This window comes from Phragmites australis, chromosome 2 (assembly GCF_958298935.1).
Source record: "Phragmites australis chromosome 2, lpPhrAust1.1, whole genome shotgun sequence".
NCBI classification, from domain to species: domain Eukaryota; kingdom Viridiplantae; phylum Streptophyta; class Magnoliopsida; order Poales; family Poaceae; genus Phragmites; species Phragmites australis.
Window position 1 is genome coordinate 31182268 of NC_084922.1, and position 144179 is coordinate 31326446.

Below are 144179 nucleotides of genomic sequence, written 5' to 3' on the forward strand. Positions count from 1 at the left end.
GAACCACTCCATGAAGTCGTTGGATAACTATTTGCGCAACAAACATTTTCGTCGAACCATATCTATTCTGCCGGAAATGAAATTAATTCACAAACATGTTGCTCGATGAACAGACGATATAATGGTGTCACTCGTCCAGTTGGTGACATAAAGTTCTCACTTGCTGAACAAGCGAGATATTCTCTGAGCGTCAGGACCCACAAGGTCTCATTCATTCATCAGATGACATCTTATTCTCGCTCGATGAATGAACCACGGTACCTATTCTCACCAATTTTTTAAACGGATGTGTAGTTTTAAAAAAATTAAGTGTTGTTGAAGCAAGAGTTCGTCTTGCTCCAGCAAGTACATTGAGAGTATCTTCTAAGGAGTAGACTCAAACTTGGAGATGAAGTTTGAGAGGAAGGAACACCACGGATATATTGATGATAGAAAAATGTATCACTCTGGGAGGAGTATCACAACGTTCGCTATCTTGCTTGTTCTTTTCCGCTGTGTCCGTCGTTTTCCCAGAGGACCATGGCCTCCTATTTATAGGGCCATGCGTAGCTTGACGTACAAGTTATCATAATGTACAAATATCCGGGATCCGACTAAATTACTGGGTCTTATCCCGGATAACTACCTTCTATCCTATCAAGAGATAAATATTCACTGTGGTAATTATCGTGGTGCCTACCCCTGAAGGGGACGAGCCGGTCGCCGATTGCGGCCTTGCACTGCACTGTTAGGGGTATCAGGATAGCATTCATCACACCGGGATGTCAGAGTGGCGTCCACTAGCCTAGGCCTTTAATGGCGGTCACTTCCTTACAGGCAAAGTATGACTGGTGCTCCTCTTCTGGCAGATCTTTCCTAAGGCCTGTTGACTCACCCCGCTGCTTTTGGGAAGGCGACCCGATCAGCCTGAGGCGGGGGCCTCAGGAGGCATAGAACTAGGAGGTGAATGCTTTGGGAAGCGTGACCCCGGAGGACCAGGGCTTCGGGAGGCCGAAGCTTCGGAGGACCGATGCTTCGGGAGGTCGTATTTTGGGAGGCTTGGGGAGGTCGAGCCGGCAGAGCCAATGAAAGGCTTCGTAGGTACGAATGGGTACCGTGAAAGGATCTGATGACATCGGAGATCGAGTTTTTAACAAAGAGTTTAGAGATCAAGGTTTCGAAGGGACTTAGATGGTGATCTTCAACCATTATTCTCAAGCTGGTTTATTTTTCCCTCAACAAGTGTCTGTTTAGCAGAACTCTCAAAGCAGCTTCTCGGCTGGAATAAGAGAGAGCTCTGTCAAACTGCGGCTTTCAAATTTTAGTTCCCTGAGCGGAATTTATGAGAGTGATTCTCTGAAATGAACTAGAAACTAGGGAGCTAAAAAAACAGTTTTTCTCTGATTCACTTCCCGCACAAAATCACTTACTCCGTATAATTTATTCTAAGAATCAATTTCAACCTAAAATAACTTTATCAGTGAATCACTTTTTAAGAAAATTTGAATAAAAAGAACTTAGCAAACAGGCACTAGATAGGAGAAATCAAATCTCTGCGATTACAGGAGTCCACACTCCGAGATTGCCCCGCCCCCCCCCCCCCCCCCCCGACAAGATCAGCAAACAGAAATTGAAAGAAGGAGCAGCCCGCCCCCCGCCCCCAGGGGCCACGGCGCCTCGGTCCGCTTGCCGCAGAATCCTTCCCGAGGCCTACGTGTCCCCGTCCGCGCCCGTGCTCGTGTCCAACCTTTCCAGCGTCACCTCGTCTCGGCTTAACCCCCACCCACCACCCGCTCTGCTCAGTCCTCACCTCTACGCATACGCATACACACCGCCCGCCAAGCGCGAAGCGTCACTCCGAGTCTCCGACCGCGTCACTGCGCTCGCCACTCCCACCGACCCATGGCCATGGGCGGCGCGTTCCCGTTCCAGTGGCCCACGGAGCCCGCGGACGCCGGGCTCGACGTCAGCCTGTCGCCTCTGCCCACCGTGGTCCCCGACGCCGGGTTGGCGTACTACGCGGCGGCAGAGGACATGCGCGCGATGGCGCTCCCTGATTTCGCTTTCCCGAGCACCGCGGCCGACGCCGCGTTGGCGGCGATTCGGCGGGAGGAGGAGGAGGCCGCCGGCATCCGGCTGGTCCACCTCCTCATGAGCTGCGCCGGCGCCGTCCAGACGGGCGACCACGCGCTCGCGTCCGCGCACCTGGCGGACGCGCACGCCGCGCTCGCGGCCGTCTCGGCCGCCTCCGGCATCGGCTGCGTCGCCGTCCACTTCACCGCCGCGCTCTCCCGTCGGCTGTTCCCTCCTGCGTCATCGCCTCCGCCCGCCGCCGACGCGGACCACGCCTTCCTCTACCACCACTTCTACGAGGCGGGGCCCTACCTCAAGTTCGCGCACTTCACGGCCAACCAGGCCATCCTCGAGGCCGTCCAAGGTTGCCCCCACGTCCACATCATCGACTTCAGCCTCGTGCAGGGCCTCCAGTGGCCCGCCCTGATCCAGGCCCTCGCCCTCCGCCCCGGCGGGCCGCCGTTCATGCGCCTCACCGGCATTGGCCCGCCCTCCCCTCCCGGCCGCGACGACCTCCGCGACGTCGGGGTCCGCCTCGCCGACCTCGCGCGCTCCGTTCGCGTCCACTTCTCCTTCCGCGGGGTCGCCGCCAACCGCCTCGACGAAATCCGACCCTGGATGCTGCAGGTATCGCAAGGCGAGGCCGTCGTCGTCAACTCCGTGCTCCAGCTACACCGCCTCCTCGCCAACCCGCCCGCCGCCGACTGGGCGCCCATCGACGCCGTCCTCGACTGCGTGGCATCCGTGCGTCCCAGGGTCTTCACTGTCGTCGAGCAGGAGGCCGACCACAACAAGCCGGGCTTTCTGGACCGGTTCACGGAGGCGCTGTTCTACTACTCGGCGGTGTTCGACTCCCTGGACGCGGCGAGCGGCGGCGCGGGCGACGCGGTGGCCGAGGCGTACCTGGAGCGGGAGATCCGCGACATCGTGTGCAGCGAGGGCGCGGACCGCAGGGAGCGGCACGAGCCGCTGCGGCGGTGGCGAGACAGGCTGGTCCGCGCGGGGCTGAGCGCCGTGCCGCTCGGGGCCAGCGCGCTGCGGCAGGCGAGGATGCTGGTGGGGCTGTTCTCCGGCGAGGGCCATTGCGTGGAGGAGGCCGAAGGGTGCCTGATGCTCGGGTGGCATGGGCGGCCGCTCTTCTCGGCGTCCGCGTGGCGAGTGGAAGAGAACCACCAGAGTGCTGATAGCAACGTGGACGGCAGCAGCGGCGGTGAGGAGAGCAACATCAGCTGTAGCAGCTAGGATGGAAGTTACTGTAAATTGGTAAGTGTAGCGGGGCCGCGGGTGACAAAGAGTACTAGTGGAAGAGAATCACGGTGTGGTCCAGATGTTTGATTAAAGGCGTGGATCTGTCGTAAATGGCAGCATCAAAAATCTGAAACGATATGAAACTAGTGAGCTTAACTAGCATCTAGCTCTTTACAAACTCTGTTTGCAATGGCATAATTGGATAAATTTCTCAAGAACGGCACTGCAATCTTTACACCATCTCCAACCATATTCCTTTCATTTCGTTTACTTCTCGATTTTCTTTCCTGTTCTCATTTTTTTTATTTTCTTCTATTTTTAATAGCTTCTTTTCGAGAGGAATCATAAAGGAAAAGAAGAAAGAATCCTATTCTAAAAGGAATGCTCTTAAAAATTCTAAAGAAAACGATCTTAAAAATCTTTTCGTGATAAAAACTATGAAGGAAAAATGTTAGAGCGTCAAAAAAAATTTGTTGAAGGTAGTCTTAGAAACTCTGAAAAAATATCACTCCACCTGATAAACCGATGCCCGTCATCAGCATTGTCGTCTCTTTGTCGCCTGCGTGGCCTGGCAAGACAGTCGAGCACAGCAAGACACCAGTGTTAGATGGGTGGCCTGATGAGCTTGCCCAAACTGACTGCTACGACTTACGACGATGAAGGTGGGGCTATTTTAGTCCGTAATAATCAACAACTGAGGGGAGTCAGTGTGTTTCCAAGCCTGACGACGATTGCAGTGGCATTTCTCAAGAGGTGACTGGTAAAGCAACTGGAAATCATACGCAAACCTCCTCAGTCAAAAAGGAAAGGAAACCGTAGTACATTGCAACCCTGTTTCTTGAACTCAAACAACACACATTCCCTTTTTCTCGCGAGAACCATGCCTATTTTCCAGATGATCAACAACAAATGGTTCCATGCCAACGATTCCAAGTTTTAATCAGATCAGAAGAACTACTGACATTTCACGCTTGCGACCTATACCACTGTTAACTGATTATAAATCATTAGTCATATGAACAGTGTAATCTGTCTGTGCCATTCTGCCTTACTTCGCTCGATTTATACAGATATGCTTGCGCTACAAGCCAAAATCGGTCGCTAATGACCGTTGCTGTGTTACCAACCTACTCCATTAAACAACAGGTCAGCTGGTTTCTCGATGCGGAGCACCGGTTTCACAAAAGGAAAGCTCTCATATGTACGGTAGCACATAGTGAGTTTAAACAACGATTCAATACAAGTTGTCATGACTCATGCGTGGAGTCCGACACCAGTGTCTCCCGTTTGTCTCTGCAGACTGCTACGATTGGACAGCCAGGTAATATTATTGCAATTTTCCTAATCGCAGATTCTTCTAGGTGTGGATGTTGCACGTCACGGGAGTACTCTTCTAGTTCGAAACGGCAGCATTGTGCAACGCGGCCAGATGCATGGAGTGTGTTCATTGCGTTAGAGGGATACTCTGCAGTACTGTATGATAACTGACACGTGAAACTAGATCTACATGATAGTGACTGCTATTGTATCGTGCTAGTGACGGTTATTGATCCATGTCCCTTATTGTGCGCGTGAGTAAATGCGGTGATGAAGCTTGAGCCAAAATTCAGAGGAAACCCATGAAGCTAAATTGGTTCCAATTAGATTATATGAGGACCGAATTAATAAAGTATGAGAGATTGAACTCAAAATACACTATAAAATATAGAAAATACACCATAAAATATAGAAAAATTGTTAGGCCAAATGAGGCACGCATGGCCCACCCTAGCGACAACAATGCTCTGTCTCAGGTAAATGGAAGGTCAGTCTATATGATATGCATGCACTGCAGCGAAGCCAGTAATGGGAAAATCAATACGTATTTGAAACACACGTGCGTACGGGTAGTAGTGCTGATTTTTTTCACTCATTGGTGGTACCTGAAGTCCCCAATCATGCGTATCAATGACAAAGTGATCGTAATACCTAGGTTGTCTAGATCATGGGTGTCAAAATTTGATTTGGTTTCGGATGTTTGATTTGGCAAAGAAAATTTGGACACGTAAAATATAACTCGAAATCTAACATGGATTCAGGGTGTTTGATTTAGTAAAAAAAATTTAGATACGAGTGTCTAGGTAACACCGATAACATGTGACGCCACTGCTCGATAACTAGATTTGAGTTGTTAAATGATGGATCCTACTGAGCCAATAATGTCAGGTCTGAAGAATGCACTATTAACATTTTAGTTAATTGAAGGTGGCGCAAGCTAGGTGAAGTCAGCGGGTGTCTAAAGAAGTAGAGCCGACTTTACTTTGAATCGGCATGAAGCAATTTATAGCGTCAAAGGAAGATCCTACAACAAGAGGACTTTATTACCACACTGTTACTTGTTATAGTTTGTCGATTTTAATTGTTACCGTTTCAATATGTTGAACTGTAATATGTTGGTAAAACTGTAAGACTGGGGATAGCTAGGGAATGGAATCAGAAAATCTTCCCAATCACTTGTAGGTAGTTTCTAGTAGCTTCCATAGGAAAACTCGCATAGGAATCCCTAGTTTCCGCATTTGTTCTTGCACTGATCGATGGTGAATTAATCTCTGAATCTTCATTAAGACTTCTGCACCGAGAGGTCCTGATAAGGGTATTAGAGCTTCGGCTCATTCCTCAGCAAGAAATCAAGATCGGGCTTATAGCGGTGAAGGTTGGATGCAGTCGCTTGTGGCATGCTCCATAAAATCCCCGAACCAAGCGTAAGTAGCCGATCTAGTGGCAATCTAGTCCAAGCTGAATTAGTGAGGGTTGGTGACTAGTTGATTTATAAAATCCTTGAGTTGGTTCAGTTTGGTGGCGACGGTAGATCAAGATCTGAGGCTTAAAACGAGGAGTAATCCAAGCTAACCTCGAGATCTGTTTGTGGTCAAGACCATAGCTCAACAATCACTAGTGAATATGAGATGTGGAGGCAAGAGATCATTCAGATCAAGGGAGATTTGGAAGATTTGAAGAATATGAAAAGGGAGGTTGCAGAGATTAAGAGCCTATTGTTGACAATTTCAGGTGGAATCAGTGCAGGGAGAGACAATCACACTAGTGCTCATGAGGGAGAAGAGATAGCTAGAAATCATCCTCAAACCAGTCCTGACAGACAGGTAACAACAAATATTCACACTAATCCACTGCTTCCTATGATAAATCCTAACATAGAGGGTGTTAATGGAGAAACTGCTAGTGTTGTACCCACTCAAATGCATAGGAACCTGCCTAGGATTACTAGTGAAGTGCATGTATATTCAACAGCCATTAGAACCACATATATGCCTGATCCACAAAAACTAATAGGTTCATGTTCAACAATGTATGCCAAAATGGATGTAATCCTTATGGTATAAGAAGTAATCAGATGTTGGGACCAGATGGGTTACTTGTCCAAAATTAAATGCCTAACATTCAGTTAAGGGACATCAACTGGAGTCAGGATAGAATACATGGTCAATATATGGATGCTTGTATCAAAGGACCTAGGCTGGAATTACCATTGTTCAATAGAGATGCTCCTTTAAATTGGATCATGTTGTGTGAAAGATTTTTGAGCTGACAGGAACACCTACAAACCAATGGGTGAATTTAGCAATAGCTCATTTCACTGGCAGAGCAGATGATTGGTTTAATGGATTGGGGTATTCATGGAATCAAATTAGTTGGCAATAGTTAGGGATGATGATAATGGACATATTTTCAGAGATGGGAGTTCATGAGGTAATAACCAAATTCCAGTCATTGCAACAAGTCTCATCAGTGGCTACTTACATAGACAAATTTGAAGAGTGTGTTGCCTTGCTAAAAAGGGATCACCCATATATGCAAGAATCTTTCTTCTTGAGTTGTTTGATAGGAGGTTTGAAGAACCACATTAAACATCATGTGACATGTCACCAGTCTAGAAGTCTAATTGAAGACTATTGGTATGCCAAACACATTAAACAGGCCACATCCTTCAAGCAACCTTTCGTACCTGTTAGGAACAATATGACTCAAGGGAATTCGGTGAATGAGACTATTAAAGTAGGAGGAAGAGAAGTCAATAGAGATAAGGACATGAACAAATGCTGGTTTTGACAAAAACCTTAGTCACCCCAACATAATTGTAGAGTGATGAAGAAGATCTTAGCTCTAGCAATGAAAGATGGAAATGATGAAAGAAAGAATTATGTCACTAGCAAAAGAAAAAGAAGAGACTAGAACCTTTAGAACACGAAGGTATAGTAGAACAAGGATATTAGATAGCTCATGGAAGTCCAACAATCCACAACCAATGGAGGACACATGACAATTGCTGTAGATATCTACTTATGCTGCTCAAGGTACCACTGGACCATTAACATTTTCCTTACTGTTGAGCATTAGTAGTCTACAAGTAGTGACATTAATGGATAGTGGGAGCACAAATACCTTCATGGATTATGAATTTGCTATCAAATGCAATTTTAAATTGGAATATAACAAAGTAAAGAGAGTAGCAGTAGCAGAAGGTGGAGAATTAACTACTGATTCTTTGATAGAACATGTTACCTATAAAATTCAAAATATACAGTTTAGAAACACTTTTCAACTATTGAAGCTCAAAAGCTATGATGCAATTCTGTGGGATGGCTGGATATTTGAACACAATCCAATTAGGTAGGATTTACAACAAAGAACACTAACTATCCACAAGAGGGGACAATCTTATATATTTCATGACCATTTAGCCTTGGACAGAAATATATGTTGAAAGTTCATAAACTCCAGAAGATTGTAAAGAAGGGTTTGGTGGGTTGTATGATACAAGTGAAGCTGATGCAAGAAAAGGGAGAAGAACCTAACAAGATACCTATAGAGGTTGAGGATATTCTATTGGAATTCCATGATGTGTTTAAAGAGCCAATAGGTTTACCTCCAAGAAGATAATGTGATCATAAGATTCCATTGAAGCAGGAGTGGAACCACCCAATATCAGACCTTATAGGGTACCTCACCATCAGAAGAATACTATAGAGGAAATCATCAAGAAAATGCTTAAATCAGGTGAGATCAGACCTAGCACTAGTCCCTATTCTTCTCCACTTGTGATGGTTAGAAAAAAGGATGGGTCATGGAGGTTGTGTACTGATTATAGAGAATTGAATGCACAGACAGTTAAAAACAAATTTCCTATGCCTATTATTAAAGACGTCCTAGATGAATTGTATGGAGCTAATGTGTTTTTTTTAAGATAGATCTGAGATCAGGCTACAATCAAATTTGTATGAGTGAAGAAGATATTGAGAAAACTGCCTTTAGAACTCATAAGTGGCATTATGAGTATACTATTGTGCCCTTTGGGCTAACTAATGTCCAACAACTTTTCAAAATCTAATGAATTCTATCTTTGCTTGACTCCTGAGAAAGTTTGTACTAGTTTTTTTTTATGATATATTGATCTGTAACAAAGATATGGAGAAACATAGAAAACATTTGGTGGTAGTACTGGAGATTCTGAGGAAACACCATCTGTATGCTAAAATGAGCAAGTGCTCCTTTGCTACTACTGAGGTGGAATACTTAGGGCATGTTATCAGTAGAGAAGGTGTATCAATTGATCCATCTAGCATATATACATACTAAGTTGACCAAGACCTAATATAGTGACAAAATTGAGGGGATTCTTGGGTCTAACTGGATATTATAGAAGATTCGTGAAAGGGTATGGAAATATATGCATACCTTTATTTGGTTTGTTGAAGAAAGAATCCTTCAATTGGACAGATCAGCATACAGCTAGTTTTGAGCAATTGAAAAGAATTCTAACCGCTTGTCTAGTGTTAGCTCTTCCAACCTTTAGCCAGCCATTCATAATTGAAGTAGATGCAAGTGGGACAGGCTTAGGAGGAGTACTAATACAATTAGGGAAACCTATTGCCTATTTCAGCAAAATTTTGGGACCTCAAGCCGCCTCAAAGTCAATTTATGAAAAGGGCGCCATGTTTATATTGGAATGCCTTAAGAAATGGAGGTATTGCATATTGGGCAATTATGTGATCATCAAGACAGACCAAGAGAGTCTGAAATATATCACCACCCAAAGACTCACTGAAGGAATTCGTCATAAGTTGCTATTAAAATTAATGGAGTATGACTAGAAGATTGAATACAGGAAAGGCAAGAAGAATGTAGCAGCTAATGCTCTTTCAAGAAAAGGAGTGGAAGAGGAAGGAGTACATAAGTGTTATGCAATTACAACCATCATATCAGAATGGATAAAGGATATCAAGGTAAGCTATGTCGGAGATGCTTCAAGTCAAGAGATCATGGAGACAGCAAGATCCATTGCTGGACAAATACATTGAGGTGGCAGGAATGATAAGGTATAAAGGAAGGATATATGTGGGAGCAGATAATCCTACTAGAAAAACTCTCTCGAAGGCTTTCCATTCATCTGCCTTTGGTGGTCATTCTGGGAGGAGGACAACCTATCACAGAATTAAAAATCTATTCTACCGGCCAAAGCTCAAGAGTGATGTGAAGATAATGGTGTCTGAATGTCCAATATGTCAGATAACCAGATCAGAGAACATTCATATTTCTAGACTCTACCCATTGGAAATACCTGAGATGGCATGGACACATATCTCAATGAATTTCATAGAGGGGCTACCGAAATCAAGAGGGAAGGATGTCACCTTGGTGGCGGTCGATAGATTTACCAAGTATGTCCACTTTCTAGCTCTCTCTCATCCTTATTATGTATAGCAAGTAGTGCAACTCTTCATGAACAATATATTTAGACTGCACGGGAGGCCTCCTGCTATAGTGACGGATAGAGATAGAATATTTACTAGTAAGCTTTTTCACGAAATATTCAAGGCTTTAAAGGTGTCATTGAGGTTTAGTTCAGCTTATCATCCTCAAAGTGATGGCCAAATGGAAAGGGTCAATCAATGTTTAGAGGCATACTTGAGGAGCATGGTTTTCGAAGAACCTAAAGAATAGATCACTTGGTTAACTATAACAGAATGGTGGTATAATACAAGTTACCATACTTACTAGAAAACAACCCCATTCCATGCTTTATATGGTTATCATCCCCCACAAATCAGTGAATAGTTAATTCCCTGCAATATCTCAGAAGAAGCCAAGGTGACAGTAGAGGAAAAGGAGAGAATGTTACAACAAGTCAAGGATAATTTGACCAAAGCACAGGAAAGGATGAAATACTTTGCAGATAAGAAGAGGACTGAAAGGACATTGGAAATAGGTGATATGGTGTACTTGAAAATGCAACCCTATAGACAAAGTGCATTTGGATTCAGGGGGACTTTGAAGCTGAGAGCAAAATATTATGACCCTTATAAGGTGATTGAAAAGATTGGACAGGTTGTATACAAACTTCAACTGTCAGATCAGTCAGGCAGTCATCTTCATATAATGTTCCATGTGAACCAACTCGAGAAATATCTTGGGCAGAATGTTGCTTTGCCAGTATTACCAATGGTCACAGCTGAAGGTATAATTAAAACTAAACCTCATCTTGCTCTGGAAAAGAGGAGCATACCTAGGGGAGGTGAGGTGGTGATGGCTCAATGGCTTATACAGTGGACTAGGATGAGTGAAGCAGAGGCAAGCTGTGAGGATGTTATGTTCATTCGAGCTTCATTTACAGGTTTCAAAGTGGGGAATTGTCAGGTCTGAAGAATGCAATCTGAACATTTCAGTTAACTGAAGGTGGTGCAAGCTAGGTGAAGTCGGCGGGTGGCTAATGAAGTAGAGCTGGCTTTACTTTGAATCGGTATGAACCAATCTTGAGCGTTGAAGGAAGATCCTACGGCTAATAAGAGGACTATATTACCGCACTGTTACTTATTATGTTTTGTCGGTTTTAACTATTACAGTTTCATTATGCGGAACTGTAATCTGTCGGCAAAACTGTAAGCCCAGGGTTTATAACCGGAGACAGCTAGGGAATGAAATCAGAAAATCTTCCCAATCACTTCTAGATAGTTTCTAGTAGCTTCCACAGGAAAACTCAGGTAGGAACCCTAGTTTCCACCTCTGTTCTTGCGCTGATGGGTGGCAAATTCATCTCTGAATCTTCAGTCAGACCTCTGCACCGAGCGGTCCTGACAAATAACCAGGGGGAGCAGGGAGCGGACCACCGTGTTCACGTGCCGATCGGCGCGAGCCGCGCTCCCCTTCCCCGGCGCATGGCGGACGGGTGGCTGGCATGCGACAGGCGAGGCGGGCCTTCCCCCTCTCTGACGTGCGCGGCGCGGACCACGGTACGGTACAGGGGTATAGCCTTTCCCGGCTTGCGCGCTGTGTTGCCCGGAGCGCGGCTGCACCCGGCATGTGCGCGCAAATGAGACCGCGGTACGAGTACTGCTCTTGCCTCTTCCGAGCAAAAATACGTTGCTGGCCGGTGGTTAACTGTGCGGCGTACGCGAAGCGGATCGCCAAGACGAGCCGATGGAGGACGCCTGGTGGTAGTGGGGTCTGTTACTAGAGCTGGGCCTCCTTTGTGAAGAACCAAATTAGAAACAATCGAGGATTTGTTCGATTGGGCCGCGTGCTAACCTCTGATAGAATACGAGACCAGGACGAGATGCCCGGAGTCCACTAATACAATATCAATAATGTTTTGATTCTTACAGCAAAACTGCCTATTAGCTCAGTTTATTAGAGCGTGCTAATAACGCGAAGGTCGCATGTTCGAGACCTGCTTGCGCCATTATTTCTTTTTTATTTCACATTATGTTGATGAGCATCAGGCACCTGCCAGGACTCAAATGCTTTCGGTGGACAATCTCTATGCCTTTCCCAAGCTAACAATGCTTTTGGAAGAACCGGCAGGAGGTGGCAGCTATGAACATGTTCAGGCACAACCGTTATTTCTTGCTGTCAGGTTATTAGCAGCCGAAACTTTGAAACACAAACACTTCTTATTTTCTTTTTCTGATCAAATGTACGATGGGAAAATAAGTTTGCCGATTAAAGGCCTGTTTGCGTTATGCAACCTCTCACTGCACAAGCTCATTTGCTAGAACTCTCAAAATGAAAAAGAAAAAGAAAAACTCATTTGCTATAAGCTTTAGGGAAAGCCTTGCTTAGTGGCACTGCTAGCTGACAAGTAACAACATTCAATTTTTTTCCTGGGATCATTCATGCAGCTTAAGTGGCAAAACTGGTCATCACATCGGGATGATTTGGCCTGTACAGTGACCGGTTCACCCCAAGCTTGGCAAGACGCCGCCGAAAGGGCCCAGTGACAGTCAAGCTGCAGACCCGCCCTGTGCTTTCGGCAACTTGCATCATCTGTTGCTAAATAGACTGCACGGGCACGGGACTGGGTCTCTGAGACTCTGACATGTGCTTTCGACTAAACTGAACAGTGCTGCATCATACCTGGTGTGATTCTACTAACAGCGTAGTCGCGTAGAAGCCTTGAACTCATCATACCTTCCTTACTGCACGCCTAGAGACACAGCTTACATCTGAGGACTAACTATGCAAGGGACGTGAATGTAGAATGCAGCAATCTGCTTTCATTTGTGACCATATGATACCATGTCGTCATCTAAAAAAAAAGAAAATAGACTTCAATAATCTGATCATTAATTTCCAGAGGTACTGCAAATGCTAAATTTGTCTTCTGACATGTAAAGAGGTTTGAATATTCCCAAGCCTCTGCGGGAAATTGAAATGGACCTTATAAATTTCCATACTACTATGTTTTTTTTCACATATATTTTTAAACATTAGAGATGTTTGGAGATATTGGACACTAATTGATCCGTACCTCTCCGGTGTAGCTTTTGCCTCTGATCTCAGCATTCTGAAAGCTAAAGAACTCTCTTTTCCTGCAAGATGAAAACTGAAATTCAAACCCAAAATGGAAACTCACTTGATTTTCTGAGACGCTATCAACAATTTGGAAACTGATGACAAAAATATAAGCATCCTACTTCGATGTGGACAGCTTGGGGAATGGAAGAATGAGGACTGTGAAGTACAGAGACCAGCATATTGTAGTATTGCCTCTAATTGCATCATCATAGTTTATTTGAATTTGTTGTGGTCAGCTTGGAGGCTGGAGAATGCCAACTGCATGAAGCATTGCAGGAGTTAAGAAAAGACAAACTGATATTCATTCGGAACAAGTGAAATGAACTTCAAATCAAAAGTACCAAGGATTAAGGAATGAAATATGATTCTTCAATAATTCCTGAAACATGGAGGATCACAGCAGAGCTTAGGGAGTACTATCACACACGCAGACACACAACCTCACAGCCCTGATCAGGGCACACTTCTAAACATGAACAAGTTTAGATGAGCTTGCATAAGCTCAACGTGAGTATTGAGCTATTAACAAAAGTATTGTACATAATACTTTAGACAGTGCTGACCACAAAAATAAATAAGAGCAGAAAATGTCCAAAGGGCAACAGAGTTTGATATGCCATGCCTGATGTCTTGTAGAACAGAAAATGTACCGGTTGGCATTGCTCCTGTTAGCCTTGTATATTACAGGCAGATAACATATTCACATTAAACTACATGATGAGGGTTTAAACTTGGATGGAACTGTGACCAGGTGACTTCTCTATACCCCTGCTTCCCATCAGCCGTCTTACTTGCTGTACATCATCCCACTGACCAACTTCAGCATGTAAGTTTGAAATCAGCACATGTGCTCTCACATCATTAGGAGCTAAGTTAATCACATGCTGTCCAATTCTCCTCCCTAAATCCATGTTGTGATGAAATCGACAAGCAGAAAGAAGTGATCCCCAACTTACAGGATTGGGCTCTACTGGCATCTTCTTGATGAAGTCAAATGCTTCATCTAGAACGCCAGATCTACCTAGGAGGTCTACTATGCAACAATAGCGCTCAACATCAGGGGAAATACCAAAGCTCGACACTGAGTAGAAGTATTGGAGCCCAACATTAACCATTCCTACATGTGCACAGGCAGTGACGGATCCAGACAAACAAAGAAGGTAGGGCGAACTTTAAGAAAAAATTTAAAAAAATACCTTAATTAAGGTAATTAGTAGGCGAGACGAAAAGATCCCCAACATAAATCGATAAAACCATATGAACCTGCAAAATGAAAAAGAACCGAAGATAAACATATATGCAATTATGCAATTATACCAAATGTAACCAAATACAATAGAAGTAATTAAGTATAGAAACTTACGGAAACACAACCACTAATTATGTCTAGAACTAGAAGGTTTAGGCAAATTCATCTTCCTTGTTTTCATGTCTTGAAACCGGTTCTTAATGGCATTAGAATCTAGTCTTCTGAATAAATCCCGCTCAATATAACACAACATCAAGTCATTGAGCCAATCATCGCATATCCTGTTGCGCAAATCAGTCTTGATGATGTTCATAGCCGAAAAGACTCTTTCAACAGATGCTGTTGCAACTGGTAGTACCAGTGCTAACTCAATAAGGTGGTACACCAATGGAAACACAATATGTCTTTGAGTTTCTACCATTTTCATTGCTAGACTTGCAAGATCATGACAACTAATAAAATCTTCAACTCTTCGAACATGAAGAATGAATGTTTCAAGTTGATCTTTTATAACTGCACGATCGCTGATGGAGAAATCTATGTCATATATCTCCGTAAGTCTAGCAATCTTGTGCACATCAAACTTTGAGAAACTATCTCTTGGATCAAGACAAGAAAAACATATAAGCAACTCTGAAGATAGCTCACTGAAACGATGAGTCATCTCTGTGTTTATAGCATCAAGAGCTACATAAAAGGTGTCAACACGATAATAATGGTCTTGAGTGACACTGATCTTACTTCGCCTTGATTGGCCCCATCTTGGTACTATTTCATCCATATTTGGAATTGGTATCTCATTTTGTTTACAAAATATTTTGACTTCCGCAAATAATGGCTCCCAACCATGATTCCTCAAGTTAAGCAAACGTGCTTTCACATCAATCAGTAATGACATGGCCTCAACAATATTTTGATCCTTTCTTTGCAAGAGTAGAGATAACTCACTTGTAATATGAAAAATTTTCAACATCATCTTCATAATGAACACAAAGTTGAAGCTCTCCATTATTCTCATCAAACCACCCGCTGATGTTGGATTTCGGGCATCTTCCTGCACAAGCCCTAGCACCTCTATCACTGCAACCCACATGGATTCAATACGGATTAAAGTTTTGTAATGAGAACCCCATCTAGTATCCCCGGGTCTGGCCAAGTTAGTTTCTTGATGTTTCCCTCTTCCAGAAAAAATATCACCGCTATCTAACTTGGCCAATAAGTTCTCACGGTGCTTGCTAGATAATAAATCCTTCCTCTTGCAAGATGCACTAGTTGTGGTCACAATCATATTAACATATTCAAAGAACTCATGAATAGATGTGCAACTACCTACGACAGAAACGACTACCAATTGCAATTGATGTGCAAAACAATGGACATAGAAAGCATATGGGTTCTCATCTCTGATGAGTTTCTGAAGACCATTGAATTCACCTCTCATATTCGAAGCTCCATCATACCCCTGCCCTCGAACTCTTGCAATGTCCAAACCGTGTGTAGAAAGTAACTCAAATAAAGCTCCTTTCAATGCATCTGATGTTGTCTCTGTGACATGCGTAAGACCCAAAAATCTTTCCATAACCTTTCCTTCCTTATTCACGAACCTGTGCAACATCACAAACAATTATTACAACATCAGTATATCACACGCACAACAATATCACAATTTAACAAGTAAATAAGATCACTAACCTCACAATCACGGCCATCTGCTCCTTGATTGATATATCACGAGATTCATCAATAAGAATAGAGAAATAACCATCACCGATCTCTTTCTTTATTTCCTTAGTTATCTCCTGTGCACAACTCTTTGCAAGATCCTTTTGAACTGATGGTGCAAGCATACGAACATTTTTAGGACATAACTCCTCAAATGCAATCCTCACTTCCTCATTTCTTTTTTTGTACCAATCAATCATCTCTAGAAAATTGCCCTTGTTCGATGAAGAAGAAGATTCATCGTGTCCACGAAATGCATGACCTTGCATTAGGAGATAGCTTGCACAATCTATAGATGCAGTCAAACGGATTTCATATTTGACTTCTGATTCCTTACTATGAGTCATCACCTTATATGACACACTAGTCTTTTAATTTTTGAAATCTTCGCATGCTGTTCTAGCTTTATTGTGGGCACTATTAGGTCCACCAACATGTTCAGGTAATGATTTATATGCATTCTTCCAATTTCTAAATCCTACTTTTGAAAATACATCATACCCAAAATGAGACTCTGAGGGATCATATCTAAAAAGATAGCAATAGAAACAATAAGCTGCATCCTTCTCCATACTATATTCTAGCCAATCATATTTAGTAAACCATGCTGCACAAAAAGTCCTTAAATCTTTACCAAACCTTTTTTTGGGGAAAGTATGTCCAATTGGTTGAGTCAGACCCTTCAACACATAAGCTCTTCTAACTTCATCTCTAATATCATGATCAAATTCATCTATTGGAATACGAAGTCCCGGATCGGCAATAATAAACTCTTGCCTAAATTCTTTAATACCTTTGTATTCTATCCGAGAAGTTGCAGGAGCAGGAGTGACAACTACTGTATCATTTTCTGCATCACAATCTTCACTAACTCTACTCTCCCTTGTACTTTGGGTATTCAAAGATGTTGGTTTGAAAAATCTCTTCATTATTTATATCTTGATATTCTGTGAAAGAAATGCTAATGTTATAAGAGAAAAATACAAAATAGAATTCACCTTTATAGCTTAATTAATCTAAACGGCTCAATATAAAAATCTCAATAACTCAATTCATCAATTTACCTCACAGGCTCACACAGTCACACTGATTCAGTGATTCTGCCTGTCTGCCATGTGCCATCCGCGGACCGCCCCTGCAGCTGCAGCACAGCACAGCAGAGCACACAGGCCGAAGCACAGCACTCTGCACGCACAGCACAGCACACACTCCGCAGCAGTGCCCCTGCTCCGCAGTCCACCGTGCGCGTGCTCGCCCGGCGCCCGTCGCGCTCACGCCCGCCGCGCGCCCGCACTCACAGCCGCCTGCCCGCCGCGCTCCCGGCTGCCGACGCCGCGCCCGCCCGTGCTGCGGGCTGCGGGCTGCCGACGCCGCGCCCGCCCGCGCTCCCGGTTGCGGGCTACCGACGCCGCCACGCGCCCACGCCCGTGCTCACGGCCGTCGCGACCACCTCCCGCGCCGCCCGTGTCGACGCCGCCACGCCCGTGCTCCCGGCCGTCGCGCCGCGCTCCCGCCTGCTCGCCCGCCGCGCTGGCCGCTACGCGACCACCTGCCGCGCAGCCCGCGCTCCCGACCGCCGCGCCGCGCTCCGGCCGCGCTCCTGGCCGCGCTCCCGGCTGCAGGCTGCCGACGCCGCCACGCCCGCGCTCCCGGCCGTCGCGCCGCGCTCCCGGCTGCCACGCCCGGCCGCCCGCCCGCTCGCCCGCCGCGCTAGCCGCTGCGCGACCACCTGCCGCGCCGCCCGCGCTCCCGGCCGCCACGCCCGCCCGCTCGCCCGCCGCGCTCCCGGCCGCCGCAACACGCACACGCGGGCACGCCACAGCAGTGAGAATGTGAGATTAGGGTTCCATTCATTTGCATTTGTGGGCTACGAATTGTGTTGATCTGGGCCACTCAACCAATGGGCCTCAGTGTCTCATGGGCCAGGAGCTCGGGCGGCCGCCCAGGCTCGCCCTGGCGGTGGATCCGCCCCTGTGCACAGGCACCAAGGATTGCCTTAAAAGTAATGCCATCAGGTTTTGGATCTCTTCAACATTTAGTTGAAGAATTCCATTGCTTCTTTCCCATGACCATTGCTTGCAAGACCTCCGATCATAGAATTCCATGTGAGGGTTTGCTTATGCTGCATTTTACTAAATATTTCAGCAGCCATGTCGATGCAGCCACATTTTGCATACATATCGACCAGGGCACTTTCTAGGCACACATCTTTTCTTATATTCTTCTCTTCTATATAAGAATGTATCTCTCTTCCTTTGTCAAGTGCTCCAAGCTGTGAACAAGCAGAAAGTAGACTAACCAGTGTCATTTCATTTGCCGCAACTTGTGCAATCTTCATCTCTTCGAAAAAGTCAAAGGCCGCTGTAAATTGACGCCCCTGTACATAACCACATACCATAGTTGTCCACGAAACAACATCCCTTTGTTTCATAGTCCGAAAAACAACTTCAGCTGCTGCCATATCGCCACATTTGGCATACATGTTAATCAAAGAATTCGTAAGGATGGTGTCACAATGGCTCCCGCGACTTTTTATGTAATTGTGGAGATCCCTCCCGTGCTGGAGATCACCAAGCTGAGCACATGCAGATAAGACACAAGTGTCACTATATCTGTAAGAACGAGATTGATGATTAAAACGGTGAATAGATGTCTCAACAAACAAAATCGATAACCTTCTTCTATCTGGATCACCTAACGCATCTTAAAACTCAAGCGGAAGCAAAAATAGAGAGAAGTTTTAACTTGTGCTTAATCACCTTGGATAATCACTTTAAGAACTTTGGTGGCTTGGATGTTTTCTCAGGTGTACATGAACTTCTCTGGACTCTAGTAACACACCACTACTTCAAATGACTGAGTGAAGTGGTATTTATAGTCTCAAACTCGCGCACTAGCTGTTAACCTAACGGCTCTGAAAAGCTGTTAACACCGGATGATCCGGTGAGAACAGTAGTATTAACACCGGATTATCCGGTGAATACACTCTCAAAAACTAGCCGTTAGAACTTCACTCAAGCCTCTGTGAACACCGGACATACCGGTGTATACTTCATCTTCATCACCGGACTATCCGGTGAGTTATCCTGAGCCATCCGAGCCTTTCCTTCTTCTCTATGTAAATTGTTCTGATGTATCTATCCGACGCACATCACTTCATCACCGGACTATCCGGTGAGTTGATTTCAGTCAACTGAGCCAATGCAACCTCTCTGAAAATAATGCTCCGGTGTTATACAGGCTTCATCACGAGACCATCTGATGCCTTAAACTTCGTTCTGCTTCTTTGCATTGTTCAATGCCTGGTGTATTGTCCGGTATTCATTCCATTCACACTGGACCATCTGATGGGTTGAACCTTCGTTCTTCAGCGACTGCATCCTTCTCTGGTAATAATGCTCCAATGCATTCATCCTTCTCAACACCGGACCATCCGGTGCGTTGAGCCTTCTCTTCTTTTCTCTGGAAATGCTCCGGTGCAACTCCCACTGATCACCCGACTATCCGGTGAGGCTTAACCTTCTCTGAAAGAATTGCTCCGGTGAGCACTCTGCTCAAACACTGGACTTTTCAGTGAGGTCTTCAAGCCTCTCTTCCATTTAACAAATATACTCCGGTGAGTTCAAACACCCAGAGAATCAAACCATCCGGTGAGTCAAATCTTCCTAGGTATTCTCCAATTCAGTCCAACTTTGTCCTAGCTATGGCGGCTTATTCATGTATTGCATCCATGAGACCTACTAACATATATTCTTGACAAACATGTTAGTCTCATTGACTATATTGTTATTAATCATCAAAATCACAATCATGGTCTAATAAGGCTATTTTCGCTATAAAAGCTCCCATCTAATACATAGGCTAAATATTTCTCTTTCTCTTCTCTAAAATCCTATCACAAGGCTCTTATATGGATAGCACAAGGGGTTTAAAATGACTGGTTCATCTCTTTCCATAGCCATACCCCTCTATTTATAAGCCTAGAAAATTTGACCCCTAGATTTCTTAGTTTTTTTAAAAAATACTCCTATCTTGTAGTACACTCCTACCTACCATTGAGGGAACTTTGGTCTATTTTCTTCTCGATTCATCGAACGGTCGTGATACCTTTATGACTTAGCTTCGTCTCGACGCAAGCTTCACGATGGTGCCACGTACTCCTCTAGTCCTCTCATAATTTTGAGACCAAACCGCGAAACCCTAGCACGTTTCTCAAAGCGTGACCCCCACTTGCTTACACCTTAAACAAGCGCTCCAATTTTGACGTGTGTACTCTATCTGTGATCCTGACCGCCGGTAAGTCTCTCCCGCTCCCGATCCCTTGGGCCACCTTGTCACTTGCACTGGCATCTCATTCGCTTAACTTTGTTAACATGCCATCTACATCCGCCTTCCATGCTTTGCTTGACCTCCACGTGTTCAGCTAGGATCACCCTTAACTTCGCCCAGCCTCCTTGATTGTCCGGCACCGAGCACTCCACTTGGCCCTGATCATCCAGCTGTCAACCACCAAGTTGCATTCATCACATGGACACCATGAGACAAGCAAAAAACATATCTCTAATTCCAATTCCAGTTAGTCCATAATCAATACGCTCAAATAAAATCCCAAATCAATTCAAATCACATCAAAGCTCGTACAAATCGAAGATCATCGAACCAAATAAATACTAATATCAATCACTCATCACAAGTAAACCAAGGCACATTTCAACTTGGTTTCTCAATCCCCCCTTGATGAGTGCATTGACAACCCTTAAAGGACAAATATTTTGGTTTGAAGTAATTAAAACAAGATAAGCTCATCCAAGTGACTAAAAATTTGAGAAACAGCAAAATATATCACTTGGCATAATAAAGGTTGCAAAAACACAAAGAGAGACAAAGATGAGCCAAAAACCTCAAAAGAGCAAGAAACACTCAAAAACCTAAAAACACGTGCTCCTCCTTGATGATTGCATATTTTCTATTTTTCCCCTTTCATTTCTAGATAAATGCAATTTTCTCCCCCTTTGTTAAATATTTGTGCATAATATCTTTAGGCATATTTTCTCCCCCTTTGACAATGCAAACGTAAAGGATACAAGACAATACCAAAGATGTGCAAATGAAATACATGTTGGCCAACGGGTAGGCTACGCTAGGCTAAAACAAAAAAAATTCTACCGTATTCACCCAGGAAACCATGCTAGTACGAGATCATAGATGGTTACCGCTCGACGCGCAATGCAGTGGAGGAATAGTTGGAGTAGTCCGATCCAACGTCGTGCGTGTCAAACTCCTCGAGCTACTTCTCGATCAGATCCGCAACCAGCCTCGCACAAGTGGTCACGCTCACCGACCAACTATGACTAGATGGTCGTGCTCCTCGACCGACTCCCAATCAGGTCTATTGCATCCTCGACTAGTTTTGAGTGGTCGTGTCATGCTGTTCGATCAGATTCGAGTGGTCGCATTGTGCTTTGTGATCAGACGAGCAGGTACATCGACCAGTTTGTCACAACCGACGACCAGTCCCAAACACGTTGCGATCAACTCGCCAAGAAAATCAGCGCCGCAATAGCACCAGCGCCTCTATAGTATCCACACGTACTGGGAAAAACACCGAGCACCGATGTGCTAGCACCGCATGTGCGGCTAGGGTTTTGAGAGATCGTGTACAAGGCTAGCCTAGGGTTTCAGAGTGGCTTAACCTCCGCACGCCCTACCCACACCTCTCCTTATATAAAGCTCACCAATGGGCTCTAACGTTGGAAGCCCTTTAGGACTCTAACTTCTCATGAATCACAATCCAATCAAAAACTATATACGAATCCAATTCACATGTTTTGTTCCAACCCATTAAGTGTGTGACCCGTTAGGTTCATGTACAAACGGCTACGACTCGGAAACCCTTTCCAAACCGAAATCAATAGCAGTCTCTAGTAGGACATGTTGACTCCCGAGTATATACAAAAGATCATATCGGTTGAACCTTGATATACATATGCACTGATCCCTTCTCACGATACCAGTCAAGATCAAGGCGAGATACGTACCACACTTGTAATAGCTCGACCATTCACTCGATCAAGTAGTGGATTCATCATGACTACCTCGAGGGGCCCAGAGATATTTCTCCTGTTATCAAGGAGGGGCAAATTCCATCTTGATCACTCACACCCCACGACATGTTTCATGACAAGCCTGAAAACTACCTTTATGACTACCCAGTTACGGAATAGCGTTTGACAGCCTCAAAGTATGCCACTACACATTCTAGGAATCAATGATGATCTTAGGTTTAATGATCCTGCAGGTACACCATTTGAGATAACAACTGATGGCACATCATAAATAATAATCCCAGCATATCTCAAGGTGGATCTATCCAACATCATATTCTTTGATATAAATATCCACATTATTGACTTGATATCTCTATATCTATGATCTATGACACATGATCATCAATCAATACATGTGCTGGTCTTATGTATCATCGCAATGATATGCGATCAGGGATCGACTAAGAATAACATCATGATATAAATAAAGAGTTTCATGAACAAGTCACATACTTGCCAATCAAAATAAACGATGGTCATTCTTTGAATAACATATTATTCAAAAGTACATTAATATAGACATGAGATACAATCATCTTTATGATTGCCTCTAGGGCATATCACCTTCAATCTCCCACTTGCAGTAGAGTCAATCATGTAAGTATCTAATACCCATAGCTCTCATATGCGCCTCATGCGTTGGCCGCGGGAGTGGCATTGTCAACGGATCAGAAATATTTAAATCCGTGTGCACCTTGCATATCTTCATGTCACCTTGATCTAAAATCTCTCGAATAAGGTGATAGCGCCGCAGTATATGCTTAGACTTCTGATGCGACCTAGGTTCTTTGGCTTGTGAAATGGCTGCACTACTATCACAATAGAGATCCATTGGACTAGAAGGACTAGGCACCACACCTAACTCAGAAACAAACTTTATGATTCAAACAGCCTCCTTTGCAGCTTTAGAAGCTGCAATATTCTCGGCCTCTGTCATGGAATCGGCCACCGTTTCTTACTTGGAACTCTTCCAACTCATTGCTCCTCCATTGAGGCAAAATATAAAATCAGATTGCGATCTCGAATCGTCCCTGTCGGCTTGGAAGCTAGCATTGATGTAACCATTTATATCGAGCTCCTCCTCACCTCCATAGACTAGAAACATATCCATAGTTCTTCTCAAGTACTTGAGGATATTCTTTACTGTTACCCAGTGAGCTTCATCCGGGTTTGATTAGTATCTACTCGTAATACTTAGATTATATGAGACATCTAGGCGTGTACAAAGCATGGCATACATGATGGACACGATAGCGGAAGCATACAGATCACACTCATCTTCTCAAGCTCATCAGTGGTCGAAGGACAGTGACTCTTGCTGAGAGTGATGCCATGTGACATTAGCAAGAAACCTATAGATCTTTATGCCCAATATGTATGCTTCCTCTCGAGCTATCCCTATAGATCTTTATGCCCAATATGTATGCTGCCCCTTCTAGATCTTTCATTGAAAACTTTTTTGCAATGAAGATTTGACAACATCAAGCATCAGAATATCATTCCTGATCAATAATATGTTATCTACATATAAGACCAGAAACACAAGTGCACAACCACTAGCCTTTTTGTAAATACAAGGCTCTTCTTCATTCATAATGAAACCAAACCCTTTGACCACTTTATCAAAACAAATATTCCAACTCCGAGAAGCTTGCTTCAGCCTATAGATAGACTTTTGCAGCTTGCATATCTTCCTAGCATTTTTTGGATCGATAAAACCTTCAGGTCGTGTCATGCACACATCCTCACTTAGGTTTCCATTAAGGAAAGCCGTTTTGACATCCATCTGGCATATCTCATAGTCATAATATGCGGCGATTGCTAGGATGATCTGGATAGATTTTAGCATTGCAACGAGCGAAAATATTCCATCATAATCAACACCTTGAATCTGTCTGAAATCTTTTGCCACCAATTGTGCCTTATAGATGTGAATATTTCCATCAACGTCTATATTTTTCTTAAAAACTCATTTGCGCTCAACTGCTTTGACACCATCAGGTGGATCAACCAAGTTCCAAACTTGATTATCGTGAATGGATTCTATCTCGGATCTCATGTCTCCAAGCCATCTCTGAGTACGGTCCCACCACCGCTTTTGAGTAGGTCTTAGGTTCATTATTGTCCAACAATAATTTATCGCATTGCTCCGTGGTTAGGAACATAAACCTCTCAGGTGCATGACTAATCCTTTCCGGTCATCGTGGGGCTGGCGTCTCCACGACATATTCTATAACATTCAATTGTGGTCCAGTAGGAGCTGAAGCACTTTCTAATGGTTTCCTAATCTCTTCGAGTAGCACCGTGCTCCCATTGATATTCCTTGAGAGGAACTCTTTCTCCAGAAAAATACCATTCCGGGCAACAAACATTTTACCTTCTTTCTGGTTATAAAAGTAATATCATTTGGTTTCCCTAGGATACCCCACAAATAAGTATTTATCTGATTTGTGAGTGAGCTTATCTAACGTCAAACATTTTACATAGGTCTCACAACCCAAAATCTTAAGGAAAGACAACCCGGGACGCTTCCAGGTCCATATCTCATATGGTGTCTTCTCTACAGCTTTAGATGAAACACTATTTAAAGCGAACACGGTAGTTTCTAGAGCATATCCCCCGAAGAATAATGGAAGATCAGATTGGCTCATCATGCACCAGACCATGTCCAACAAAGTCTGGTTCCTCCGTTTGGACACTCCATTCCATTGAGGCGTCCCGGTGGAGTCAACTGTGGAACAATTCCACATTTCTTTAGATGATCAGTTGTGCTTCATTCTAAAACTCATTGAACTTTTCAAAGGACTCAGACTTGTGCCTCATTAGGTAGATGTAACCATATCTACTAAAGTCATCGATAAAAGTAATGAAGTAGTGAAAACTAACTCTAGCGATAGAGCTCATTGATCCACATACATCAATATGTACAAGGGCTAACAACTCACTTGACCTCTCTCCTTGATGGGTAAAAGACGCCTTAGTCATCTTGCCAAGTAAACAAAATTCGCATGTATTAAATGATTCAAAATCAAATGAATCAAGAAGACCATCTTTATGGAGCCTCTGCATGTGTTTCTCATTTATATGACCTAAGCGACAATGCCAAATAAAAGTGGGATTCAAATCATTAAGCCGGGGCTTCTTCGTATTAATGTTATAGACAGGGACATCCTCAAGATCTAGAGTAGATAATCCATTCACCAATGGACAATTACCATAGAGTATACTATTCAAATAAATCGAACAACACTTGTTCTTTATTATGAAATCATATCCATCTTCTTCCAAACATGAAGAAGAGATAATGTTTTTGCCCAAGGTAGAAATGTAATAATAATTATTTAATTCTAAAACTAATCCTAAGGGTAGCGATAAGGAATAAACATCGACGGCCAACGCAGCAACTTTTTCACCATTGCCGACACAAGCATCCATCTCGCCTCTTGCACACTTTCTAGTCTTTTTCAGTCCCTGCAATAATTTGCAAGTATGAATCATCGATCCAGTATCAAATACCCATGAATCATTAGGACGAGTAGCAAGATTAATTTGAATAACATTTATACCTGAAGTGCAAGTCTTACTTCCCTTCATCTTCTTAAGTTCTTCCAAGTATAGCTTGCAGTTCCTCCTCCAATAGCTAGGCTTATGACAGTTGTGGCAAGCATCAGAAGTAGTCTTAAGCATCCCATGCAATTCAGCCATGCTCTTCTCCATACTATTCATATGAAAACAAAATAAATGGCTCGAAGCTCGCAGGGAGCGACTGGAGAATTACATCCGTAGTCAACTCAGGACTAAGAGGAAAACCAAGTTTTTCCAGGTTCTTAATGTAACCAATCATCTTGATCATATGGGGACTAACTGGACCGTCTTCTGTCAACCTGCACGCAAACAAGGACTTGGAGGTGTTGAACCTCTCAACCCTAGCTTGGTTCTCAAACATGCCTCGGAGTCCCACAATCATGTCATGAGCATCTGTGTTCTTATATTGCTTTTGAAGGTTAGAGGACATAGTGGTAAGCATGAGACAACTAACATCAAGTGAATCATTGGTATGCTTCTTGTATGCCCTCCGATCAGTAGCAGATGCATTATCAGCTTGTTCATCAGGATAGGGAACCTCTAGAATATACTCATTTTTCTCTTGTTTGAGAACAATTCTCAGATTTCTATACCAATCAATAAAGTTTGTTCTAGATAGCTTTTCTTTTTCAAGGATCGAAAACAAATTAAAACTGGAATTGGCGTTAACAGTAGGTGTCATGATCTACAATAGAAATAAATATGCAAAGTTCAGCACTATATTTATGTAAACCTTTCATTAAAGAATTTAACAAAAGATACTCCCACTGTATATTTTGAAACTGTTTCTCTCTAACGACATATAGTGGAACAAGATCCATATTCATCTAGATTCTAGTGAGCTTTGACATCACTGCTAGAAACTTAAGTGACATAGGTAAGCAATATCTTGCTAATCACATGCCTATGTGACTCTTGTTTGTTGGGTGACATCGAATGCCCCGGTGCCTAATATTATGCCCCAAAGCTTAAAACCGTTTTGATAGCTTTGTTAAGTAAATCAATACTATACATGTGGATGTCCAACATCCACTCTAACTGGTTAAGATAAAAGATGATACCCTGCTTTAGCAGAACTACCAAATAATGATCAAAACCTTAAGTATGTGTAACTATTGAAAGGGCATTAATTACTCTATAACAATAAAACATAATATAACAAGCTGTTAGGATTCCTCTAAAATAATACTATGCATGTGGATGTCCAACATCCACCTAACTGGTTAAGATAAAAAATGATATCCTGCTTTAGCAGAACTACCAAATAATGATCAAAACCTTAAGTATGTGTAACTATTGAAAGGGTATTAATTACTCTATAACAATAAAACATAATATAACAAGCTGTTAGGATTCCTCTAAAATACTAGATCTGATACATAACTATGTCAAACACTATATATGATGTTAACTTGACTTATCAGTAAAAGATTACTAAGATAAAAATATTTACCTTTATCAAAAGTGGATTTCAACAAGGTTTCACCACTTTCTTCGCGTCTTCTCTCTATTTGCGTTGGCAGGAAATAAAATGAGCATTGTGCTCAGTAGGAGGGCTGGCGCGCCACTTAAATAGTAATACGGTGACAGGTCGATGGCATCCAACGTTAACGCCACCGTGGACTAGTCGACCGTTGGAAGGATGCTGACAGCTACTATCACCCATTGAAAGGGTGACAGGTTACATTTTTCTCTTTCAATGGGTGACATGAGTCTATACTTATAGTTTTTTAAAATAGATATATATATTTGTAAATTTTTAATTTCAAAATATAGAAATAAAAAAAAACGCGTAATGGGTGTATATGCCGGAATGGAATTGGCAAATGGCGGCGATGGCGGAGTGCGAACGTTTATTTACAGATCTCGTCCTTTTTGTCCCTCTCTAAGTCCTGGGCCACAACTTTTACAACAGCTGGTTGGGCTGGAGGCAACCGCGCCCTACCCATCTGTGCAGTCTGCGGCCCAATCTCCTCGCCAGCTGGCTGCTGCCAGCGTGCGTGCGCCGGCCGGACACCGTCTCCCTCAACACGCATCCGGCCAGCCCCGCGCCCCGTTCCCCTACGGCGCTGCAGCTATCGCGCGCAGGCGCACATGTGGGCGCTGCCGCGCCGTGCACGTCGCGGCTCAAAAGGCCGCCAGCTCTATACGTGTTCGTGTGCGCTCTACTCGATTGGTTACCATCGCATGACCGCGTGTGCCAGCTTTGCTTGCCGTCCATCGTGAGCCGGGTCAACCCAACGAGGCCCGTCCGTCTCACGGCGTGACTCCGCTGGGCGTCAAGCTGACTCACCACCGACCACGACCGTACCCGCCCGTGGCTCCACCGTGCCCGTGCCCATGCCCACGCCCATGTGCGCCGTCTGGCTCGATCAGCAGGCCCGGCGGGACGGGAAGCTGCCGAGCTAGCGGCGCCCTGAAAATGCTTGCGCGATCGCGGCGGTTGCGCCCCGCTCCAAGACATGCACCGTGATCGGACGCTGCCTCCGTCGTGGAATCGACGTGGATACGCAGAGTAACTCGCGATTCGCGACCTTGGCATGTTCCTTTTGGCCGCTCGCATCCCGGGCGATCGTGCCGTGTGTTGCCAGTGTGATTCTGTTCCCTATGGTAGAACAGGTAGCAAGGCTCCAAGAGTTCATCTTGCGGGGGTTCTGATCCTCTGGAAACACGGTGCAGAGAGGTCACCTACCCGGCTGCCCGTGAGGTGAGGGTGAGACAAATGGCAGCAACTGTTTTTCCTGGTAAGTACCATGTCAGAACTCTTTAGTACCTGCAGCAGTATGGGTCGCGGACGTACCCTGCTCAAAATTAATCCGGCATGGCCTGCCATAGCCTATTAACTGCCTTGCGTGATAGTATTTCCTAGGTTAAGGATAATCCCAATAGTTATAGATAATGATATCTTTTATTATTATCGGTGTGAAGAAGGAAAAAATAAATGGAGTGGAAATAAGAGCTAGATGTTAATCCTTATTTTGCTGTTGTTGAGAAGAATCTTAGAAAGCTAGCGTTTGATGTAGAGAAATCAAGAGATAGCTCTAAGCATTATAAGGTATAGGGAATTAAAAACGGTAGGATCGTATAAATTTTGAAAAGTGTGCTGAGAGAAATAAGAGAGCCATTAGCTATAACTGTTGAAGATGGCCTAAGTGGTGACCGGTGACAAAGCCATCTATCAGCATGTGCAGGATGGGTGACCGCACAGACCCCACAAATTAGGAGCCCTGAATCTAGTTTTAGTACTACCTATATATACTTAATTAGCACCAAATTAGAAGACCAAAAAAGAGAAAAATATGAAAAAGACCCAGAATGGCACCCGTAGGCCTGCTAAGTGAGACATGTACCATCGTGAGCTCATGACCATCACATGAACGCCCAACGACCCAACCCGATCGCAGCAACTCCCACATCCCTGGTCGGTTGATCGCTTTGTCTTCTCCTGTTCTCCATAGGCCATCGACTCGCAGTCTCGCAAGTTCGCCAGGCGCGCCAAGTCATAGGCTTGCAGTCGGCCAGCCGCTAGCCTCAACTCCCAATTTTCAAAGTCCTGATCGCACATCACAGCACTCCTGACTCTTGAACTCCTTACTCCAGATCATAGCAGCTAGCAAGCCAGCAACTTAAGGTAGAAGGTACAGCCCCTATCCATCATGCCACATCCTAGTTAGGTTTTTTCTTTTCTTCTCTAATCTCTATAAGTCTAAAATTCATATTATAAATAGGAAGGCATTTGTTTGATTATTTCATGAATCCTCATCATGTTTTCTAGTTCTAGAAATAGGAGGTATGATTCTGGTTATGAAAAGCATAAGAAGAAACTAAGATTAGAAGCAACAGCTCAAACTCAAAAGGGTGCTCTTGATAGATTTGTTGTGAAAGATTCTCAATTTACTTCTGAAAATCAAACTCCCGATGGTAATGTTGACGAGAGTCATGGTGATGATGCTAACAACACAGTAGAAGTTTTGAGGCGCGCATTGCCTACAAATTGATCATGGTGATGATGCTAATATTACCGATGAAGTTAGTGGCCATGTTGATGGAGTTCATGCTAGTTTGGATGGATCACCAAATACTGTACATAACAATGACATCAATAATTCTTTTCAGCATAATATATTTGATCTAAGATATTGGGGTGCACTTGATCCTAAAATGGTTGATATTTTGATACAAAAGGGTCCTAAAAGAGACTTATCTATTCAAAAATGTCCTAAAGATAGATTCTCTAGAAGGTTTTCTGTAATACTTCACACTACAGTTCTCTCAAATGGAGAAACTTTTGACCGAGAATGGCTTGTATATTGCAAAGATCTTCATAGAGTATTTTATTTTTGTTGCAAATTATTGAGAAAGGGGCATGGAAAAAGTCAGTTAGCAAATGAGGGCTTCAATGACTGGAATCATCTTGGCACTAGACTTAAAGAGCATGAAACTAGTGCAAAACATTTTTTGAATATGGCTACTTGGTATGATGCCTCAGGTTGCAAAAGAATCAAACAATTGATAAAGTTGCTCAACGAGAACTTCAAAAAGAAAGTGAGCATTGGAGAAAAGTTTGCTTAGAATTATCTTGATTGTAAAATTTCTTGCAGAACATAATCTAGCATTTCGTGGCACTAACAGCAGTTTGTACCAAGACAACATTGGCAATTTCTTAGGAATGGCTCAAATGTTGGCTGAATTTGACCCAGTTATCCAACAACATCTTCAACGCATAATGAATGATGAATTTCATATTCATTATCTCAGTCATGGCATCCGGAATGAGTTAATAAATTTACTTGCTGCTGCAATCAGGTATGAAATCATTAGAAAGGAACATATGCATTTGATCATAAGGTATGTTAATGCGTCTTTAGATTCTATTTGCATTGAAGAATCCTTTTTAAGTTTTGTGGATGTAAATGATACAACTGGGCAAGAATTGTTTGATGTTCTACAAAATGAATTGAAGAATCTTGACCTTGATGTAGACAATGTGAGACGACAGGGATATGATAATGGGTCAAATATTAAAGGAAAACATCAAAGGGTATCAAAGAAACTTTTGGGTATAAATCCTATAGCTTTTTATTCAGCTTGCGGTTGCCATAATCTGAATTTAATACTATATGATATGGCAAAGTCTTGTGGTAAAGCAAAATATTTTTTTGGAGTTATACAACGTATCTATACAACATTTGCTAATTCTGCTAGAAAATGGCACATTCTGAAAGAGAACGTAACAGGATTGACTCTGAAGTCATTGTCATCTACTTGTTGGAAAAGTCATGTTGATAGTGTTAAGGCTATAAGATTTCATATTCAGAAAATAAGGGAGGCTTTACTATAGGTGGCTGAAAGTGATAATGATCCAAATATAAGTAGGAAGCTAAATCCTTAGTGGACAATGAACTTGGTGGATTCGAATTTTTAATGGCAATAGTCATCTGGTATGAAATATTGTCTGCTATTAATTTGGTCAGCAAGCATCTATAAGCAAAGGATATGCTTATTGATATAGCAATAGAGAAAGTACAGGGGCTGATTTCCTGTTTCAGTAAGTATAGAAAAACTGGATTTTCAAATGCAATAGAAGCTACAAAAGAAATTGCATTTGAGATGGATATAGATCCAGAATTCCGCAACAAGTGTAAAATTAAAAGAAAAAGACAATTTGACGAGAGCACTGGTGATGCATCTATTGCTACATAATCTGCAGAGGAGTCATTCATGATCAATTATTTTATACTTGTTGTTGATCAAGCTATAGCTTCACTTACTAGCAGATTTGAACAATATCAGGGGTACCAAAATACTTTTGGTTTCTTATTTACTTCAGATAAGATGCGCTCCTTGGATGATAAGAGTTCGTTTTCTTCTTCTATTCATCTTGAGGCTGCACTAGAGAGTGGAGAACATTCAGACATTGATGGAAAAGAATTATATGTGGAGTTAAAGTTCATCCAGGAATTTATCCTTAAAGAATCTATGGGCCCTCTTGATATTGTGAAGTATTTGAAACAGCTAGGTTGTTTCCTTAATGTCGTTATTTCATACAGAATTTTGTTAATCATTCCCATGATTTTTGCATTTGCAGAAAGGAGCTTTTCTAAACTCAAGTTGTTGAAGTCTTGCTTGCGTTCAACTATGATACAAGAAAAATTCAATGGATTTGCGATAATAGCACTTGAAAATGATGTCTTGGAGAAGATTAATTATGAAGATATAATAGAAGATTTCATTTCAAGAAATACCAAAAGAATGATGCTTTTCAGTAGAACATGAGATCAGTTTATTACTTGAGTACTACCTTTACTCTTTTAACATTAATATTTAATATATTCCTAAGTATCGGAAGAAATAGCATGTATTGAAGTTATATAATTAAGTGAAAGTATGCTTTGGTTATCTGTATTTTCCAATTTTAAGGCCTCATTTTGCATTTCGCATAGGGGCCTCAAATTTCTAGATACGGCCCTGACTGGTGAGCACAGGCTGCACGGCAGTCAGCCTTGTTAGGAGTTAAACTTTTGCCTGGTTCGAGGTAGAGACTTGTAAATAGGCTTAGATGACATCAGCGTTTCATACGATTGGGCTAGGCCCAACACGGTATCTTGTACGCAGAGCTTTAACCTCCATTCAGCCAATGGTCACTGTCGACAGAGGTTGCTAATACGAGGAAAACACTTTATCTTTGATAATTAGCTGTTTACAGAAGAAAAGATTAGAAGAGATGGCGATAGCTGATTTTGCCCATGAAGGAAGGGACTTTAATGGTGAAGCGCATATGTGCTCCAAGTCTGTTAGTTCATTGGCAGCAGGACGCTATGTTTGGCTTATGGGTGGCAATGGGTCAGGTGCGGGTTGAGCCAAAACCTGCCCGTCATGAAATTCGAAAATCAAAACCCAACCCGCACCCGAACTGCTAAACGGGTTAAATTTTGCCCCCGAACCCAGTGGGGCCCTAAATCTCTATGCAGACCCATCGGGTTTGACTACAGAGTGCAAGTGTAACACAAATAAGAGCTATGCATAGCAATTTCAACCAATAAAAACAATGAAATGCTCAATTTTAAATAAAAAGACAAGTTAAAATCTCTGTGATGCATGTGTTTAGAGACAAAAGTCAAGCAATAAAAATAAAAACATGGATAGCTCCATCAACATTCAATAGAATGAAACCCTCTGTCCAGGTACCACCGCACATGCCATATCAGCTTACTGCTTACATGCCATATCAACTTACTGCTTACATGCCATATCAGCTTACTGCTTACATGTCATATCAGCTTACATGCCATATCAGAGATTCAGAATGAAACCCTCTGGTGTTGCACTTGCACTTACTTGGCACTTTGTAGTCAGACCACTCCATGAGCAGACCAGCTTACATAGTTACATGCCATATCAGAACTACAAAAGTGGGCAATGCATTGCCTTACTCCGCAATTGCAATATAGTTCATAGTATCATACAAGTTCATTCAAATTCAGTACAAATTCATACTGAACCGGTGCATGAACACAAGACAAATAGGGAGCAAAAATTAAAGGGAGCAGATCAACAGATGCAAAGCATGCAAGTCATTGCCTTAGATCGTCAACTATTCAACCATGGTCGACTCAACATCATCCTAGCAAAAAAAGAGCAAAGACAAGTCATTATTCAAATATTCAACTATTATTTAGCAATGCAACAACTTGTATTAGACAGAGCAATTGATACCATTTCTTCTTCCTCTTTATCCTCAAGACAAGTCATTATTGCATTAAGTATAGGGGAGTCGAACCCTAAAAGCATAAACCATTCAAAAGTTAGTGCTATCATATCATATATGAAAGAAAAGAAAAGAAAAATAATGAATTGAATGTAAGCTATTTACCTCAGCACGAGGACCAAGCTTGCATACACATTAATTCTTCTACCATTATTAGAGCAAGTTTAGTCCGATATGGGATAATGATCCTCCCACTAGTACTAAAGACTGCCTCGGATGCTACTGTTGTCACAGGAATTGCCATGATATCTCGAGCAATCTTTTGCAAAGTAGGATACTTGATCCCTGCATACTGCCACCAGTGAATGATGTCCAACTCTTGTGTTCTAGGTAACGTTGGCTCATCCAAGTACAAATCTAACTCTGTGCGCACATAATAAGATGACTCAACTAGCTACGAAGACATGTATCAATCAAATATATCAAATGCCATATCATCTCCTTCGTTTTGGATAGGATACTTACTAAAAGCGCCAACACCATCTATCGTTGCAATACCCTCCATGGAACCTTGGTACTCCAACACCAAATCATACATCAAATATCTTACTTTCTAAACTTCACTAGTTGTACCTTCTATTCCATAAAGGAAAAGAGCCTTTAATAATTGTAGCTTAAACCTAGGATCCAAAACTGTAGCAACTGCCATGAGACCATGAACATTTGTCCAATATTTATCAAATTATTCTTATATTGTTTTTGACATTTGTTCTATCTCTGTGACATCACTAGCTCATCATTTCCTAATAGCCAAATAAATACCATAGATTTTGGAAAAGAAAATGTTTGCTATAACGTAACTAGTGCCTAACGGTAGCTTAGTTGTATCATAAAACATCTTCAATCTACCGCAAAGCTCCTTAGAAAGCTTCCAATCATCTTTTGATCGATGAAAAGTAGCACTTTTTTTTTCACACTGTACAAGGCGATCAAAGACTGGTTGCTACTCTAATGCAGTGCTAAGCATAAGATAAGTGGAGTTCCATCTAGTTTTACAATCAAGAATTATTCTTTTCTAATATTTAATATTCATCTGAGATAACATTCTTTCGAACCTTTCATGTCTTTTCAGTGTGGCTGACCACTAACTAACACTTTTACGAACCCTCTCAATGCCCTTCTCCATGACAGACATTCCATCTTTCACAACTAAATTCAATATATGTGCAGCATAACACATATGCAACTGTCTACCACCTAACATAAGAGAGTCAAGAAGCAACTTATCTTGAATTTTTTCCATAAGAGAGGATTGGTGCTGCAATTATCAAGAGTTACAGTTGACACCTTCTTCTCAATATGCCAATCCATGAGTACATTATAAAGGACATCACTTATAACTTCACACATATATGGGGCTGATAAATAAATGAACCTACAAAATTAGAATAGCATGAATAATTAGATAAGGAGATATAAATGTAGAATGATTACATAAGCTTCATTAGTTCATTATTACCTCAAAAGGAAGCTTTTTAGCTTCCCATCATCATCATCATCAATATAATGTGTTATCACAGTCATGTACCCTTTCTTTTGATAATCTGCTGTCCACATATCCATTGTGACGGCAATATGAGATTAGCACTGTTGGAAGCACTTCACCATAGATAGCTTTTGCACTTCATATATATCCAATATATCCTTCTTAATTGTGTTTCTAGACACTGGCTTAAACGACGGCTGCATTGCAGCACAAAACTTTCGAAAGCCGGCATGGTCGACCATAGAAAGTGGGTACCCATGGACACATATCATAAGTTCAAGTTTTTTTTCCTTGTAAGATCTTGATCAAACACATTTTTCTCTATAACAACTGACCCATCCTAATTTGTTGACAACTTCAAAGTGGATTGTTTTAAGCCTTTCCTAACCTATTGAGACTCACAAATTGAAAGGTTGCCATGTAAGTTATTGTATCATTTTTTGTCTCTGCTCCTAGTATTTTATGACACCAATTGCATTCAGCTTTCCATTTGTCCCCTACTTTTAGTCTTTTGAATTCTTCCCATGCAACAAATTTTAGCTTTCTCTTATTCCTACCACCTACATCATCATCATCTACCATCACCACATCAGTACCTTGTGTGTCCTGTGATGGTGTAGGTGCTGCACCTGATGACGGTGCAGCTGGGGCATCAACGGATGGAGTAGGTGTAGGTGCAACAGATTGAGTAGAAGCATCTGCACCTGCTCTTGCACCTGCAACCCGCGACCCACTTGTTCCTGGAGTAGACATTCCTAGCAATTTGGCATAATGAATAAAGGAGGCATACAAACTGATCGCAAGATGAAACAATACAAAGTGATCTTGCAATTTTTCATTCAATCAAGAGCACAATATTGATAAAAAAAAAAATATACAAAATATGTATACAAAAACTTAAAGCGACATGAATGTCTACAAAACCTATATACATATAAACATGTTGCGAAAATAAGCACAGATCAATAATCTTGCAGGGCCTATCTGGATAGGGAGCATTTGGACCAAAGAAATTCTAAAAGTTCCAACATCAAGAGCACTAAAATAATTTTTTTGGGGTAGGGGGTGCATAGATGCCATAGAATTCCAAATCCACAACAGAACAATGCAATCTCACAAAAAGTAAATATGTGTTCACTCTGATTAGGTCATTCAGTGATCCAGAGTATAGTTTAAGTCATGTGAATGTAAAGGCCTATCACATTTGAAGCAAATGTTGCTTCCAGCAAACCACAAGAAACATTGGTAACCTTTAGTGCTTCACATTTTAGGAGGTATACAAGCAGTCCCTATCATAAGTTCATAACCCAGATAACACAACCTAAACCCTCACTATCTGGTCAATTAGATAGAAAGCCATAAGAAAATCAGATAATCCGAACTACATAATATAATCATCAATAGTTGTGATACAAAAGGAGCAGTCCTCTCTTAGCTATGCACAAACATATGTAAGTTGCATATAGTCCCCAAAACTGTTACAAGTTGCAACACATAAATGCATGAACTAATGCAATGTACAAAGCTTTGTGAGATCTCCTCCAACCAAGCAAAAGAAGAATCCACTAGAAATGTGCAATACTACTAATCTCTTCTCTTCCAATATTAATAAATTAACAAACTACACTAAGATCTACATATCAATTCATCTTTAAAATGTACATACACTGCTAGCAGGAGTTGAGCAAGCTAGCTTGCCATCGAAACACAAACTCCATAGCTAGAAACCTATCTTTGAACAACATGGATCACCTGAAGCTGAAGGGGATCCACTACAAAAATAAAAAATGAAAGGAAAAACCAAAAGTGAGAAGAAGGGTAGCTGAGAACCAAACTAAGTCTCAAGCACTGCTGACCTGTCTAGCCACACAAGGGGGGCTATTTGTGTGATGGATTTGACATGCCCTTGAGTAGGAGCGTCACGACCGACAGCTTGAATACGTCGACGTACTCGGCCAGGTTCACCATCGCCTCACCCAGCAGCATCGCCTTGCTCGACCCCTGCACTGATGGCATTACTGGAGTCAAAATCGAGAGCGGAAGCATCGAAAGGGGAGTCAAGATCGAGAGCAGAAGCACCGACTGGTAGATCATCTAGAGGGGAACCCCACCGGGCACCAGCACGTCGCACGTGGAGGTGTCAGGTGTGGATGGGACTGTTGTACTAGACGGCGACATCGAAGATCAAGCAGCGATGGCGGCAATGTTCTGGCGCGTGGCGACCACGAGAGCGAATGGGCGATTGGGCGTTAGGCGGGCGAATGGCAAGAGCGGCAAAGGGCAGAGGCACAGCGGAGAGCAAGCGGGCGGGCGAGCAGCGACGGCGGCGAATGGGGATGGGCGATCGGGCAACTGGACGAGAGCATCACCGCGTCAGGGCAAATGGGGTTATGGGGATAAGGTTTAGGGTTAGTGACTGGCGAGTGGGCTGACTGTCCGATTGAGTCGTTGAGAAGTTGGGACAGTGCATAGTTTAGGTCCCCACAGGCCAAATACTAAACCCGTGTACGTACCCACTACAATTCAAGTACTCAACCCGCCAGACCTATGGACAGAATTTGGAACCCGAACCCGCGGGGAGCGAACACACGAGTCTGACTGACATTCCTAGGTTGGCTCCTTGGTCCGCCTGATATTTGTCATGTACCCATTTTGATTAGCAAGTAATAAAGTCCTGGACTTTCCTAAAAATTGCTTGTGCCCTTCAATTCAAATACTGGTAATCCACAAGAAGCATTCCCGCATACAAAACAAAAGAAAAGAAGCCCACAAGACGCACAAAAGCTTTGAAAGAGAGAGGGGACGAACAAACCACGACCTATTCTTGCTCAGCACTGGGCCCTTGCTTGAAGAACTGTGGGCAGGCAATACGGCCCCAGCCTGACCCATCCACCATCCGTCTATCTGCATGGTCCTATGATAGGATTAGAATGCTGGACTATGATCCGGCGAATATGCTGAAATCCTGGCTAGCCCCTCTCTCTCTCCCTAACGGACATAAAGACATCAAGAACAGCATAAGTTGTTGGACTTTTTGGGGGGAGGGGGGGTCAACTTTTGTACTGATTCTCGTTTCTCTCATCATTTGCAACGAGTTGCTGTTGCGCTAGAGCAGAGAAGATTCCTTTTGTTTCGTTGCCATGAAATGCTAGGGGAATACTAGGGGCCAAGAGTGGATTCAAAACCATATTACCAGTGAGCAGGAATATCTGGTTTTTGTGGGTTTGAATGATTGAATACATCTGATTGCTGTTGAAACTAAACTGCCGTATTATCGTTCAAAAAAAGAAAAGAAATTAGACTGCCGCATTGGCTGCATCTACAAAAAAATTCAAATTAGCATGCCAGCTTAATTAAATGCTTCTATGCTTCTGGCGCGGACCGGCCGGCTGGGTTTGAAATACTTGCATTACCTGCTATACTGAATGGTTAATTTGTTGGATCATTAGCAATGTCGATAAAAGGGCTAGTGGTGATAGCATTTGACATTTGATGCTACTTTATGTTCCAATAACTCATATCAGTTGATATTTTACAGTCCTCACAAGTAAAACAATTTGCAAGAGGTCTCTCAAGAAATCCTTTTGTTTTTGCTTGGTCAAACCTTGATAGCAGCATACTTTGTCTAGGTTCAACGTATATGGTCACATGAGAAAACCCCTGATTTGCAGGCCAATTAAGTATTCATCTCCCCACTTTTCCAGCAATCATGTCACCATGGGCTTGGAACTAAAAACCCCCGCTCTTTCCTGGGAAAAATCTCCCGATGGTGCATGCTGAGCTGCGAACGACGGATGCATCCAAAAACTCTGCATAAAGCTTGCACGCTGCTGTGCAAGTAGATTATCCCCAACAGCATAGAAGGCCATGCATGTGGAAGGTAGCCTCCCCTACCACACGACTCGGTTATGTTCATGCTCTTTGAGCCTTGGACTGCACACGACAACAGAATCTGAAGGATGTTTGGATACCAGATGGAGTTGTTTAAATCGAAGCAACTGATGTGGACTTACCTATGGCGTGATTCGTTGCACTTCGCCTGTGCAGCGGGCATCTGGAGATTCAATTCATGCATGTACGCGACACGGCGCCGTAGGAACATCTGCACATGTAATTAAGCTGGTGTTTAGACGGGATGCATGTGAGACGACCTAGGATAAGCTTGGGATCGATGAGCTCTAGAACGGCCCTAGACATTTCACAATGCAGCAGATGTTATTACTATAAAATAATTATCAGTGCTGACTAAAAAAATGTTATCAGTAAAAAAATTTGAACCGATACTAATTACTCAACAATGATAGTCCGTGACTTCAATACCGGTTTATAAACCGGCACTAATAATGAGTATCAGTGTTAATCCATGGTTACCAGTCGGCACTAAAAAGATTACCGGAAGCTAAAAAATAAACGAGCCGGCTCGACTGCCGTCGTCGCCACCATTGTCCCGAACCGACGAGTCACCGACCGAATTGCAGAACGGAACAAGAACACACAAATGCAAGCATGTGATAAGGGAGAGAGATCAATCGAACCGAATCTCAACACACAAGTCAAAACCAGAGTAAATCCAAATTTTGGGTTCGATCCAATATTTAGTGCCGGTTCATGATTAACAATCGACACTAAAATATTAGTGTCGGTTTGTGCCAAAAGCCAGCAGTGATACTGACTATATCAGTGTCAATTCACTCTAGCTCAATCATTGATCGAGTATGAGATATTACAAACCGGTACTGATGACGTGGCACAAATGAACAGTTCTGCTGTAATGTGTTGTGAGTCAACAAACAGTTTAACTTTATAGTGGGAAAAAATGGCGGTGTCGCAATGCTTTTCAGCGACAGATGCTTGGACGACATATGTTGTTGGCCGTCGCTGTTGATGTCCCTGGGTCGTAGCAGTAGTGATTTTCCAGCGTATGCACCACCATCGATCTTCTGAAGACCAGCTTTCGCGAACGAGAAAAATGAGTTGTTCTATCCGTCAGCAGTACGTGTTCCATCAGATTACGACCGTGCTATAATTCGTTCCTTTAATCCATGATTATGTTGTGAACGGACACACCCAATTGGCCAATCGCATACATTGTTTTCCTTCAGAAACGTCGAGCTTTATTCCATGGCTCGTAGCTATTGTACCAATGACGTGTTTCTCAAAACTGGTCCACGCATGGCTCTAGCCTTCTTCTTCTTGCTATTTTTTATGTCCTAACTGGTAACTGGCTTAATACTGCTTGCAAAACGGTACATCAACATCACTCCGTATCAATTTATCGTATTTGCATCACGTACGGTGTAACCTATTGGTGCCCGTTTATGTGGATTCAAGGCCCCCAAAACTCCGCCCTAGTCATGCATCTACCGATACATGTATCTCCTTTTTTATAACGCAAATTGCGTTGCCAGATCATGATCCGGCTTGATTTTCCGGTGGAGGTGGCCTTAAACAAATAAGGGACCAATTGGATCGAACCAAAAGATCAGCCTCTTTAAACAAAATCGATTCCAATTTCACTTTCAAAAGATGATCTCATATATATACACACACATCGATGATCGATGGGCATGGGTCCCCTCACCAGCCGGTTCTAGTGGGCATGACGGGAGATGATTCGGACACAACTAATCTTTCTCTAGCTGTCACCCTATCCAATAAGTGTACGCATGACACCGATTTGCAGATTAGGATAGGGCAAACTTTGGGCGGGTTTATGCTGTCTGTCCGGCCAGAGAATGCTCATTTAGCAAACTGCAAAGCACCTAACCTGAGCTTAGATGTCAAATAATTTGGCACGACGAAAAAAGCATAACTCCTCGATCGGATACAAAAACATGAACGATTGCACGGTGCAACCCGACCCAATTTTACGGAAGACGAGCTGGAGCTACAAGCATGGCTGGAGGCTGTTGCTGGTTGTTGTGGCAGCCATGGTTTCGTGTGCTGAAGGTCTGGAGCGCCTCGCCACGTCGAACTAGCGCGGTACCTGTACGATCAATGATTTGACACGGTACGCACACCTCAGGATTTAAGTGCTACTACCAATATTTGGCCTGACTTAATATTTCCTCAATTCGATTACGATATGATCTCCAGTAATCTCCAGTACCACCAAGTTTGCTTCATGCATTTACCTCGGGGATATTCTAAGAAATGAGAAAGGAGCTTACCATTCTCGGAAAACAACTGGGAACAGCTTTTGACTGAACAATGACTGTGAGCGCAGTACCACTCTGCGTCGTCTGACAGTACGCTGTTCCTCGCACTGTCGCGGCAGCGATGGAAGCACCCGAGCAAATTAGGTGAGACATGGAGTCAAGCATGGGCGTGGCACGTTCAATTCCAGCTAAGCTGGTCCCGATTTTCTTCGCCGCAGCGCCGTTGCGCTCGATCGGCCCAGCGCGCGTAACGCCGCCACCGTTGCCGCGAGCTACGCGGATCGGCCGGCCGGTCACAAATGCGCTGCCGCGGCGAGGAGGGAGAACGAACCGACCGGAGCATCGGACGTGTACTGCCCGCTCCTGACCCATCACTGTACCGGTACGGGACATGGTGGCGCCGAAGTGCCACGGTACGCCGGATCGCTGCCTGGATTGGTGACGACCCAGCCGTACTTGGGGGGCTTGATTAAACTTCTCTAATGATGGCCATTACACGACAGTTCGATGTCTTAGTTTGAACTTGGGGAATAATCCGGATCTCACGCATGCTTTGACCGGTCATCCTGCCGATCACGCATGTGCATGCGCGCATCAAACGGTCCTTCCTCTTGTTCTTGTCTGCGGTGCGTTCCGCCGTTGAATCTGCTGGGGTTAGTACCACAAATCTGTGTCGTTGTTCCAAAAAGATTGTGGTGCTGCGCACATGAACCTCGCAAGAGCCGAGCCGCGGCTGTGCACATGGCACCGGACCCCCACTTTTGGGCGTCGGATAATCCGTTTGTTTGAGTTCTAATTTCTAGGAGAAGAAAGATAAAAAGGGTCCACGTCATGATTTGTGTGTGGGAACTGAGACTGCATCACCTGGTCTGTTAATTGTTACAGAAATGGCGTTCTTATTTTTCTTGGTTTTTTGAGCTGAATGGGGACGCTCTTTTAGGGGCAACGGAGACACGGAGTGGTAGGGTAGGGTAAAGCAAGGCGAAATTTAAGTGTGGTAGGGGACTCTATTTCTTTTTCACCGTAGGTGAGGATCCCCATGCGAGAGTGAAAACTCGCACGGTTCTGACACTGTCAGGTCACGGCACCTCCACTCTTCCGCGGCAGCTTTTGCTTTCACGCCACGCGCGCGGGGCTTGAACTCGTGAACCCACCACCCCCTCCTCGATCCTTTTGCTGCTGCGGTGCTGCGCCACTGATCGATGACAAGCCGGTCCGGTACTCGTGGTGCCCTTGGTCAGTACTCCAGTACCGAAGTCAATTCACACTGGGGTAAACGAGAGTAGTGAGGCTCCCATGTGCAACGGCTTGCAGGCGCAGAAAAGGGTCCGTTAACCGCAGGTCAAATGACTAGTGGGGGAGGGGAATCGTAGGAAGGCCCACATGACAGTGGCAACGCGTCCCGCACCCTCGGGGCCGCTGCGTGCGGTGGGGCCTGGCGCCGTCCTTTTGGCTGTTGCCGTTAGATCTTTGACGCCTCCCGAGGCGGAGCGCCTTTCGGCCGCGTTGCGCACGCGAGGGTAGCCAAGCCCTGTTCCTATGCGTGTGGGGTCAGTATCTTGTGGCCCACATGGCAGTGAGACGCGTCAGTGGAGCATGGAAAGGGGCGCCCTCCTTGGGTTCGGGTCCGACCGCGATTCGGCCCGCTGACCCACCGGCCGAGAGGTTGATTCACCGTCGTGTTGATTCGAAGTACCGGATATACCCCTCTCCTTTCTCCTTTGGAGATGCCATCGTTGCACTCCTTGTCTAACAGCTTTAGCCTACGGTCCATCGTTACCTGTAAAATCTAAAACAAATAATGTCTAGAGTGTCCATAATCACAATAGAACAGAGGAGATTTATAAAAAACTGCACCTAAAATTATAGAGCTAACGCATGGCGGAGCTTGGAGAAGAACCAAGAGGGAGCCATTATAATAGCACTGGCACAGCACTAGACAAAAAGGACTAACCTAATATATTTAAGTGGCTTTGATTGAAAAAGTCAAGCATCTCTGACTCATTTTCAAGAATAGAGACCTCCATGACCCTCCTGGTCTTAAGAAAGCTCCACCAGTGAAGCTAAGATTATCTTCAATAGATACTTAAAAATTTATTCTCTATAACACTATTATAGTATCCTCTTATATTATTACAGTATTCTTTATTTTTTTTATCTACAGCAGCTACCATATTTACTACATTTTATTACTTTTCTCCTTCATCTGGACCCACAGTCAACCTCTATAAACAGTATTGCGGTTGCTACAGTGTTTCACAAATTTGGAGTACTAATTCTCTCTCCTCAACACTGTAGCGCTGGATACCGTATCTGCTGGAGAGCAAATTCGAGTGCTATAGTGTTTTACGGGTACTGTGGCAGTAGAAACCGAACCTGCTGAAGATGGCCTAAGGATGTTGTCGAAGACTTTCCAATTTCTCTTCTTGAAAATATAAAAAGTATAGCTAATAAGAATTGATAGTGATAGTGATTAACTTTGTCAGTTAGTAATATGAGTTGACAGTGATATTCAAATTATCACCACCGACTATATGTAAAAATTGGTAATAATATTACCTCATCAAAAGACGTTCATACAATAACTGATAGTGATAATGAATATCGCTGCCGGTTGGATTTACGAACCGGCAGTGATTCTCAAAATTCAAAAGTCTTCACGTACGCAACTTAAAATGTAAGTGATCCTCTCACTCGTTCTATCACTTTGCTCACTCTCTCACGCGCTCTCTCTCACCCACTATCGGCACCTTCCACCTCCCGCGCGCGATCCACATGGACCAGCTGCTACCTCCACTGCCTTCTCTGAGGACACCTCCCACACTCGCATCCTCGTCTGGGGAGGAGGAGGCCCCGTTGGACAAGGCACCCCCACCTTCGATTTCAGCATTTCACCAGGATGCCTCTCGTCGGACGATGAGGTGTGGAATCCGTTCATCGATGAGCCGCCAGAGGCTAAGAAGGCTCGAAGAGCTCGTCAGAGGACGAGGACGAGGAGGAAGATGCTGACGACAGCGACGAGGACGAGGATGACAACAAGGTCGTGAACTCCCGCTCGTGGGTCAAGTTTCAACTCGAGAATGACTAGCTAGTTAGCTAGGTTAGTTGATCGATGCGTGCGTTAGGATTTCTGCGCTATCGTTTGCATGATGATAATTGTTGATGTAATTAGTATAAACTATATTAATAATATATTAATATGATCATTAGTAATGCTAATTGCCTTTAAATTGATGCATGAATGTTTAATTTTTTTTATCTTGAATTGAATATCATTATCGGTTCGTAGATAAAACCTGCATTGATAAGTATACAAATCGAGCGGAATGAGATCAAAACCGACAATGATAGATTGTATCACTACCAGCTCTGAAACAGGCAATGATAATCATAGATTATTACTGTTGTTTATTCAAAAACCGACAGTGATGTCAATTTTGAATTGACAGTAATGATATTTTCTATAGTAATGATAATATTACTGTAAATTTTAAAGCATTAGGTCAGAGTTCAAAAACTCCTACCATGCTTGCTTAAGTTTGCGTGAGTTACCATATCTTAAGTTTAAGGTTTGTAGCACAAGGATGAAAAACCATGAACTAAACTTCTGAAGTTACTCGCTTTCATGTCTATCTCGATTTTTTTTTTAACTAATGCTACTACGGCAATCACGGATGAAATTTCAAGTACTTATTGAAATTCTTAGCACGTACATATGGCTCAAGAAAGAAGCAAACGATGACCTAAAACACCAAGCCATCTAGATTTCATAATGTTGACATTCTTTAACAATATACAAATTAATATATATAGCCATGCAAAGTAAGATTTTTCTTCTCCAGCGAACACACCCCAACTAATCCCCATTATAAAACCAAAATATAAGCAATCGCCTAGAACAAATATTAATAACCATGCATGCAGTAGCTATCGTGGTGCAGGGTAGGGATGCAAGTTTTATATTAGTTATCAGGTCAATTTAAAACTCAAAAAATAAATTGAGATTCATTTTCACCTGATTATATTAAAAAATAAACTAAGTAGGGATCTAAAATTACTCATTAGTTGCATCTATTTATATTCGTTTACACAGGGTTATGCATGCGTCCAAATATTACTCTGATGCTAGCCAGACAGTCTACACACGAACCAGGATTAAACAAAAGCTTCGAACTCTACCTGTTTCCAACAAAAAGCGAGGGGGAAATAGAAAGGACCATACGCCAGGGGAGCCGGGCCCCACTCGTGAATCACTCCACGCTGGATGTGGGGCCCGGCCCGTTGGGGGCGCATGTGCCGGGCTGGGCTACGCTGGAGCGGGGCCCGCGCCGTATCTGCAGGGAAAGGGGCGGAGGTGGGGACTACCGGACCGGGAGGGTGGAGCCGAGCCGAGCCGTGCCGTGCCACGGGGGCGGAGCAGGGAACGACCGCGATCGCGTGCACGTCTCAGGGGGAGCCAACCGTTTGAGCCGGTGGGTGCAGGGTGTACTGTGCTGCTTCCGGGGTAGTATTTGCAGTCGGGGTTGACACGGGATGAACTCCTCTTGCCGGCGCAGCTAGATGGTTTTCTTTTGACTGGTTATAGCAAACATTTGCACCGATTTACAGAAGGGAATTTTGCTCTCAACTCTTGATCGAAATGAGAAGAGCTTTAAAAAAAAGGGAAAAATGCAAAAACCCCTCCAAAAGTCACTTGAATTTTAACTTTCCCCCAAAAATTGTTTTGTTAAAAAAAACCCTCAAAAATTTAACTTTGTTGAAAAACCCCTCAAAAATTCAAAAAAATAAAAAAAATCAAAAAATTCTAAAAAAATAGAGACAATTATAAGACCTTATGTGAAATTTGTTTTCAAAAATAATATCCTTTGCATCATATTTTATGGAGAGAAAGTTTGAAAAAAAATGTGCAGCTTATTTATTAACTCATGTTATTTTAACTTTGTCATGTCTACAATTATTTTCCTACACAAATAATTATTTAAGTAAACTAATAAAAGTAGTTTCACTAATTTTGGGGTGTTATGAATTAGTTATGAATTAATCTATCTGCAATACATTTACTCAATCCTGCACGTTACAATAATTATTTCAAGATTTTATGTATTTTTAGGAGATAGAGGATCATGTAAGAAGACAAAAAAATTATTTCATGATTTTTGGATTAGTAAATAATTAACTATGCATTTAACTCGAATTAATAAATGAGCTACACATTTTCTCTTTTTTTTTCAAACTTACTCTCCATAAAATATGATGCAAAGGATATTATTTTTGAAAAACAAATTTCACAAAAGGTCTTAGAATTGTCTCTAGTTTTTTTAGAATTTTTTGTGATTTTTTAATTTTTTTTTTGAATTTTGAGGGGTGTTTTTGCAACAAAATCAAACCTTTGGGGTTTTTTTTAAACAAAATAATTTTTGGGGAAGTCAAAATCCAAATGACTGAGGGGTTTTTGCATTTTTCCCTTAAAAAAAGAAAAGAGAAGAGTAAGTTTTACAAAACTATACTAAGACTAGTGTGCCAGATGGTTTTCTTTTGACTGGTTCTAGCAAACATTTGCACCGATTTGCAGAGGAAAATTTTGCTCTCAACTCTTGATCGAAAAGAGAAGAGCTTTCGCAAAAAAGAAAAGAGAGAGTAAATTTTATAAAACTATACTAAGACTAAAAATACTGTTGTAAAACTACAGTTTAAAAACCAGTTTCATAAAACTACATTTTTATTGACATAAGTATCAAAAACTGCACTTTTAGGAGTCAATTTAAAAAAAACTACACTTATTTTGTTAGTTCATGTCACATAACTACACTTTTTTATGGCTTAAAAGTGTAATATTGCAATATGAAATGAAACTAATTTTGAAAGGTGCTGTTTTACGATAGTGTTTCCAATTTTTATGTAGTTTTATAAAATTTACTTAAAAGAGAAAAAAAGACTAGGAGTAGAAATGAGCTAACATGAATTACTCTTCCTCAAGGTGAGACAATGGTGTATGATATAAATTTTCACTGCTGCTTTACGATGGTAGTTTAAATGAAAGTTTACTGTGAAATTACTTATATATTCCTTTTGCATATAAATAATGTAGTGATTAATCTTCCATAAACATTAGCTGACAGTTCCCTTTTTATTCTATAGTCATCTGGTTAGCACAAAATAGATTATATGTAGTTCGAAGATCTAGGATTCACCGTCCACTAAACTTGAAGGATATGACATAAGTATATGAATGTGTGTATCTCTCTATATATAGGAAAACTAGTCTATACTTTAGAGTATATATTTCTTACTATAATATACCACATAAATAAATTGAATATACTCTTTTTATCACTATAAGTATACTTATACACTCATTCTAAGATACTCTGATGTGAATTACATGAAAAATTGAAAAGAAGTCCATCAATTTTAATCGATTTTGATAATACCTTTATATTTGTACATAAAATATAATATATTAAAAAAATATGTGCAAACCACTAAAAAATAATATACATACTACTTAAATGATCTTATATATTCACATACTTTATGTACATACCCTTTATCATATGAGATACTCCTTATATTATGATACGCATATAGGAGTATATACTCCCGGAAGTACCAAACATGCTTCGTATATATATAACCTAAAAGCAATGTAAAAATGACTTGAGCTAGTTTGAACTTCCCATCTGAACTTAATATAATCCAAATTCAGTAAATTTGACTCTTAACACACGATATGTTCTCTACATTTTTTTTTGCTTCTTTTTGATCTAGGCACACATGAAAAACAAACAAAAAACAATTTATTTTTTGAACCATAAAAAATCATTTTCTTCACCATAAAGAGCAGCTAGCCTCTTGTAACTGAAGAACTCAGATGCAAAAACCTGCTGCTGGCAACAGCAGCAACAAGGAAAAGAATAAAACCAAGCACAAGAAAATCCTTGGAATACAAACAACAAAAGCAGCTGGCTCCTCGTCTCCTACCGTTAAGGTTTTCAGTTCACCACACTATTTTTTTTTAATGAAACTAGTAGGACTGGCCGTTGTGTGTTAAATAGAAGAAAGCCCGACGGGCTACCAACAAATAGTTACAAAACAGTTCACAACACTAAAAAATTAATGACCCAGCCAGCCAGTATTAGCACAGTTCATAAGCTCTGCAAGACTGCAACAAAATAAAACAAAAACACAAGCACTGTGCCATAAGTACCCTCATCTCCCCTTCGCCGCTCCTCATTTTCTCGCAGCACTCTAACTCTCCTCCTCGCTCTCCCCGCTGTTCCACCGTCCCGGGGACCGCAACCCCTCGCCGGCGCGCTGAGACCTAAACTCGCCCCACTCGAGCGTGGGGAACCCCGGCGCATGCGCGCCGCCTCGTAGCCTAGGCCGCCGGCGATCGCTGGGGTTTTGGGGAGCGCGGCTGTTCCGAGCGCCGGAGACGACGGCGGCGCGGGAGGGAGATGGCGGTGGCGGGGAAGGGGTGGGCCGAGAGGGCGAGGCGCGGTGTGAAGACCGTCTGGTTCATGGTGGCCATGGTGGCGTCGCTGCTGGTGGCGTCGGCGCCGGCGCTGGTGGCCGCGGGCGACGTGGCCGTGGCGCTCTGGCTCGAGGTGCGGCTCGGCTGCGTCGGACGCCGCTGCATCCAGGGCCGACTCCAGCGCTACGGTTTCCGGAGCTCGCTCGCAGACATACCGCTCGTCTCCGTCGTTCGATCCCTCGTCATCAGCTGTAAACCTCGCTGCCAGCTAGCTCCTCACTGATTGTTCGGTTCGTGCAAGTGTCAAGGGTCTTGGGGAGTTTCTTCTTCTGAGTTGGATTTCCATTGTCCCCCCCGCCCCCCCCCCCTTTGAGATTTTTCGCTTGCATGATGTAGAGTTTGTTTAATTTTTAGACTTTAATTTGGGGTATGGTGTCTTGGCTTGAGAATTCAAGATCTTTTTACCTTCCTGTATGGGGATTTGGTGATCTAAAAGCTACAGTCTTGCGTCTGTGCTTGTCTTCTTTCGCTTGGAAGTAAGGACGGAGCTTCCAGTGAAATCTGCGTATTTCCGACGTTATTAATTGCAGAGTATAGCTGTTGCTTGTTCGCTTTTCTTGGGATGTAGCTACACTAAGTCATCTGGTTAGCAGTTATCTGGACTAGTTGTATTAGGAAACTGGGAAGTGCAGGTGTAGTTTGAAGTACGCGCCTACTAATTTCTGCATTTGGATTTGGGAGAATAAGATTATCTGATTCGACTAACCTGATGTGCTTGTGCTTGTGCAGGTGTATACCTCATGTCTGATACTTCTGGCCTCTCTCACGGCCCTTACCTTGGAACAACAACTTTCTGTTCCTTGGCTTCTTTGCTCATCTTGATAATTAAGGCCTCTGTTTATAGTCCGGGGCAGGACATTGGGCCTGAGCTCTCTCCGTCATTGGCGGATCACAAGCTTAATCTCAAGAAGCTATGGGGAATGCCGGTGCTTTTCCTGTCTTCCTTGGTGTTTGCTCTTGGACACGTTATTGTTGCTTACAGAACAAGCTGCAGGGCTCGGAGGAAGCTTCTCATTCACCGCATTGACCCTGAATCGGTATGGTTGTCATGCACTAGCTATTCTAAATCCCACTTCAAGATGAATTGCACTTACAAAGCTTGGATACTTGTTTTTCTTGTGCGCCTTGATGTTTGTCTGGTGTTAAATTTTATCGGATTTATCGTTTATTCTGCTCTTCTTCTATTTTTTTTTTCCAGATTTTGGCATGCAAGAATGCCTTTTCTGGATGCTACAAGGTTCCGCGGTCTCCTACACCATACAGTGGAAAGATTTTTTCAAGGATTGAAAGTGAGACAAAGAGGAAAACAATTGTCCATGATGACCGCGATATGCCTATCAGTTTTCTTGCAGACAGTGATAGCATGTTCATTGCTTGCCATGGGATCACTGTACACTACAAAATTTCCTATCCTTCAACCTGCTTATCTTCAGCCTCTGACTCCTTTACAGAAAGAGATACTCATCATGATGCAATTTCATCAAGCATTTCTCCTAGAAGACAGAGACATGAGAGCCCTCCGTCTGCTTCGTCTAATACCCGCCGCCTTCTGAATAGGAGCTTTAGCCATCAATATAATCAAACCTCACTCTATGCGCCATTATTGGTAGAACCAGTGACATCTCCAACTCTGTCAGATAAAATCCCTCTTATGAGCCTTGATGATGGCAGTGCTGATGTATGTTTGAATCCTGTGGGCTTTGATCTTGAAGCTGGAGAGCAGGGTAAATTTGCTGTAGTTCTGGTGCATGGGTTTGGTGGGGGGGTATTTTCGTGGAGACATGTTTCTAATTTGCTAGCTCGACAAGTGGACTGCACTGTGCTGGCCTTTGATCGCCCAGGATGGGGATTGACATCTCGGCCTCGCAGAAAGGACTGGGAGGATAAGAAGTTACCGAATCCATACGAGCTAGAGTCTCAGGTGATCCTTCTCATCTACTCAAAATATTATGTTTTAAACTATTATTATTTTTGAGAGAGAATCCTTAATGAAAGTGTAACAAGTGCAGCCAGCATTTGCTCCAAAAGTTTGATTCCATATGAGTATATATTTTCACTCCATAGTAAAAAGATTGTGGAATACCTAATTCATTAAAAGTAGTGACTAACCACGTGGAATGTTGTCTTTCCTATATCATATTTCTCTGTTTCAATTGTGTTCCTATTATAAGTATATCGACCACACATTTATTTATAACTTCCACCCTCAGGATAATGTATATTTTGTCTTGAAAATGTTCTATGCTACTAACAGCTTGTAAGGGCTCTTCTTTATTAGAATGACTACCAACAGATTTAGTCGTGAGGGCCACAAAAATCCTGCGCTAAGCATTGCTTTTCCCCCTCTGTACTTATAACACTGAGACCATATTTACATAGAACATTTTGTATGATCATGTGCAGGTTGATCTTCTTATTTCATTTTGCTTAGAGATGGGCTTGAGCGATGTGGTTTTAGTTGGTCATGATGATGGGGGCTTGCTTGCCTTGAAAACTGCAGAGAAACTGCGCACTTATGGAGATCATAGAAAGGTAACTTTCCTTTCAGAAAAAAAAAAGTATCTTTGTTCCCGTGTCTTATGGTTTTGGATGGAAGTTAACTCTCCATGTGAGGTTATATTGAATATTACCTGTTTGCTCTGCAGGTTGAAGTGAAGGGAGTTGTTCTTATAGGTGTAAGCTTATCAAGAGAAGTCATTCCTGCATTTGCTGGTATACTCCTGCATACACCTCTGAGGAAAAAGCACATGGTCCGTCCACTTCTACGTACTGAAATCACTCAGGTGATCAATCGACGGGCATGGTATGATGCCACAAAGTTGACAACTGAAGTTCTGAATTTGTACAAGGTAAGCACATCTAGTAATTTTTAAATGTCCCTTTCAACATATGGTCAAATCATTGAAGTTCAATCTACTTTTGGAAGTTTCTGTACAGATCTGATACAGATAGTCCTCTGTTTATTAGGACACCATAATTGTCTACTGCAAGAAATAAAAGCTTTCTTGCGTCTGTACATCTTACTCCATCCGTCCTAAAATATAAGATGTATTAGTATTTGGAAAAGTCAAACTTCGTAATTTTTTATCAATAATTAGTCAAATTATACGCATGTTTTAATGTACAAAAGTTATATCAATAGATCCGTATTTCATATATCTTTTAATACCATATTGATTTTGTAGCAATTGATAATATATTGCAAAATAAATTAATGGTTAAAGTATGCTTTTAAAGACTTTTTCAAATCTTAATACGCCCTATATTTTGGGACGGAGGGAGTACTATTTAGCATCTATAGCCTTCCTGTTTCCTCCATGTGAAAGAAGTACAGTTTTTAAATGCACGTGCTTTGTTCATTCTGTGAACATCGAACTATTGATTGACCTGAAATGCTTTTGCATTTAGGCTCCACTATTTGTTGAGGGCTGGGATGAAGCACTTCATGAAGTAGGTCGGCTTTCATTTTCTACTGTCCTATCATCAAAAAGAGCAGCAGATTTACTAAGATCAGTGGAAGACCTCCCTGTTCTTGTGGTAGCGGGCTCTGAGGATGCTCTTGTTTGTGTGAAGTCAGCGCAAGCTATGGCTTCAAAACTTGTAAATTCTGTAAGTAATCCGCTCCCATTTGTTGCACCATATTACTTCCCGTTAGTTGAATGCATGAGTTTTGCTAGGGACTTGATTTTACCTGTGGTATTCTTAACAATCCGCTCTTTTCTACTTACCAGAGGATAGTAACTATCTCAGGATGTGGGCATCTGCCACATGAGGAGTGCCCCAAGGCGTTGCTCTCGGCTCTTTCTCCGTTCATCTCTAGATTGGTACCCTCAGAAGATTCATTGCAAAGACTGTAATGTATATTTGTTCACCCACCTTTTCTTTTTCTTTTTCTTTTTGATTTCCCACCCCCCACCCCCCTGTGCTTCTGAGTTCTGCCCTACGCATGAGTAGGCCTCTCTAGTTGGTGTGAGTTCGTGTGACCCAATGTAGTGCAAAAGTAGTGGAGCCTGACCCAAAATCTCAAGGGTTCCTAGAGCTCCCCTCATTTTTTGTTACATGTAATGTTGCCTCCGAGTGATTTCAATCGAGCAAGTTGAATCTGTGCAGCCCATGCTTGCTGTGTTCCGGTCCTCAACCGCTTCGGGTCGGTTGCCTTACTTGATGCTATCAGCCAGAAAGGGCTGAGATTACTGAACAATTTCATTGATTCATGGGATCATAGCTTCCGATACTACAGTAACATTTGGGGATGAGCACAAGTGATGGAAGGTGAGAGGTGTAGCTGCAAAATAAATTGAAGATCTTCCACTTCCAGGCGCCGCCTCACTGTTCTTCACCGTGCTCTTGAATATGGCACCAACCCGGCGACTGGAAGCTGGCAGTTTGTAAATGAATCTTCACAGGCGCTTCCCGTGGGGACATAGCAGATTGGTAGTTGGCAGTTTACACTCATGGGATTACCTGAATGAGATCTGTTGATCAGAAGTTGCAAGAATGGAGATAGTGAGTGTGAAACTTGACATCGGCTATTGCTGTATAACCCTAGCTTCTTGGGTGACGACTGGGCTGTGGAACTTTCCCCAACCATGCCTCGGCTGAATGCGCTCGAAGGCTGGGCCAGGGCAATTTTCCTTTTTCCACGGCGCTAATAGAGAAAATTCTTTATTTGTCATTAGAAGATAAGGTAGTTCTTTATTTGCTATTCCTTATTTGCGACTGTTTCTAATTTTTATTACTTTCTTGTCATTGACGTCATTGTGATGTATAGAAAAAAACACATTTACTTTTAGAGAGGAGAATGATGGCCTTGGGTGTGGTCACCAATAACTAATCAAAGGCTAGGGCTCTTTAAAGGCTGAATATTAGAATGTGATGTACTAGATAGTTGTAGAAATTTTTTTTACATTTTTATAGGGTTTTTCAACGTTAAATTTGGATGAATAGATTAAGAGATATGAATTTCTGAAGTTGTGTTGTTTGCTGATCATTATGGGAGCTATATGGTTACGTTTGTGACTATGAGTAGGCAACTAGAATTAATCTTTGTAGTGAATACCAAAGTTGTAGAAAATTTTGTGTAGATAATTTTAGTGTGTTTATTTGTTGCATTTTTTGTTATAAAATAGATATGAAAATAATAACTAGAGTGCAGTGAATACTTCCTCCAAAGATTAAATATGTCTTTTTTATGGGATAAACGCATGACAGTGACGAGAAACTAGAAAAAGTAGTAAATAAGAAAGTTCATTTCTTTTGAATGGCAAAAGAGATTCACTCTATCTTCCTATGCCAATTAAGGAATTGTCTCGCGGTGATATCCCCATAGATTGGGCCGAGATTACAGTTGATACTGGCCCATCTAACAAGCCTGAAGAATATAAAATTCTGAAACATACAGATTATATATTCAGGTGCTCTGAGACCGCAAGTAAATGAGCGACCTACCAAAACCTGAAATAACAATGAACATGTTGATTTTGCAAGGCAGTAGCCTCAGCTTTCTTTGCAGACAATACTGAGTTTAGCAGGTTCTTATGGCTTCGGTCATCAGAGTATCACACGAATTCAATCCTCAGGTATATTTGTCACCACTGTTGGTTCCAGAGAAAGGTTGATCTCAAAGAGAAAAAAAATCATGTAAAACACAACACAACCTCAAGCTGGATAACACTAATTACATTTTCTTGGACCCTTTTTCTTGAGAAAAAAAGACGTAATATACCTGACTACAATTTCCAAGCTGGATACATCCTGTAGCTTCAAAACTATCATGTCTATACATTCATTTACAAGGTGGGCACGCTTCATTTCGCCATTTCTCATTGTGAAAGAATTGTGTTTTTTTATCTTTTACTGCAGTTACACAATTGGCGAAGTAATGTACTTCCAATCATCTGCTTGTGACACGCCTATCTTCCCCAATTGTGTAACTGCAGTAAAAGATAAAAAAAACACAATTCTCTCACTTATTTTAAAGTCTTATTTGCGCAACATCTGGCACCCAGTCATCACTGACGAGAGAAAGATGATCACCGTCTCTGATAAGTTCCACCGCATCGACCTCAGCACCCTCAATTGTCAGGACCCTGGTAGGCATGAAGTCAAACTTCTTTGCGCCTAGTTCAAGAAGCTCCTTCATTGACTTCGGTAGGAGCACGAGCTTCCCGGTGGTGTTACCCTTTTCGGGGCATCTGATTGTCACCCTGATGAGTGAGTTGTGATGGCGATTCGGGCCACCTGTTGCTGCAAGGCCTCTTGAGAGCAGACTACCAGTGTCCCGGTGTGCGTGAGATGAAATGACACCGAAAAGAGACTTCTGAAAACTGACCCTCCTGAGGAGCTTCTGTGGAAGAACTTTGTTAGGTGCCTTAGTATCTTCATGGTCTATATTTTTCATTGAAGGCTCACTGTTGAACCTCCCAATCAACATAGGTGCCACCCTTCCACGCGAGGCGTTCCGCTTTGGTGCTTTCCGTGATTTAAAAAGGAGTAGTATGTCCTCGTGGCCTTGTTGGTCAGCTAGAGCTCTTGGTGTCCAGCCATTGTTGTCCAGCTTGTCAATGTCAGCCCCGTGTTCGAGCAAGAACTCAACCATCTGAACGTTTCCATCGCAGACAGCACGATGCAGCGGAGTGGTTCCATCTTTCAGTGATCTGTTTACGTCACCACCATAACGGATTATGTCCCCAAGCAGCTCAGTGTTATTTTCTTCAACGGCAATGCAAGCATACAAGGCCGTGTCTCCCGATGATAGATCCGCACCACTCTCTACTAACAACTGCACAACTGCATCATGCTTCTCACACAGAGCCTCCCATAGCGGAACCTTACCTTCGGAGTCTATAATAGAAAAAAATAAGATGTGTCAGCGAGAGGTATTGTCAAATCTACATGAACTTCACAACTCATGGGGAAAATATCCTGAATGAAGCAATAATTCATATTCTAGCAAATTTCGTTTTTTAGGTGGTAGGCTGGCAATGAATTTTAGAGTTTTGCAAGTGATATATTTGTGACATATGGTTTACTTGTAGAAGACGTATCACAGTTGTAGTTTTATGCATACCCCTGGCATTTGGATCCGCTCCATAGTCTAACAGAAGCCTGATACATTGCTCATTTCCTTTGGAGGCAGCTATATGCTGTAAATCATGAAACGAACACTGTTAACTTTCTTACTAACAAAAACCTGTAGAGTACCTAAACAGCCCATATATCCATTGATTAATGTTCCCACCAGTGCCGTATGCCCATTGTTATCTGATTCGTTTGGATCCAAACCACGCTTAAGAAGTTGATGCAATAGAAAGTCATCTCCTCTAGTTACTGCAAAACAGAGGGTAATTGGCAAATCTAGACGACCCCTTGACAGCATGTTTTCGATCTCCTTCAGAACGCCAACCATTACACTGTTTTCTTTCTGCTCTTTTAGTAACTGCACCTAAAAAAGTAGAGAGAAAGAATCTCGGTAGAGTTAAAACAACCCCTCATGGTACCAGTCCTTTTGATAAAAACAAATTAGCAGTTTAATTGGTTAGTCTCAAGAGTCACGACCATGCAAGAATAATCATTTTACAATATCAACAAGAATCAACAACCTAAAATCTAAGATTGATTACTCAGTATCTGTGAATTCGATTTTCGGTTGCACATATTGTTAAGCAAGATGATACAGGTTTAAAGAAAAACTTGACCATAGGGAGAAGACATCCCCTGGCTTTGTCTTAAAGGAGGGGAGTACCAAACCCTGGCTGACCAGGAAACTCGCTGAAACCAGTTCTCAAGGAGGTACTCACTTTTTGCGAGCACCGGGGTTCGAGCCCGGGTGTGCACTTGGTCAGAACAAGTTGGATTTAGGGATTTTTTGTAGCTCAAAACTGTAAAATTATGAATCTAACATAGTCTGTAAATAAAATATGCAACACCAAAGATAACTATGAAGAATAATGTGGTTACTATACCTGAATTAGGTTGTTCATTATTATAGTCCCATCTCCAACATTGGATTGAACAATGCTGAGAAAGGCAGTGCGATTCATGCGCAGAAGCTGGCATAAGGATTTTGTTCGAACTGTGAATAGTTGAGGCCTATAGCAAAGAACCCCGATTTCTCCAACAACATCTCCTGACTTAGCCACTCCAGCCACCTGCAAGTACCAGAATACTATTTTAAGGACTATTTGACACATAAGTTCACTTCCACTTTAGCATCAAAACAATATAGGACTTGCCTGTTCTGCGCCATTTTGCAGCTCTATTAATTCCTGCAAAAGTGACACGCATATCAGAATGACCATGTACATATCTTGTGTTTAGTGCAAGTGATATCAGTATAACTAGCTCACTCACTTTTTCCAAATGTACTCGGTAGTCAGTACTTTCATGCATAACTATATCAACTAGGAAATAAGAAAAGACTTCTGAAAACAATATTCTTACCGCGCTACCAGAAACAAAAATGTAGAAGTCAGTGGGGGCTTCATTCTGCAGAATCACATCTTCCCTAGGTGGAAAATATTCAGCTTTCATCTCAGAAACCTTTCCATGGAATCACACAAAACAAGATAAGCACATGTTCAGTCGGTAGTCAACCCTTATTTTTAAAAAGGAGATATTTGATAGCCTCACCAGTTGAGAAATCAGATCATTCGACACCCCTTCAAACATGTAAACCTTTTGGACCAGAGTAAGAAACAGATGGTGGGAAATGCTGGATCTAATAGCCTTAGGCAGCGCATCAAGGGTCTCTTGTTGTTGAAGACCTTCGGAATCTGTTCTGAACTTTAAGCTAAGATGTGAGATCATCTGATCTTGCAGGCGATGTGGGAGTTGATTCCTTAGTGCAAAGCTGCTTGCTGCTTGAATTGTATCTCTCTTTAGTCCAAAACATAACACAATAAAGGATATCAGGTTGAACTCTAAATAACTGTTAGGAGTCAATATCAACCAAAGTTCTAACAAAAGAGAACTCACATATTTTCGTGTACGGCTGGTGCCATGGACAACCAGATTCGTCATGTTTCCGATTAAATAAGCAGTCAATCCAAGGTTAAATAGCATGTAGAAAATGTTGAAGATCATTTCCCTTGTGTTCTCCGCATGAAAATCACCATAACCCACAGTGGTAAGAGTAGTGATTGACCAATACATTGATGTTACGTAGCGAATCCACAAGCTCCGCTGGTGAAAATCTGGCATTGAAGTGCCAATCCATGTATCTGTTGGGTCTGGATACCTATCAGCCAGAAGATAGTAGAAGCACGCTGAACAGTGAACAGCAAAAAGTGTGACCTACAAGATCAAAGGTAAGCAAATAGGATGTCATTCCTCAAGAACATTAAGTTTTACAGGAGAATTCCCAAATGTGCAGATTACTTACACAGATGAGCTTTGCGCATCGAACCCAGAAGTAATTGAAGTGTCTATCTTTCTCCAATCTAGCAAGTGAAAACATACAGACGAAAAAATGAGTTATTCTTACTAACAAGACAAAAGCATGGTACAATGACATTATCCAGATTAATAATTACTATAGTATTCAATCAGGTTTATATTGAAATAAAACAAAATAAATAGAGAATAAAGTGTCATATACACCATCATTAACATACCGAGCAAAGAGAGAGCTGACTCTACGGAGACGCCATAGACGAAGCATGTTGAAAAATCCATATGACCTAAGGTTTGGAGGTAGTATCATCCAAGCGATTTCTGATGGGATGGTGGAGGCCACGTCAAGAACAAACCAACTAGTAGTATACCGCCAAGCTATCCTCTTTGGATCATCTTCAAGCAAATATGTCATTCTATCCAAGTAAGCTACAAAGAAGGTCAGGATGATGTCAATTGCAAAGAACGCATTCACGACATTGTCCACTGCAGCTAGACCGCCCGTCGGTTTCCGAATGAAGCCAAATTCAAATGGGGAGATCCACGCAGAGTAGATCACAAGAACTATGAGAAAAGTCTCCCAGCATCTGCACAGAATTAACAACCATATATCAGACTTGCTTCTTCCTCTGTTGTAACTGAACTGTCTTTTTTCCTCTAAATACCAGCAGAATTGTCCTGCTAACAAGGGTAAAGCAATATAATCTCTACGTCAATTTGTTTTGTTTGATATTACTACACACTTGCTGTAAGTCCTACTGTTGCTGGCAAGTACAAGTGTACCATGACTGCAATAACTACTGACCATACACATGAATATCTTCTAGAGAAGGCAATCCCAAGAACTGGTCAGCTATGTAACGGGGGTGCTCAAGGTTATCTACTCTTGTATATATTGGATCCGTACATGGTCTATTTTGCAACGACAGGGGCGTCGAGAGATGGTGGCTACAGTAAGCACACACTTGGAGCGGGTGGCGCTCTTTACCCGTTTTGGATGGCAGTTTAGACTACGGATCGAAAATACACCAACCTAGACCCGCTCGGAATTGTATTCCAGATTATTCAGATTTGCTCTCATTCGGTTTTTGTTTTTATTTGGCTGCGTGTATCCTGGCTATACGGAGACCGGAAGTATACTCTTCTTGGTTGTATTATCTTGATGTGATATTGAGAGTCAATAAAACTTCTCTTATTAAAAAAATGTAACGGGAGTGCTCATAATATTAGCAGTTAAATTAAGCAAAATAAGAGCAGATGACCCCACTATCTTAGAATAATATAAACTACAGCAAAATTAGAATTTTAAAAGACGGTAAGTGACACTGATGCAAAGCAAAAGGTAACCTGGAAAAACTAACAAATGACACCCACCGTAACTTAACAACTTATTAATTCCCAAACAATAAAAAAAATTGTTTTCCACGCGAATTCCGTGAGTGCGCTCTTTCAACAGCGAAACGTTGCATAAAGAACCGCAGACCGTGAGTACAAGAAATGCAAAGCTGCCACAATCAAATTATGCTTTTCTTGTCTCTCTTGAAGTAAAGGGATCATTAAAGCAGTCACCAACGATCTAAGCAGCCCAAAGTCAACCAAATTAAAGAGGGATGCATCCCAAAGTCAACACAATTAAAGCAGAGATGCGAGTACTATAAAAAGCAATACACAAACAAATAAATTATTGGCTTTCAAAAAAAAAAAACAAGTCAATTATTGACGCCAAGTCAAACCAAGAAACACAAAGTGGACAAAATTAAAGCAGAGATGTGAGTACTATAAAAAACAAGATAAACAAATCAATTATTGGCCTTCAAAAAAACAAAGTCAATTATTCAGGCCAAGTGAAACCAAGAAACACTTAAAACTCGAAATGTTCTTTCTCTGTTGCGCGTAGTAAACACCCGGAGAATTGGCAGTAGAACAAACGAACGGAGTGCAAAGATAGAAATTACTAAAAGGAGCAAAGAACAAACAATTGAACAAAATTCACAACCCACCGTTGTAGTTATATGCCTACACGTCATGAAAAACATGAGAAGACCTTGAAATTAACAACTAATGAAGCCACAAGAAGAGAAAACCTGACTGCTTTCTCCAACCAGAATTACAGAACAAACAGCGCTGCGCCGACCATCACCAATATTTAAACAGTCAAAGCAGACCATCGACGTGCCAGCCTAGAAGCAAACAACAAAATTTGCTTCAAACCAGCGCGGAGATGAGAAAGATACAGAGAGGCGGGACACGAGACGGCAGAGGAGATGACAATCGGACCCTAACTGTGGAAGTGTGGAAGAAAAAAAAACATAAAAGAGGGACGGCGGCGCGGCGAACCTGTATCGGCGGTCGTAGGGCGAGACGATGAACGGGCGGAGCTTGACGCGGCGGTTGCTCCGCGCGCCGAGCGACGGCAGGATGCCGCTGGAGATGCTGTAGTGGCTGCCGTCCCGCGACAGCTCCCTCTCCAGCGCCACGCCCCCGCCGCCGCAGCCCCACGGCCCGCACGCCGCCACCCTGGACGACCCCCACCCCGCCATTGGCTGGCCCCCGCCGCCGCAGCCGGCGGCGGAGATAAACCCTCCGGGGTTTACGGGGAGAGCCCCGAATCCGGCAGCGCACGCGCGATGAATCACGGATCGGGCTCCCCACTCAACCTTTTCCTCGTGCCTCTATTCTTGGCTATCGGGCAGCGGGGGGGGGGGGGGGGGGGGGGGTGTCCGAGTCGGATTGGCTTGGGGTGGGAGCAAACGCGCGCGCTCGGCGCGTTTTTATGGAGCGGTTTGGGTGGGAGGTGGTCGGCGCGGGATGACGGGAGGGTGGACAAGGATTTGCCCCTTCGCGGTGCGCGCCCCTTCGCCCGCCCGCCGGGGAAACGCCATCGTTTCCCGTGGGTGCGGCTCGCTGGATTGTTTCGGGTACGATGCCTAGCTCGGTTCAGGGTGGCAGACTGGCAGCAGCGCAGGGGAAGGGAGGAGGAGGTATCAATGGATTCGGTTTGTGCGCCGCGCCGGCCGTTAATCTGGCCCAGTTAAACCTCGAGTCCAACGTGTCTAGACCAGTGTAAAACATGGGTGTTTCTGTGGTTCTCGCTGAAGTTGAGCTTTCTTGTGTGTCTTCTGCGAATTCTCGTGAAATTCTTACGTTTCAAGTAAGTCCTACTGTGATGAGGTAGAGTATTGGGGAAAATTTCAGTGCAAACCAATTCTTCGATGCAAACCGTGAAAACTCTCTAAAAAATATGTTTAGATGCACTAAAAAAATCTAAAAAAATCACACATGTACATAAGGGGGTGGCACACATGCATATAAAAATTCAAGGCTAAACTCTTTTTAGTTCATGAGATATAAAAATGACAAATCGGATTTACATGAAGGGGTGATACTGATTTTTGTCATTTTTGTCTTTTTCTTCCCTATTTGTCATTTTTATATCTCATGAACTAAAAAGAGTTTAGCCTTGAATTTTTATATGCATGTGTGCCACCCCCTTATGTACATGTGTGATTTTGTTCCGATTTTTTCAGTGTATCTAAACATGTTTTTTTAGAGAGTTTTCACGGTTTGCACCGAAGAATTAGTTTGCACTGAAATTTTCCCCGTAGAGTAGGGGAAAATTTCAGTGCAAACCAATTCTTCGATGCAAACCGTGAAAACTCTCTAAAAAAATATGTTTATATAGCTAATTCGATCTTATTTATCTTGAAGAAGATTTAACTTGCTTATATACACCTTTTCAGACGAAGAGAATAAATCAATGTTTGGGATAAGGAACTTTATAACCTATTCAAGCACATCTTTTTATCTAGCTTTATTTTCTCCGATGTATTCTAATAAAAGATTTCCTAACAATATAGTAATAAACAATTAGTCAAAATTGTCGTTCTTCATGATGTTGTACTATATATTCTCAATGCATATATAAAGCTTATCGATTTAATTCAACAAATCAAAAATATTGCCGACACTCCATGTGTATTAACAGATATCACAAGTTTCTCCTCCCTCTCTCATCAAGGGCCCAAATGGAGTGATCCATAAGAGAAATCATGCCTCATTGCTATCTTTGCATGGGTCCAGCTAGAGTGATTCACAAGGGCAAAAGCGTATTTCTTTTTTCTGCCATGTGTTGGTAAAATTATGCCCCACATTTGCATGCTATACCTGAGTCCCTTATGGATGCAATGAGTGTCCCTTATGGATGCAATGAGGGGCAAAGCCATGTCCGGTCTCTCGCCTTTATGCATATGCCATGACAAGTCGTAAACATGCACTCTACTAGTAGCATCAGTTAAAATATTCGATAATATTTTAGACATTATCTCTAAGGAAAGCCATTTTTTATTATAAAAGTGCTAAGCCTTAGACTCGTATTTGTATTATGCCGTGTGTTTAGGTGTAGTTTTTTTCTTAAAGAAACCTTTTGCTCTAGCATTATATTTTCCTGTAAACTTGTAGGCACGACCCTCAGATGAACTATTCATGCAAAACTCGTTGGCAAACACCATCCCCTCGGCCCTTCCCCTCTAACAAACAAAGTCGTTGTGTGCTAGCTGCCAAGTGGGAGTTACGCTACATGCATTTTGCCTGCCCCAGTGGAAGCTTCATGAGCATCAGCCGGATCAGCGTCCCACCTCGTACCCACATGCGCAGCCAGCTATTTCAAAGGGACATGGCATTAATCCATCTGCTCCATGCATGCAATTATTCTTTCTCGCGCCGCTTAATAAGATCTTCATGCAATACCTTTAATGATTTGTCAGCAAATTAACAGAAAATTAACTAAAACAGAGAAAACACCCTCCTATAAGCACTGAAGAGTTGCATGCCTGATTAAATCATAATGCCAGGAGCAACTGCTCATCAGTTAGCATAACAACCAATAGTAATGCGGCACACGTGCATGCACATTAGTTGAGATGCAATTGCACACACACCGAGACGAGATTGAGGAACATTAATAGTGCTCATGTGCAAATCTTTGGGCAGTTGCATCGCCACATGATCCATTTTCTAGAGCATACACTTTCCACATGAAGATCGAGTGAGCTGGTGGCATTGTTCGTCATCACTATCTTGTCTCTCGTTGGCTAATCGCAGTTCCCGACTAGCTTTTGACGAGCAGCCAGGAGAAGGTCGACACATGTGTGATATTAGATGTGCACCGTGATCCATGCGGTAATTGAAGTGGTTGCTGCTTTCTCCTGAGGATTCGAAGACTCGTATTTTGCGTGTTCTAGAATGCCATAATTGCCTTGTGTGCTGAACTATGGTCTGTATAGCTGTAAAGGGTTGTTGTTTTGCTTTGTAGGTGGATATCCTCTTTTCTCTTCGCCCTTAGATTTGGGTTGCATCGTGCTCCTGGGATATGGGGTGACAAGCCTTTGCTTTCATATGTTGAAACCTGGTTTTGAACCTTGATGTAATTGGTCCATTAACTATCTTCTTAGTAGTGGAATCCGGGAGAACCCGTATGGTACCTTGGCACCTTGCTAAACTGCCAGCACTCCCCACGTACCACCATTCGAGCCCCACCTAACACAACTCCACCACTGTAGTGTTGTAGCAACCATCGCCTCCCGTGAATGGTGGTAACTGGCGCCTTAACAAACTGCCAGCACTCCCTACCCGCCACCGTTCCAGCCCCACTTAACATATCTCAACCACATTAGTGTTGCAGCAACCACCATCTCTCGTGAACAATGGTACCTTGGTGCCTTGCTAAACTGCCAGCACCCCCCACCTGCCACCATTCAAGCCCTACCTAAGATAACTCTACCACAGTATGTCGCAGTAGCCATCACCTCCTCTAAATCAGCAGCCCGTGGCACCACGGCCACGTCAGTCCTCCTCCCCTCAGTCCTTTGCCCCGATGCATTTCTAAACCAAGCTCAAACACAAACAAACAGCCCAAGAATACAGGCTTGGATGCACTCGGCTTTAACGGTGCAACTCAAGGTCGTGACGTTAGAAAGACGAGAGGGAAATGGGTTATTCGCAGATCACGCAGATGATGAAGTGTGACATTCCAACCCAAACAAAAGTTATTCAATTGGAACAATAAAGAAAAACAAGAATAAGTGCATATAGAGCGGAATCTACGTGAAATAGAGCAAAGAGATGATGATAGTGCCCGAATGGAAGAAAATATTATTATGATTGGCCCATGCTCGAAATATTTCTATCAATGAGTAAGCATAGTTGTGATAGAAAGAAGATATAGTAAGGTAAAGCCCAAAATTGTAAAACTAGGATGATACAACAATATATGGGAAGTTAGATTATTGTTACTAGCTGCGCAACTGGGCAGACCACCATGCTAGTTTCTTACGAAATTTCCATAAACCCCCTAGTTCCAAACATTCCCTAGCTAACATTGCATGACCCATCTCCTTTTTCTAACAGTATGTATAGTCCCTATCTTCTTCTTTGTGTCTTATCTTGACTTCTAGCCTCGCAAGTAGAGATAGCCATTTAACTTGATTACCCGTTTATCAGTGGGTAAATATCCTAATAGGGCTGGGTATGAGTAGCATTTGATACCTACAGGTACATTCGTGAGTGAAAAATACTATCTGATGGATATACGGGTGTGAGTGTGGATAAGATATACCCATACCTATGATACTTGTCTACCCGTATAAATCTATAATAGGTGGGTCTTTTGCTCTAAATCATAATCTCTCACATACATATACACATCCAATGCCCATTTCTGACCAAACCTCTCCGTCCTGCCCTTGCTCGCCCTGCGCCCCCGCTGCCAGGACGTCGCCGCCTCGCCCCAGCTCACCCCACAGTCCCATGCCCCCGTGCTGCTGCCCCATGCCACCACCCATGGGTAAACGAGTATACCGGCAGGGGACGGGTTTGGTGTTGATCATTCGCCAGTGGGCGTTCGCGGGTATACCCACAGACGGGTAAAAAATTATTAAGTACGAGTATGAATGAGCACTACCCGTACCCATCATACCCGATTGCCATCCCTACTCACAAGGTGTGTGCGATCGCCCTCTCTTGCATGCAAGGGAGCAGTCACACACGCATCATAATTAGGCTCACATAAGGCCCTTTTTCAGTTCTCCTTTCCTTCTCAATCTTTACTGATCAACTACACTATTCCATCTGTTCAGAAATAGTATGTATATTTCTTTTAGAAAAGTCAAACTTTGTATATTTTAACTAGCATTTAATCAAATTATAAGAATATTTAGTGTATAAAATTATATAATTAGGTTCATAATTTAAAATGATTTCATAATATAAAGGTTTTGTATCTATAAATAATATATTTTATAAGAAAATCTTAGTCAAAATTCAACTTCAAAAACCGAACAAAAAAACTATGCTTACTATTTCATTGTGTGTTCCATGTACTGAACCTTTACGACAGCGTCTGAATCCATATGTGCGCAACTCGCATGATATTTGCGTCTCTTCTGCAATCACATAGTCGTTTTACTATACTAACATATTTATACAAAATGGTTCTATATTCTACATAAAATAATTGTGTTTTCGACACACCATGTGCCATAGTATACAAATTCATGTTCTTGGAAAACATCAATGTCCCCTCATGAGAAGACTCAGTCATTATCCATATACATAATATATACAACTCATGGATGATGGGAGTTTTGAGTTACAGGTGTTACTTACATCGTAACAAGAATTTAAACCTCAATGATGTTTTACTCAGCATAAAGAAAGAAAATATTTTGCTGCTCAACATACAACTATTTATATTTGCTCTCTGCTGCCATCTCGTGCTCTCCCCGCTCCTCCTCAATGGAAGCCAACAATCCTTAGAAGGTACCACTGACTTTTTTTAATATATATTTCTTATGTTTAGAATTTGTAAATATGTGTATCCATTTTGAAAATTTGCATATCTATACGTCTATTAGAGACCACATGGCATAAGGTGAGCCTAGTCAGACAGCTTTTAAAGACAGACAAACGGATTATAGATATGCAAATTTTCAAAATGGACACACATATTTGTGAAATCTAGAAATAAAAAATATATAAAATAAAAAATTGAGTCATTACGATGGATTGTGTGGGCCCTACACAACTGCTTCTGTTTTGTGCTTCGGATAAGGATGGCAGAAGAGGAGGTGAGTTGAGCTCACCTAGGTTTCAAACTGTGTGGGGTCATTCCAAATAAATCCCGAACCATGTGTCTATATCCCACACCAGCGGCTTCAACTACGTGAATGAGGCCTTATCACACATGTAAGCCACAAATAATGTATACTGTACAAGTTACTACTGTGAATGATAAGGAGTCCCAATGTTGGAACATGAAAGGGATTTATACTACTGGATCCATCTATAGGTGGTTGAGCTCTTGTGGGGTCATTCATGCTAGGATGATAGAATGTGTGGAAGGCAAAATTTCACTGAAGATAAAATTATGGCAAACCATGCAAGGGATGATTCAGTCAGATGCAGTTAAAAGAAAAGGAGAAACTATCTAGGAAGTGCCTTTTTCCATCCGTTCGAAAAAAAAACTATCTAGAAAGTGAGAAGTGTAAGATTTGAACTGTGGAACTTAATTCTATTAAGATGTCATTTAGCAGTTTTCTTGTGGGTAGTTGTTAAGGAGATCTGCTGGTAGAATTCTAGTTGGTAAACAAATGCCAAAGTTATAAGTGAAAATATGGGGCAATAGGTGAGTGCCCGTACGTGCAACGGAAACACAATTCAAGCACGAGGTAACTACATACATCATAATTGTTCCTCATCATTCATTCATCTAGGTACCTCAAGCTTGTAAGGCATGCATCATGATTATTATGAGTGAAATCACAAAAGTAGTATTTCAGTTAATAAAAATTCTACCTAGAAATACTTCATACATTTATCATACTTCTACTACAGTCCATTTTGAAGCCCATCAATCAATACTTCTTTATCATTGATTATACCAACTCTTCTTTTTCTTCTGTGTGAGACGACTCAACTGCCATTTTGGCAATAAGAGCAATATCCAGATCTCTATTCAGTACACATTTTTCGTCCATATAGATCTTGAGTAGGGATGTCAACGGGGAAATTCCCCGCGGGGAATGGGTAACCATCCCCGCCCCGATTGGGGGAAATTTTCCCCGTCCCCGTCCCCGTCCCCGCTCGCGGGGGAGAAAATTCTCCCATCCCTGTCCCCGCGCGGGGAAATATACCCGACGGGTTCCCCGTCCCCGCTACGCTAGCACGATGAAGGGCCTGCTGGCTGACGGGTTTTGGTGGATTGGGCTTTAGTTGGGCCGTTTCTTGCATATATGGGCCATAGAGAGTTTAAATATTTCGGGGAATTATCCCCGCGGGGAAACGGGGACGGAGGACAGGGAACCGTTCCCGCCCCGCCCCCGCCATACCCGACGGGGGAGAATTTTCCCCCATTAAACCCCCCGCTGGGAGAAAATTGGCCCCATCCCCATCCCCTAATAGGGGAATTCCCCGTCGGGGAATGGGGATCGGGGCCCCGTTGACATCCCTAATCTTGAGTTTAGTTTCCATATTAATTTTCAGCTTCTCCAAATGCTTGACTGCTTGCCTTTGCTGATGAAAAACTGATCTCAAATTGGCTCAGCTCGCTTTTCCTCTCAGAAAGGGCACAATTTGCCTCATTGAGAGCACATAGTAACTTTAGCTTTTCTTAAGCAAGTCTCCAGCTTCCATTTTGGCATCAAGAGCAGCATCCAGATTCTCCTCGGTGCACAGTTGCCATCCATATAGCCCTTGAGTTCGGTACCTTCTTGAGCACCTCCTCAAGGTGCCTGAACTACTCGGTCTTCCACTTAAGCTTGCCCTCGACAGTGGCCTTCTCCTCCTTCAGCTTCACCAGTGGCATGTCATCCCTCATGATCACCTCCCTCGTCGCTAGCGCCCTCTTCTCCGCGTCGCTGCACTTCCTCTCCTTCCCTGATAGAAGCCCCCTGAGCCGCGCGGCCTCATTGTCATTGCACACGCAGGGAGGCCTCATGCTCCTATCACCTGGCCTCAGAGTCTTCAAGCATGGTGAGGATCTCCCTTTTCTCAATCTCGAACCCCTCATCCTCTCCCGGAGAACGACCTTGAGTGCCTCGTGGGCCACACAGAGGTGGTGAAGCACCTGCTCCCTCTCGGCCACCTTGGGCATGAGCTGCCTGCACTACTCGTTCGCGGTGACGACCTCCTCCCCCTTCGTTGTGGCCTCTCGCGCGTGCCACTCGGCATCGGCATGGGCCTCCTGCAGCTTCTGTGGCCTGGTTGGTGCCCACATGTTTGAGCCTGTCGGCAAGGTCCGCCTTGGCACAGAGCTCGGCGATGAGCGCCTCCACATCGGCCCACCGACCGTCCAGCTCCTTGCACATATCCTCCATTTTTGCTGCGCAAAATTTTAAAAAACATGTCAATCCCAAACCCAAACAAACCAAATCTCGCCGCTGACACGAGGTGCTCCTGCAGGTGAGTGGCGACCGCCCTTTTTGGGAGGTGCAAGTCGGGAAGAAGGAGTGGGACACTGGAGGACATGCTAGGGACGCAGCATGGACAGGTAGCGAGCATGGCGCCGATCAATTGGTCTCTGAAGCGGTGCAGTGGGGGTGACGAAACCCTAGTGGAGTGGAGGAGAGGGGGAGAGGTTTTCAAATTTTAGGGATTTACCTAGGATTGAGAGTGCGCGTTGGGGTACTGCAGCATGGCCGCCGTAGCAGAGGCAGATCAGATTTGGACGGTGGGCGGGCTGAGGCTCCATTTTCATCGACTCCCGTTGTTCCCATCACGGAGACACCACCGGATGGAGGGAGAGGGGAAGTAGAGAGCTGCTCCGTAGAGGCACGTGCAGGAGAAGAGGAGCCGGCGACGGCAGAGATGACGATCTTGCGTGGGGAAGGAGGGATGATGTGGGAGGGGAGTGGATGACATGCGTGACCTTGCGGGATGAGATGCCACGTGCACACGACGAGATGCAACCATCGGATGTCAGGTGAGGCGGACCACAAAATCAACAAGTGTCATCCGATAGAACGTTCATAGGATTCAAATCCTATAAGAAAATTTTCTATGGAGCCTTTTGGAATAGAGGATTGAACCTTTAGAATTCCTATGGAATGGCTTGTTTCATAGGAATTTGGAAGATTTCTAGCATGAGGTCTAACCTCTTGGAAAACTTCCTTTGTGTCTTTCTCTCTCTTCTGCATGTGTTTTTCCTATGCTCCATCATCTAAATGGTCGTTCTTGCAGTTTCCTGTGTTTCTCATTTCATAGGATTCAAAATGCTAGACAATTTTAATCTTATATTTTTTCTGTTCCTATATTTTGAGAATTCTGCATTCTAAGAGGCCCTTAGGGTTGGATGTGGGATTCATAGGATTCAAGATGCATTAGAGATTTTTAAAAAGTCCAATTAAATGGTCGTGTGAGCCATGGTGAATAAATCAACCTCCATCGCCGGTACAGGACCTTCGTCGTCATGGGAGGATGGCCATGTTTCCTCCTTAGATCATGCGCAAATAAAGCTATGGCACTAGCACGTCTTCATCCTATACACAGTTAATATACGAGCAACTAGCGATGATGCATATACCTGGCTCATGGGGACTCCTAATCTCTCGCCGATATACATCACCCTTTTATGTGAACATGAAAAGCATTTGCATTGATCCTGAAGGCCATTTTAGCTTCCAAAAGTTACTCTTCCTCTTCAGATCAGTTTTCACACAGCTTATATATATATACCTTTGCTAGCTTATCGCATATCGTATTTATTTGCATATGTTTGGATAACCAAGAACTATATGCACAATCAAACGAATCACTCAACCGAGAGCGTATTCTCCAGGCGCGTCGAAATCGAATTAGGCGTCAAGGATCGAAAACGAAATAAAGCTGGTAGCGCCAATATTTGTGTTGGCGTACACTGTAAAGATGGTCGTACTTGGTCCAGATGTTTACATCGATCGACCGAGGGGGGCTGGATAAAGCGTGTGGCGCCTGCCCAGTCATCGCCAACGCCAAAAGGATGATGGAAAGGCATGTGAACTTGCTGCTCTTCATGCGCCCATGCAGTCATCCTCTTGAGCATTGTATAATTTATCCCTTCAAATCTTGTGGCCTTGCCTTTTCTGCAAATTAAAATTGTTACAAGTCAACGGTACGTTGCATGTAGGTTTATCATAAGCTTGAGTTAGTTATACATCCAGTTGATTATTCTAACCCAATAAAGGACAAGCACAAGAATATAGAAAAGAGCACCCCCACATACATGCGTCATGAGTGTACGCATGAAGAATAATATTTGCTCAAGAAAGAATGCTTAAGAGAAGGAGAAGATGAATAATAATAATAATGTGTTACTCCCGTTACGAATTGAGCGGCCACGCCTGGCATGCGGATTAGGGCTAGGTGGTGGGCAGACATGACGTGAAACTGGTAGGTTATACTCATCCAATTATAAATAAGTGTTATTTTAGATATCGATATAATCACTAAAATACAATTTTAACTACTATTTTTTATAATATGTTGATAAAATATAACAAAAATATATCATTATGAAAGTATTTTTTAGACAAATCTATTTATATTATTTTGAAATATCTAAATAATTATATAAAAAATAATTCATAACCGCAGTTTGAAATGATTGATAACACGAAATTTAAAACAACACTTATTTATAGCTATAAATTATTTTTGTTTGTAGTCATTTTCGGTGAATAGGAATCAATTATGAGTGTGCCTTGCAGTGAAGCTCAAGCCTGCCTAGTTAGATTGTTCTAAGTCCCTTCGCGGATGAGAATCTTTTCATAAAGAGATTTTTATTCTTTTTAACTAATGATTTTTTTTCTGTTACGAAGAGATTACTAATACCATTCCTTCCAGAACGAGATTCGCTTTTATTTCTCTTCATAAATCTTTTGGAGTGAAACAGATGTAGATGAGAGAAAAAGGGAATAAGAACCAAAAGAAAAATAAAATAAATAAATAAAAAGAATATGATTAGAATGGTCTGACTTTCCAGCTTACAGAACAGTCCTTGTACAGTTGTACCCACCTAAAGTGTGTGCGCGCGCTCGTCCCAAATTTCGAACTACCAAACGTGTGCACCTAAGGTACGGTCAACCGGAAGCTAGCTTACAGAGACTTCGGACAACCTATGTACCTACCGAACTACTATGTGGTAGACGGCAGATTGGTTGTTTATTCCGTCGTCATTCGTCCATACTCCACACAGCATCCCCAAGCACTCTCCCGAATCAACGAGAATTTTTTAATAATATTATTTTATTAGAAAATTATAGAAATAATAGTCTAATTTATAAAATTGTAGGAATAGTTATACGCCGGTACTCCGAATGAAGACAACCTACGTGGCATTAGGCCCGGGGCAACCTACGTGGCATTAGGTCCGGAGGCCGATCGACACGTGGAATACGGAGAAAAGGCTTATCTGTATTCAACATGTCTATAGGTCCTTGGATAGAAAAGATATATGTGTCAGTTTAGTTGCTAGCCGGCAGGCTTATCATTACATAGAATACCGATAGAGATGTCGCTAATTGGAATATTGATAATTATGTCGGTATTCCATGTGCAGATAGATTACGTCTATTTTTATTTGGTTTTTAATAATAATTTGTAAAATATCAATAAGGCACCGGCAAAATTTAGTGTACAGCCTATAGAAAAATTCACACTCTTTCAAAAATATCAACTACAACTACACGGCGGTTGAGGCAATGATGTGTCCTAATGAGGCTGAGGCTAACATAATCACATAGTGGTTTATCTTTATTCTATTTTTGGTTTGATATGATTTTGTCGACATTTCTTGATTTAGTTGATCTAAAATTGTGTGAGTAATTTTTGAATGAAGTAAAATTAGGAGGATACAAATAAAATTTTGCGAACTAAGTAGTTGGGAAGCATAATTATCATAGAGCCATACATGTAGGTTACATACGCTATAACCATAAACATATGATGCCAATAAACATTGATATGTACGGTACACTTAAAAAATACTCTAATAGTGTGCCGTTGCTAATCCTAATATGCCTTAAGGAATTAAAAATGATGGGTTATATTAGATGTACTGAGTGCACATCAGATATTTGCTTTTTCTCAGAGCATCGAGGCTCTTGAAGAGATCAATGATATTCTAAGAGGGGGTGGATTATGATACTTAGAACTATTTAGGCTCTAAAAACAATACAAAATAAGACTATATCAATTTCTATATAAATATGCTCTAGGTTTATCTAGTGTGTTTACTCTACTAATCAAAGCACTTGCAACCTATGTAAGAAGGTAAATTGCAAAAATATAAATGCGGAAACATAAATAAGGTAGAGAGAGCAAACTTGACACAAGAATTTTTTTCCGTAGTATTGATGGTATGAATACCACCCTAGTCTACGTTGGAGCTCCACAAAGGATATGCTACCAGTCACGGCTCTTGAGCCATCAAGTCACAAAGACAAGGCCACCACCTGGATGAGCCACCAAGGTAATGTCTCACCACTAGCCTCTCTTCTAGTTCCTTACCACCATGATCACTTCAGAGCTTGAGACACTAAGGCAAGGGTCTCCATGTCCTCACACAATCACCTTGCCACCGTTTCACACCAAGTCAGAGGGTCAACAAGCTTGCTGACGAGTCACCAAGACTCTAAGGTGCCGGTGTACCACTTGGTACAAGGTTGGATCACTCCTTGATCCACTCTCTAGGCAGTAAACACCTAGTAACACTTTCTCTAGGCCTATAAGTATTAATCACTCACTAATCTTGTGCTTAATCGTCTTGGATAATCACATTAAGCACTTTGATGGTTTGGATGTTTTCTCAAGTGTGTATAAGCTTCATCTAGACCCCAGTAGATACCACTACATCAAATGACTGAGTAGAGGAGTATTTATAGCATCAAACCCGCGCACTAACCGTTAACCCAATGACTCAGAAAAGTTGTTAACACCAGATGATCTGGTGAGAACAATAGTACTAACATCAGATCATCCAGTGAGTACACTCTCACAAACTAGCCGTCGGAACCCCACTCAAGCATCTGTGAATACTAAACACATCGATGTATACTTTATCTCTATCACTGGACTATCCGGTGAGTTACCCTGAGCCATCCGAGCCTTTCCTTCTTTTCGGTGTAAATTGCTCCGGTGTAAGCATCCGGTGCACATTACTTTATCACCAAACTATTCGGTGAGTTGACTTTAGCCAACTGAGCCAATGCAAACCTCTTTAGAAATAATGCTCCGATGTGCACATCCTTCATCACTGGACCATCCGATGCATGATCTTCGTTCTGTCTCTCTGCACTGTTTATTGTCTGGTGTGTGCAACACTTTGATCATTGGATCATCTAGTGAAGTCTTCAGGCCTCTCTCCCTTTGCTAAATATGCTCCGGTGAGTTCAACGCCCAGAGCACCGGACTACCCGGTGAGACAAATCTTCCTAGGACTTCTCTAATTCAGTCCAACTTTTTCCCGACTACGGTAGCTTCTTCATGTATTGCATCCATAAGAACTACTAACATATATTATTTATAAACATGTTAGTCTCATTGACTATATTGTCATTAATCACCAAAACCATAATCATGGCCTAATAGTACCATTTTCACTACAACCCTATGCCTTAGTGCGATGGGTCCTCTCCCACTTCCTTTCCCTTTCTGCTTCACGTGCTTTAGCTGTGGTGTGCTCTTTCATTGCCTTCCTCATGTACTCCTCCTCTTGACGCTTTAGCCGTAGTCCCTCCTGCTTTTGCTCGTACTTCCGATGTTTGTAAACTTCCTTCCTATGCCGTATCTCCATGTTGACTCACCGCTTCTAATGCTTATTTTGCTCCATATCCAGCTATTTCATGAAGTTATATATTGGTGAAGGAGACTAGACAAATAAAATATGATAGGAGATTAGTAAGACCGTATATGAAATCGTATGAAAAGTACCACATGAGTGATCTATATCGCTATACTAGTGGGTATTCATATGGTCCATATCAAGGCGGGTTGTGCTAGTAGTTGGCACATATGAAGAAGCGTCTGTCATAGGCATAGGAGATGTTCTGAGACTCACGAAGCCTACAAGGGTTGCCACCAAAGCACATCGGTGGTTCGACCCCCTGTGGGATATAAATCCCTCATTTCTTGGGTGGGTTTGATGGAGTTGAGAAAGACATTGTCGTCTCCTGTTCTCGTTGCTTGCTCTATGTACGGTTGCACGTGGGAGAGGAATCGGCGACCGTGGATTATATAAAGGCATACCGGCACGCAGAATGCTGACAGGCCTAACGTGGCACCTGACGGCATTCCGCGTGTCGATAGGTCATGATGTGTCACTGTTGGAGGATTAACTCCTGTCGCAGGGATCCCGAGAGACCCCTTTTTAGAGATTCGGCCGGGGGATGATCCTGAATAAGTTCGTCGGAGAAATGAATGAGAGTAAATGCAACGGCCGGTGGTGGGGGTGATGACCTAGTGCAAAAAGAAGTAAATGCACTGGAATTTAGATAGGTTCGGGCCGTACGGGGGCGTAATACCCTACTCCTGTATGGATGCAATAACTGTCCTGAGAAAGTCCCTCAAGGATGTTGCTGGTTACAAGAATATTAGCCTAACTAAGAGCTTGAGGCTCCTTGTTCTTCGGTTGGAACTGTACTCAACCTAGCTCACAGTGTCTCTTGTTCTTCTTTGTTGATGTTGTGCCTTGTGCGTTGTGTTCGTTTATGGTTCGGTTCTCGCTATCTTCGTCTATGCTTGTGGTCTATTGTTGGATTGTCTTCTCTTCTGTATTGCCGGCTCTTTTAAGTACCTGCCGGCCGAGACATGCCCCGAACGGGAAGGAGGGGGGCACGAGTTCCAAGACACCATGACTGGGAAAGGCGTCATCATTTTTTCTGGGTGAAGTGACCGGGGGTGGAAAAAACGCCGCACGCCCGGTCACCTGTCACCATAAACGCCCTGGCAACAGGCGCCGTGGAGAGGGCCCACCGGGCAGCCGCAGAGCAACCCGGCGTGCCCGCCCTGTCTTGTTCCTCTGCCACAGCAGGGCGGCAGACGGAACGCCTTGATCCTCGCGATGTTATCCCGAGACAAGCCGGATGATACGGGATGGGACCCGTGCAATTAATAGCCCCACGCCTCTCTGCCAAAACATGGCAGGAACTGACACCGCGGCGGGAGCAGTTGGAGATGTCAGGCCACGCACGCTCATTAAATGTGGTCTCGGACCTCTGACTGGCGGACACCTCACCGGCGGGCCCCTCGGGGGCCTTTCTGGGTCGTCGGGGCACCGAGTGCTCGGGGGTACTGTTCACCTCCCCGAGCACTCTCTCCCGAGAATGCCTATCCTTGTCCCCGGGGTACCGGGTGCTCGGGGGTACTGTTCACCTCCCCGAGCACTCTCTCCCGAGCACTCGTGCACGAACCTTCGGGGAACCGAGTGCTCGGGGGCCGCCACGTGCAGTCCCGAGCACTATCTCCCGAGCACTCTTGTATGGATCTTCGGGGAACCGAGCGCTCGGGAGCTGCCGTACGCATCCCCGAGCACTCTCTCCCGGAACTTAGCTCTTCTGATCGTCGGGGGACTAGGGTGCTCGGGGGTGACCGGGCACCTCCCCGAGCTCTTTCTTCCCGGTACTTAGACTCTGTGGATCATCGGGGAACTGGGGCGCTCGGGGACCACTGACTGTGGCCCCGAGCACCTTCTCCCGGGACTTGAGCTTTTCTCATCCTTTAGGAGGGATCTCGTGGAATGGCGCCATGTGGCGGATGGCTGGCTGGGCCTCGGGACTCAGGAACCCCCGGTTCCTGATACACCGACAGTCACCTATCAGCATTCGGAATAGCAACATGACACTACGCTCCACGCAAAGCCTATGTAGCACCCTAGTTTCACCGAACCCACAACCTGTCAGTATTCCGCGTGTCGACAGACACTCTGGCCAAGTGCCACGTAGCCTATCGGCATTTGAAGTAACAACAGGTCTCTTATCGATACTCCGCGTGCTGCCATGTACCTATTCTTGCAATTGTGAATTTAGATAATATTTTTGCAATTTCAAATAAAATAATATTATTTTAAAAATTACAAGAGTTTGCATCAAACAGAGAAGTTGACTGCGAGACCCACACCAGAGAGAGCTAGGAAGGAACCTATCGGTACTTCGTGCGCCGACATATACCTATTCTTGCAATTTTATGAATTTAGCTATTATTTTTACAATTTCCTAATAAAATAAAATTATTTAAAAATCACAAAAGTCTGCATCAAACATAGAAGTTGACCGTGAGACCCACACTAGAAAAAGCTAGGGGCAGCTCACCTGACGTGCGTGCTTTGCCCCCCATAGTTTTTTTTAACTTCTAGCGTCACATCCTCCTTTATCAACTATATGGTATCAAGAGAAGAGGAGGAGCAATACCATTCAGTGACGGCAGAATAAAATTCAGGCTCTCTAACAATATTTAAGGGACTGGATCAAACATGTTAATGGCATGAATAGAAAAGAAAAGAAGCTACTGATCTTGAAAATTGATATCCTTGATAAGAAGGCTGAAAATACTCCTTTATCAGTACATGAAATAGGATTCAAGTATTATCTCAATGAGCGGTCTCTCACCTATTGAAAGAAGAAGAAATTAAATAGTACCAAAAGGCTAAGGTAAAAGATCTACTAGAGGGAGATAATAATACCAAATATCTTCAATTAGTGGAAAATGAGAAACATAGAAAATAACGAATATATAATCTGGAATAGGAGGAAGGTACCATTATCGGAGACCAAGAACTAAAAAAAGTACATCACCAAATATTACAAAGGTCTCTTCAGGCCACCAGACAAAAATTATTTCTCAATGGACTAGACAGTGCGAGATGATATCTCTCAAGTGAGTGACCAAGAAAATGATCTCTTGATTGCTCCTTTTACAGAAGATGAGGTCCGGTGTGTGATTTTTTTAGATAAAACATAATAAAGCACCTAGTCTAGATGAGTTCCTAGCGGAATTCTATCAGGTGTTTTAGAAAATCATCACAATCAAGTTAATAGCCTTGTTCAGGGAGTTTCATCAGGGTTCTCTACCACTCTTTAGTCTCAACTTTGGAGTGATTACACTATTACCAAAAGTTGAAAACCCTTCAAGTAGGGTTAAAAACAGTCAGAAACGGTTGGAATACGCTAAAACCGTTTTCATTTCCGTTTTATTTCTAGAAAACGGAATCGGTAGCGGTAATGCCGAAAACGAATACGGTATCGGTTGTATCGGAAAATCGAAAATGATATTATCGGATCGATAATATGTCGATTTCGATCGGGGATCGATAATTCTGAACGGAAACACCAAAATATAGCTCACAAGTTATACATCACATACGACAAATTTAATGAAGTCATACATGACATGACTATAATCGACATGAGTATATGATATATCGATACATCTTTTATGATAAGACAATTGTTAATTGACAAGCAAAAGGATAAAAATCTCCATATAAGCGCAAATGTTTAGCGCAAGAATTTAAGTTTTCATACAAGCAGTCAAGCACAACACAACCTCGTCACAAGGATTAAAGTCTCCATACAAGCACAACACTATGTCTCCATACAAGTTTTGTCCATACAAATATTATTTGACCAAGCACAACAGTACAACACAAACTCATCACTTTTGAACTTCCTCTTTCTTCACTTTTTTGGCGGCCTACAGCTCAACCTCAAGCTCATCATCATCACTTTTTAAGTCTTCGTCCTGTTGTTTTGTAGGAAAATTATTCAATTAATCTCCAGCAAGTCTTTTTGCACAAATGAGAACAGAAAATAGAAGTAGTTGTACAATTTATATTTTATACCTCAAACATCAGATTATTAGCAATAGCCTCAAGAATATCAAGATCAACGACCAATGACGAAACATTCTTAGAACATGAAATGTCAAGGCATGTACATTAGTAAAAATGTGAAGACTTTACATGAGTAGAAGTTTAAATTGTCACCTTTTTTTGCTGCAGCTATCCAATCTTTAGTGCAAATTAGTGCTTGTACCATCTCAGGATCAAGACGAGAACGATATGGATCAACAACACGGCCACCAGCACTAAAAGCCGATTCAGAAGATACCGTTGACACTTGCATGGCAAGCACATCACGAGCAAGCAGCCATAGAATAGGATACTCATCCCTCTGACCCTTCCACCATGCTAAAATATCAAATGTATAATAATTGGCTTTGGTAACCTTTAATGGTGGTTCTGCCAAGTACTTATCCAAGTCGTTTGCATCATCATCCAGGTCATGTGTGTCATATAGGTAGCTATCAAGTTCCTCATCTACCATGTCTATAAACAAATCTGACTCTGTTGAAGGTGCAGGTGCTTTACTCTTTAAAGATGAAGGATTACTAGCAGCATAGCATTCATACATGCTCCTCATAACACAATTAAATTTGTTAAGTTCATCTTGATAGGAATTTTTGTACACCCTCCTCAAGTAAAATTCTACAATTTCCCTCTTGAACCTAGGATCAAGAACACTTGCAATAGCAAGAGCAACATTGGACTTCTTCCAATACTTCTCAAATTTAAAACTCATAGAAGTTGCCATGCTACTAATAGTAGGATCATCACTATGACACCAATCAGTTAGCAAGAACTTAATCTCACAGAAGCCTTTGAAAAATAAGTTTGCAGTTGGATATAGTGTACCAGAAAATAACTCAGTGAGATCAAAGAACTTTTTCAAGCATGGTAAAAGAGATTTTGCCTTTTCCCATTCTGTAGAAGAAGGAGCAATTTTCTCATACCTGCCACGTTCACAAGACATGAGCCTCTCAAAAGCAGCCCTGTAATATAAAGCATCCCTCAACATGGTATACGTTGAATTCCACCTAGTAGAAACATCAAGTGAGAGGCCCAACTTTGTGTCCAATCCACACTCAGTAGCACACTTTAGGAACTCCTCCCACTGCAATGGAGAACCCTTCACAGCCACTACAAATGCTCTAATATTCTGAATTGAAGATGCAATCGCATTCATACCATCTTTAGCAACCAAATTAAGAATGTGATTAGGACATCTGACATGAAAAAAGAGACCATCACAGATTAATGGACAATACTTCTTGAGTCCTAAGATGACATCCTTAACAGCAACTTCATTTGCAGCAGCATTGTCCAGAGTCAAAGAAAATATTTTCTTCTCGATGTTCCATTTCAACATACATGAACTTAAGGTATGAGACATATTCTCACCAGTATGTCGTCCTCGCACATGGAAGAAATTGATAATCCTCTTCTGAATACGCCAATCATCATCTACCCAATGAACAGTCACACACATATACCCCTTGTTCTGATTTGATGTCCACATATCCATAATTGCACTCAAGCGGCATTGAAGGGTTTTAAAATAAGCATACATCTTATCCTTTTATTGCAAATAGAGGTCCATTATATCCTTCCTAACAGTGATACGAGACTTGATAGGAAAGTTAGGACGCATGGATTTTATAAACTCAACAAAATATTCATGTTCAACTATGTTAAAAGGATACTCATGCTTGATTATTGCAATGTATAACTTCCTCAAACTAACTTCTTGATCATACTTGTATGGTTCAATAACTGTCATACCTTTCTCATGATCAGTTTTTGATTTGAGTAGTTGCTGGCCTTTAACAATACTGTGATAATGCTTTAGATGACTCCAAAACCCTGTGGTTCCTCGATTACTCTCAGCTCTACCTTTGCTGGTTTTGTTATTACACCCTTTGAACTTACATTGTTCCCACAACTGATCAACCTGCTTGCCATTCTCCTCCACTGTCACTGTGTACTTGGTGAAATACCGCCATACATCTGATGTGCTCTTCTTTTGCTGTTTTAAAGGAGGTTGTCCATCATCCTCATGGTCCACATCAATGATATTATCGGCACTTGCACCCACTACACTTGTACTCGCACTTGCACTTGTAGCTGACACCATATAGACAATTGAAAATCAGCAAAGCACATGAAGTATGAGTTGATGAATCTGCAATTGAGGTTGTAATTGATTATTACCTACAAGCGAGTTCTGAGAGGAAGTGGCAGTAGCATCACGAGATGGGGGCGGATCCATGACAGTGCGCTGTCGGGAAGTCACTTCTCCGGTAGGTGGTTTCATCTAATAAAAGAAATCATTCAGAATGAAGAGACTATCAAGTTAAGTAAACACACACAACAATTATAGGATCAGATCAACACTCATAGTATGTTTCCATGAACAACATGATCACTAAATTATGCATAGCGCATTTCAGACTATACAAATATTCAAGTTATAATATGGGGAAGAAACAACAACTATAGGATCAGATCAACACTCATAGTATGTTTCCATGAACACAGCTACTATTAGCCTATGATCTAAAAAAAGCAGAATAAAAGATCTATTTAAGCCTATGATCTAATCACCATTTCCGATCAAATTCAATACTTCCTCAGTTCCTCCTGCATCTTATATCTCAGCAACTAACTAACTATACTCTTTACAGCAAAATCATAGCAAAATCATCTATGAAGAATCCACTATGCGTCTGTGATGGACATTGGACACTGCCACACACCCACACCGCCAAACTGAGCAACATGACCACACCAGTGACAAGTACTCAGTAGTCAGTAGTTCAGTACCTCACCACGGGCGGAGGAGATGCACTGGCCCGGGGCAAACACCGAGCGGAGAAGAGGCAGCAACCAGATGCGCCGCGCCGGGCAGGCAGAGCCGCAAAGCAGCCGGATGGAGAAATGCGTCGGGAGACTCAGGCCGACTCGGGCAGGCAGAGCAGCCGGATGGAGAAATCAGAAATGTGTCGGGAGACTCGGGCCGACTCGGGCGGGCGGATCAGCCGGATGGAGAGGCAGAAGATGCGTCGGGCGGGCGGATCGGCCGGAGCAGCTAGATGCGCCGGGCGGCCGGAGCAGCCAGATACGCCGGGCTGGCAGATGCACCGGGCTAGTGGATGCGCTGGGAAGGCGGATGCGCCGGGCGGGCGGATGCGCCGGGCGTGCGGATGCGCCAGGAGCCGGGCTGTGCGGAGCTAGTCGGCGAAGCGGCGGCTCGCGCTGGCTTTCTGCGTGAGCGTGACGGTGGCAGCTCGGAGCTGCGGACGGAGTGCGGCGCCTGTGCGGAGACTGAGGAGTTGCGGCGCCGGTGCCATGCGGACTGAGCCCTGAGGACTGAGGAGTACCTGTGGGCTGTGCGTGCGTGTGGCGTGACCGCGTTAGGGTTCGGCCGTGAGCCCATTAGTACAGCCGGATCCAATAAACGAAGGCCCAAGTGCAGTGCAGCAGTGGGCTGATAAATTTCGGTAAATATCGAAAGCCTTTTCGATTTTTTCCGAAAATAATCGGAAAACCGACTAAACGGTCGGAAGTGTCTCAAACCAATTCCGTTGCCGTTTCCGAGACATTTTATCGATACCGATACCGATTCCGAAAATTACCGATTTCGAAAAATACGGTAGGTAGTTTTCGAAAACGACCCCCGGTAAATCGGAAATTTCCGTTACCGTTTTCAACCCTACCTTCAAGAGTATAAGAATACAGACCCATATGTTTGCTTAATGTTAGCTTTAATTTTTATTATTAAAGTTGGCACTAATAGAATTGGGGAGGAGACTGACAAAGTGGTTCGACCTACACAGATGGCATTCATGCCGGGTCAAAATATTATGGAAAGCATTATAATCCTACATGAGACCATTTATAAACTGCATAAGAAACATATGAATGATGCCATTTTAAAAATTGATTTTGAAAAGGCTTCTGACAAAGTAAAATGACATTTTGTGCAACAGACTCTAAGAATGAAAGGGCTCTCAGATAAGTGGTGCCAATGGATACATAATTTGTATCTGGAGGGAGTGTAGGTATCAAAATCAATAATGATATTGGTCCTTACTTCCAAACCAGCAAAGGCCTAAGGCAGGGTGATCTTATATCCCCCGTTCTCTTCAATGTTGTGGCTGACATGCTAGCCATAATGATTGCCAGAGCCAAAGATAATGATCAAATTACGGGAGTGGTGCCGCATTTAATGGATAAGGGATTACCAATCTTGCAATATGTGGATGACACCACTATATTCATGGACCATAACCTAGAGTAAGCTAAAAATATGAAACTCCTCCTATGTATCTTTGAGCAGCTCTCTGGGCTTAAGATCAACTTTTATAAGAGTGAAATCCTATATTATTGGGAGGCAAAGGAGATGGAAGTTCATTATAGACATGTTTTTGGGTGCAACACCGGGTCTTACTCTTTTAGATATCTGGACATCCCCATGCATCATTGCAAATTGCGTAATTGTGATTGGAGCAAGGTTGAAGAATGATTTGAACAACGTCTGAGTAATTAGAAGGGCAAACACTTGTCAGTAGGAGGCAGATTAGTTTTGATTAACTCTGTCCTTTCTAGTCTGCTAATGTTCATGATGTCTTTCTTTAAAATTCCATGTGCTGCCCTCAAAAGATTGGATTATTTAAGGTCCAGATTCTTTTGGCAATATGATACTCACAAAAGGAAGTATAGACTCGCCAAGTGAAATTTTTGTGTCAACCTAAAGACCAAGGAAGGTTAGGAATAATTGATCTAACAATCCTAAATAAATTCCTATTGAGTAAATGGTTATTCAAACTCCTCAATGAAGATGGAGTTTACAATAACTACTCAGAAACAAATGCTTAGGGAGCAAAAGCCTGACACAGGTGGATGGTAAACTGAGAGATTCTCACTTTTGGAGTGGACTAATGGAAGTCAAACATGTGTTTATATAGCTGAGTACATTCCAATTAGGGGATAGATCCCAAATAAGGTTCTAGAAAGACAAATGGTTAGGTTCCACACCACTAAAGGAACAATATCCTCCTCTGTATCAGATTGCGAGGAACAAAAATGCCACAATAGTGGAAGTAATGAGCACTATACCACTCCACATATCCTTTCCTAGACCAATTATAGGGGATAAATTGATAGCTTGGCATGATTTAGTGTCTAAGTTAGTCACTATACAGCTCACTGATGAAAGTGATGTTTTTAAATGGGACTTACATACTAATAGATAGTTTTCTATCTAATCAACGTATCGACAAATGGCTAATAACGACATTGTATTTCCCAATAGTTTTTTTGGCATCTGAAACTCCCTCTAAAGATCAAGATTTTTCTGTGGTACATACAACAAGGATTGATCATGACTAAAGATAATTTACCAAAACATAATTGGAATGGGAATTTGAATTGCAGCTTTTGTAATCAATGTGAAAGCAAACAACACTTGTTCTTTAATTGTCATTTTGCTAAATCTATCTGTCGTATTATCATGTAGCTCTTAATATTGACACACCAAGGAGATTAGTCATATGAGATGCGGATGTCATAGGGGCTTTGAGCAAAAACAGAAGAATGTTATTTTTGTCGGGGTAGCTGTCATATGTTGGACATGGCTACATCAAAGTGATATCACTTCTAATAGAAAACCTATCACAACTTTATAGGATATCTTCAGAGAAATCTATTGTTAAGGTATTGGAGTCTGTTGCAGAAGGAAGAGTACAAAAGCGTTGTACATATAGCGTGCCAAAGGTTGTAATTGTGATGTATATGTTCACCACGAATGGGTGGCTTTTTAGTAATAGACTATGTGATGGCTGATTTGATATCATGCAGTTTATTTTTTACTCTTTTTAAAGGCTATTTTAAGCAACAATAATGTAATAATAAACCGGGTCGTGTGCATTGAACAATGCCGAGACTAAAAACTTTTTCCTGTATCTAAAAAAACATCCTACTCCTCTGGCTCCACATAGATCCACTCTTCCCGATCGATCGCATTTGTAGCTTCTAGCTACAGGCGCCAGGCGTAATAAGCCTCATGATAGGGGCACACACTTGTAGGACTTCCTACCAAGACAATAAAACCGGACGGGAGCCAAGCCCCTAGGCGACTGTGCATTCATTTCTATGCGTATACTTGGAGGAGCGTTTCTGTGTCTACGTCGCACAGGAAACATTCCTTTGTCACAAGGGCTTGTCTTTGCTTGCCACTCCTGTATGATCGATGACTTCCGCGATCGGCAGTCATTTTCTCTGTTCTCGATCGTGAATGTGGAGGCCATGATGCAGGCATGGGAGACTTTGGACTCAGCTCCTCTGACTTCACAGGGTGAAGTCACGAAACCTCAAATTGTGTCGTCCGCACCCAAACGTTTCATCCGATGGATGTGAAGTCAGATGTTTTCCCACTCGTCTCCCTAGTCGCCCAATTTCCCTAACCCACACCCACCACTGCTTCCATCGCTCCATTCGAGCCTGCCCCACACCCGCCACCAAGCACGCCTCCACACCCGCCGTCGCTTCCACCATGATGTCCGAGCCTGCACCGCAACCGCTACCGAGCACGCCCCGCACCTACCACCGAGCCCGCCACCCCCACTCCTGCCGTTGAGCCTAGGTGGACTCGCTGGCCTGCTCGTCACCATTCTCCTAGATCAGTTGCTGCTGGCTCAAGGGCAACGCCATCACCACCTTACACATGTCGCCGAGCCTACCCTCGCTACGCCGGTGTCGGACACAGTGGCTACGTGGTACCGCGCGCTTGAGTGCATCGAGTTCTGTTCCCCACACAGGTGTACAACCACAAGGTAGTAGGAATCCACCATGTACAAGCGAACTGACACCTTCACAAAGTGGTAATTAATCTCTTGCCGCTGGTAGTGGAGATCCTTTGGATGCAATTTGTTGTGATTGTGAGTGGTTTAAACTGGTGATGTTGGCCAGTCGGTCTCTTTGACAAGTACCTGTCGCAAGGTCAGAGCTCCGACGGCAATGAGATTAACTGCCATGGCATCTTCCACGACGATGGTGAGGGCTCAAGAAGTCCCTTGTCTACTACCGCGGCAGCGCCGGCAGAGCCCCTTGACCGGCTGGATGATGCACCAGTTCCAGTAGCAGCAAAAAAATAGCAGAAACATTTGCTTCCTGCATGTATAGATTGCAGAAACAGTTGCATATATTGTATAAATTATATAGATTGCAAGCTGATAGATACATTTATGAAATTGTAGTGTGGTGTACTTATGAAATGTATCTACAAGCTTGCAATCAATGCATAGATACATTAATACATTTCATAAGTACACCTATTTGGACCATCTTCAAGCAAATATGTCATTCTATCCATGTAAGCTACAAAGAAGGTCAGGATGATGTCAATTGCAAAGAACGCATTCACGACATTGTCCACTGCAGCTAGACCGCCCGTCGGTTTCCGAATGAAGCCAAATTCAAATGGGGAAACCCACGCAGAGTAGATCACAAGAATTATGAGAGAAGTCTCCCAGCATCTGCACATAATTAACAACCATATATCAGACTTGCTTCTTCCTCTGTTGTAACTAAACTGTCTTATTTCCTCTAAATACCAGCAGAATTGTCCTGCTAACAAGGGTAAAGCAATATAATCTCTACGTCAATTTGTTTTGTTTGATATTACTACACACTTGCTGTAAGTCCTACTATTGCTGGCAAGTAGAAGTGGTTGCTACCATGACTGCAATAACTACTGACAATACACATGAATATCTTCTAGAAAAGGCAATCCCAAGAACCGGTCAGCTATGTAACGGGGGTGCTCAAGGTTATGTTATCTACTCTTATATGCATTGGATCTGTTCATGATCTATTTTGCAATGATAGGGGCGTCGATGGTGGCTAATGTAAACGCACACTTGGAGCGGGTGGGCACTCTTTACCCGTTTCGGTGGCAGTTTAGACTACAGATCGAAAATACACTAACCTAGACCTGCTCGGAATTGTATTCCAGATTATTCATATTTACTCTCATTCGGTTGTTGTCTTTTTGGTTGTGTGCATTTGGCTATGCAGATATTGAAAATATATTCTTATTGATTGTATCATTTTGATGCGATATTGAGAGTTAATAAAACTTCTCTTATTAAAAAAATGTAACGGGGAGTGCTCGTAATATTAGCAGTTAAATTAAGCAAAATAAGAGCAGATGATCCCACTATCTTAGAATAATATAAACAACAGAAAAATTAGAATTTTAAAAGACGGTAAGTGACACTGATGCAAAGCAAAAGCTAACCTGGAAAAACTGACAAATGACACCCACCGTAACTTAACTTATTAATTCCCAAACAATAAAAAAATGTTTTCCACTCGGATTCCGTGAGTGCGCTCTTTCAACAGCGAAACGTTGCATAAAGAACCGCAGACCGTGAGTACAATAAATGCAGAGCTGCAACAATCAAATCATTCTTTTCTAGTCTCTCTTGAAGAAAGGGACAATTAAAGCAGTCATCAAGGATCTAACCAGCCAAAAGTCAACAAAATTAAAGCAGAGATGCGAGTACTATAAAAAGCAATACACAAACAAATAAATTATTGGCTCTCAAAAAAACAAGTCAATTATTGACGCCAAGTCAAACCGAGAAACACAAAGTGGACAAAATTAAAGCAGAGATGTGAGTACTATAAAAAACAAGACAAACAAATCAATTATTGGCCTTAAAAAAACAAAGTCAATTGTTCAGGCCAAATGAAACAAAAGGAACACTTAAAACTCGAATTGTTCTTTCCCTGTTGCGCGTAGTAAACACCCCGGAGAATTGGCAGTAGAACAAACGAACGGAGTGCAAAGATAGAAGTTACTAAAAGGAGAAAAGAACAAACAATGAACAAAATTCACAACCCACCGTTGTAGTTATATGCCTACATGTCATGAAAAACATGAGAAGAACTTGAAATTAACAACTAATGAAGCCACAAGAAGAGAAAACCTGACTGCTTTCTCCAACCAGAATTACAGAACAAACAGCGCTGCGCCGACCATCACCAATATTTAAACAGTCAAAGCAGACCATCGACGTGCTAGCCGAGAAGCAAACAACAAATTTTGCTTCAAACCAGCGCGGAGATGAGAAAGATACAGAGAGGCGGGACACGAGACGGCAGAGGAGAGGACAATCGGACCCTAACTGTGGAAGTGTGGAAGAAAAAATAAACATAAAAGAGGGACGGCGGCGTGGCGAACCGTCAAGGGCCGGCGCGGGATGACGGGAGGGTGAACACGGATTTGCTCCTTTGCGGTGTGCGCCCCTTTGCCCGCCCGCCTGGGAGACACCTTCGCTTTCGTAGGTGCGGCTCGCTGGATTGTTTCGGGTACGGTGCCTAGCTCGGTCCTCGGTAGAGTATTAGAGTTGTTAATATAGCCAATGCGATCTCGTTTGTCTCGAAGAAGATTTAACTTGCTTATATGTACCCTTTTAGACGAAGAGAATAAATCGATAGCGATGTTTAGGATAAGGAACCATATAACCTACTCATGCATATATTTTTATCTAGCTTTATTTTCTCCGATGTATTCTAATGAAAAATTTTCTAACAATATAATAAACAATTAGTCTAAATTCTCGCTCTTCATGATACTGTACTCTATATTCTCAATGCATATATAAAGCTTATCGACTTAATTCAACAAATCAAGAATATTGCCGGCACTCCATGTGTATTAACAGATATCAAGAGTTTCTCCCTCTCTCTTCAAGGGCCCAAATGGTGTGATCCATAAGAGAAATCATGCCCCATTGCTATCTTTGCATGGGTCCAGCTAGAGTGATTCACAAGGGCAAAAGTGTATTTCTTTTTTTTCTGCCATGTGTTGGTAAAATTATGCCCTACATTTGCATGCTACACCTGATTCCCTTATGGATGCAATGAGGGGCAAAGCCGTGTCCGGTCTCTCTCCTTTACGCATATGCCATGATAAGTCGTAAACATGCACTCCACTAGTAGCATTAGTTAAAATATTCGATAATATTTTAGACATTATCTTTAGGGAAAGTCATTTTTTATTATAAAAGTGCCAAGCCTCAGACTCGTATTGGTATTATGGCGTGTGTTTAGGTGTAGTTTTATTTCTTAAAGAAACCTTTTGATCTAGCATTATCTTTTCCTGTAAACTTGTAGGCACGGCCCTTAGATGAACTATTCATGCAAAACTCACTGGCAAACACCATCCCCTCGGCCCTTCCCCTCTCACAAACAAAGTCGTTGTGTGCTAGCTGCCAAGTGGGGGTTACGCTGCATGCATTTTGCCTGCCCCAGTGGAAGCTTCATGAGCATTGTTGTTGAACTCGGCGAATCCTTTGCAGGTGCCTAACGTGCATTAGTCAGATCGGCGTCCCACCTCGTACCCACATGCGCAACCAGCTATTTCAAAGGGACATGTCACTAATCTATATGCTCCATGCATGCAATAATTCTCTCTAGCGCCGATTAATAAGATCTTCATGCAATACCTTCAATGAGCTGTCAGCAAATTAATAGAAAATTAACTAAAACAGAGAAAACCCCATCTTATAAGCACTGAAGAGTTGCGTGCCTGATTAAATCACAATGTCGGGAGCAACTTCTCATCAGTTAGCATAACGACCAACAGTAACGCGACACACGTGCGTGCGCATTGGCTGAGATGCAATTGCACACACCCTGATACGAGACTGAGGGACATTATTAGTGCTCATGCACAAATCTTTGGGCGGTCACATCGCCACATGATCTATTTTCTAGAGCATACACTTTCCACACGGAGATCGAGTGGGCTGGTGGTGTTGTTTGTCGTCCCTATCTTGTCTTGGGTTGGCTAATCGCGGTTCCCGATTGACTTTTGACGGGCAGCCAGGAGAAGGTCGACACATGTGTGACATTAGACATGCACCGTGATCCGTGCGGTAATTGAAATGGTTGCTGCTTTCTCCAGAGGATTCGAAGACTCGTATTTTGCATGTTCTAGAATGCCATAATTGCCTTGTGTGCTGAACTATGGTTTGTATATTTGTAAAGGGTTGTTGTTTTTCTTTGTAGGTGGTTATCCTCTTTTCTCTTCGCCCTTAGATTTGGGTTGCATCATGCTCTTGGGATATGGGGTGATGGGCCTTTTCTTTCATATGTTGAAACCTGGTTTGAACCGTGTTGTAATTGGTCCATTAATGATGAGGACATGCCACCGGTTACTCAAGTTACACATAAGCAAGTGTATGAAGGGCCAATTACGCGTAGCCGTGCAAAACTACTCCAAAAAGAGGTGAACTCACTCCTAGCTGAAATTAACTTCAATATACATGAGAATATTATACTACCTAAGTGTTCTACTTTGGTTGTACTTAGGTATACACATAAAGATGAGGGCGCTTCTCTACGTGGGGACGAACTACAGCAATCGGACCATGAGGATCGGACCAACAAGCCATCAAGACTGACCTTGACAGTTCGGACCATCAAAAGAAGCAGCCATAACTCCTTAATCCTGCAACCTTTGGAGGTGAATAAGTACTTGTTGGAAAGCTTATCAAGTCCACTTTCCAACCCAACAAACGGCTCGTCATTTGGACTTCCGAGCAGAGAGTAATGACCATTTTACTGAAGGCTGCACAGAAGCCCAGGAGATGCGCAGGAATTGAAGACCACTTCGTGAATGCTTCAACCAGTTGGCCTTCCACCTTCCAACGTGGTGACTTCAGTTCATACCCAACTAGGAGGGTTGTTCCTAGTATAAATATCACCTATATGCTACTAGAAAAGGACTTTTGATCATTTGAGAACCCGATACGGTATTGCAGCCGAGCTGTTGAGTGTCTTACACACCTTTGTTCTTGCGAGTTCTTCTTGGGCTTGTGAGAGATCTCTCTGAGGTCCCCTACTTCGTGCTCTACGGTTTCCAGTTAGGCTGCACCGTTTTGTGTGGATTAGTCCCGGTTTGTGGTTCTGCGATCGTTCAGAGATCGAGTCGAAGTCCTCAAGGTTTCGGCGTCTCTCTCCCTATCGCTTGGTCGCATCCAACCTTGGTCAGGTATAAAGCTAGTTACCCTCTGTTTCTACAGCAAGTTATCCTTTGTTCTTAATCCTACTGTCGTGAAGATCGGGCCATCCCCTTGCCGATTCATATCGGTACCTATCAATTAACTATCTTCTTAGTAATGGAATCCGGGAAAACCCGTATGGTACCTTGGCACCTTGCTAAACTACCAGCACCCGCCACCCACCGCCATTCAAGCCCCACCTAACACAACTCCACCTGTCTTCTTCTTTGTGTCTTATCTTGACTTCTAGCCTCGCAAGTAGAGATGGCCATTTAACCCGATTACCCATTTGTCAGTGGGTAAATATCCTAATAGGGCCGAGTATGAGTAGCATTTGATACCCACAGGTACATTCGTGAGTGAAAAATACTACCTGATGGATATACGTGTGCAAGTATGGGTAAGATATACCCATACCTATGATACTCGTCTACCCGTATAAATCTATGATAAGTGGGTCTTTTGCTCTGAATCCTAATCTCTCACATACATATACACATCTAATGCCCATATTTGACCAAACCTCGCCTCCCCGCCCCTGCTTGCCCTGCGCCCCCGCTGCTAGGATGTCGCCGCCCCGCCCCTGCTCCCCCTGCAGTCCCACGCCCTTGCACCGCCGCCCCGCGCCACCACCCATCAGTAAATGAGTATACCGATATGCGACGGGTTTGGTGCTGATCCTTCTCCAATGGGTGTTTGCGGGTAGACCCACTTGTGGGTAAAAAATTAGCAGGTACATGTGTGGATGAGCACTACCCATTATCCACCATACCCGATTGTCATCCCTACTCGCAAGGTGTGTGCGATCGCCCTCTCTTGCATGCAAAGGAGCAGTCACGCACGCATCATAATTAGGCTCACACAAGGCCCTTTTTAGTTCTCCTTTCCTTCTCAATCTTTACTGATCAACTACGCTGCTCCATCTATTTAGAAATAGTACATATATTTCTTTTTAGAAAAGTCAAACTTTATATATTTTGACTAGCATCTAATCAAATTATAAGAATATTTAGTGTATAAAATTATACAATTAGGTTCATAATTTAAAATGATTTCACAATATAAATGTTATGTAGCTATAAATAATGTATTTTATAAGAAAATCTTAGTCAAAATTTAACTTTGAAAACCGAACAAAAAACATACGCTTACTATTTCATTGCATGTTCCATGTACTAAACCCGAACGGTAGCGTCTGAACCCATACGTGCGCAACTTGCAAGATATTTGTGTCTCTTTTGCAATCACATAGTCATTTTACTATAGTAGTTAGTTGCCCATGTGTTACAAGGGATCCATATTTTATACAGAATGGTTCCATATTCTACATAAAATAATTATGTTTTGGACACATCATGCGCCACGGTATACGAATTTATGTTCTAGGAAAACATCAATGTCTCCTCATGAGAAGACTCAGACATTATCCATATACATAATATATATAGCTCATGGATGATGAGAGGTGTTACTTACATTGTAACAAGAATTTAAACCTCAATGATGTTTTACTTAGCATAAAGAAAGAAAATATTATGCTGCTCAACATACAACTATTTATATTTGCTCTCTGCTGCCATCTCGTGCTCTCCCCGCTCCTCACTGGAAGCCAACAATCCCTGGAAGGTACCAAAGACTTTTTTTTTATATATTTCTTATGTTTAGAATTTGTAAATATGTATGTCCGTTTTGAAAATTTGCATATCCATACGTCTATCAGAGACCACATGGCATGAGGTGAGCCTAATTAGACAACTTTTAAAGACAGACCAACGGGTTATAGATATGCAAATTTTCAAAACGAACGCACATATTTGCAAAATCTAGAAATAAAAAATATATAAAATAAAAATTGAGTCATTACGACGGATTGTGTGGGCCTTGCACAACTGCTTCTATTCCGTGCTTCGGATAAGGATGGCAGAAGAGGAGGTTAGTTGAGCTCACCTGGGTTTCAAACTGGGTGCGGATCATTCCAAATAAATCTCAGACCATATGTGTATAGCCCATGCCAGTGGCTTCAACTACGTGAATGAGGCCTAATCACAAATCTGAGCCACAAATAATGGATACTGTACAAGTTACTACTGTGAATGATAAGGAGTCCAAAGGTTAGAACAGGAAAGGGATTTATACTGCCGGATCCATCTATAGGTGGTTGAGCTCTTGTGGGGTCAGTCATGCTAGGATGACAGAATGTGTGGAAGGCCAAAATTTCATTGAAGATAAAATTATGGTAAACCATGCAAGGGATGATTCAGTCAAGTGCGGTTAAAAAAAGGAGAAACTATCTAGGAAGTGTCTTTTGCCATCCGTTCGAAAAAACTATCTAGAAAGTGAGAAGTGCAAATTATGTGATGAGATTTAAAATGCGGAACTCAATTCTATTAAGATGTCATTTAGCAGTTTTCTTGTGGGTAGTGGTTAAGGAGATCTACTGGTGGAATTCTAGTTAGTAAGCAAATGCCAAAATAACAAGTGAAAATATGGGGCAATAGGTGAGTGCCCGTGTGTGCAACGGAAACACAATTCAAGAATGAGGTAACTACATACATCATAACTGTTTCTCATCATTGATTCATCTAGGGACCTCAAGCTTGTAAGGCATGCATCATGATTATTATGAGTGAAATTACAAAAGTAGTATTTCAGTTAATAAAAATTCTACCTAGAAATACTTCATACATTTATCCTACTTCTACTACCGTCTGTTTTGAAGCCCATCAATCAATACTTCTTTCTCATTGATTATACCACATAACTTTTCCTTTTCTTTTGTGTGAGATGACTCAGCCACCATTTTGGCAATAAGAGCAACATCCAGATCTCTCTTCAGTACACATTTTTCATCCATATAGATCTTGACTTCAGTTTCCATATTAACTTTCAGCTTCTCCAAATGCTCGACTGCTTGCCTTTGCTGATGAAAACTGATCTCAAATTAGCTTAGCTCGCTTTTCCTCTCAGAAAGGGCGCAATTTGCCTCATTGAGAGCACCTAGTAACTTTAGCTTTTCTTAAGCAAGTCCTCGGCTTCCATTTTGGTAACAAGAGTTTCATCCAGATCTCTCCTTAGTGCATAGTTGTCATCCATATAGCCCTTGAGTTCGGCACCTTCTTGAGCGCCTCCTCAAGGTGTCTGAACTGCTCGGTCTTCCACTTAAGCTTGCCCTCGACAGTGGCCTTCACCTCCTCCAGCTTCACCAATGGGCTGCACATGGATCACCTGAAGTACTTCTACATGCATTGATTTTGCCTTTAACTTGCCTACTAAGGATGTCAAGTGTGTTGTCTACTAACAAGAAACATTCTAGTCAGTTGGCTACTTGATATGACAAACTGAGAAATTTGTGGGAGAGATATTTGTAAAATAGCATATCAGCCATATTTGGATTTTCAATTATACTTCTTCCCTGGTTATCTTGTATAGTTCCATGACGTGCTACTCGTGTACACTGCTTTAATACATATTGTGCCGATAGAGACTTGATGTTCATCAAATAAAGTACTTTCAAAGAATGAGCACATAATATTCCAATCCTACAAAATTGGTTGCACTGGCATATAATTGTTTGGTCCAAAGGATTACCTATAACTTTGTACTCCTGCTCATAGTTAATTATCAAGGCTCCCAATTGCAACAAGATATTCATTATTTTCATTCAATACTCTAGTGCATGCTGCCATGGATCTTTCATATTCAGCTTGGAAAGCTTTAAATATAATGGGTGTGTACAATATGCATGATTGAAACTAGAGCTGGGACTTGGACCGGGCTGAATTAGGGTGGTCCATGGCATGATAATTTGACATGGCCCATGGCACATCACAATACTAGAAAATTTGGACCGAGCTGGCACGACACGACATGCGGGCCGTACCGTGCCCAGGGTCTGGGCATAGTGAGCAGCCCAACCCGACCCAAATATTGGGCTATGCCTAGGCCGGCATGACACATAATGGCCTGTCAGCATGAAAAAGGCCTATCCGCACAAAAATAGCTCGACGACAGGCAAAGAGCCTGTCAACAGGAATAGCTTGCCCGTCCCTCGCATTTGAATGATATCGTGGTGTCATCCATGCTTGACCGTGCTATCATCCATGCTTGCTCAGTATGCATGTACGCATGGGAGTATGCATGTACACATGCAACTATGCAAGCGAAAGCAAAAGGCCCAGTGCATGTTGAGACTTGTGTATGCAAATACAATGCAAGTATGCAAGCTGGGCCTCGCATAAGTCAAACAAGTGGGGCCCATATCTGGGATTTGCACGTAATCAAAACTGCACATTTTGCTACAATTGACCAGCAACCAAACATAGTGGACCCCACATGCATGCATGCTCCACACCTTGCACCACCCAGACTGGTCAACTTCCATTGGTATGCATGACCTCACCATGCTTTCTTTTTCTCTCTTTTGACTGGAAATAGTAGCAAAAGATTCTTCAGGCATCAGTAAAGAGACCAGACCAAACTCCTTAATTGTCGACAGGATGTGTGTGTGTGAGAGAGAGAGATGGAAACAGGAACGTACGTGATCGGTTACATCAGAGGATGTTTAGGCAAGGGGGCATTCAATCGAGTGGGGTCAAGCACATGCAGCATCGACGTAGTATGTCAATGCAGTGCTGACATGATTAGAGAGGCAACGGGCAAAAAACCAATGTTCACAAATGCCTATATAATCTATGTTTTCGCTGCTCATTTCACCACCGAGTCACCAGCTCATTTGTTCATGGTCTTCACAGTTCATAGTAGCAACAACATCAAATCCTCACACATAAAAATATGTTCCTGGTGGTAGAGCTGGTAGGAAAAAAGCGTAATAAGGCATTGTGTTCGCAGCAGATCTCCAAGTATTGGTTCGTCGATGCCCGAGGCTCCCGATCCACGTCGTTTGTCCCCAAGCATGTGAGACTATGGGATGGACGACTGTCATTTGGACGGTGTGGACTGCTACGAGGTGGAGGAGCAACATGAAGGCGAAGGCTATTCCATGCTGAATTAAGCAACGACTAACTACCCAGTTGTGGAGTTGGTGACGACCAATGATATTGTCGGGCCATCTGCTCCGCAGACGGGGGGAGCAGAATGTTGGAAGAATTTCACTAAGAATAAAGAAATGTGCAATGTTAAGTTGGTTGTAGTGTCTGCAACTTGTAATTATTGCAAAAAATATTCTGCAGGTTCATGTGGTGGTACAGGGCATCTAAACCGCCATTATCCAGTATGCTTGAAAAATTTGTCATGCAAGAACAAGGCAGAAGAGTGCAAACTCAACTGAACATCTCTGTAGATGGCTCTGTAAGTACATGGGTTTATGATCCTCAAATAGCTTGCGATGAAATTGCTAGGCATATAGTTATGGAAAATCTACCCATTAGGATGGGCGAAAGTGCTAGCTATGAAAGAATGACCCGACCTAATGGGTAGATTTTCCATAACCATATGCCTAGCAATTTCATCATGAGCTATTTGAGGATCATAAACCCATGTAGTTACAGATCCATCTGTAGAGATGTTCAATTGAGTTTGCACTCTTCCGTCTTGTTCTCGCATGACAAACTTTTTCAAGCATACCGGATAATGGCGGTTTAGATGCCCCATACCACCACGTGAGCATGCAAATATTCTTTTTTGCAATAATTACAAGTTGCAGACACTACAACCAACTTACCATTGCACATTTCTTTATTCTTAGTGAAATGCTTCTAACATTCTACTCCCCCCGTCTGCGGAGCAGATGGCCCGTCAGTATCATTGGTTGTCACCGCCTCCGCAACTAGGTAGTTGGTCGTTGCTTTCTTCGGTATGGAATAACCTTCGCCTTCGTGTTGCTCCTCCTCCTCATAGTTGTCCACACCGTCCAAATGACAGTCATTCATCCCATAGTCTCCCATGCTTGGGGATAGACGACGTGGATCGGGAGCCTCGGGCATGGACAAACCAGGACATGGGGAGCTGTTGTGCACACAATACCTTATCACGCTTTTTCCCCTACAAATTCTACCACCAGGGAGCATATTTTTGTGTGTGAGGATTTGATGTTGTTGCTAGTGTGAAACTGTGAACTGTAAAGACCATGAACAAATGAGCTGGTGACTCGGTGGCAAAACGAGTAGCGAAAACATAGATTATATAGGCATTATGTGAATGTTGTTTTTTTGTGTGTTGCCCTTTACCTGTTGCCTCTCTAGTCATGTCTGCTCCCTCTTTAGTCATGTCATCACTGCATCGACATACTGCATCAACGCTGCATGTGCTTGCCCCACTCGATTGAATGCCCCCTTGCCTGAACATCCTCTGATGTAACCAGTCACGTACATCCTAGTCACAATCTCTCTCTCTCTCTCTCTCTCTCTCTCTCTCTCTCTCTCTCTCTCTCTCATCCTGTCAACAATTAAGGAGTTCGGTCCGGTCTCTTAACTGATACCTGAAGAACCTTTTGCTACTGTTTCCAGTCAAAAGAGAGAAAAAGAAAGCGTGGCGAGGTCATGCATGCAAATGGCAGCTGGCCAGCCTATGTGGTGCTAGCGTGGAGCATGCATGTAGGTGGGGTCTGCTATGTTTGGTTGCTAGTCAGTTTCAGTGTGGTGTGCGTTTTGATTCCGTGCAAATCCCAGATGTGGACCCCATGTTGTTTGACTGATGCGAGCCCAACTTGCATACTTGCATTGCATTTGCATACACTAGTCTCCACATGCACTAGGCCTTTTTCTTTCACTTGCATAGTTGCATGCGTACATGCATACTGAGCAAGCATGGATGACAACATGAGTAGAGGTTGGTACGCATTTCGAATGCGAGCAATAGGCTGACTATTTGTGTTAACAGGGTCTTTGCATGCCGTCGGGCTGTTTCCATACCAACGGGTCTTTTGCGTGCTGATAGGTCATTTTCGTGTCATGCCGGCCCAAGCACGACCTAATATTTGGGCCGGGTCGTGCCGCCCATCGTGCTTAGACCTTGGGCACGGCACGACCCATGTGTCTAGCCCAAATTTTCTCGTGCCATGCCATGCCATGGGCCATGCCAAATCATCGTGCCATGGGCACCCTAATTCAGCCCGGCCCAAGTCCCAACTCTAGCCGTGGGGCTTACAATGCCTAGCCTCATGCTTGACAGGGCCTTGCACTGGTGCGTTGCAGAGCGGAGTGGCTGCTTAAGCTTGGGCTGGGCAGAGCGGTCTGCTCCAAACAGAGGGTTGTGCCTAGGTTGGCACGGCATAGCCCAGCGGGCTGAGAGGGTTAAGTCTGCTCAGCATGAGGCATGAAGGGGTCATGTCATGCCAGCCTGGCACAGCCCAAGTCTCAGTGCTTCTTGCAACAAAATAGGTATCCTCATTTTTATTCTAGGTAACTTTTTCCTTGAATCAAATTCTGACTGTAGTTCTTTATTTCTCTTTCCTTGCACCACCCTTTCAAAATGCTTTAGAAATCGAATGATATCAAAATCTGATTTGAAATGGTCCTTCAAGTCACTATTCAGACTCTCACTTAACTGTACACTTTTCATTCCCAATGTGAAAACATCCTACATGTAGCATTCAACCCCCTTTTTTTTGAATTTGTAGAATTTGCAGATGCTATCTAACCAAGTGTTCTTTTGCACCTTGCTTCTCATGGCGTCAAATGCTTCTTCAAAAGTTGCCCTATCCTCATACTCATACATGCATATGCTAAAATCTGATAGAATACTTGACCTTGTACTCATACCTTCACCCCCTGCTGAGGTAAATGATTGATAGCATTCTGCATTATGTGAAAGGTGCACAATCCATGTCATGCTTCTGTGAACACTTCTTCAATTGCTTTCCCCATTGCACTATCTTGATCGGTATAGATTGTTTTTTGGTTGCCTCCCATTATATGCTTTTAGAAAGGTATCAAATAGCCACTTGAAGGACTTAGATGTTTCATCATACAAAAGAGCTACACAAAACCACAGTTTCTCTAAAATGGTTGAGTCCAACAAAGGCATCAAAAGACATGTACTCCTGGTTTGTTCCAAAAGTAGTGTCTAATGTAACAACGTCACCAAAGTGTGCATAGTCTATGATAATTTTAGCATCAACCCAAAAGATATTTGCTATTTGTTCATCATAGTCCATTTACAAAGCATATAGGAATGAAGGGTTCTTGGTAATTTTGTCTTGGAAATACCTCAATATACTTCCAGCTTCACCATATTCCATCTCACATTGATGCTTGATGCACAAATAGTTTTTGTAATCACGATGAGTGTAGCTGAGATTAAATGATATGCCAACATGTCGAATAGCCATCTCATGTGCAGCTTTAGGCCCAATTCCAGAGTCATCAGTTGTTTCAATTTCAAAACCTTGCAATTATGAAAATTTCCTTTGTGTTGCCATCAAGTGGAAGGTTTTTGTCAAGTGAAGGATGTGATTATGATTTAGAACAAGATCAGACACTTTATAGTTTCCAACCCGTCAATCTAGTACAAGACTCATGCGTACTTCACAATTGGTCCTAGCTTCAGCTCAAGGATACTTTACCAGATGATCTTTCTTTATCTTGTTTTTGACAACCCTCGTTTGCACAAACATACTTACATAATCTAACCTTACCATCAAACTTCCTTTTATTTGTGTACGTTTTCTGACCTCAAAACCTATGTGACCTCCATAGGATACCCAAAATTTCCAAGCCTTATCCACATTCTAAAATTTAATCCCAATTTGAGGCACCCAACTAGCTACCATCCTCTCTCTGAAAAAACACGAGCATTTTACTAGTGCAGCATATAACTCATGTGCGTATAATAAGCATGAAAGTGGTACTGTTTACCCATTGGATCCATGGTGCTCTCCACCAATCCTAGTTTGCACCTTGCTCTCAGTATCCGACCTTACCACCGTCTCCTCGTTCCCAAGCCTAGTTTCATGATTATAGTTATGGCACCAATTCTACATTACGATTATATGGTACAGCAAAGACTGGAATATCCATACCCCTTTGCAGCCGTTGGAGGTTCCCCTATCATCGCACTCGACACATCCATCTGAAATTGATCAATTATTTGCCCTCCTTCGCGTCGTTCCTACGTCTTTCCTAGGTGACACACGCCTACACATGCATCTCCTGTCTAGGCGGCTAGCTAGACAGAGCATCCTTGTGGTACAATACATCACAAAATATTAGTTTAGAGAGAGGAACTACTAAGCGTTGTTATACGGCTAGTACAAGATTGGTACCTTCATCTTGGATTTCTTGGCTTGCAGCTTCTTGTTCTTCTTGTCCTTGGCCTTCTTCTACCCTTCACCCATCACAACCAAATCAGACCACACCAGTCAAATACAAGTAAGTAATCAAAGGAATGAAAAATCAATAAGAAAGCGAACAAGAGAGGAAGCTACATCGTACTCTGGAGGCATGAATTCATGCTCTGGCTGGCCAAATTGGGCAGGTACGTGGGAGTAGGGGAGAGCAAGAGACATAGGAGGAAGAAGGGTCCAATTGCGAGGATCCTGATTGCGTGCATGAGGACTGTTTTCCCATGAAGTTTTCTTGCGAAATTGATGAATCACATGTCGAGGCCGAGGCGAAGCTAGTTGCATAACCGTCGGATGAAGCATTCAGGCATCGATGACGCAATTTGGGGTGAAGTCACCCTGTGAAGTCAGAGGAGCTGAGTCCAGTGACTTTTTAAGGTCATCCACGTCTCAATCATTGCTGATGCCGCCCCTTTACCCTAGATCCATGCTACATGAGTTGCACACGGAGGGACCCACTGCCCATCACCATGCATGCAATCCGGCGTTCCCCGTTGGCACAAATATCAAATTAAGTCTACAAGGGATGAGTGGCTAGCTATACAACACGATGTTGCAAACATTTCCTTAAAATGTGTTATATAAAATTCACAGGTTCAAATTCAAACGACATTGAGAAAGTTGGCAAGGGACGCCAGTGTGCTCCCTACCCACCCACGTTCGAAGCATGGCTTTAGCATGAGTGCTCAGTAGTGGGGTGATGACACTAGTTATGCATATATTTTATATTAAATATAGTTTATATATTATCATTATTTCATCATAAATGCCACTTTACGTCTAAATGATAACCCCAGTTTGTGACATATTGTGTTTTGTGTTTGATTATATAAAAATATAGAAATATGGGAGAAATCGACACAATGAGATCATGTAAGATTCATAGTAAAGAGAGAATATTTTGGAAGACTAACAACACAAGGAATATATTACCAAGGCCTACCTAGAAGGATTGGGCCACGTGGCCCAGAACAATACAGCATCGCACGACACCTTCCCCTGTGCCACGCGGCACTTGCACAAGACGAGGCCCATAAGGCTCATTTTCTTCCGTAGGTTGGTTTGGTATGACTTAGGGTTTCTAGAACCCTTCACATGGCATTGACAACACGATTCAACCCTCTTATCCAAGAAAGATCCACTCTGAGCCCCTATATAAAGAAGACATTTCCCAATGATGAGATGTTCCAGTTTTTACATAGAAAAAGGCCACATTATGGTTAGAAATCTTGAGGGCATCATTCTCAGTGAAACTTGAGGTAGAACCATGTAGAACAAAAGAGTGCCGCATGACGCCCCCCTGTGCCGCATGGCGATGCCTTCCTGTTGACTGATTGCTTGCCCTCTTTGATAGGCAGCCTACAGAGAGACTCTACATCATCTTACGCCATGTATTCTCGATTAACTATAGGTTAATCTCTCTGTTCTTCCCTAGGATGTTAGGGATCTTGCACCAACAATATCGTTATAGTGCGCTTGTAGATGATCTTGGCATGGGTTAATGTAGTAATTCCCTAAGAGTACTCCAAGGTTATCGAACTTAGGGAACAAGTGGATAAAAAATTTGGCGAAAGGAAATACATACTAACTAAACAAAGGTTGATTGTAAAGTAATTGGATCTCATAAAACAAGGTTGATAGTGGTAGGGTTTAAAAGTAGTCTTTCTTAATATGGGTTCACAAGCAAGCAAAGATCATATTAAAGAATCTACTATCACTATTTGCACTTGCGATTAATCTAATTGTGCGCATAGCCAGCGTTGTTTAAAAATTCTCGTCAAAAAGGTCATTGAAAAAATAGCTTGTTTAAAAAAAAGGAAACACATGCTTTAGAAAGGTGGACACATGCAAATGATATTAAGTGATATCAGGGCACAAGTGATGTCCATGCTATCGGACTGCACATGGTTGAAAAAGAGTTTCAATCTTGATAACAATTGTATTTACTTCCATCATTTCTTGTCTTCACATAACTCCCCCACACTCATTCTTGAGCATATTCTTGAATTAAACCATTGAATTCACTTTATTGAATATTTCTTTCCTTCAACACTTGAAAACTAGCTCTATACACAATAATTATTTCATCTTGTAGGGCATCGTGGCACCTTTCACCACTTTGATTTGTATAAACTTTACTTAACTTGTTACCTCAACAAACCTTTCAATTCTCCAAATTTGGCCGAAGGAAACTCTTGCTTGTAACAGGTTGTATCAAGGAATGGATTTTCACTAAAGATACTTATATGGCTATGGATGGGAAATTCAACGAAGTTTTGCACTTATTCCAATGTAGAATATGCAATGCCGAATTGAAAATTCTAGAAGTCAAGAAAGCAATGCAAAAAAGTGACTAGCATCAAATTTATCAAAGCGGATACACGCTTGACAAGATTTAGCAAGGCAAAATAATGCATATGTGTAGCTAGAATCTAATAATATGGCTTTGTGGTAGGATAAAACTAAGAACCTTTGACAGATGGATTGCTCACTAAAAGCTAAGGGTTTTATCACATAAGCGTAATCAATGGCTTTAACAGCGTTCCTTGACCTACACTGTCGGTGACATGGGAACCGGGGGTCCCTGAGTCCCGAGGCCAGGACAGCAGTGCCACGTGGTGCCCTCCCTCGGGGATTATCTCCCCGAGGTTCGAGAAGATCAAGTCCCATGAGAGGGTGCTCGGGGCCATTAACAGTGGTCCCCGAGCACCCGAGTTCCCCGATGACCCGAGAAGACCAAGTTCTGGGAGAGGGTACTCAGGGCCATGAACAGTGGTCCCCGAGTACCCGAGTACCCCGATGACCCGAGCAGTCACAGTTCCGGGAGAGGGCGCTCGGGGCCATGAATAGTGGTCCCCGAGTACCCGAGTTCCTCGAGGACCAAGAAAAGGAATATCCGGGAGAGAGTGCTCGGGGCTGTGAACATTAGTCCCCGAGCACTCACAGTTCCCTGAGGATCTGAGAAGTTCTTCGCCGATGGTCCCCGCAGGGGCTCAGCGGTGAGGTGTCAATTGGTGATAGGCCCAATGCTGCATTTAAGAGGGCGCGTGACCTGTCATTTCCAACCACTCCCCCCACGGCTGCTGTCAGCCCCTACCACTCCCTGGTAGGGAGGCGTGGTGACAGTTAATGCGGCGGGTCTCATCGCGTGTCATCCGGCGCGCCTCGAGATAACGTCGCAGGGCTCGAGGCATATCACCTGCCGCTCTGCTGTGTCAGGCTCGCTACACCCGCTGAAAAAGCGGGATGATGACGACAGGACCGGACGGGGACACGTTTTCAACCCTCCCCGTAACATCAAGCTGCAGCCCATGATGGTTGCTTTCCATTTATGGTGCCTTGGAACTCGCGCCATCCTTTCTGGGCACGCTAACCGTCCTGACGGGGTATAAAGAGGAGCGGGCTCCCCGGAGAAGAACAACCCTCGAGAGGAGGCTGATCGAGTCTTTCGAGATCGAGCTGACGGCAGATCAAGTTCTTCAGGACCGAGACAAGCTGACGAAGAATAAGAAGCACGAAGCTCTAGACTTAGACAAAATCCCTTGTAACACAAGATATCCTCAGAGAGGCATTTCCAGAGCATTTATAGCATACATACAGGAGTAGGGTATTATGCTCCGTGTGGCCCGAACCTGTCTAAAATCCACTGAGCATTTATTTCCTCCTGCATCTGATCATCCAACCCACCTGTATTTCATTTACTCCTATTTATTTCACGTACGAGGTAGATTCAGAATCATCCTCCGGCCGAATCTCAAAGGGGGTCCCTCCGGATCCCCGCTTGAGGAGTTCATCCTCCGACATATACAGGTAATTTTGGTTAATTTTTTTGGTTAATTTTTGGTTAATTTTTTTGTAATAGAAATGGTGGGTAATTTATAAATATATATATGAGTACTTTGCTTTATTTTTTCTCTGATTTTATAAGCTTTAAGGGTGAAAGAAAAATCTTCTTTTATTGGCCAATTACTAAAATAATAGATAAGAAGAAGACATGTAACTCCATTCGACGAATTCATGCGGATCAGGGCTAGGTGGTGGGTAGGCATGATGTGAAATTGTTACATATTATATCTTAGTGCATGTTGTTTTCAATGAAGATATGTCAACCCAGGAGCATGCATAGTGGTCAATCTCACCGTAAAATTAGGGGTGCCCTGTGGTGCAGTTGTATCCAATTATGCATGTACCGTTGTATTATCCTATTTATCATTAGTTTGTGTTTTATCTTACCGTATCTTATTTTTGTCAGTACTATGCATGTTCCATGGTATAGTTCAAACATGGATATATCATAATAACATTTTTATATGTTTGGGCACTACCGTCATCTATTTGCTCTTTCCATATAGATTATACTCTGTAGACATTTACTCCCATTTTTCTTTGCTACTCCAATCGAACAACTTTTATTTGGGTTGGAAAGTCACGCTTCATCATCTACGTGGCATGTGCCTTTTCTTGTTGCACTCCTAATATCGTGACCTTGAGCTATACATTTAAGGCCCAGTGCAACAGAGCTTGTATGCTCATGTGATGTCACTCTGGTGTCCTACTCTGCATACCAATGGCTTTGTTGGCATTCTTTCTCGTTGTCAGAGGTTGTCGCCTAGCTGATGCCATGATCTCGATCTATGAGTCCAAGCCTGGTACAACAACCCTGCATCCCCCTCTACTGGTTTTTTTCTCTGTCAATGCCAGTGGTTGTACGGGTTGTTGAGCTTCTTTTATCTGTTGCATCCGCCATATACGTGGTTTGAGCTTGTCTCGTGTTTCAACACCACTACCCTTTGTGACATCCTTATTGTCGACATCATGCTTCAACACCGTCGACACCACACTCATCCCCTTTCGTTGCTATAAAGCGGGCAACAACGTCGGCCATTCAAAGCACCATCACATCTACAGTTCGGAGGGAGAGAGAATATGTACATTATTTTTTGTTTTTCTTTGAGCAACACTTATTTTTTCCATGATATGAATAGATCAATTATCCTCTTGTGTTGGGTCATATATCATTTTCTTTCTCCATATTGAGCTATGTTTTATTTTTTTCTTTTCTTTCTATTACATTTTACATCAGAAGATCATTTAAATTGCAACTTTGAAGTATTAAATGCATCCAGGGTATAACAAACTTATGCATTAGTCAAATTATGTTGTCTTTTTTTCCGACACTTGGCTTCATTTTTAAAAAAAGTTACAGGTGGGTAATAGAGAAGCAAATATAGGAGTATTTTTGGTTATTTTTTATATGGTCGGTAATTTATAAATAGGTATATGGCCACTTTGTTTTTATTTCTCTTTGATTAATGTGGTAATTTTTACATATTCGAAAGAGAATACTTGTTTTATTCCTAATTACTAAGAAAATAGATTCCAGGCTCGGGAACCGTCCTTGAACCTAAAGTGGTTGCATGTTCATGGTTCACCCAAAAGTCTGTGTGCCCCGGGTCGATTTCGAAGTACCAAACGAGTGCACCTAAGCGACCGTCGACTAGAGGCCTACGAAAACTTCTGACAGCCTCGTGTACGTTACCTTCCAAAGTCCAAACTACATGGTGTCCTGAGGAAACCATGAGGTGGTTCATCTACGTTCAGAACCGTACCTGGGTCAAGTACGGGTAGAAATTAGAACCCCTCCCAGTTGACGAGTCTCTTCGTCGCAGCACGTTCCGATCTTCCGAGGAGCCTGATTTTTCCAGATTGAGAGGCAGACAGATTGGTTGGTTGTTCCATCGGCATCAGGATTCAATCGAGTCTGCATCAGGACGAGAAGTAAGAGCACCTCCAGTGCTGCTCCAAAACGAACTGATGAGAGGAGTGCATGGTTCGATCTGTACCGATTTTCACACTGGAGCAGGCAAACAGAGGAAAGAGATTCCTTCGTTCGAAGCATGTTTTCGGCTCAACTCACGGGTGTAGAAAAGTCGACTGGCACAATTGCTTGCTTGGTTGCCATGCGGAAGGAGAGATCCCTGTACCATGATGTGGCAGTTGACACGTCCACTGAAAGTTACGTCAAGGAATTGCTTCTGTTGCCATCCTTCCCGCCGCGTAAGGACAGGAGAGGGTGGAGGAGGGCGCAAGATTTGAGAGCGACCGTTGGAATTTCGGTGGAGGCCGCCGCTGACGTGGGGAAAAATGAGGTCACTGCCGGCACGACGAGAAGGCAGACACCGCTGCACTTGGACACGTAGGGGATTTGTGAGGATGAGCTGTCCTTTTCCCCTCCCTCCTCTTCTTTATCCATCGCTGCCAGCCTGCCACCGTGGCTTTCGCGTGCGTGGGCCAGCGATTGGGAAGGCGAGATGAAGCTCGATGTCACCAACTCCTGATGCCGTGGCGGTGGATCCGAACATCGGAGGCCGCCAGCAACCGATTTTGGTGGTGGACATGCACAGAGAGGTCAACGTCAGGAGCGGATTTGCAGTGGACGTAGACAATAGAGGAATATTAATTTTTTTATTATTTTATCGAAGTAGCAATTTTTTACTTAGACTGATAAATAGGGTCTTGAGTCTACAACTTATGAGCCAAAGGATAAATTTACAACTCTACCAAATGATAGAGTGATAAACAATTAAATATACTAATTTAAATATCAATGGTACGTGATCGCTCTACCGAAAGATAAGATTTAATTTTTTTCACAATACCAGAAGTTAAATACACAGAGGCATCAACGGTTTGGGAAAAGGACGTGAAGAGAGAGAAAATTCTTTTTTCCTAAGGTGGGCCACTGTCGGAGAGTGAACTCCTGTCGCAGGGATCCCGAGAGACCCCTTTTTAGAGATTCGGCCGGGGGGATGATCCTAGAAAAGCTTGCACGGGAAATGAGCGGAAAAGGAAATAAAATGCGATGGCTTGCGGGGACACCGGGTTTTTGGACAGGTTCGGGCCGCGCGGAGGCGTAACACCCTACTCCTGTATGAGTGTTATATCTATCCTTGAAGGAGATCCTTCAAGGGTATATCTGGTTCTCGAGGGAGAGCTGTTTACAAAGAGCAGGAGGCTCTTATGTTCTAGCTAGCTGGTTTCTTGATTGTCTTGTGATCGGGGGTGGTGATTTCTTGTTCTTCGACTGACCTCTTGTTTTTCTCTTGTCCTCCTCTTTTTCGTTGTTCGTCTCTCCGTCCTCTCTAGCGTCCTCCTTCCTTTCCTTTTATAGATGCGCCGACCTCGACATATCCTGAATGGGAAAGAGGGGATGCCAATGCCCAGGTGCCACGGAGAAAGGCCTAATCATCTCATTTTGGCGAAGTGACAGGGGCGGTGGAGGAAGGCGGCGCGCATTCGACCACTAGCCGCTGCGGAAGCTTCGGGGTGCCACAAAAAAAAAAGGCCCACCGGACAGCCTCAGAGGTGCCCGGTGCGCCCACTCTGTCTTGTTCTCCTGCCAGGGCAGGGTGGCAGGCCGAGTGCTTCGATTCTGGTAACGTTATCCCGAGGTGCGCAAGTGGAAACGGGACGGGACCCGTGCATTTAATGAACCCACGCCCCCCAGCCAGGGCATGGCCGGGTCTGACACTGGGGCGTGGGCAGCCGAGAATGTCAGGATGTCAGAATGCCAGGCCACGCGCGCCTATTAAATGCGGCATCGGGCCCTTGACTGGATGACACTCTGGCGACGGGGCCCTTTGAGTCTTTGAACGATCTTGCGCGAACCTTCTGGGGACCGAGTCCCCGGGGGCTGCCACGTGCAGCCCCGAGCACTATTTCCCGAGCATCTTGGGGGGACCTTCGGGGCACCGAGTCCTCGGGGGCTGCCACGTGCAGCCCCGAGCACCCTCTCCCGAGTACTTCAGTGAGACCTTCGGGGCACCGAGTCCTCGCGGGCTGCCACGTGCAGCCCCGAGCACCCTCTCCCGAGTACTTGAGTGAGACCTTCGGGGCACCGAGTCCTCGCGGGCTGCCACGTGCAGCCCCGAGCACCCTCTCCCGAGCACTTTAGAGGGACCTTCGGGGCACCGAGTCCTCGGGGGCTGCCACGCGCAGCCCCGAGCACCCTCTCCCGAGTACTTGAGTGAGACCTTCGGGGCACCGAGTCCTCGCGGGCTGCCACGTGCAGCCCCGAGCACCCTCTCCCGAGCACTTTAGAGGGACCTTCGGGGCACCGAGTCCTCGGGGGCTGCCACGCGCAGCCCCGAGCACCCTCTCCCGAGTCTCTGCTTTTACCTTGCAGGGTGGTGATATGTGGTGGGCGGCCGGTTTGGCCTCGGGACTTAGGGACCCCTGGTTCTAAATACACCGACAGCCACACACAAACGATGCTCACAATGGAGCGGTCAACCAAAGTTATGTTCGCTTTAGCATGAGTGCGTTGTGTGTTTAGTGGGGTATTTATGAAAAAAATCAGATTTCTTAACTATATTGGTACATGTGTTTAAACGAAAGGTAATATGCTAATTTAAATATTACTCTTTATATTAATACTAACAAGATAATTAACCATATATAAACACATATAATCTTTGTTTATATTAAAAATTACAATTTTTATTATATATCTAATACTTTCTTTTCTTTAACACTAACATTGTTCATACGTTGTACACCCGGCCCTGTGGCTCGTGCTTGCCCCACCCCCCCGTACATATCTCCGTACGTCGGCGGACCCTAGCATGCAGTGAAAACGACCGACGCCTTTCCATCATACCAACAGCAAGTGAGCCAACCTCAATTTTAATATTTTATCACGTAATATTTGATTAATTGTATTTTACATGAATTTCTATTTAGATATTTAAATTTTATAATAATTTAATTTTGTTTTAAGATTATATTTAATACGAATACTTTTTAATTCTAACCTCGATTGTAATTATTATTTATATTATTTTATTTGGAATTTTTATTTAGATATTTTGCTTCTCAAATCATATGAAAATCGACTGCTGATTTTTTATAATTTTTAATTCTAAATTTAGCTGTTTATTAATCATATTTGATACAGACTTTTTATTTAATCTAGATCATTATATATTTATAATAATGAGTTATCTAGATCATTTTTCTGATTCATATGATAATTTTATGATCTTGAGAGCGAACATAGCGGCTCATTTTAACACTTAATAATAATATAATAGATTAACATACGGACAGGTAGCAACCAAGACTCATATACCTCATCATGAGAGTGATCTGATCACATACTGATGTATATAAAGCATCTGCATGATTGTGAACGCCATATAGCTTACATGCTCCAAAAGTTATTCCGTTTTCTTCAGATCAATTTTCACAACTTCTATACACTTCGCTTATCGCGTATATTAGCATCTCGAACTGTTCGGATAACCAAGAACTACATAATCAAAGGAATCACTCAATCGAGCGAGTTTTCTAGGCGCGCCGAATTGTTAGGCGTCAAGGAAAACGAAATGTTTGTGTTGGCCTGCGTAAAGTTGATCAGACGAGAAGCATACATCCATGAATCAATCAAGTTGGGTTGGATAAACCGAATGGCTGCTACCCAAGCATCGCCAAGGGAAGGATGGAAATTGGAAAGGCATGTGAAGTTCATGTATTTGCATGCGTGCATGCTAGGGATGAAGTCACGCCTAGCTTCTTGGTCTCTTCCATCTCAAGATATGCCATTTCGATCAAGTTGAATTCCCCGTCGATTCTTGTGGCTCTCTCGTTTCTTCAAGTTGGAAATGTGTGGCAAGGGAATGTACAAGTATATATCGTAGACTGTAGTGTAGCAGTGGACAGTGGATAATCCGGCCTAGCTTGACCTAGCTAGCTTGAGAGTTGGTTATTCCAACAACCCAAGAATGGATCCGTGTACGTACACGTACGTATGAAGGAATAAGGATTTAGCTTAAGGTTAACTCCAACCGAGTCGGTATCCACCCGGCAAATCACTATGCTGCAGGAAATGCTGATACGCTCGGCCAGCAACCGTCTCTAACGGAGACTCTATCTAGTGCTACAGTATATGTACAGGGAAGCCGGTTGGATAGAGAAAATGACAAATTTATGGCCGGAAACAGACTCCGCAATATTGTTTATGAGAGTATGGTTGTGGGTCCGAATAAAGGAGGAGAGTAATGAAAAATAGGAAATATGGTAGCTGTTGAAGATGGAAAAAATAAGAGATATTGTAATAATATTAGGGGATGTTATAATAGTATTATAAAGGATGAATATTTAGAGTATCTGTTGGAGATGGTCTAAGAAGAGAAGAAGAGAATGTGTAACTCCACTTGACGAATCGCATGGCCACGCGTGGTATGCGGATCAGGGCTGGGTGGCCGGCAAAACCTGACGTGAAATCGTTGCTTATAGTTTTATGCAGTGCAGGTCACTTTCGCAAAAGAGAATGTCAACTCATGATCGTGCAGCATGCACGGCGGTCATGCTCAGGCCTGCCTAGGCTACCTTGTGCAGTTCGGTTTGCACATTCCAGCTGGTCTCCGGAACACTCCCCGTGCCCGAAGTGGACTGTTAGCTAGAGGCCAGGCCTATCAGTATCCCAGTTTAGTTGACGAGTCTCTTCGATGAAGTTTGGTCACATTGTCATACAGCATCGCGTTCCCAAATTCGAGACAACTGATCTTTATAAAAAAATACGTAGCGGTTGGTTTCTGTTTCGCTCGTATGTGTTTCATTTTTGGTATTTTCGGTGTTTGCGTTCCGCTTCGCTCCCCGCGTGAGCTCACGTCCTGCGCCCATGCTCCCACGTGTTGCCTCGTGCTCTTGCGTAGGCCCGCCTGTTGAGCACGCTCTCGCGCCCGCTCCCGCGTGGACCAGCTTGCCACGCGCTCCCGCCCGCACTCTTGCGCTCGGCTACGCATCCGCGTTACGTGCGAAATATGTGCACGTAACTAGTCTCTTCCATAATTGATTGCTCCGCTGGCCATACTTCACACCACCCCAAACAGACCCCAGGTTCAATGAAGTCTGAATCAGTGGTAGAAGCTGACGAACTAGCGAGACCCACAACGTGACCATCTGGGGAGCAGCTCGGCCCACATCGGTCCACAACATACATCGTGGCGTGCTAGCTCCTGTAGTTTTTCCAGCTTCCAATGTTAGGTTCCTCCTCTTCGGCCGGCTCCATCATCGATCCATATGTCGTCCCTACTCTTCTGAACAATCTCATTCGTAGCGGGAATATGAGCAAACACTACACCAAAACATGTCAACAATACCAATTCTAAAACCTTATCAATGCTGGTTTTAGAACCGGCACTGTGTAAGTGGAACTGATAGTCGGAAGACTAGCAGTGCTAGTTTTAGAACCAGTATTGATGAGATTTTTTAGAAAAAAAAGACAAAAAGGCCAAACAAACGAGACAACTTGATGCATTAAGCCGAACCCATTGCCGACCTCACATGACGGAGCTCATCGTCGCTGTTGCTGATCCGGTGCCTCCGCTGTTGCTATGCCACAGCCCTGCCGCCGCCACCCTGCAGAAGAAAACGCGACAGCACGAAGGCCGCTGCCACAACACATACGGCGATGAGCACACATGAGTGGAACAACAGTGCCCTCAGCACACACACCCTCAACACACACGACCCCAGCACATGTGACAACGCGAAGGCCACCGTCATAGCACATACGACGACCACCAACAGTGCCCTCCACCCCGACCGCTCGCCTCCACCTCCTCCTCACGCCTGCCACTCACCTCTACCTCTGCCTCCGCCTCACACCCATTGCTCGCCTCCGCCTCCGCCTCCGCCTCCTCATGCCTGCTGCCCTAGCGAGATCCATGGCCGGATCCCCGCTAGATCGAGCCATGGATCTCGTGAGGGGAGGAGGCCGATGAGGAGAAGGGGATCTGGCACGCTCCATCGCCATTGGCCTCTGCCGCTGCTAGGATGGGGTACATGATGGAGAGAGGAGCAAGGCCGACAGTGGGGGAGGGGGAGAAGGAAGAGAGCGAGAGAGGCGAAGGCAGAGAACGAGAGAGGTGGAGGCGAGAAGATAAGGGAGTGAGAGCCAACATGAAGAGATAAGGGGGGAGAGAGAGAGAGAGAGAGAGAGAGAGAGAGAGAGAGACAGATGGGAGGTTGAGCCAAAATCCGATTGGATTGCAATTTCGGGTCTGGACATCCCATCACTACCAATTTTTATTACGAACCGGTAGTGATACGTAAGCATCAGTGCTAGTTTTTATTAAGAACTGGTAGTGATGTTAATTTTTTATGAACCGACAGTGATTATTGTACCAGTGTTAGTTTTTGGTGAACCGACAATGATGGACCGCTATCTATTATAGATTTTGTAGTAGTAAAAGAGTAATTGTAGAGGGGATCCCACTTCGTCTCTCCCATGAGGCGACACGATGGTGACACCACTGCCGCCACGACAACCTACTGTGGCCGCTGCCACCACAATCGGCCGATGACGGTAGTGGTGTTCGGCGGCGGTGGCCTGCGACGGCACCAAGCGGTTGTCATTGTGTCTACTCCTTCCCTTCTCCTTATCTCTTTCCCTTTCCTTCTTCCTTCCCTCTCCTCTCCGGTGGGACGCCGTTGAGATCCGACAGAATGGGTTGAGGTATGGCCGGATCTGTCATTTTCTTGTGTGGATCCATGTGGTTGTGACCGAATTTAGATGTTTTGGCCAGCTTGGATGCTACCTAGCACATGAGGCTCCCATGTGTCCCGTATTGCTCGGCTTCGTGCTTGCGGGTGACACTTGCATGGAGGATGTTGGCTCGTTGTCGGGCATGCAGCGCAGCTTCTGTCTGGCTGGCCACCGTCGGCGTGCGACGCTGCTTCTGGGTGGCCTCTATGTATGAGCCTAAGGCTCAAACCTCGGGGCTCGTGGCGCGTGTGACGTGCTGCTACACGTGGTGAACGACTAGGTTTCTACTGGTGGATCATGCTAGCAGCCTTCCTGGTCGTGCTCCTCGGCTATCTTGCGTGTTGAACAGCCTCTACCACATGTTGTTGCGGCTGCAGAACTCCCTCAGTATGCGTCGCTCTAGCTCCCTAGCGCTCAGTCTCCTCCCCTTGCCAAGATATGTCTACTCCCCTAGATCTGGCCCGCAGGGAGATCTGTAGCGCTTGGAGGCTTTGGTGTGGTGGGCGCTCGTGGGGCTAGTGGTTGTAGTGGTGACGACACATCCTTTGTCGGTCTGCTATCGCAGCGGGTGGGTCGGTGGAGGCTAGGGCAAAATTCGCCTCAATGGAGGCATCTGTTGATGTTCCCCTCCCCCTTTTCCGCTCAATATTTGGACTCTCCAGGTGAAAATCTAGTGTTGTACCGGCAACGGTGGTGCAGTTGGCATCGCGTCCTCCCTGGAGGCATCGCTATGGAGGTCCCTCATTGCGGCTACCAGTTGGGGTGCAGCGTGGTTTCAATCAGTGGTGACTTTTGTACACACTTGGCCTTGGTTTGGGGTATGTTGCGATGAGGCCTCTACCTCGTTGAGACTGCACCTCGGGCTCTTGGCAGAAGACTGGAACGCTCTTGGTTGATCGTGCTGAGGTGGAGTTAGAGCTTATGCGTTGAGGGGTCTGACGAGCTTTGCAACGTTGACACAAAGTCATGCTTTCTCTCACATTTGTGGTGTTTGGTCTTGGGTGGAGACGTGTTGACTTCGATGTAGAGGTTGTGGTTCACCTTGAGAAGTCGAGCTGTTGCGTCGCGAGTACGACAAGGTCGGGAACGATGACTCATGTTGGACTTTGTCACTTGTTTCTATTGTATTGGTGTGTGGTGGTGGGCCATCTCATTTTCAGTAGTCGTTGTGTCCCCTAGTTTTGGGTTTTTGTCGGTTTCTCTTAATTAATTGTGCGGTTATATAGTTTTTGGACCTAATTTCCCTTATAAACTGAATTAATTCTCTACTTCTATAAAAAAAAACTCGGCAATGCTCTTGCCACCCTTTCAAAATAATATGGCTACAGGCGAGAGATATGCCTCGGGACCGGGATGCACACTTGTAGGAATCTCTGCTCCCATGCAACCAAGACGACCTAGGGCCGTATCTAGGAATTTGAGGCCCTGATGCGAAATACAAAATGAGGCCCTAAAATTGGAAAATGCAGATAACCAAAGCATATTTTCACTTAATTATATAACTTCAATACATGTTATTTATTCCAATACTAAGGAATATATCAAATATTAATGTTAAAAGAGTAAAGGTAGTACTCAAGCAATAAACTAACCTCATGTTCTACCGAAAAGCATCATCCTTTTGGTATTTCTTGAAATGAAATCTTCTATTATATCTTCATAATTAATCTTCTCCAAGACATCATTTCCAAGAGCTATTGTCGCCAATCCATTAAATCTTTCTTGTGTCATAGTTGAATGCAAGTAGGACTTCAACAACTTGAGTTTAGAAAAACTCCTTTCCGCAGATGCAACAGTCATGGGAATGGATAACAAAATTCTGTATGAAATAACGACATTAGGAAAATAGCCTAGCTATTTCAAATACTTCAGAATATCAAGAGGGCCTATAGATTCTTTAAGGATAAATTTCTGGAGGAACTTTAACTCTACATACAATTCCTTTCCATCAATGTCTGAATGTTCTCCACTCTTCTAGCAGCCTCAAGATAAACATAAGAAGAAAACAAACTCTTATCATCCAAGGAGCATAGCTTATCTGAAGTGAACAAGAAACCAAAAGTATTTTGGTACCCATGGTATTGTTCAAATTTGCTAGTAAGTGAAGCTATAGCTTGATCAACAACAGGTATAAAATAATTGATCCTGAATGACTCCTCTGCAGATTGTGTAGCAATAGATGCATCATCAATGCTCTTGTCAAATTATCTTTTTATTTTAATTTTACTCTTGGTGCGGAATTCTAGATCAATATCCATCTCAAGTGCAATTTCTTTTGCAGCTTCCATTGCATTTGAAAAGCCAGTTTCTCTATACTTACTGAAAAGGAAATCAACCCCTATACTTTCTCAATTGCAATATCAATAAGCATATCCTTTGTTTGTAGCTACTTGCTGACCAAATTAATAGTAGATAATATTTCATACCAGATGATTATTGCCACTAAAAATTTGAAGCCACCAAGTTCATTGTCCGCTAAGGATTTAGCTTCACTACTTGTCTTTGGATCATTATCACTTTTAGCCACATGTAGTAAAGCCTCACTTATTTTCTGAATCTAAAATCTTATAGCCTTAACACTGTCAACACGACTTTTCCAACAAGTAGATGACAATGACTTCAAAGTCAATCTTGTTATGTTCTCTTTCAGAATGTGCCATTTTTTAGTAGAATTAGCAAATGTTGTATAGATACATTGTATAACTCCAAAAAAAACCTTTTGCTTTACCACAAGAATTTGCTATATCACATAGTGTTAAATTCAGACTATGACACAAGTTTAATAAAAAGCTATAAGATTTATATCCAAAAGTTTCTTTTGTACCCCTTGATGTTTTCCTTTCATACTTGACCCATTATCATATCCCTGCCTTCTCACATTGTCTGCATCAAGATCAAGATTCTTTAATTCATTTTGTAGAACATCAAACAATCCAGTTGTATAATTTACACCCACATAACTTAAAAAGGATTCTTCAATGCAAACAGAATCTGAAGACGCATCAACATAACTTATGATCAAAGACATCTGTTCTTGTTAGCTTGCATCATGAGTACAATCAAGTATAACTAAAAAGTACTTTGCTTCTTTACCTTTCTAATGATTTCATACCTGATTGTAGCAGCAAGTGAATTTATTAAATCATTCTGGATGTCATGACTAAGATAATGAATATGAATTTCATCATTCATGATGCGTTGGACATGTTGTTGGATAACTAGGTCAAATTCAGCCAACATTTGAACCATTCCTAAGAATTTGCCATTGTTGTCTTGGTACAACCTACTATTAGTGCCACGAAATGCTAGATTATGTTCTAAAAGAAATTTTACAATCAAGATAATTCTGAATAAAACTTTTATCCAATACTCTCTCTATTTTTGAAGTTCTTGTTGAGTAAATTTATCAATTGTTTGATTCTTTTGTGCCCTGAGGTGCAAGTCATACCATGTAGCCATATTGAAAACATGTTCTGCACTAGTTTCGTGCTCTTTAAGTCTAGTGCCAAGATGATTCCAGTCATTAAAGCCATCATTTGCTAACTGACCTTTTCCATGTCCCTTTCTCAATAATTTGCAACAAAAACAAAATATTCTATCAAGATCTTTGCAATATACATGCCATTCTCTGTCAAAAGTTTCTCCATTTGAGAGAACTCTTGATGTGGATTTGCTCGATCTTCCAAATATAATATGATAAGTCGATTTAGTGGAGTTTCGACGTTGATGATCCAAAGGCTCTGACTAGAATAGCTTGAGAACCCTCACAACCACTACACCACCACTCCATGGTTATCAACCATGCTAAGACGTGATTGACAGGCCCGTCGAGTAGCAGGGGCAAAGTGGGCAGCCGCACAGGGCCCCCCCAATAATTGGGGCCCCTAAATTCTAATGTATTTACTTAAGTATATACTTAATTGTAGAGAAAAGAAAAGCCCAGCAACCAATTGTTCTGATCGTATTCTGCTTTTTTCCTGTGGCCTGGCATGTTCGTATGATCATCTCCCAGGTCGAGCACCTGCCACCGTACCTGTCGAATCAATCAGCGATCACTTGTCGAGTGCGGAGGGCCCTGACGCAACGCACCCTATAGCCGTGGCACCGCACCCTGAGTGCCGACGCCGATGTGAGTATGCGAGTGTGCCATCGCGAGTATGCGAGTACGCGAGCTTACATACGCATCAATGCATGTTATCATGGTATGCATCAATGCATGTTTTAAAAAATTCGATCTTGGCTGTGATGTGAGCTTACGTACGCATGCAATGACGATCGTGCAGTGCAGGTGGTGTCCGTCACCGTCGAGAACGGCAGCGACCACCTGGGTGCGCCGGCGGACGAACTAGTGCTGGGCGGCACGTTCCACGCAGGTTCAATCTTCTTTGTATGTGGAGTTAAAGTTCATCCAGGATCTTATTAAGGAATCTATGAGCCCTCTTCATATTCTGAAGTATTTGAAATAACTAGGCTATTTCCCTAATGCCGTTATTGCATACAGAATTTTGTTAACCATTTTCGTGACTGTTGCATCTGAGGAAAGGAGCTTTTCTAAACTCAAGTTGTAGAAGTCCTACTCGCGTTCTACTATGACACAAGAAAGACTCAATGGATTGATGATAATAGCACTTGAAAATGATATCTTGGAGAAGATTAAGTATGAAGATATAATTGAAGATTTCATTTCAAGAAATACTAAAAGGATGATGCTTTTCAGTAGAACATGAGGTCAGTTTATTACTTTAGTAATGTCTTTACTCTTTTAGCATTAATATTTGGTATATTCCTAAGTATTGTAAGAAATCATATGTATTGAAGTTATATAATTAAGTGAAAGTGTGTTTTGGTTATATGAAGTTTCCAATTTTAGAGCCCTATTTTACATTTCGCACCGGGGCCTCAAATTTCTAGAGACAGCCCTGGTGGTTGACCTCGCCAAGAAGGTTTTTTCTATAAGTGAATCGAGAACATAAGTAAGAACAGGTAGATACAATCTGAATATTACTGATAACTAATGAAGTGCTCGAGTTTGGGGTTCTACAAACCGATAAATGGTGAAACTATCTATAATAGAATAATCTAAGTAAAATCCAAGCCTAAACTTCAACGGCTACTATATATATAGAGAGGTACGTGAAGAGGTCGCCCTATGGTTGTATAGACCTGATAATAGGCATATACAACCTGGATTCCGACCCTGACATGATTACATGACCCAACAAGATCCAAAAAGTGATGCAACATTTTATTCCTTCGACTCTAACTAAGCTATAATGAATATTTGATCGATCATAGATCCATTAGAAATGACTCATCATAAGATTTCTAGCAAGTCCAAGATCGCATCAATTGGATTCTGTATACGAGAGTTATGCTCGTTTTACTAACGTGTTGTCTTGAGATTCCAAGCCGAATTTGGAGTTCAACTTGAGCTCGACTTGTTGTTCGAGTAGACTTGGCACTCGAGTGATTACATCCAGGTGAGCTTGTGATATCTCTTCCATATTTCTAAGTAATAAAATATCACAAGAATTTATTAGTAATCCATCCAAAAAGGTATGAACAACGAGGAACGAGTTCACCTGATGGTTTAATTGTCGTGCACGTGCTCTTATAGTTGATCTTTGTACGATTTAAAGATTATTAGTGTTGCTTGTATCCGAAAGAGCTATGTCCTCATCAACTCTAGTGTAAAATATTACAAAAAACCTTCTAGAGAATCTATCATTAGGACCTTTCTGAATGGACAAGTCTCTTTTAGGACCCTTTTGCACCAAAATATCAACCATTTTAGGATCAAGTGCATCCCAATATCTTGGATCAAATATATTATGCTGAAAAGAATTATTGATATCATTTTTACTTTCAATATTTGGTGATCCATCCAAATTAGCATGAACTCCATCACCATGGCCACTAACTTCATCGATAATATTAGCATTATCACCATGATCAATTTTTGCAGTGCACACCTCAACTTCTACTATGTTATTAGCATCATCACGATGACCCTCATCAACATTACCATCAGGGGTTTGATTTTTAGAAGTAAATTGAGATTCTTTCCCAACAAATCTATCAAGAGGATCCTTATTTTGAGTTTGAGCTGCTGCTTCTAATCTTTATTTCTTCTTACGCTTTTCATAACCAGAATCATACCTCCTATTTCTAGAACTAGAAGACATGATGAGGATTGATGAAATAATCAAACAAAGGCCTTCCTGTTTATAACATGAATTTTGGACTTAGCTAGATATTAGAGAAGAAAAGAAAAAACTAGACGTGATGTGGCATGATGGACATGGGTGGTACCTTCTACCTTGAGTTGATGGCTGCTGCGATCTGGAGTAAGGAGTTCAGGAGTTGTTACGATGTGCGATCGAGACTTTGGGAATTGGGAGTTGCGGCTAGCGGCTAGCCAGCTGCAAGCCTGCGACTTAATGCGCCTGGTGGGCCTGCGAGACTGCCGGCGGCCGATGGAGAACAGGAGAAGACAAAATGATCGGCCGACCAGGGATGCGGGAGTTGCTGCATTCGAGTCGGGTCGGGTCGTTGGGAGTTCATGTGATGGTCACGAGCTCTGGTGGATGTCTCACTTAGCAGGCCTACTGGTGCTATTTTGGGCCTTTTCATTCCTTTTTCTATTTGTTGGATCTTCTAATTTTGTGCTTGAGTCCTAAAACTAGATGTGCCCTAATTTTTGGAGGCTCTGCGGTCGCCCACTCAGCACATGCCAATGGACGGCCTGAGACGACCACACTGATCATCTAGGTAGGCGACTGTGCGTTCGCTACTGCGCGTATCCATGGATAACGTTTACACTGTTCTCGCGACCGGGAGGGCCATGCAGGGGAGACTTTTGGCCTTTGGGGGGCGTCAGGGGGCCATGCACGGCTTGATCATTGCCGCCCCTTTGCTCCAGATCGACGCTACGCGAGTTGTGCAGGGAGGGACCCGCTGCCCGTCACGATGCAATGCCGCGGTCCACGTTGGCAGCAATTTGAAATTTTGTTTGAAGGGGCTGAGTGAGTGAGTGAGTGAGTGAGTGGGTGGGTGACTATAACGTCATAGGCCGAGCTCCGTCCGGTCTGCCTCTGTTGTTGTGCTCGGCCAATGATGTTCAGCCTGATGTTATGCTCGTTTGAGGCTCTGCTGCATCCTGCATCGCACCCCTCTCGGCTTTATGTCCTCGTGCCACGTCTTGTTGGGACTATTAGAGGCAGTCTCAATTATTGGTAGCAAGTAGTAATAAAACCGAACGACGATGAGACTACGAGGAGTTACCGGAAGAGCTTGTGACTGTTGGAATCAAAATAAAAAATGTTAGTCCATGTTAGCAATTTGGTTCTACCGTTAGCGATTTGGTCGTTCGGGTGCAATGTAGTGTAACCCCACTTGTGCTTCATAATTGGCAGCAAAATTTACATGGAGTATGAACCGCAAGTTTAAGTTGTTTATATGAAAGAAAAATATTATTCCGATGTAATGATGCTACGGTCGCAAATTTCATAGGCTTGTAGTTGTAGTTAGGTCACATTGAGAAACAAGTTAAAATATGTCTTGATTAATGTATGATGATTGATCAGGGTGTTAATATGCTTTGATGATTTTGAGATTGTATGTGTATGGTTATGTAGTGAAGTTATGATCATAACTATATACTGGATAGTCCGGCGATAGGAAATATGTACGCCGGATGCTTCGTCGGAGTAATTTTTCCAGAGAGGATGCAAAATGGGTTGCGGCAAGAATGAATATGCTTGATGGTCTGGCGATGGGCATGAATACAAACTGAACTATTTCTTGCAGAGAAGATTCACTACGTGAAAAAAGTTATTGGTGACAGGTGATAACCGTCATTAGTGACGGGTCTCATACCCGTCATTCTTACCGCGTCACTAATAATAGGTTATTAGTGACGAGTGATGACCCGTTACAAATAAGATCATTAGTGACGGATCATAACCGTGACCCATCACTAATGTTTAGTCATTAGTGACGGGTTGTAACCGTGACCCGTCACTATTGACTGAATATTAGTGACGGATTGTAATCTTGACCCGTCATTAATGACCGATGAACATTTTTCGTATTTTTTGAACACGAAAAAAGTCAAAAAAATATTTATTTTCACCCGAACCATCCCAACATAGGTCCATCCTATATGCCTCACAAGCCACGCTTTTTTCACATTATTTTCAAGTTTGCGTTCTATGGGAATCGAACCCTCGACCTCCTCCTCGCGCGTGTAGCAACCTTACCACCTATGCTATCATGTAGTTGTGATAGAAACCGGATATTTTATCCTTTTAACCTTCTTTGCTGAAGGTCATGACGCGTCACTAATGACTAATTTAGCTAAATTTCATCGAGGGTTATAATCTGATATGTGACTCGGAGTGCATTTGGTAAAACAGGCATATTTTTTGCATAAAAAAAAATAAAAAATATTTGTGAATACTGATATTAGTGACTGGAGTTGGTCATTAGGGACATATTACAAAGTTGAATTGTCACTAATGATTGACATAGGATAACCAGTCACTGATGAGTGGACCATTAGTGACGGGTCAAGTTGTAACCCGTCACTAATGACTGGTCTAGAACGATCCGTCACTGATGACCTGGTTATTAGTGATGGGTTACAGCTTGACCCGTCACTGATGACCTTATCATTAGTGACGGGTCACAACTTGACCCGTCACTAATGACTGGCCTATGACGATCCGTTACTAATGACCTAGTTATTATTGACGGGTCACAACTTCACCCGTCACTATTATCTTTAGTGACGGGTCCCGATCAGAAGTCACATTAGTGACGCATACTTATTGGACCCGTCACTAATAGGATTTTAGTGACGCGTGTTGAGTGACCGTCACTAATGTGGTGTCTGCTTTGCTAATTTCTTACGTAGTGATTTCAGGTAGCCTGATATGTTGAGTTGAACATGCTGGATGGTTCGGTGCTCAGGAGGAGTGAACCTCAGATCATCCGGCATTCACGATTTTTCAAATGTGTCATTTCTGCATGTATTTTGATTTCGATTAACTTGTGATGGAGTTAAATGGTGTTAGATGTACATATTTGCTTGTATTATGATGTGTAGGGAATCGGGCAACGGCGAGAAGATTAAGGCTAAACTGAGAGTTTGGTGCTCAACGATCGAGGGAATCGGGCGAAGTCAAGGGTGATCCTAACTATACACGTGGAGGTCAAGTAAAGCATGAAATTGATGATGAAGATGGCGTGTTAACAAAGTCAAGAGAAAAAGGGTGCGAGTGACAAGGTGGCCTAAGGGATCAGGAGCGAGAGCGAGAGAGACTTGCTGGCAATCAAGATTGCAAGATGGAGGGTATACGTCGACATCAAAAGACTTGCTTAAGGTGTAAGCTAGTGGATGTGAATTACACTTTGAGAAGCGTGCAAAGTGGTTTTCTGGTTTAAAACAGCAGGAGGATGGAGTGCATGTGGCATCATCGCAAAGCTTTCGTAGAGGCAAAGCTAAGTTATGAAGGTGCTATGGCCATCCGGAACTACCCTCGGTGGTAGGTGAGAGTGTATTTTAAGTGAAGAACAATTTAGAGACAGGATTGTAAGAGTTAACCAAGTCCCATATGCCAATAAATAGAGGAGTATGACTAGTGGAAAGGAGTGCGTCTTTGAGAGTTTTTGGAGAGTTTAGAGAGCCTTCTACTTATGCTGTGTGGAGAGAGAGCGAGGAGTGCTTAGCCTATGTTTAAGTGAGAGCTTTGTGAGAAAAATACTTTTTAATCTGCCAAAAGAGAGTGTTTCTCTAAGCTTAATGAAGAGAGGAGTCTTTGCATATGGTTGAGTTCATCTCCTTCTAGTCTCTTGCTTTTGGCTTTCATGTTTTGGTGCAAGTTTCTAATGTTTTCTTGTGGATTTTCGTTTTCCTTGAGAGCTGCTCTTTTTGGATCTTGTGAGAGATGTTCTTCTTATTGCTAGAGGATTAATCTTCTCATATGAGTTGGTCTTAAACCATTCCAACTCTCTGGATCTATCAACTTGAAGAACCTCTTCTTCCTGTGGCTAATTCTCTTGTGTTTAGAAGTTTTTCTTCAAGTTTATTGCTTTCTTGCACTATGACTCTTGATATGGCCTTAAATGAAACCTAGAGTTCTCATCCATAAAAAAAACATTTGTTTCAAAAGTCTTGCAATCTGTTCTTGTCTCTTTTGCTTCCACATGTGGTTTTGAGGTGTGTTGGGTTCAAGAATAGGAGAAGGCCATCAATTTGTAATAAATTTGCTTAGGCACCTATTCACCTCTCTTTAGTCACCAATCTCGATCCTAGACATACCTAGCTCTCTCCCAACAGTCTACATCTAACCGCTGATGTGTGTGCAGGAATTTGGCCCAAGTTGATCAGATTTGTTGCATGGGTTGATCATATAGGTCAAAGCTAGTGGATATGGATTTCAAGCACTTGTGTTAGACCGTACCGTTAGGATTTGGCCTTTTCATGGATCGTCGGATCCATTTTCCCTTTTACTATCCTAGAAATAAGCGCAATGAAGTGGTACATGGATCATGTTCCCTTCCCAGAAGCCAAGCACAACAAAGAAGATAGAACAAAAGGCACAATACATATGGAGCTTCTAGCCTTTTCTCATTCGTCATTACATGAATACAACAGTTTAGTGTATATAGGGAGGGACCCACCAGGGGTAGTTTCGGTATTAAGCCCACAAAATTCCTCAATTAGGGATTTCCTAACACTCCCCCTTAGAGGTATACCATGACATGCATATGTCTTGTTAAAAACTCCCTTCAAAAACCCAGTGGGAAAAAAAATGGAGAAAAGAGTATATTTTTGTCGTTAATTGCATTTGCACATTGTTGCCTCGTTAAAAAATTTATGTGAGAAACTTCAGAAAAACTCATTACGGGAAATATAGTACAACGAGTATCTTCAAGATGAATTATAATCTTCTAGATCATACTATTCTGGATTCTCTTGAATCTTGAATAATGGCTAAGTTTCATGGATGTGCTCCCCTGATCCTTGCAAAACTTATCTCATTACAGTGGAACACTTCTTCTTAAAAGGTGCATGCACTACAATAGAATAGGTCAATCTGTGCCGCCCCATCAGTGCCTGTTAGGCACAAACCAACACTGATGAAATATCAGTGTTGGTTCGTAATATTCTAAGCTTGATCAATGATTGATCCGGATTGGACCGACAGCGATACTCATTATCAATGTCAGTTCTAGTTACCAATCAGTACTTATACTTTAGTGTCAATTCGTAAACATGAACCGGCACTGTTATAGGGTCCGAACCCGAAATTTTACTTCAATAAGCTTTTAGCTCGCAAGCCTCACATCCGACTCTCTCTTATGTCCTCTGCGTCGTGCGTCCCTCTCTCCTCATCCTCTCTCTCACTTCGACCCCCTTTGTCTCCTCCCTCTCTATCCTCCTCTTGTCGTCCTTGATGGTGTCTTTCACCAAGAAGCAGGCCGAGAAGAATGCCGCCATGGCCTCCTGGTCCTCCCTGAGCCATCAGATCGGGGGTGAGGTCATCGTGCAGTGGTTGCAGATCCATGTCGCCTATATCTAGAAAAAGAAGGGCAGAGGGGGGCAGCGGCGTCCTATATTCGACAGTGGGGTCCTGCGTCCTCGATGGGCTCATCAAGCTTCACCTACGTGTCAAGGACCAAGCAGGATCCAAGGCAGTCGATAGCTTCTCCTCTTCTACCCACTGATAGCTGGTGAGCCTTGTTGTCACTTGTGATGGTGTGGGTTTGATTGGTGCTTCTTGCTAATGGATTTTGGTGTATTAATCTACGATTTCCTTGCTACTATGCGGTTGCTTTATTTTTCTTTTCAATTCAGTTCACTGGCAACCGATTTGGTAGGAATACTAATATTCAGTAACACTTTATTACTGGTTGTCAACAACGTCAACTTCGAAAACTTTCAAGGTCCAAATTGAGTTTGTCTTCAGAAGATTAACATAATTGCATAAGCTAGTTAAGCTTTGGTAGTATTGATGGTGTTTTCAAGTTTTTCAAGCCTTAAAATCATCTACAATCCTATTTGACTTGGAGAGTGTGGTATAATCCATCCTTGTATCTTAATATGCTGAAACTCTTTTAAACTTGTACAATGTGATTTATGTTAGTTCCAGAATTTGCGATTTCTCCATGCTTTGGCATTTGACAGAATGTTCATGTAAATTCTATTTTGTATATTTTACGTATGGTTAGCTCATGTGGTTTCTACTTCACTCACTGTTTTGTCCCAGGACTTTGGACCAAAATCTTAGCAAAGCTCGATATATGAGCATGCTGTTGCACCAATTGTCAATGATGTCCTCGAAGGCTATAACTGCATTGTCTTCTCCTTTGGGCAGATTGGAACTAGGAAAACATATACATATTAGCATGTTCTCCATATCTTGTCCAATTGGGTCACTTAGTTTAATTTGTCTATCCCTCCTGTCTATCTTCTTTTATTGAATCATTTGAAAAATATTGTATCATATAAATACGTGTATCGAATAATGTAAATGCTGTGAGGAAGCTGCTTGAACTAGAACTTCAGTTAAGTTTTCTGCATAAGCTGAAATCATTTTTGTTTCTAAAATGCGAGCTCTTTTTGGCCCTATAATATGTATCAGTGCCGGTTGGTAACAAGAACTAGCACTGATAATCATGATTATCAGTCATAGTTCAAAAATCATCACTAATGGTATTTTTGAGCTAGTACTGATGACCATTTCTGTAGTAGTGATGCATATAGACTTAGTAAAAAAATTGCATTTCATTGCAAGGACTAAGTTTAGAGTCTTCACCTCAATTACTTCTAGAATCCATGAGGTAAGATTATGAGAGCAACATCAGTAAGCCCACTTGTAGTAGTTTTGTCGATATACATGATCCGAATGTTTCATGATAGAGCCTTCGAGGTAGGTTTATATGTTGTTCATCGAGTTAATGCCTTCCAATGCTCCCCCTGATGACAAAATTTGTTGAAGTCGTTTGTTCGCAAGCCATTCAAACATCTTTCATAAATATACATCGGCAACTTTAGAACAAGTGAATCTACAAGATCCTCACAACATTTGGGCTCCAAGACATTTTATCTCATTGTTCTTTTAGAATCATGAGAGTAGTTAATATTGGGAGCAGCATGCTTTAACCTCTAGCTTACACCACTATATGTATGAGTGTGTGATGCGTCCAAAATGTACATTATATTTTCTAGTGATTTCATAGATATATTTGATAATTATTACTCGGCTAATCATTGATTAATTGTGATTTGTACAAGATATGTTCTTTTTTTTGTTAAACTCATAGGAAAATGGAAGATTTTGCACAATCCATGTAGATAGATATGTAGATCTCACAAAAATGAAGACAATCGTACCAGCTGGGCCTCGATTGGAGTTTCCATAAGTTTTGGAGGGGTGTGGTATGGTCACCAGCGACCATACCAGTTGACCAGCTCATCAAATCAAACAACTTTCGTGAAGGTGACAATGTCAAATAACTTCTAGAGGTGGCGCAAAACTTTATCCTAGCGATTATTAAAACACCGAAAGGCTACTAGGAGATCTAGTTACCACCATTTCTGCTATAGTTCATCCATTTCCTCTCCATCAGATCCATTGTAATAGGCATCCTCCATAATTTCTCGGTGTAAATATTCACCACATCAAGAAATTTATTCATATTTACCTTCAATTGTGTTATTTATGATGATATTCCCTGTTAGTATTATGAGTTTTATTTTCATTGTGATGTGAGAGTAGTCCCCTTAGAGCATGTACAATGGAGTATTTAGATGAGGTGCTTATAGAAAAAATCAGATTTTTTTTTTCTCAACTGCACTGCCATAGGTAATTAGGCGGAGGCCAAAGTGCTTACTTAAGCACTGCTACTTATATTAATACTAACATAATAGTTAACTATATTTAAACACCTATAGTATTGATTTGCATTGAAGATTACCATTTTTATGTAGGTGTTTAATACTCTCTTTGTTTAAGCACCTAACCATACACATCTAGCATTGTTCATACCCTTAGGGATAGAGGGTGCTTAGGCGTCATGTAGCGCATCATTAGTGTAGATCGGGAGTAATCTTAATGTAGCCTTTTCCTATGCAAATCCTTTTATTTGTCTTTCTCCTTTTCTAAGTTTATTTGGCAAAAAACATGATGATTATATCTACAGTGGGATCCAACGACTATGTGGATGACCAACTTGTATATCTAGGTTCCGTGATAGGGACTATACCTAACTGCAACAAAGAAGTTTCACAAGGGGGTCAATAGTACAACCACGACATGTACGGCGTTATTTCGGGATTCGTCTCTTGATAGATGTATGATGATTGTGTCGTGTGCCCTGAAGGATGATCGTTCTTGTCCAATGGCCCAACATAAGAGGCTGGAGAGGAGATAAGGGTGTGCCACTCATTGATAAGCATATTTAATTCCTACAAATAATCTTTAACTTATTTATTCATCAACTTATATATCATCTTCCGATCTGCATGACCAACTAGCTACATGGTTCCAATGTATCCTCTACCTTACTTTTAATCATTGTTGCCATCCATGTTAATTTTAAATTTTGTTACATTACAACCAAAGTATTAAGTGATTGCAGGTTTATATTACAGTGCAAGATGGTAGACCAACTGTCTCTCCGAGGGATCGATATTTAAACCTAGGGCCACTTTAGGGATTTCATGTTGCATGTTCATCGAAGTGATATTTGGAGAATAACCTCATATAATAAGGACATATTACAAAGCAACAGTGCTATGCAAGCAATTTGTCCTTTTAGAGGACTTTGGGGGTAATATAATTGCGATAGCGCACATCTTCTAGATGTGCTTCATCAAGCACCAAATTTCTATATCATTGTAACTTTCTCTGACGATTTACCAACAGCTAAGAGACCTTCAAGGAACAATCATGAATCCTTTATGGATCTCTAATAATTAGCTGCACTGCTACAAAGTAAAACATAACTAGTCTGACATTCTAGCACAGTAACACCAATTATACATTCTAGGTTTTAGAGGATACCACCAATCCAAACCTTTTGGTGGAAGATGCTCTATAGCAAATATATCACGAGTGTATATCTATACTCTAAATAAAACTCGTGAAAGCATAGGTGCTTATATGGTGCTCTTCAAGTCTTTAGGTTCCTCATTTCATTCTCTTTCTCGAGTCTTAGATGGGTTAGTTCCCCTCATTGAAGATTATTTAATTAGTGGTGTATTCAGACTTATAAGTATTTCATTGATTCTAGGAAATTCCTTCAGGAAGTTTTCTCTCTACAGCAAGATATTCTTTTTTCACAAAGACTACATAGTATTTACTTTAGGTTTTTAATTTACATGCTACAATTTGTAATTCAGATTTTTCGAGTCCTCATGGGATCTCTTCATGGATTTTCTGGATCCTTTGAACTACATATTATGTTTCATGTCATTTTATTTGCAAGATGTATTATATGGTATTTTTCATTTGACCCGATATGAGAGCTTCAAGCACTCATGCCATGGACTTTGTTCTGGATCCGGGTCCTCGTGAAGAGAATAATTAGCAATTTACAGAGGCAAATTAGTGTCGACACCTTTATATCCCACTTAAACATTTAATCAGGTCTTCATTTCTCAAAATAAAAGATCAACTATCGTTCCGCGTTTCCAGCACGATAATATGCATAGATTTAGTTGCTAGGATAAACCTCGTCATGAGGTACATTCAGGATGAACTCTCTTCTGGAGTATGTAAGTAGTTTTATCACATTCAACATGATTTACTTCTGGAGTTTATGCTATGACTAAGGCCAATGGATCTTATCGTAGGTGACCCCGCATAATTAGATCAAATGCCAATAAGTCATATGTGGATATGATATTAAGCCTGAGTATATCCATATCTATGTCAGGTAGAAGCATTTACTTCAAGCAAAAAACCAATCTGGTTGCTCCTCAATAAATCAAATGATTTTCTAGCAAAACTCTATGCTAATAGCATACATGAGTATAAACTAAACTACATGTTCAGTTTGGCTTTGTGCGTTTTAATTCTTATTTAGAAATATCAAGGCATTATGCAAAATGAGCGTTTTCTCTCCCCCTAATGCTGAGATGTTTCTTGATGGCATACTTATAATCCCTTGTCAGCAACTTCTAGTGGTGGATAACGTATGCTACAGTGGTGATTTATTTGGGAAATCTCAGGCACTTTAATGAGAGGAAGGTTTCATTTATATACAGCGAGCTTGAACTTAGATTAAATAATGAAATGGCAAACTATAAAGTTGTTGTACACAAAAAATGTAGCCCAAGAGACCTAAATTTTAGGGTTTTATACGCAATAATGCCATTGCCATAATTTATGCGTAAATTCCTTAAAATGGGGGGATGCACAAAACTTGCTAAATAAAGTGTTGCCCAAGTCTATGTGCAATTTTAAAAACTTCAGGGGCTAAGCGCACAAAGTGCCGCTACCGAAAATTTATTGCGCAGATACTATGAACAGCGGGCGCTAATGCGCAAAAACTGTTAAATATAGAATGCGAAATAATAATTAACAGAGGCTGTAATGTGCATAAGCTACTATCGGGCCAAATTTCAGACTTAGCCCAATGAATGAACGGGCCGAATATTCGGCTTGGCCCATTAAGTTCACGGCCCGAATTCGGCCTGTTTTCGTTTTCAGGTATTAGCATTTAACAAGTTCCTTTTTTCTTATTTTTTTCCGGATTTCTTCGGTGGGCTGTTAAGGGGCCAAACGGCACGATTTGGCCCGAGATCCCGGGCACACAGGGCCGGCGGCAGCGCGTGGAGCCTAAAGCAGGTGCGCGCGAGATCCGCGGTCGGATCGCGCGGTGTGGCTGTTCGGCCTTCCGCGATTCGCGGCAGTTCCGTCGAGGGCGCGACGGCGAGCGGCGGCGAACCCTCGCGACGGCGGCTACGAGCGCGGCGGCTCGAGCGGCGTGGTGGAGCCGCGTGACGGCGACGGCGATGGCTTGGCATGGCGGTGTGACGGAGCTCGGACGGCGGCAGTTGGCTCGCCGAGGCGCGCGCGGTGTAGGGCCGCTCGACGGCGGCGGCTCATCTTCGGGCGGCGTAGCGCGGTGGTGGAAAGGCAGCCGTGTGGGGGCGACTTCCGCGTTGGGGCCGGCAACGGGCGGCTGCGAAGGTGCGCATCGGCGCGGGTGAGCTGCGGCTGGCGATTCGGCTGCCGTTCGGCGGCGGGTCCGCGGTGCAGCGGTTTCGGGCTTCGAGTCCGTGGTGTGGCGAGAGGGGGGGGGGCGTGATGGTAGGTCACTATGGTTCTGAGTCTGCTACAGAAATCAGTACATTGAGCAGCATCACATCACTGTGGCAACAGTGTCTCGTTTTTGCTGTAGAACGAATTTTATACCGCATCATCTGTTATTGTAGATTAGCATCCGATCCAATTCATTAGCCGCAACACCTCCCAATGCATTTTGCTGTAGCAACTCTGCATTTTCTTCATCACTACAGAGGATTCCAATCTGACGTGATGGGAGCCCGCGCAAGATAAATCTAATAGCCGATGAATACTTTCTCCAGATTGATTAATATTAGAGGCTAATCTACCGGATTAATCTAATAGATGAGATGGATCGGGAGGAAGCAACCCGTGGTCTGTTCATGGCTTTTGTGCTTGCCGCACAGGGCAATAGGCACGGTCAAAGACCTGCTTGCTCGATGGGACTTTTACATGGGGATGAAAGCTCTTTTTTTCCTTCTATTTTCATTTTATAGATTTTTTGTTTAGTACTATGTAGAGAAGAAAGGAGTGTATGAGATGAAAACCTCATGTGCTGTTTTTTGAATAGAATGAACAATTGTAACGGATGTTGACTCAATCTGAAAGAATTCATATGGAAGTTTTGCAAAATTATTATGAAGATACGCGAATTGATATCGAAGTTATATACTATATAATATAGGTCTTATACATACAAACAATTGAGAGCATACAAAAGTTTTGGAATACTATTTTCGAACGCTAGAACGAAATCTCTTCTTACCGCAAGATTTTAATAATATGATCGTGATCTGTCATTGCGTGCAACTATCTCCACTATAGAAAGAAAAAAAAAGAAAGGATAAAATTTTCAAGTAAATACTAGAAAAAGGGCTTTCTACAGAGGGATCGTCAAAACAATGATTTTTCGCTATCAGCTGTAGGAAGGAAAGGTACTTCTTGAGAATTAAAATGGGAAGAAAGTAGAGCATATACTACTACTCTATGGATAAAGTCTCAAATTGATATATAAAGCACCGTAAAGATCAACTAGTGAGCAATTGGGTGATACAAACAAAAAAAAAACTGCTTAACTATACCACAGTATAGGGAAAAATTAGGAATCCGCTTATGTAATAGAGCTGATCCACTAAGGGATTAAGCAACAATGTAGTATCAGATCCCAACGATAATAAGTTCTTTTTCTTTACTTATGGGAAAAGTCTTTTTCAAGAATTCTATAGAAATTTTATATATGAAAGATACGAAACTGAGGTTGTTACCTTTTAGAAAATTCAAACGAAATATATAGGTCTATCTATGCTTCATTCTTCTGAAGGTGGGAGAAAAGATTGAAGTGATTATTGATCAAAATTAGGGTTTGAAACTTAGGTAATTAACTTTTTCTACTAAACCCAAGAAGAAATTGGATTGAGTTTTGAGAAATCGAATTAAGTTAAGATAGGAGAAATTAAGACATGAGGTAGGAAACTCTCAAGTATGGTTCTAGGGGAAGTAATTGCCTATTTCGACCAAGGAGAACATGCCATTCTACAGGGTGATTCGGAAAATTATGGAAGCTTGGTTTGATCAAGCTACTGTGTATTGAAAACAAGCTATGACACTTAATACGGGAAATTATATTGAAGCACAAACCTGGTTGAAGATTACGAAGCAATTTGAATTTGAATAAGACCACTCTCCATTTTCACAAAATGGGTTGTTTGGTTGTTGATCCATTGATCAAATAATTTAGGCAAAAAGATTCAAATAATTCCATAAAATAGCCATCGGACCAGTGGCGATGGCCAACATTGTGGAGGCGAGGGTTAGGGTTTGGAGTGCTAGGTTCGAGTTTGGGGACGGATCAGAGGAGCAGGGTGTGGGAAAAAAAAAAGGAGGCGGTGCAGGTGGAACCAAGACGGCTCCATGACAAAAACATTTTTTTTTCATTGAGGTGTACTAGGCACCATCTCATTTTTTGTGATGATGATATATAGTAACATTATAAAATAGTGGACATTCGATGACGACAGTAATAATTCATTATAGACACACCTGACAAAACTACCCCACTATGGACTCATGATGAAATTTCTTGAATCGTGACAAAATTTCTTGTCATAGATGATCGAATTTCTTGTAGTGGGATTTTGCGGAGAACCTGAAGGATCTTGACTTCGACCAAGGTTTAGAAGAAGACTTCAGAGAAGAAAAGTCATATCTCCTAGATCATTATGAGCCTATGTTTTGCAAATAATCTAAGTGATCAACTTAAAACTTGATTTATTATTGCATGTGCTATGTATTGCGCTATTTCAGTTACTTGTAGTATTTAAATCCTATCAAACAATTATCATGCCTTATTGTCTAATCTAGAATGCATGTCACCCTAGGATTTACCCGTCGTTATCTATATTAACGTTAGACGACGCGATATCTAGTGTCCTTAGGATGGAACACTTTCTCTTTAGAGATGTCGCTAGTGAAATACACATCTTCAGAGATGTCACTTCATTATTTAGTTAATTCAACTCATATGCCATGAATCTTGGTGTTGTGAAATCATTGATGTAGTGTGAGATATGATGTGTGGTGTGTAAAATAGGTGAAAACCGTTTTGGCGAGGGCAAGCGGAGTAGTCCGCCGGTCGAGGATGCTTTTGAGAGCTTGAGCTACCTTTATGGTATTCATTGCCAACTAAAGATATCTGCCCCGACTGTATAAGTATCGAATCATTGCGCCGTCATACTAAGCCACCCTAGCGCAACCATGCATCCTATATAGGCAGGACTAGACATTTCTTTCTCCCGACCGAGCTGAGCATCCTACTAGGAGAGTTGGGTGAGCAACGAGGATGCATGTGACTATCTGGCCCTCTGCTTGGGTGTTGCAGACCGGGCACATTACAAGCTTATGAGTCTGGCATCAGGTGCGAGGCCTCTGGTACTTGATGTGTGTCATAAGTTAATCCCTGATAATGATTCCAGGGTGTATCGGATGACGGGTGCGTGATCTATGTTCTGGGTGTGCCTATGGAATGTGTGTGTGTGTGTATTCGAGAACACCAGAGATATCCAGGTTCAGACCCCTCATGGGGTAATAGTCCTACATCCTGTGTCTTCTTCTTCCAAAAAAAATCCCCTTCTCAAAAGATATCCCCCTTTATATTCTAGAGGGGTAGGAGTTTTATATGTGGGCCCAACAAAAAGACCCATGCCTACCTAGATGATCAATATAGACTATCATTACAGGATACACATGCGATGTGCCTGGCCTAGAGCACTGTAGTGCCCATCCCATCCATCGACCGCCTTCTCGCTTGTCGTACCCGGGTCGTCTGGCCTATTCTGTCCCACTGCCGGTTTCCCACGCACGCCTGCCACAACCCCTGTTGCGTCTACAAGCCCGTTCTACAACAATTATTGTTGCGGGATAGGACACAGTAACCCTGCGCCAGCCATGTCGCCTCCACCGGAGAGAACTGTCTGGGAAAGGAAAAATGGCACGAGTAGCGGCATTAAATGATGTTTGACTGGCCAGACGAGTACCAGCTCTATGACCAGCAAGGGCTGGTCATGGGAAATCCTCCGAAGGTCAGGGTCATGGTCGTGCTGGTGCCGACTGGTTGCATGGTGGGCCCGAGCAAGAGAAAGAAAGTTGATACTGCAAAAACTGATCGTTGCAGGCCATCCCGGCAGGAGACCCCTATATTCTTGACATCGACAGTAGCCCCTAAGCTCCATCGCGGATATGGTGATCCGAGCTATTCTTCATAAGGACGTAGTTGGACCTGGTCATACCACTTGGGCCCCGGGTGAACAAGAGTTTTGCCTAGGGAATGGTCGGCGACACGGTCCACCATCGCGGTTAGCTCAGGAAACTGCATCCCGAGGGGAGGTTAAACACCATAGAGAGAGATTGTGGGAGAGAGAAAAAGGAGGGTGTGCACGATGGGGAGAATCGTGAGAGAGAGAAACCTCGATGGCCGTTGGACTTTGAGGAAATTTTAGTTCCCCAAACGGCCCTCAGAATTTGAGGCAGAGGGGCCGTGTCAATCCTATTAATCGAAGGATGGAAGCCCCCAGAAACCCCCTCACACTCTAATCCCTTGCGCCAAAGCCCATCGCCTCCGATCTCCTCCCATCTCTCTTGCCAAAACCACCACCGTACTCCCATGGCGCCACGCACCGGAAAGGAGCCTAACTTCCCCCAAGTCCAAGTGCACCGCCGCGAAGCTGAAGTGGATGTACGAGAATCACCCTGGTGGGGAGGTCCCTGCTCCCCGCCAGGGAGAGATCGTGATCTTCACCTCATTCTTCCTGGCGGGTCTCGTCTGCTCCTTCTCTGAGTTCTTTACCACCGTCATCTCATTCTACGACATCTGCCACCTCCATATCAACTCCAACTCCATCATCATGTTGAGCATCTTCACTCACATGTGCGAAAACTTCATTGAGATCGAGCCATGCCTTGATCTCTTCCAGTATTTCTACATGGCCAGGTTGCAGCTAGGGTTGGCCAATGGGAGCTGTGGCTTTTGTCTTCGTGATGGCATCGTGAGCTCCTATCTGGAGATGAATCTAAAATCGTCGTGGTCGAGCTGGAGGAAACAATAGTTCTACCTCACGACCGACGACTCCTTGGACAACCTCCGGGTGCTGGATGCATCGGCGTGCCTTGTGGAAAGCTGGGGAAACTCTCCCACACCAAGCGTAGAACTACTATCCCTCACCGGTCAGGTTAGGACGCTCACGGAAGGTGGCCTATCGGGGTCGGATCTTATTCGTGACTTCATCAAGCGCCAATTGTGCCCCTTACGGCGGAGAGCACACCCGGTGTACCTGTATACCGAGAGTGATGATGACATGCGGGAGAGCTCCGCAGGTAACATCACAGCAGTCCCCCTGTCACTAGGTGTTGGTTGAGCGATGTCTTATTCCTTTTAATCAGATCTTCCTAACGAGTTCATCGACTTATGGGTCAAGGTCATTGATGGCGGCGACTGATAGGAAGGGTGGTCCTCCATGTGTCCCCTTGTGTGAGTCCCCCCCCCCCTCGGAGAGGGCTCGTATGTTTAGCATCTTTTTAGAGTTTCCTATTCTAAGCCTTTTCCTTGGTCAATGTCGGAGGGTGAACTCCTGTCGCAGGGATCCCGAGAGACCCCTTTTTAGAGATTCGGCCGGGGGGATGATCCTGGAAAAGCTTGTTTGGGAAATAAGCGGGAACGGAAACAAATGCGATGGCTGGTGGGAGATGATCGCCCTAATGCGAGAAAAATGGGTGCACCGGGGTTTAGTCAGGTTCGGGCCGCACGGAGGCGTAACACCCTACTCCTGTGTGAGCGCTGTATTTATCCTTGAAGGGAATTCTTCAAGGATGTATCTGGTTCCAAGGGGAGAGCCGTTTACAAAGAGCTTGAGGCTCTCATGTTCTAGCTTGGCTTGAGCTGGTTCGAGCGTCTGCGTCCTCTTCTTCATACACTTCCGGTCCTTCTTTTACGTGTTCTCTATCCTTTCCTTTTATAGGCGCGCCGACCTCAACATATCCTGAATGGGAAAGAGGGGATGCGAATGCCAAGGTGCCACGGAGAAAGGCGTAATCATTTCGTCTTGGTGAAGTGACAGGGGCGGTGGAGAAATGCGGCGCGCATTCGACCACCCGCCACTGTGGAAGCCCTCGGGCGCCATAAAGGGGGCCCGCCGGGCAACCTCAGAGGTGTCCGGTGCGCCCACCCTGTCTTGTTCTTCCGCCATGGCAGGGTAGCAGACGGAGCGCTTCGATCTTGGCAACGTTATCCCGAGGCACCCGGATGAAACGGGACGGGACCCGTGCATTTAATGGACCCACGCCCCCCCTGCCAGTGCATGGCAGGGTCTGACACTGGGGCGTGGGCAGCTGAGAATGTCAGGATGTCGGGATGTCAGGCCGCGCGTGCCTATTAAATGCGGCATTGGGCCTTTGACTGGATGACACCCTGACGACGGGACCCTTCGGGTCGTCGAATGATCTTGCGCGAACCTTCGGGGAACCGAGTCCTCGGGGGCTGCCACGTGCAGCCCCGAGCACTCTCCCCCGAGCACTTGAGTGAGACCTTCGGGAACCGAGTCCTCGGGGGCTGCCACGTGCAGCCCCGAGCACTCTCTCCCGAGCACTTCGGTGGGACCTTCGGGGCACCGAGTCCTCGGGGGCTGCTACGTGCAGCCCCGAGCACTCTCTCCCGAGCACTTCCTTCTTGGTATTTGGGCTCTGCGGATCATCGGGGAACTAGGGTGCTCGGGAACCAGAGGCGGCGGCCCCGAGCACCTTCTCCCGGGACTTAGCTTCTTCTTACCTTGCAGGGTGGTGACATGTGGCGGATGGCCGGCCTGGTCTCGGGACCTAGGGACCCCTGGTTCTGAATACACCGACAGTCAAGGTCTTATGGTTCAAGTTATTTTCAGCATCTTCCCGAGGTAGATGTCCTGCGACCGATAGTTGACGTGGTCGAGGAGGTCTTTCAGGAGATTGAACGTGAGGGCCGCCAACCCTCCCCGTCACCCGTTGCTACCCCGGGTATCCATCGTTCTGGTTGTGACACCAACCCGTTAGGTCGGGGAGGTGGCTGGTCTACTCAGGGTCAGGTGGTGATCGCAGGCAACGGCCCTGCGAGTGGTGCCAGCAAATTGGAGGTCGACTCCCAGCGCCCCGACTAGACTTGCCATGACCCAGCACCCCGCGACCAGACCTGACCAGGCAGGCCCGACCAGGTCAGGTCCGACCAGAGGCCTCACGACTAGGTCCGCACTGACCAGATGTGCTCCCATAGACCATCATGGACCAAGCATCTACGCGGCGTGGGAAGAGGCCGGCAGAGGACTTTTCTACCATGGAGGCGTCAAAACATACTCACGGGACCCCGAGTACTAGCGGCTCCATAGCGGGGTTATCTTCTCCGACCAGTTGATTCGGGGGCTTCATGAGGACCAGACTTGTGCTTAACTCCCAGCCACCGTGGTAAGTTTCTCTGGGTAGGTATAGATACCTTAAATTTCCTTTCATTCCTGATTCTGTAACTCTATTGTTTGCTACAGGCCCGTGGTAGCTCTAACGGCTCCCGTCACGACCCCTCCGATGATGCCCCCACAGGATGTTCCAGTCCCTCTGCCAGCTCTGGCTTTGTCCCTTGGAGCATCGGCGATGGCTCCGGTCCCTGTGGCACCGGTCGAGGAGCTCGTGCCAGCCCCTGGCTTGCTTGCTCTGGTCAGTCGTATCCCTGCTTCTGTTCGCAGACTGGTCGAGGAGAAGAAAGCGGTGGCCAGTAGGTGTGCCGAACTGGAGAAATAGCTGGCCTGTGAAAGGGAGTTCGGGTGCTTGCTGCATCAAAGGTGTGGCGAGCTCCAACGGAAGAAGGCTGCGCTTTTCGCCGAGCACTCCTGGTTCAAGGAGGATGAATGCACTACCCTCAACATTCTCCAGGATGCCTTCAAAGCGCTAGCGGATCCCCTGGGGAGCCTCGGGTTAGGAGCCACTGAACCGAAGGACAACCGCACAGCTCGGGCCTGGGCCTACGCCATCAAGGTCCTGGTAGGAAATTTTTCTGAGTTCCCAGCTACCTTGGTGCTGAGGGGTCCAGAGGATGTGGCGCAGGTGGCAAGGTCGACTGCGGAGTATATTTTCTGGTGCTACCGCAGCTGTGACCCCAACTTCAACCTGGACCTGTCTGGGAGGGAGCCGTGGTCACCAGACTCGAAGCTAAGAAGAGACTGCAGTGGGAGTGTTAAGGAGCAGTGGACTGCGTGACATCTATCTTCTAGGTGGAGGCCACAGAGGAGGCCCCCACATCATAGGCATTGGTGGCCGAAAAGAGGAAACAGAGTTGCTAAAATAATATTCTCCCATTGCCTCTTCCTCCCTTCAAACTCACATTTTGGAGGTGATCTTGAACATTTAAGAGTATTTGGCAGGTTGCCTCCGTTCTGTCTGGCCTTACCACTCTCATATTTAACCAAAAGTGCAGTAAATGTAGGTTTTAGCTTTTCAAGCTTCTTAGTGGCTTTGCTCTTGATTTCATTGACCATCCAACGACCAATATCTAGACTTTTAGGTTTGACCATCTTTGGCCTCACATTATCCTCACTAATAATCACATTATTGCCTTTAGTCGATTCAGCTTGAGATGGCCGAATCAAGGCTTTCTTCCCCTCAAAATTTTTCACGTTGATAGGGAATGGATCAATATCAAGTTTCATCTCCTTCATTAATGGCTGATTGAACCTGTCGATGAAAAATGTTGCAATAATTAGTAGCGTGAGAATACGAATTATGTCATTTACAATATGCACACTTCTTAATCTCCTCAAGTGGTGGAATGACATGATTAGAAGACCAACTAATTTTTTTTTCTTGTAGTAAGAGATCAAATATTCTATCACACTTAGTGACATCAAATGTAAACTTCATCTCTTCTTACCGAGTGTTTTGTGGAGTCAGCTTTAAAGTGGAGCATACAAATGGCTTAGAGTTAGACTTCCATGCCCACTCAGCTACACACATGTCTACACTATCATCATATGATGAATCATCCTCATATTTAACTACATTAACACCCGGACGATTCACTTTGTGTTTTTCACTAAATTTTTGAATTTTTCTATGCTATTTAGCACAACTTTCTGGAGTTAGAGCCCGCTGCAATACTTGGTTCACATATGAAAATTCTTGTCCTTCTAACCTCTCTTTGATGTGTGCCTGCAAACCGGCAAAAACTAATTCAGCTACATCCCTGTCAGAGAGAGTTACATTAAAATATTGGTTCTTAGTATCTCTAAACCTCCCAGTTTATTCAGAAATGAGCTCATTATACTTTTCTGTAACCGATGTCAAATGAGTTAACCTGAACTCTCTGTCTCTGGTATAGAATTCATGAAATTTTTGCTCAAGTTGTGCCCATGTATGAATAGAGTTAGGCGCAAGCGAAATAAACCAAGTAAATGCATTGTCGAAAAGTGACAAAGGAAATAAGTGTAACCTTAAAGCATCTCTACCACTAGCTTCTCCATATTACGCAAGAAATTTTCCTATGTGTTCCATTGTGGTTCTATCCTCCCCCACTAAATTTAACAAAATTAGGAACTTTGAACCCACGGGGATATGGAATTATGTGTTAATAATCAAGGTATGGTTTTTGATAAACACGTGATTTACCTTTAAGCGCTACCCCAAAATGTTTACTCAAAATATTAGTCATTTTCTCTTTGACACTTTCTGGCCCCAAAAGCGTTTCGGCCATGGGCTGATTGGATGACACATTAGCATATGGTTGCGGCCTAAAAGATTATAGTTGCGACATATCATGAGAGTGCGAAACTATGGGCTACATATGTGGAGTATTTTGTGAAGACACATTAAAAAAAGTATTCGGCAATGGGCCATAAGGTATGTTAGTACCTTATGAGAGTATAGGAGGTGTGCTATATGCCACGGTGTTGTAAGGAATTAATGGCATTCTTGCTGAAATTTCATTATGTCAGCTATTAGCTACGTGTGGAACCGAACTAATTATGCTAGATGTAGTGCTTGGTACTGGAAAACGAATGAGAAAACCTCTAGTTTACTAGTACTTAGTGTATTAAATGGAGGTGTCATCATGTTTCCCGAACCTTTATTTGCTCGGTTATGGGTTCGTTGCATCGGCTTATTTTGTTGTATAGGCAAATGTGTTGTAAATTGTGCCAATGAACCTACAGGTACTTGCTGAAATTGGTTATTACCATTGGAATTCGAGGTGCTAGCATCATGCAATTGGGGGCTATTTTTTTACCTTTTTCATCTTGCAATTCAATAGACAAATCCCTAACACGACTAGATAACACATGATCTAGACTTTTGACCAATATTTCAGAATAATTAAATATAGCAGCGCCAACAGATTGACCAACCATATGTGCAATGTGCTCTTGTAAATCATGAGTGGAATCACTTACATTGGTCTTTACCTCATGCTTGGTATGGACGATTGACATTGGATCGCCTTTCTTGATGATGCCTTGACGCATTTTCTGATAGTATTCAAGCATCATCTTCTCCACCTCTCACTTTTGAGCTTCAATAGCTTGGCGATCCTCCTCATGAAGCTCTTGAAGTGTCGATGCAATAATGTTGTCAGGGTGAATTTTGGCCTCTTGCTGCCCATGGCTGAACAACAGTGCAAAGAGAGTTGGCACTGAAACCCTAGGTGAAGGTGTTGATGGAGAACATTCGGTCCCCAGTGGAGTCGCCAATTTGTGTTAGGCGCAGGATTGGCAATCCCACACAACACACGGATCCGTCCTAGATAACTATCACTTTTTGCAGTGACACGCGACTTGTTTACAAGCAAACAAGAAAAGAATTTTGACCAGCAACCATAGGGATCACTGCTCGGACGATTTACAAGCAAATCGACAAAGAACTGCCACCCAAATTGTGCGGATTCGATGTAGCAGCAAAGAACTACTCTAAAACTACCCTAAAGTGTAGAAAAGTAAAGTAGAATGAAAAGTAGATGCAATAGTTATGATTGACAAGTTGTTTCAATCGACCTCCACCCTGTCAACTATATATAGTGTGGTTTGGGCTTTACCATTATGGAAATAGGACTCTCAACCCTAAAACCTACACAAACACGTCTTGTTTGGTTAACAACACAAAAAGAATACGAACAGATCTACGAATCTAACTTGATTCGGTTTCGAACTAAACACCAGATGGTCCAGTAAGAACAAAATTGTTAACACCGGACCATCCAGCGAGTTCAATTGGCTAGAACCCTATATTCTTTCGTAATCTGCACCGGATGTTCTGACGTGTGAATTGTACTCACCAGAGTCTCTCGCCAGACTATATTTTTTAGAGAACAAACTTTATGCAAGAAATTGATTAACCTCACCAAAAGGTCCGGCGCAACCCCGGATAACACACCGGATTAATTTTTCAAGAGAGAAAACTTCTCTGCACAAAATCAACTTTACATTCACCGGAAAATCCGACACCTCACGGATGCTTTCACCGAATGATTTCTTCCAGAGAACAAAGCTTCCCGCACAAACCACCTTTGAACTTACCGGATATTCCGGTGTATTCAACGGAACATGCACCAAACTAATTTTTCTAGAGAGCAATTCTCTCTGAGAAATCATCCATACGCTCACCAGATAGTCCGGCGTTCACTTGATACCTCACCGGACTAATTCTTGCAGAGAGCATGTTTCCAGCGAGGATTAAGCTATGAGCACCGGATAGTTTGGTGTTCGCCAGATGTACTGCCAGACAAATTTGTTCAGAGAGTATGTTTTCAGCACAAACTTGAGCTATGTTGACCAGATAGTCCGGCATTCCCTTTATGCTTCACCAGACTATTTTCTAGAGAGCATATTTTTTTGGCAATAATTGACTTGACTCACCGGATAATCCAACGACTATAAATTCTCCACACCGGACTATCCAGGGTTCAAAAAAAACCTAGGTCATGCCATTTCTTGCTATCAACAATAGGCTTCTATCGCCTGATGAACGGGCGAGACCTTAAGGGCCCTGGTGCTCAAAGAAGGTCTCGCCCATTTAGCGAGCGAGAACTCCATGTCGTCCACTGAACGGGTGGGATCTTCGTGGATGCGATGTTAGGCGGCCTCACCAAAAGGTCTCTATGAGACCCTGAACCCGGGATCTCATGTGCCTCCTGTATCAATCCCTAGATTAAGTAGCTGATATGCAGAGTATAACAGTTGTAGTATTATAGTCAAACTTAGTACGTAAGTATTAAGATTACAGAGTACAAAAGGCTACTACCCAACAGTAATAATACAAACCTGGCCGAACGACCAACAAAAATACAGCGGAAAGCAAGGACCCAAGCCACAAGTAGCTAGGGTGCGAACGCGACTTCAGTGACTACTCTTCATCCTGGCCTTCACCTCCGGCGTTGGCAGTGTCTGCTTTTTCATCTGAATGACAGCGAGAGTGAGTACGGAAGGTACTCAGGAAGCCATATACTACTTCAAGGTGTTGATAGATGCATAAATGGGTAATTCAAGGATAAGGCTTTACAATTTAATTTTAAGAGCAAAGCAGTTTATGCAGGTACTCAATTGTATCATTTATTATTGATTTTAAAGCCGCTCCAAATGGTTTAAAACTAGGTAACAAGCTTTATTGGGGGGGGGGGGTCCTGGGAGGGGCTACACCTCACTCCGCAGTTCCTATTACCATATCTGGTGTACCTCTAGTACCACACAGCTTCTGGCGAATTATGCCAGGAACCTCATTACACGGACATCTAGTCCACGCACTCACTCATCAAGATACACGCACCCGGAGTCTATTCAAACGTGACCATGCCTTCGCACGTCCATGACCGTGGACACGGCTATTCCAATAGATTGACACTCTGCAGAGGTTGTACAACTTTACCCACGCGATATGCTCAGCCTCCAACCTTTGCAAGCGGAGGAGCGAATCATACCGAGACCCTCCAAACACCTTTCCTGTTGGGCTTTTCTACGAGACACCTCAAGTACTCGAGACCATGTTCAGAATACTAGATTGGCTATGCCGTCTCTCGAAATATTCAACAGAGGGCCAGATGGACACTTGGCTTCTTGCTGCTCCCCAACCCCCTAGTATGATGCCCAACTCAGTCCGGTGAGAGAAAGTCAAGTCCTGCCCATACAGGACGCGTGGTTGCATGGGAGTGGCTAAGCATGACGGCGCAAGACTCGATCCTTAAGCGGCCGGGCTAGGCATCTTCACTGGTAATGAATACCATCAGGTAACTTAAGCCCCCAAGAGCATCCTCCCCGGAGGACCACTCTACCTGCCCGCATCAACACAGTTTTCACCCATTTTTACACATCACCCTCCATATCCCACACGGCATCAAGGATTTCACAAACATCACGAAATTCATAACCATCAAGGATTCTTGGTATATGAGTTATCATTGATGAAATTAAATCTTATCTCCAAGGAGAAGTGCTCGAGACCATGTTCAGAATACTAGATTGGCTATGCCGTCTCTCGAAATATTCAACAGAGGGCCAGATGGACACTTGGCTTCTTGCTGCTCCCCAACCCCCTAGTATGATGCCCAACTCAGTCCGGTGAGAGAAAGTCAAGTCCTGCCCATACAGGACGCGTGGTTGCATGGGAGTGGCTAAGCATGACGGCGCAAGACTCGATCCTTAAGCGGCCGGGCTAGGCATCTTCACTGGTAATGAATACCATCAGGTAACTTAAGCCCCCAAGAGCATCCTCCCCGGAGGACCACTCTACCTGCCCGCATCAACACAGTTTTCACCCATTTTTACACATCACCCTCCATATCCCACACGGCATCAAGGATTTCACAAACATCACGAAATTCATAACCATCAAGGATTCTTGGTATATGAGTTATCATTGATGAAATTAAATCTTATCTCCAAGGAGAAGTGTTTTAAAAGCGATGTCTCCAAGGAGACGTATTCAATCCTAAGCATGCTAGATATCATGGCATCATCCGACGTTAATATAGTTAACGACAGGTAATCCTGGGGTGATATGTATTCTGGATGATAGTATTCAAGACATGTCATGCGTTTGATAGGATTAACTATTATAAGTAGTTTGTAAAAGCGTAATACATAACACATACGATAATAAGTCCGATTTTAGTTGATCATATAGATTAGTTGAAAACATAAGTTCAATATGATCAAGGAAATAGGACTTGCCTTCTCCGAAGTTCTCTTCAGAGTCTTGGTTGTAGTCAGGATCCTCCTCGTCCCTGATGCTTCATGTGCAGCACTCGTAGAACTCTGGTTGCTCTGCATTTGCAACTACGATCAATAATGGCTATACTAGAAAGGAATCAATTAACACCAAATGGAAAACCAAATAAGTCCTAATGCCTATCACAATGTGACGGATGAGTAGATCTCGATTTTAGATGAATTTTGGCGAAAGAATCACCGAAATCAGAGCCAAAATGGAAAAGTTACGGCTCCTAGAAGACTTAATCTAAATTAAATTAGAAAATTACAAAATAGCACTATTCATGAGTGGGACCCACATAAACAGTAACCCCAGGACCATATGAACAGTACCCGATGGGCCGAGATGGGCCTAGATTGGGCCAGGGCTAAGCTTAGATAGGCCGGGCCAAGCTTGGGCTACATAGTGTCGGGCTGGGTGGTTTAGCGGGCTACGGTTTCTGGGTTGGCCCACGGGCTCAAGGCCTTTGGCAGTCGGGCCGGCCTGGCAGGCCAGCCGGCCACTAGGCCGAGCCACGGCTGGCTTGGCTAGGCTGCCTAGCGCACGGATGGCGGCCTGGTTATGCACGCACGTGGGCGTGCGGACGTACAGGGCGGCGAAGGGGGACAACGTCCTGGTGGCGAGGAATAGCGGCGGAGCTGTGCCAGAGTGCTCATCGGCGGCGCATTCCGGCCAAAGACTCACGACGACGAGCGGACGCCGAGATACTACAGGGCACGGCGTTCTCAAAGGGGAGCTCGTCGTTGGCGGCCGGCAACGGAGGCACTACCAGACGACAGATGGAGGAAAGCGCAGTGGCGCGAGACGATTGAGCAGCACCTCCCCTACACTGGGAGGTGCCAACCTGCAAGGGAAGGAGGCCTAGCACCTCTAGGCATCACGGTGGGACGACTGGGCCACACTACAAAGGAGAAACACACCGGCAGCGAGCGCAAGCACGACGGCAGAGACAGCCACACGGCAGCGCGCGGCGATAAGCTAAGAGGGAGCCTCGGGGACGCCTACACGCTATCTATGGCCAGTGATTCGTCGAAGAGGCGATGGCGGCGCTGCTTGGCTACTAGCTCGGGCGGGCTCCCATTGGGCTTTCGGCGATTGGATGGCGGCACAAGGACGGCGGCAAGGTACTGAAGCTCCTCGGCAGCACGTGGTCGGTGGATTGACGGTGGCGAGCTGCGGTAGCGAGCAAT

The 144179-nt window shown here is 43.2% G+C and overlaps 4 protein-coding genes and 1 pseudogene across 5 annotated transcripts; 2 read left to right on the plus strand and 3 right to left on the minus strand.

The window, feature by feature from the left end:
- The first annotated feature begins 1650 nt into the window (after positions 1-1650).
- LOC133908373 (protein SLENDER RICE1-LIKE 1-like) lies at positions 1651-3529 on the plus strand. Its single transcript, XM_062350368.1, has one exon. The coding sequence runs from the start codon at positions 1882-1884 to the stop codon at positions 3292-3294; it is 1413 nt and encodes a 470-aa protein (XP_062206352.1). The 5' UTR covers positions 1651-1881; the 3' UTR covers positions 3295-3529.
- Positions 3530-13874: 10345 nt separating this feature from the next.
- On the minus strand, positions 13875-37082 carry LOC133905361 (pentatricopeptide repeat-containing protein At2g22410, mitochondrial-like; annotated as a pseudogene).
- Positions 14896-16354, minus strand: LOC133910008 (uncharacterized). The gene is made up of 3 exons (XM_062352529.1): positions 16091-16354; positions 15833-16002; positions 14896-15452 (listed from the first exon to the last, which is right to left on the minus strand). Exons 1-3 carry the CDS (start codon positions 16318-16320, stop codon positions 15343-15345), a joined length of 510 nt encoding a protein of 169 aa, XP_062208513.1. The 5' UTR covers positions 16321-16354; the 3' UTR covers positions 14896-15342.
- An 11288-nt stretch (positions 37083-48370) lies between the features above and the next one.
- LOC133908375 (uncharacterized) lies at positions 48371-52861 on the plus strand. Its single transcript, XM_062350371.1, has 7 exons — positions 48371-48949; positions 49488-49795; positions 49957-50679; positions 51162-51290; positions 51404-51607; positions 52167-52367; positions 52490-52861. Exons 1-7 carry the CDS (start codon positions 48682-48684, stop codon positions 52613-52615), a joined length of 1959 nt encoding a protein of 652 aa, XP_062206355.1. The 5' UTR covers positions 48371-48681; the 3' UTR covers positions 52616-52861.
- A 1533-nt stretch (positions 52862-54394) lies between these two features.
- LOC133908374 (potassium channel AKT1-like) lies at positions 54395-61140 on the minus strand. Of its 2 annotated transcripts, none has more exons than XM_062350370.1 (11): positions 60489-61140; positions 58373-58738; positions 58141-58198; positions 57735-58052; positions 57390-57635; positions 57201-57299; positions 56993-57025; positions 56723-56908; positions 55999-56196; positions 55828-55903; positions 54395-55601 (listed from the first exon to the last, which is right to left on the minus strand). In XM_062350370.1, the coding sequence occupies exons 1-11, from the start codon at positions 60689-60691 to the stop codon at positions 54733-54735; spliced, it is 2652 nt and encodes an 883-aa protein (XP_062206354.1). In that variant the 5' UTR covers positions 60692-61140; the 3' UTR covers positions 54395-54732. The 2 variants fall into 2 exon arrangements, with proteins under 2 accessions (XP_062206354.1, XP_062206353.1); XM_062350369.1 differs by having other exon boundaries at positions 55999-56202; positions 60489-61138.
- Positions 61141-144179: the final 83039 nt, after the last annotated feature.

Excerpts from the sequence above, each read along its gene's own strand:
- LOC133908374 (XM_062350369.1), bottom strand. The coding sequence starts at position 60,691 with ATGGCGGGGTGGGGGTCGTCCAGGGTGGCGGCGTGCGGGCCGTGGGGC. Across the intron at positions 57,026-57,200 it reads TTTTTGTTTCTGGTAGCGCG|GAATTAATAGAGCTGCAAAA; the intron begins GTAAGAATATTG and ends TCACTTTTGCAG. Across the intron at positions 55,602-55,827 it reads AGCGGATCCAAATGCCAGGG|ACTCCGAAGGTAAGGTTCCG; the intron begins GTATGCATAAAA and ends TTTCTATTATAG.
- LOC133910008 (XM_062352529.1), bottom strand. The coding sequence starts at position 16,320 with ATGATTGATTGGTACAAAAAAAGAAATGAGGAAGTGAGGATTGCATTT. Across the intron at positions 16,003-16,090 it reads CAGATGGCCGTGATTGTGAG|GTTCGTGAATAAGGAAGGAA; the intron begins GTTAGTGATCTT and ends GATGTTGCACAG. Across the intron at positions 15,453-15,832 it reads TGGAGCTTCGAATATGAGAG|GAAGATGCCCGAAATCCAAC; the intron begins GTGAATTCAATG and ends GGGCTTGTGCAG.
- LOC133908373 (XM_062350368.1), top strand. The coding sequence starts at position 1,882 with ATGGCCATGGGCGGCGCGTTCCCGTTCCAGTGGCCCACGGAGCCCGCG.
- LOC133908375 (XM_062350371.1), top strand. The coding sequence starts at position 48,682 with ATGGCGGTGGCGGGGAAGGGGTGGGCCGAGAGGGCGAGGCGCGGTGTG. Across the intron at positions 48,950-49,487 it reads TCGATCCCTCGTCATCAGCT|GTGTATACCTCATGTCTGAT; the intron begins GTAAACCTCGCT and ends GTGCTTGTGCAG. Across the intron at positions 51,608-52,166 it reads AAGTTCTGAATTTGTACAAG|GCTCCACTATTTGTTGAGGG; the intron begins GTAAGCACATCT and ends TTTTGCATTTAG.